The sequence below is a fragment of the Ambystoma mexicanum genome, chromosome 4q (assembly GCF_040938575.1).
Source record: "Ambystoma mexicanum isolate Mex_15411 chromosome 4q, UKY_AmexF1_1, whole genome shotgun sequence".
Taxonomy (NCBI): domain Eukaryota; kingdom Metazoa; phylum Chordata; class Amphibia; order Caudata; family Ambystomatidae; genus Ambystoma; species Ambystoma mexicanum.
This window is the reverse complement of record NC_090928.1, coordinates 611,312,069-611,456,247: the sequence shown is the minus strand read 5'-3', so window position 1 is coordinate 611,456,247 and position 144,179 is coordinate 611,312,069. Positions and strand designations below refer to the sequence as shown.

Here is a 144,179-nt window from a genome sequence, read left to right as displayed (position 1 = left end):
TGTAAACTTTACGCAGTGCAAAACAATGTTGCACAATGAACAGCAGCACGAAGAAGAACTCCAGGCCCAACTAGATAAGGACACTCCCAACAGTAGTCAACCTTCTGTAATAGGAAACCAAGAACCACTGGGAAAGCCACTAATAGCAAATGAGGCATAATTAACTATAACAGAAGTAGAAAACACCATGTGTCACTATGAAGAAGATACAGAAGACTTAACTGTACTACAGTCAAAACTGAACAAAGAGCAGTGCACATTGTTGAAGAAGTAACAAAGGAAATTGCACATGGTGTACAACATGAAAATAAAGAATGTACCTGCCAAACGTACAAACCTATACTACTATAAGTCAGTGGTGAAGCTGGTTGAGGCGAAACATTCTTAATCAAAATCATCAGCAAGTTCCTTCAACAATTGACAAACAACAAACTGTCAGCTGTTGTAACTGCCCCCACAGGTTTAGCTGCCTACAACATAGGCGGTGTCACTTTACACCGATTACTACTCCTTCCAGTAGGACACCAAAACCAATTAGACTATTACAAACTTTCTACAGAAGCTGCAATGAAACTATGCAGAGTGTTAAAATAAATGAAAATGCTACTAATAGATGAAGTGAGCATGGTCTCCAACCTAATGTTGGCTTTGATTCACCTCAGATTGCAAGAAGTACTTAAAACAACTACGAAGAGCTCTTTGGAGGAAAACACATTATTGTTTTCGGAGATCTTCTTCAATTGACACCAGTGAAAGGTGAACCTATTTTCAAAACCCTAGGACACAAACTCTGCCGTAAAACTGTTGGCAGCATAGAAAATGTCAACCTTTGGCAACATTGCCAATACAGAGAATTAACAGAAAACATGCGGCAATCTGCAGATCTCACTTATGCCAACATCTTAAAAAGTATTAGAGTTGGTGTACTATCTCAAGAAGCACAAGCAATATTAAAAACCCGGCACATCCATGCACTTTATGGTGCTAACTCATGTGCTACTGATGTTATGGAACAATTAGCGCACAAAAATGTCAATTGTATTTCCTTAATGCCAACTCTTGCAAGCTGTTCCAAATTCAATGAAACAATGTTGAAAAAAGAAATGCAACCAATAATTGAAATTTGCTCCACAGACAAACTGGACGTACATGGTATGACACTATCCATGTGTCAACAAGCCACAACAAGACTAAATACCTTAGACAATTCTATCTCCAACACAGCTGGTTTGGAAAAAATATTAAAATTATCCTTAAACTGTACAGTAATGCTTAAACGTAACCTTGACGTGGAGCAAGGACTACTAGTTGATGGAGCACTGGGTACAATTGTTGGCTTTCAAACATACCCACGTGACAACAACATTCAGTTTGTCAATATTCTCTTTGACAAACTTTCAGAAGTAAAAAGGATAGGGCGCTCAACAGCTTGATTCCTTCTGTTCAAAGACATATGTACGCTGAGAACAATTTTCTCAAACTCTAGCATATGCAGTCACCATTCATAAATAACAAGGTCTTACCCTAGACAAAGCATTGATAGATATTGGTAACACAGTCTTTAAAGAAGGCATGAGCTACGTAGCACTATCAAGCTTATGTACACTTGACAGTCTATTTCTAATCAACTTTGATGCAAGTAGAGTAAACACTGATATTCCTTGCATTATAGAATACAATAGAGTACGTTCACTATACAACCCCCATCTTAAAACATATCCTGTTCCATAAAAAGGAAAACCTTGTAAAAGAAAACTAATTCAAACAGAAATGCAACAGGATCTCACTGCAAATCCTCCAAAGAGTAAATGAAGCTAATACTTCATCAATTACCACAACCAAAGAAAACCCTATTACTCAAAGTAACTCAGATACTTCTTCAAAGAAGCAACACACACTCCGAAAAAATGACTTGGACACAGAATTATCTGGTCCATTCAAATTTCCTAATAGAACTGGTGTAAGTTGCTACGCAAATGTAGCAATTAATATTCTATTTCAATTGCCACCAATTGTTGACATTTACTTACACAGTACAGACCAATTGTGTTTGCAAATGTTAGTCCTTCATAGAAACGCAACAAACAATCCTGGCAACACGTATAGTGTTCATGGAATAAGACAAGAATTGGACTACTGTGCTGGAATGGTGAAATTCACAATAAACTCACAAGAAGATCCACAAGAATTTCTAATGTACCTACTACAAGTACTGGAAAACAAAAACATACCTATAAATGAAATATTCCAGATTTCATACATGTGGAAACATACATGCACTCTCTGCAACTATGTGACACAGGAACAAATCCCTAATGAGCGCTTTGTGTATGTATCCATACCTAATTGTGAATCCGTTCCATTTCAGCAACTTGTACAAAATGCAAACCATGGTAGATTATGTACTACCTGCAATTCAGATAATCACTCTACCTTACTAATCCAAACACATAGTAAATACGTAATACTAATGCTTCTACGTTACAATGCAGATGGTACCAAAAACAACTGCAAGCTGACTGGATTCACACATGGTCAAGTATCACTTGGTAAGAAAACCTTCACAACAATAGGTATAATCTACCATGCAGGAGCCACAAGCAATGCAGGTCACTACACTGCATATATAAAAAAGAAATGTGGATGGTTTGAATGTAATGATAGTACCATTACTCTAAAGCAGAGATTACCAGCAAATCTTACAAACGCTTATTTAATCTTCTTAAAACCAAAATTTAATAACTAATCTGTACTTAAACATTAACAAAACTTCAATTAAAAAACTATAAACTGTTAGAATACGCCAACAGGTATCTAACTGCCCCAAGATTCTATAACAAACAAACAGATAAATGAATATCACTAAATTATAACAAACAATAGACAGTTAGAATACGCCAACATGTATCTAACTGCTCCAAAAATCTGCAACAAGCCAACAGATAGAACATTAGCCAGAAACAAGCGAACACTGAAACCAAACAAACAAATAGACTGTAGCATAACAAAAAAAGGTTTTTTTTAATCCGACATGGATTTTTTTTCCCACAGACCCAATGATTTGAAAAACAAACACAGAAACTGAGCAAATTGCACAGTACACTGGTTTGTAAACTACTAAATATGAGGGTCGAAAAAAAGCTGAAATGTCTATTATGCAATATAAATCTTTATAAAATACATACACTAACGTGCTCTTTTCTTTTATCACAGAAATTGAAAAAGAATATGTACTCCAGTTACCAAACTCATGAAAAAAATATATCCAATCTCAAAAAATCAAACAGTAAGTATATTCTAATAGAACACATAAATACTGCTGCATAACAGAACAATTGAAGCAAACATCTAACCATACACCACAATACAAAATGTTCTCTTCCATGGATATGTTATACTACAGTGCTGGTTACCAAACTCTATAATCTTAATGACATGACGTAGCCAAAACTTCACATACAAGCTATACAAATCAAACAGTACAGAAACTGTAGATTTCAAACATTTGATAGATATTCGATTCTATGGGTGTGATCTATGGGTGTGATATGCTGAATCAAACATTTTAACTGTCTATATGGGCCCACCCATATCACAATTTCTGCAAAGTTTGGTGAGAATTCATCCAGGAAGAGCAAAGTTGTAAGCCACCCCTGGTGGCTTATAACTTCAGTGCATATAACTTCAGTCTAGGGTGCATGGCCTTTGCCCATACACCCAAGACTCTAGGCCCTGCTCACAACCACCGCAGCATATCACACCCATGGTGCCTTATAACGTCTGTACTTATAACTTCAGTCTTGGGTGCATGTCCTTCGGCCATGCACCCAAGATTCTAGGCCATGGCCACAACCACTGCAGCATATCACACCCATAGATCACACCCATAGAATCAAACATGTTAACTGTCTATATGGGCCCACCCAAATCACACTTTTTGCAAGGTTTGGTGAGAATTCATCCAGGGAGAGCGAAGTTGTAAGCCTCCCATGGTGGCTTATAACTTCAGTGCATATAACTTCAGTCTTGGGTGCATGGCCTTTGCCCATGCACCCAAGACTCTAGGCCATGCCCACAACCACCGCAGCATATCACACCCATGCTGGCTTATAACTTCAGTGCATATAAGTGACTCTAGGCCCTGCCCACAACCACCTGATAGATATTCGATTCTATGGGTGTGATGTATGGGTGTGATATGCTGCTGTGGTTATGGCCAGGGCCTAGAGTCTTGGGTGTATGGCCTACGGCCTACGGCCATGCACCCAAGACTCTAGGCCCTGGCCACAACTACCGCAGCATAGCACAGCCATGGTGGCTTATAACTCCAGTACTTATAACTTTGGCCATGCACCCAAGACTCTAGGCCCTGCCCACAATCACCGCAGCATATCACACCCATGGTGGCTTATAACTCCAGTACTTATAACTTCGGTCTTGGGTGCATGGCCTTTGGCCATGTACCCAAGACTCTAGGCCCTGGCCACAACCACCGCAGCATATCACACCCAGAGAATCAAATATTTTATCTGCGGCATATGTTCAATTGTTATGTCCGCTGACACCGCGCGTGTCCTTAGACCAGTTTCAAGTTGCCTGCACACAGCACGGACGGCAATACTATCCTTAGGACACCCCTGATTTTCACTAATTACGAACATCCCGGACAGCGTGGGCAAGGCAAATACATCAGTAGCACCTGCCACCTAAACAAATACAGTATTTCATCCACCTCTTACTCCCCAAATCTCCCCAAGCACTTTGCCCACCAAAACACTCCCCAAAACTGCATTTCGTCTCCGTTCACCGTCGCGCTGTCGGTGGATCCAAGACGGCGGGCGCATTGGAACAATCTGACGCACATCATGCCTCACTCCAGCCAATCGGCAGACATGTTGCATGTCTGCGGACATAACGCGAGCCAATTAGCCAAACAGTGTCCTGCCCGCGGAGCGAACAGGAAAGTGTGTCCGCGGAGCGGACAGAGATATCACAAATTTTTTTAGACCTAATTTTTTATCGTTTTAAAAGAAACTACTGGATGGATTTTCACCAAATTTACAAAAGCACGCTTTTGGGACCAAGCTGCTGCTCCTGCCGCAAATGTCGTGAAAATCCAGCGGTTTGGGCTGTAGGTGTGCACAAAGTATTTCCCCATTCAGTCTATGGGAAAAAAATACATTTTGGGACTCCCCCTATAGCTTTTCCCCCCCTGGACCAAACCTCACCAATCTTTGTACAGCAATTCAGAGTGGGCCATATACTTTTTTTGCAAAGTTTGGTGTGGATTCGTCCAGGGGGAGCAAAGTTATAAGTCTCCGAAAAAGTTCTCTTCCTATGGGAATAGCAACTTAACCATAACTACACAGCCACTACCGTGGCTGTTTAATATATATATATATATGTATATGTATGTATACATATACATATATATATATATATATTTTTTTTTTTTTTTGTGGAAAGTTTGTGTCGATGTCCGGGGTTGGCTCCAACCCCATAACAGTTGGTGGGCTGAGATTTTGGGCCAAGGTTGGCATACCAATCTGGGGTGTACTGGTGATAGTGAAACTTGACCACGACCACCCATTTGCCCTTGCACAGGGCAGGGTGGGCTATCAGTATAGGCGTTGGTTCCAGCATAACAGTTGGTGGGCTGTGATTTTGGTCGGCATACCAGTCTGGGGTGTACTGGCGATAGTGAAATTTGGCCAACCCACCTATTCACCCTGCACTAGTGGTGGAGCTGGGTCAGCCCACTATGCTATCAGTATGTGCGATTTCAGTAGATTGCCGGTTATGCCATTTTTCAAAAATAGGACACAATAAAACAAACACAAGGCTATAGCAAACCCCCACGAGCATACCAGGGCAACACCGGGTGTTACTGCTTCTTTTGAATTAACGGAAAGTAGCGAGAATTTAATAGGCAGGGATATTTTAAACTAATGTATTGTTTTTCACAAACGGAAGATTCCTTCGGGACTCTCTTGCATTCCATCCATGGTGCCTGAATGCTCAGGGTAAATTAAATGCAGATACATCCGGCGATGTGTGTATGTTACAAAAGTCTCTATTTTCAGAACTGTAGCTTTGAAAACGGACGGGACTAGGGTGTTCATTATTTCTTATCATTGGCCTTTTCTGAAGAAACAATTTGTTTATCTTTAATCTGATTTGATAATTTCCATTTTGTTAATAATGATATCTTCAGTGCAACACTGTGTTTCTTGTCCCAAAAGAGGAGGCAAGCTGCAAGGTAGCAATGGGCCTCATTTTGATCCTGCCGGTCGGGAAACAAGGGTGCCGTTAAGCTTACTGGCACTGTTGTTTCTGGAACAGCATATTATGGGTCTACCTGCCGGAGCCGCCATGCCCGACAGGTCTGACTCTGCTGGGCACAGCAGCCACGGTAGGCAGACTCATCACAGAAGCACTGGCACCGTTAACAACAGTGCTTCCATGTCCCCATTCCCGTAGAGTCCTATGGGACACTATGGGAATGGGGAAGAACATTTTACTGGTGCCTGACGCTCTGGGCCACCGGGGTTGCGCCGCTGGGGTTGTAATCTCCTGGTGGCACCGGGAAGTCGGCACCAGTAAATATTCACGGGTCCAGAGGCAACCCGCTGGTAGCACCTGCATGGTACTGCCGGACCCTTAATGAGGCCCAATGCTATTAAATAAAGGAAGATAGTGAGTGCCTGGTTTGGGGTGGGTGGAAAGCTCCCCTGAATTAGATGTTGATGGTTAAATCATCCTACAAAACTTTCTCCTAGAAAAGCCCAGCCTCTGGCCAAGAGGAACCCAGCCTCCCACACTACCATTAATATACCCAAAAAGTTCCAAGCAGGCATAAAGGATTTTGAGGCACCTTGGTGTTGAGCATTGTTGTCAGTTGTACCACAAACCAAAATCTAAATTAAGAGTGTGCGTGGTTCCTCGCAGCTTTTCTATCTATAGATTCTGGCCATTGGGGAAGAGTGCATTTAATTCTCCTCTTTTGGAGATCACTTGAATACACTTAGATAATCGGAGAAGGTCCAGACAGCCTCTGCATATGGGCCTTATGATGGAATATGGCCACCCCTAGATCAATGTCCTGAATTTGAATGTCTCTTTTGACCCAGCTAGCCTGCCATGCATTATTTTGCAATCATACTTTCAAAGTAATTTATTTCCTGCAACGTGCTTGTGCATTTTTCACAATTCACTTCATAAAAGGGCAACAATCATTGTCTCTTCTCCTCCTGAAGCTAACCCAATATTGCTCAGGGTTGAGATCTTTTTTTCAAACACTCCTTTTGTGCCCTAATGCAGGCATTCTGCACAGAGCCAGTCAATGGCTCCAACACCTCTGTTTTTGTTCAGTTCTACCAGAAACCTCTCTGCCCCATCAGCAGGAGGGGATTGTGTAATAATAACTGCATATAATTGGTTATTTATAATACACTTAATACTGAACAGGTTTCTAAGCGTGTACCTGGGATTCGAACCATAGTCTTGCTTCTAAAACGAGTGCGTTGCCACTGAGCTATACTACCCATGACAATATGAGTCTCTGGCTAGTAGACCCCACAACTCACAGGACCTTTTGAGCACACCTCAAGGTCTTCACAAATACACAACATCCCTTGATGCAGTACTACCACCACACTAGTAATTGCCTTCATTAAAGTTCTGCAGCCAATAAGGGTATCTCTCATCCCTCTTTTGATTACATTTTCTACTCGTCAAAACCCTTAAAACTATACATTCATACCAAATATCACTGATCCATATGTTTTCATTTTCCTCCATGTTGTGAGCTCAGTCAGTACTTGTTTGCCTCCCTGACTATTATTACTCTCTCTTTTTCGTACTCTCCTTGGCACTCTTTCTTTTTCTCCCCTGGATGCCACCCTCAATGGGGTCACAATTTCCTTCGGCACGAACAAAGCTGGGTCATTTTAGACCACTACAGCAGTGATGTGCACAGTCTAAAAGGTAAAGTAGCATAACAAATTATTCAGCTCCCTTTGGAAATAGATCCTGAGTGGAGTGACTAAATTGGCTCCAGCGGATGAAAACTGAAAGGTTTTTGTTAAAAAGATCACCATACATGTGTTTAGGTAGCTATAATGAAAGTCAATAATAATGTAGTATCATAGATTACTGGTGTGGATTTAAACAAATAACAATATGAGATAGATCCGTACGAATTATTATTATTACTTGCATCCTTGAAAAGGTTACAATTGCCAGAACATGTGTTGGTTGAAGAAAGGTTTGAATACTCATGTGGAATTTTGCAAATCAATCAATGAAATTAAGGAACATTCCGAAGAAAATGAGTTACAATTCGATTTAGCTGAATATTTTGGACGTTGCAGGACGGTGCAAATAATTATTAAATCATTATTTTGAATATCGGTGCAGGAACCACTATTTTAGCTGGGTCCCAGGTTGCATTTTGGGTGTTTGAAGCCGGTGGCCCACAGCCGAAAAATATTTCTGCTCACTCATTATCCTGATCCTGTGCAAGACCTTAGACCAGAATGCATTGAGTCTTCTGCATATATTTTGTGATTGGGGGTTCTCTCTGTGTGATAGTGGCACCGCTTTTCAGGCATTACTGCATTGATGTGCGGTGTTGGCTGAGCCAGTGAGGCCCAAGGTGCCATGAGTGAAGCAGCTGACTCAAATCAACTCAAGTTTCGATCCAGTGCCATGGTAGAACATGGGCCAGGTGATGCATGCTCTCAAAAGGATCATCTTGCCTGACCTCCCTAACGAGAGCTGAACCTACGTCCACCCCTGTCATGCAGCAGTATTCAAATTCTATCCCACTGGGCTATCTTGCTGGAAAAGAGGTTGCTTGCTTTTTGTCTTTTACTACCCAGGCACAACAACATAGGGCTAATTGTGCTTCAGCCAAATCTCCTACCCACCCCCATTGAAATTCTGTGCAGGCAATTACAGGCCCTTTCTCACATCCATAACGTTCACAGAGAGGACAACATACCAGTGATCCAGGACACAGCTCGTGAAGGCCTGGCAATTCTTCGTTGACCCCCTCTCTTATCAGCAGTGCCTTTTGTTATCTATGCATATTCATGGGTTGGAATATGTGATCAGTACATTTCCAACCGTGAGCCCACACATCTCCAATAACATTTCAAATATTTGCCTTATTCCTAGATAAAGCAAGGCACAAAATAAGACTCCTCTTTTAAACATGTATTTTATACTCTGCCTGGTAGCTGGCACACAAAAAGGGTTTCCTTTTTTGTTGAAATGAGTGTACATACAATTATGACAAGCAACAAGCTGGAGGGTTGTGCCAAACAATGTCCATTGACGGGTTATGTTACCACACAATGTATTATCTGGTGTGTGTTTTAGTCTTGAAACTACTGTGATTTAAAACACAGGAATTGTTTCAGGTTGACATTACTTTGCATTTTGGCAGTTGTAATCTTCCATTTAGGATGCAGAAATAATGCAACAATTATACCTTTTGTGCTTGACATATTTCATTGTGGATGCCTTATATATTTACAGAATGCTTTGTTATGAGATTTCTGTACATTGCAAAGATGTTCCATTAGACATTGCTATTGTTATTTTGTGCTAACAGTTGTTCCGAATTATAGGTGTTCAGTACCTCAAATGCAGACTGGGATCAAACCTCAGTTTCACAGGTAAACCAGGGTTGAGTGTGTGATCCTGGTCAAATCATTTAATCTGAGTAGGCCTTATCTTTAAATGTAGAAGTGGTTCCGTTCACATTGGGTATAGTATTAACAAAAATGGTTTTAAAATTATGTGTTGTTTCATATACAATTATTATAGTGACCATACACAAATTACAAATCACAAAGCTATTTTATTCTTGACTTACAACATCACCACAAGAAAGCCATGGTCCTCTTCTTACTGTCTGTCTGTTAGGGAAGGAGGGATTGCCAATGCTCTCCAACCTTCCCAGGCAGATCAGCCGACAACAACTGCAAAGCTTTTGATTATGTAAACATAAAGGTAGTTGCCCGTATTCGCTTAAATCCTTTCTCTAGCTTTTCAGAATTGTCCTCTTACGATATGTGATGTTAGGTTAAACCATGCTGCGTGGAGTTATGCTATGTGATGGCACAAATTCAGAGCCCACAATTGGTATCCAGTTGTGTTTTGGCCACTTCTGACTGCAACTGACACCTCAAAATACTCTAACTTTAGTGCACTCAGGCTTACTTGTGATAACGTACAATGTAATTGGACATGCACCATGAACGTTAAAACTGACAAAGCCAACTACGCAACGAATTGCAACAGTACCTTGCCGGCATTGGACCAATAATAATGGCTATGTTATTTGAATGCTATCATGTTTTAGTCACACAATCTGCTGTTAATGTGTCACTAGTTGCCACAAACATTATTTGGGGGAGAAGGGGACATCATGCAAGTAAGTTTATCCCATTCCACTAAATATTGTTGGACCCTACCCCTCCATGTGATGCCCTAACTCCACCTCAATGTTCGTGTGTAGTTGCGCCCCTGTTTCTACCTGTGTGATTACACCACCAAACGTATGGAAGATGGTCCAGCCGGAGAAAATGAGCCATGCACATGTTTGAATGCTATTTTAAAAATACACATATATGCCAGTAGAATGAACATTTGGGAATTACTGCAAGAGCACATTATAAAAGTTTATAAATATATATTTTAACTCATAGGCTCAACATTAGTATGATATTGTTGGTGTCACACCCGCACTTATACAGTCCCACCCCACAATTTTGGGCCAGAAATAGGCAGTTTTAGGAAAGCTTGATTAAATTAAATTCAAATCCAAACAACAGTAGTCTCCATCTTTATGCCAGAGAAGTCACCACAATGTTATATACTCATAGATAATTGGTCAGCAAAATGACATTTTAGCTGCCTGCTTGAATTACGCACAGGCATTCATTTCCATAACACATTTTATGTATATATTAAGTTCGAAAGCATACTAGACATTCTTAACCCACTTCTGTTTCTTATAAATAAAGGTCTCAACATCTTTATATGCATGAAAGCAACCTTACTGAATAATCAGAGATACATAAGCAAATGCATCAGAATACTGCTTTTAACTTCCAATGTACAATGTAAGATCGCTGTTAATACCCTAAATGTGTGGCACAGGCTTTGTAACGTTTGTGCGTAATTTTCTCTGAACGCGTGTTTACAGACCTGCGCAATTTTCAATCTACATATGTGTGCAATGTGCTCTTTATTATTATTATTATTTGGGTAATTATTGGTTGCAGACCTAGCTTTGGGAAGCAAAAGAGCACTTTAAAAGCATGGGGGAAGAACAGAGCGAGAGAAGCAGAAATAAATTGAGCTGAGAGCTAACAGGGGAGGGTGAGGGTAGGCAATTGGCAGCAAGGGACCTACAAGCAACCAGGGGAAGAGACACTGGGGAGCAGATCACTGTGGGGTACATTTACCAGCCCCAACAGAAATCCCCTGCATCACAAAACTGCATTTCAGCAGTTACAAAGAAAAATGGCTGTGCTGTGTCTGCTGAGCACATATGGGGTGAGAGTTAAACACGGCCACTCCAAGAATGGCTGCATTTGTAGTTCTCCACGTGAATTCAGAGAAAACAACTTAAAGCCAGAAGGGCCCTGCAGTTCTCTTCTGTCAGTGAAACAATTCAAGGCTGCACCAGAAAAATTACCTGCATTCCAGACGACATTGCACTGGTGTCTATTTTGTTTTAAACAGTACACAAATTGTTCCATTCATCACAGCTCTGCCTGTGTATTGTATTTGAATGCCATGCAGTCAGACTAGCCCTGCAGTACGGCATTGTTTTCATCAAATCAAGTCCATGAGGAGCAGAGAGAGTTCATTTTGCAACAAACGAACACACGCAAGGATGCTTTCCTTTGCATCAATTACCAAGAAAACTATTTGCAAACATATTTCTGTGCTCAGAAATTGACCTGATCTGTAAAAGCCTTTCAGAAAATGAATCCCAAAGAAACCGTGTTTTGTGAAAGGAACATGAGCTAAAAAAAACATGTGTAAACCTGCTTTTGCCAAGCAGTGAAATGACACTTTGAAAACTAAATGTGAAAGAATGCCATTACTCGCACAGAAATAGTAGTATATGTGTGGGGATGGGGTTTGGTTTAAATGTATAATATCTGTATGTGAAAGAAAGAGAGAAAAAGAAAATAAATGTCTGAAAACAGCAGAACCAGTTTGTCCTAGGCAGGCACTTCAAAGGTACCAGCCCCCATGGGAAAGAAAGCCCCTCCACAAATATGAAAGGGCCAAAATGTGGAAATATGCGACCTTGTTAGAATGGCCGGCATTTCTACAGAAAGGGACAATGGACCCAGGGAAACTAGCACTGTCACAAAGAAGTGTGAATTACTTTGACACCCCTCCTCAGCTTCAACTGCCCAGGATCAAAGGGCGTCATGGTAATCCCGCTGTTCAGACTGGCTCAGAGGGGGCAGGTTGGCTGTGGAGATTTGAAGGATTGCCCATACAGTGACAAATGCCCTTAAAAGTGACTTCAATCCAGCAATCCAACTAAGTCAATGCCTAGTCTGGGATGCCCAATGGAAGCCCTTATTAATATATTTTTATGTCAAATTCTTTGAATCTGGATGATAAACCCTTATATAACGCCCCTCTCTTTGAATCCCCCTGACCTCACTGAGCCAAGAAGTAAATTTGTTTTGCAAATTAAAAGATTTATTTGAGGAATAAAACAATATATATATCACACTTTTATGAATACATTAATATTTGATAGCACACTTATGAATATAATAGTGATCAACAATGGATAATATTACAATAGCACAATTCTTTAATCACTTAGGAGTTGGTATAGAAAAAATAAGGTAGCAGAGAATGCTTTGTATGGTTTCAAGGGAATGCAAGATGGGAAAGAATGCAACACAGAAATAAACTTGATATGAATTCAATCAGAAGATAATATAATCACTTTTTCCCCTGTGACTACTCACTCCCCCCCCTATGCAATATGGAGAGATGGAAAGGAGGGCACACAGGTTTCCAGAATACAATCAAATGCAGTTCAGTTCCAGTTCCCCCAAGCAAGCTTAGAGAAACGGGGATGATTTTAAAACACAGGCCACATGCTTTGAAATGTGGTTGCAATGGATGTGAAAATATGCTAAATGCTTTTTAATTCACTAAAGGAGATTCAGGGTAGGTGATAGTTACTTTAGATTGGTACAGGTCAACACTAGCAATGATTCATGAATGATTATCAGATTGAAAACGAAATTCAGCAGTTGCAAGCAAAAGACAGCAATTTTGACAGGTGGTGAAATTGAGCTAATTTTTCAATTCGCTGCACCTTTTCCGCGTGCGTATATCGCAATTACAGAAAAACTATAAGATTATTTTAAACTAAGAGATTGGTTCTGTACAGTTCTAGGCTGGATACTCACTCCTAGTTTTGGATTGGAAGGGAAATGGGCCTCGTCACCGATCTGGTCAGGTTTGGACTTCACTCGCCACCAGATGGTCTCAGGCCCTCTAGGTTCTGCTCACAGCACGCTCTCTGGTCTGCTATCGGCACTGCACAGTGGTCTGGTCTGGGTCTGACGGGTTCTGGATACAGCTCTGCTTTCTAGGTATGGATCTGGTTCTGGCACAGGGTTCAAGCCAGAAGCAAAACAGCTCATCCGGCTGTTGAATTGTTTAGTTAGGTTGCTGGATTCTGAGGCCTGCTGAGAAGAGTGCAGCTTGTGGATTAGGTCTCTGCTTCTCCAAGGTTCTAGAGTTTGGGTTCTATAGTTTTGCTTCTGGAGTCTGTCTGGAATCAGGAGTCCCAGGAGTTTGGAGTCTTTGTCTGGATATGGTTGGGCAGTGTGCTGCACAGGAATTGATGAGTAGTGGAAAAATGAGTGTGTCTATCTGGGTCTCAGTAGTCCCTTTTTATGTGTTTCCAAAGTGGGTGTGGAGGCTGAATTTCTATGCCCAACCCTCTGAGGATCCTGATAGGTTAAAGGATTTACTGTCCTCTGACTGGTAGTAGTCAGAATGAGTCATAGTGATGCTATGTTTATGGCTTGGCTGAAGTCCCTCCCCTTTGCATTTACTTAGAAAAACGATTTTTCATAACCAAACATGTTTCCCAGATACACAAGTTGTTGAGAATGCATGTACATATCACAAATTAATTAAGACAGGTCTCTGTTCAACCCTGATCTTTCTAAGAGCTTGGGTTCAGAAATGACAACTTATTCGCGATTTTAGTGGGTTTTGCAATATTGGTATTGCACCAAATCTTACACAAAGGTACGCACCCTCTCTGCGCATATTACTGTAAGTTTTCATTTTTCTAGTATAAACACAGTGTCTACAATATTAATAATTACGGGGCTTGGCCTCAGAACATCCCACAGTGTCCAATTTAGTCCTGAACTGTGAGTGCATTTTCATTTTAAGACTCTCAAAATTGTACATTTCTATCAGCTGGTTACAGTTAGTTAGCAGTATTCTTATAAAAATATATATGTGCCTTCATTTCAGTACACCCATTGGTTTGTCCCCACCCCTAGAAGCTTGGCTTGACTCAGAGGTCGCATGTCTTGTTTTTCCTAGAGCAGTGTTGACAGTTACACCCAAAATCAGCATATTCTATTCAATTGAAAAAGTCTATTGTCTTGTTTTTCCTGCCAGCAGAGCATCAGTCCAGGGTGCCACTCTCCATCTGATTAACAGGACCATGCGATTTCCATTGCTGTTGCTGAGAAGACTAGGTGTGAAGGCTTCCCAGGGACAGAAAGCCTTTTGAAGTCTTAGCTACATCAGGTTACTGTTCTGATCAATTGCAATAGAGTTTCTTATGGAAAAAAAACATTTATCATTTTAAAATAAGCAACACGTCTTTAAATCAAGTCTCTTTCACATTAAATCAATGTGTGGCACTCTATATGGCATTTTGATAGACTTCTCTGCTTTGGCTTATTTAGCTTCTGCAAGATAGCTCTCCTGTCAGGATTAGGAATCGCCAGCACCTGTCAGTGGCGAGCACCGGTATTGCACCCATTTTTGACAGCTGTCTTTAAATCAAATGTCTTTAACATGGGATTTTGACCTAATATATGATTCTTGCTGAGATTGTACTGATGTGGATTCTTGCAGTAGAGTAATGTAGAACACCCAACAAGAAGTTGTATCCTTTTGGTGGTTTTGTGAGCCATGATTTTAGCAATTTTAATGGTCAAGAAAATGAATTCCCAACAGCTCGGGGTTGCATTTGGCAATCAGTATCGCTATTTCCAAGTGGTTTCAGGCTACTGTGTGGGTATCCCAATGGTGGTTTTAGGCAGTGATCTCCTGTGCTCACTGACATGGCAAAAGTGGGTGGCAGCCTATTTTTCAGATTTTTACTGCACATTTTTGGATGATCTCTGGCGAGCAGCATGCTTTCTGGCGGCCATTATGATGTTTCCGCTGCCAGTAATGCACAGTTCTGTTGTAGGGCTTGGATGAGTGGGTTAAAACATCCCACACCCTCCACAGACTTGAAAGAACTTTTTACTTTAAGACATTTATTTCAATAGCCTGAACAAGTAGTAATGTGATATTTTGACAGTTTCTATGGGATTTTTAGACACACAGAATGAGAATAGAGGCGTCTTTGTAGCCCATGGTGAACTGAAATAACAGAAAAATGGTATTTCGGTGTGAATCATAAATGGTGCAGACATGAAACTTGATGAAAATATGCCAAATGATAGTATGCATACATGGAACCATTTGTAGAATTTTAGCCGTTTTGTTTCTCCTAAAAACAGCGAAATTGTGCCAAAGGGTAAAGCAGCAGCACACAGAATTGGCGTTTGAACCATCATATTCCTTGTAAAATATGGGATCTGCCTATCTGATTTGTGTGATGGTGATTATTGCAGATATTAAGTTGTATTGCATAACTCCTTTTTGTGAAAAATTAGGCTTATGGGACAAAATGAGTCATAAAATGCACACACCTAAGGGGAGGTAACTTCCTTCAATCCAATCTGCTCAGAGGGAGGTGGTGACATTCATAGCCTGGCCTATCCTACTCAAGAGGTATGTCCAGATTACTTTCGCCCACAATGTAAAAATTCTCTGATGTCATTCTGCCTATATAAGAGGGAGGCATAGGGAGAGTCAGGATTCAAAATTCACCCTGCAAGATTCCAGACTCCCGAACCAGGTCAAGGGGTAGCTGACCCAGATCCAGAACCACCTATCCAGAACCACCTATGCAGAAAAAGATTCATCCGAATAATTCAGGGAGAAAGGAGGGAGGGCTGCTAATCCTTTTGAGAGAATCCAGCAATCATACCCTTTGCCCAGCTGATGCCCCGCTGTCCACAGTGACCAGACCCCAGTTCCCCAGCTGTTCCCACAGAGGAGAGCCCAGCCACTGCCCAGATCCTTGCCTTGCTGTCCAGAGACCCGATTAGCTATCCAAGTTACCCAACTCAAGTGCATTTTGTGAGTATCACCCTCCCCAGTACAAAAGACCTTAATACAATGCTCTGTTACCTTGCATGCTGTCCAAATCCTATAAAAATCCTATAAGAACTCTAGTAATTTCCCAAATTGTCAGCATCCTCTGTTCATCCTGTCCTTAGAAAAATCTGTGTTAGTCTCCAGGTGTTCGCGTAATTCTTTTCAAATAATTTCAGCTATCTGTGTAAGTCCTTAGTACCACTTTTGAGATAAAGTAATTAATTCCCCTATAAAGAGGGACACGGCGCAAGTTGGTTAAAATAGCAAATTAGCCCCCTGGCATGCAGTGTCTTTCTTTAAGAATATAGCCATTAAAGTCACAGAAGAACATGTCATTGTACTATTAAAACCAATTTTGCCCGTGTAGTTGCTTTCAATAAAAAATCTGATTTTCATTTCCTATAGAGAAACCACACTGTCCCCCCAAAAAGAGCCATGCTTTCACTTCATTACCCTATGTGAAATGTGACTTTGTTCCCCACCATAAGAACCGATTTCCGATTTTAATTGTTAGCCTATTTTCATATTGGTTTGCTTGTTTAAATCCTGTGTAGAGAAAGAAATTGCAATTCTGCCACGTGTGATTTTTGCTGAACTATTTTGCTTCCCAAAATTGATTTTCTCACCTCGGTTCATGTTGCTTTACTTTTCTGCCCAGTAGCTTGCCTGCTTCCTTGCCTCTTTAGTATAGCCACACAAATTCCTAGCCTATCTCTTCTACCGCAAATATAAACTGACCTCTAAGTATCTAGTGAACTCTGTGTATGCCATTTTGCTCCTTTTTCAAAGTTTTCATTTTATTTTTGGCCTCCCATTCTGGAATGGTAGATTGAATTTAAAATCTGATGTTTCCATCCTATGTCTGACTCCTTGCTACTCCCTTCCACCCACACTGACTTTAGTCAGCAGGGGTTTTGGGGAGTGTTGCAGGGGGAGTGCGTGACAGAAATACCGTCCATGAGTGTGACAAAAAGTGATCTTACTTCCATTCATATTTACATTGATGTAACTGATGTCTGAAAGTTAAATTAAGTGTATTATAACATTTTGCTGTATATTATCACCACCCTGGAGATTGCTGCCTTAAATTTCATTTGTTTGATTTTGCATTTGAATTTTAAAATTAAAGAAATATTTCATTATTGCACACCGGCCTGGTCATGGTCCATTGCGACACGGGGTGTTTGTTAAGGGGGGTCTGAGACGGGTTGGGTGCCTTCTCAGAGCAGAATCTGAAATAAATAAAGTTATATGCATTTTATTGTGCGCCACATCCCTTGCCAGTGGAAAGAGCCCTGGTCTGGAGGCGAGCGGCAGCAAATAATGGAAGATCTGGTACTTAATTTATCGAACAAAAATGTAACTATCGATGAAAGATGTCTTCTTAATAAGGGTCTGTCATTTGCACCTACATGTGACTCAAACAGAGTGGATGTACATATAGACTTGTTCAAATTCACACGAAAGTTGAAGCTAAAAATGTTTTTTGCTACTAAAGCACCTGGCAATTATCAAAGTAAGGACCCAGAAATTCCAATTAGTGGTTATTCGATGCAAGATGTTGAAGACACCTTTTTGATCAGATCCTTAGTAGAAAATGAGCAATTTGCTACATTCAATCTCCTAGAGGAACTAAGGGTCAAATCCAGTACCATTTCAACAAAAGAGCTGAAATCAGCATCTAATTTTGTGCCTCAATTACCGGCGGATAACATAATAGATACATTTTACAAGGCAGTATCTCAGGATTTTTATGAGTTGGATGCACGAAAGATAAAACATCGGCCTACACTTAAGGGTAATCGTGCCAATTTAACACAGGGAGAACGAACAGCACTCAAAAGATTAAAATCCGACACACGGATTGTTATTAAGGAAGCTGATAAAGGGGGGAACATTGTCATAATGAACAGGGAGGATTACCTAAAGATGGCCAATAATCACCTGTCGACCCCCGTGTGTTATCAAATAAGATCTGATAATTTCAAGAAAGAAGCTGTTAAACAACTTGAAGATAACTTTTTCAATTGGCACAGGAAAGGCCTCATTACAGATGAGGAAAGGGCATTTCTATTAGTGAAAGAACCGGTGACTCCAACAATGTATTTCCTTCCAAAAATACATAAAGAATTTGACACTATATACCGGAAGGCCGCCCAATCATGAGTGGGATTGGGTGGATTACGGAAAATGTCTCTGAGTATTTAGATGCCATCCTCAAGCCAAGAGCAGCCCTACTTAAGTCATATCTGCAAGATTCGACAAGCCTCATACGTAAGTTACAGAACTTTGAATGGCACAGTACTTATTACCTTGCCACCTTGCATGTTAAGGCCCTCTACACGTCCATTCACCACAAATGGGCAACCGCCTCCATTGACTATACCTACAGGAATGACTCTGCCTCATATCATAATCAAATTCAAATGCTGAAAGAAATGTTGCAACTCACCTTGGATTTAAACCTTTTCACATTTGACAATAATATATATCAACAAATCAAAGGAGTGGTCATGGGTACTAAATATGCTCCTGCCCTAGCCAATCTTGTTATGGGTATGCTAGAAGACAAAATAGTATACACAGCTCCGTTCTTCCTTAACAGGATTAAAATGTGGACTCGATACATTGACAATGTATTTTGCATCATTGATGGAAGTACAGAGGAATTTCAAAATGTTGTTCATGCATTGAACCAGAATTGCTATGATATCCAGATTGTAGGAGAATGCAATGATAGCAGCATCAATTTTCTGCACTTGACAATAGAAACAGAAAGCAATCAGCTTTATACCAAGACATTCAGGAAACAGACAGAGGTTAATTCCACACTTCATGCAAGCAGCTGTCATCACCATCCTACAATTCAGAACATACCATTAGGAGAGTATATTAGAGGCAGACGGAACTGCCAACAGGATATGAAATTCGAAGAAGAATGCTCATTACTACGATACCGGTTTAAAAACGGGTTACTCAGAAAAATGTGTTAAATCTGCATATAAGAGAACCAAACTGATGCAACAGCAAGACACTCTCCAACTGAAAGCCGACAGAACTACAGATGGACCAACTGGACCCTGCTTTATAACTAAATACTGCAGGAACCATCAGCAGATTCAACAAATACTAGAAAAACACTGGTACCTTTTTAAACTTGACGATCACATCAACAAATTTAGAGAGGAGAGAAATTTCTGGAACTCTTAAAACGATGCTCAGCCCATCACTACTACCGTATGTTGAGCAAACGAATCGTACAACCTGGCTGTCCAGCAATTCAAGTGGTTTCAGGAAATGTGGCATGTGCATACAATGTAGATATGCCCATCAACAGACGACCGAATTTACGGATATTCATGGCAAAAAATGGCTAATTCAGCAAGGGATTAATTGTAGAACTAAATGTGTTGTTTATTGCATCATTTGTGTGTGTAACAAGATTTATATTGGTAGCACCAAAAGGGAACTGAGAATACGTATTCGTGAGCATCTGGCCAAGATTGGCAGCCAAGATATTTCTCTGCCCTTGGCCAAACATTGGCAAAGCTATCATCAGATGCACGATAAATCTGACATTAGATTTATAGGTCTCAAACAAGTCACACTGAGCAAACGAGGAGGAGACAGACTGAAGGCCTTGAGGCAGTCTGAAGCACGTACTATTTGTTTCTTTAACTCTACTGTTACTGGTCTTAATAACGATAAGGAGATGGCATCATTCCTATAAGGTATTTTTGGTTTCTGTAAAATTAGTTGGATAACTGTCCTTATCTACAATAGCTAATTTGCTGACACAATGTACTCACATGTTTGCGGTAATATTTTTCTGTGGATTTTGTGGGGTGGTGGGAAATGTATGGGAACCGGCCACTCACGGGGACTTTGTGTAGGGTTGGGCCATATTTTAACCCAACATAAGTTTTGTGGGGTATGACATACACCTAAACAGGTGAAATACATTGTCATTCAACTTGTGTCATAACACCTTGGGACTCTATGCAATTATTTGTAGATATGGAGTTAATTATCATGCGTCTTACAATTTACCATTTGGAAATAGTTATTCAGTATAAATATATGCTAATAATTCACATAGAAGTAGCAAGTTGTCAGCCAAATTGCAGGCTCAATCCTAATTTCATAATGCAATAAGCAGTGACGTGGCTCAGGGAGCCCCGTGGAAACGCGCGATGCGTAGCCATTGTAATATACTTTACAACATTTCACTATGGCGGCTATAGCGGCCGCCGTTGATCACAGACATTGCGAGGACATAGGAGGAAGACTTCAGCTATCTCTAAAATGGCGCCAGCTTCCTTCACCTATTGTGCAGCCGACGTGAGAGAAACCGGAGCGGCAGAGTAAGTCATTTAACCATCTTTACTCGCGTATGTGAGTGTTTGTAATTGACACACTAGCACGAACTTGATAATATCTTGGCTAATTTGAGTATACGTTTCATCCCGTACACTCGCATATGCGAGCGTTTGTATTTGTAAAGACTTGGGCAGAAATGCCAAGATAACTCGAACCAAAATGAGCATAAGATCTCATGGATTATGGTTAACTCAAATACTTGATACATTGTAATACTGCTCAAGGTATAGCTATTGCTATGCCACTATATTATCAGCAGGTACCTCACAACGCTTTAGAGTATTGTGACCGTGACCTGTATGGGTTTCCACTCCACAATAGATCTGTGTTGCCCCATTCTCACTACAGGTGACCGACCGAGCATTATATTGTTAGACTAACTTGGGGTTATTCCAATTATTTAATTCTAGACTGTCTGCCTTTGGGATTTGTCCCTATTACTGTATTTTGGACAACAGTCATGTGAATTATTTCGCAATAATGTTGGGTAAGCGTACTTTCAAATACTTTACAGTATTTCACTCAGTAATTTCTTTTTTGTGGCAACTGAACTGATGGGCATTTTTATCTATTTTTCTTCCCCTTACATATATGTTTCCCAATATCCCCGTCCCTTTTTGGTATGATTGTTACATTTGCATTTTCTGTTTTTCTCTGGGGTTCCTTTGTTATGATTTTGTGTGTCTATTTGATGGCAATATTGTGTTTTCTTGAACCCGCTCCATCCTCCCCTTCACCAACCCTTGTTTCTCTGTCTAATCAAATGTGGACATGTATGTAATTTTTTATTTCAATATGCTATATGTGACTTTGAATTGTGGTATGAATGTCAATACTTTAATACAATAATATGTTGGGTCCAATTACTACAGCCCTGATTTGACAAAGGCTCGTGGAAGCCGAAACGCATAATTAAGTAGAGGGCTACTCTTTTCATATATAGCTACGACTTATACAGTTTATGCTATTAAACAAAAAAAAATTTCCAGTGGCGCTGAGTCCTGGAGTCATCTGCGTTTTTTCTGGTCTGGAGTGTGCTGTGTCGGAAATTCTGTTACATCACTGAGTCTCAGACAAGGTGGGGAGTGCACAGAGTGAAGACCTGGGTGTTAGGGAAGGGCCATTCATTGAAGAGGAAGGTCTTGAGCTCTTTCCTGAACTGTAGAAGGATGGGGCAAGTCTGATGTTGACAAGGAGGTTCCAGAGTCTTGAACCATAGGCAGAGGAGGTCTGCCTTCTGGTTTTTTTCTTCCTGCACCATTAGAGTTGCAACTCTGCACACATTTGCTGGATCACAGGCCTCTGGAGAGGCTGAGTTTCACAGTGAAGCAGCTTGGGGACTTCAGGGTGACAGCCTTGTAGATGGTGCAACATGGTTTTAAGATGATACAGGCTTGCAGCAGGAGCCAGTGCAGTTCAATGAGGGTTGGTAATGAGGTCCCATTTGCAGAGCCTTGCTGCAGCATGCAGGACACATCTCAGGGTTGCCAGTGTAGTTGCCAGAATGCCTTAGAAAAGGGCATAGCCACCATCCAGGTGGGAGAGGACCAAGGCTTGCTTGGAGAGTGAATCTGAAGTTGTTTTCTGGGTTGAAGGGCTTGATTTTCTACAGGGGAGAATGTTGGCACCAAGCCGTGTGTGTCTTACTTGCTATGTGATGTTTGAACGTGCAATGTTGTTGATGGTGAACCCAAGGAACTTGGCACAGGTGGCCATATGGGATGTGAAACCCTTTAGGTTCACAGCAGAGAGCTAGGTCTGGGTGTCAGGGTGTTGGGTGTTGTAGGTCAGCAGCAGGAATCAGCCTTGGAGTGGTTAAGCACTGCACATCAGGACTGGATCAATGTGTGGCAGGCCTAGAGCCTGTGGATGTCTTCAATGGAGGATATCTTGAGGTAGATCTGTGTGTCATCTACATGTTGGTGGATGTGGATGTTGTCTGGAGCGAAAAGGGTCGCAGGGGGTTCCATGTAAAGATTGAAGATCTCGGGGGACAGGATGGATCCTTGCAGCACTCCACAGGTGGAGGGTAGAGTTGGTGATCTGGAATCATCAATTTGTACGAACTATTGGTGATTAGCAAAGTAAGATTTGAACAAGCGAAGGACGATCTAGCTGATCCCCATGCAGTGATGTAGATTGTCAGTGAGTGTTGGGTGATCTACTGTGTCAAATGCTGCTTAGAGGACAGGGAGATCTTGGAGGCAAGGTTCACCATCAACGAGGATTTTAAAGGCACCGATCATCTTTATGGCAGCAGTTTCTGTGCTGCGTCTGATGCCAACTTTGTTTTATTTTTTCTCAGCGTGTGTGTTCACATTTCAATATACATTCCTGTGCAACTTTCAGCCTGCATATGTGTGCAATTTTCTCTGTACATGTGTCTGTAACTTTCAATCTCCTTCGATTGATTTGCCTTGCTAGCTACAGTTTTTGGGTTGTAATTTTCCCCATTAGAAGGTACAATGTTAAAAGCACCCTTGCCCCTCCACATCAGACATAGGTCTACCTGTGCATTTCAGGATAAGAGACTGATTGTGTTTTACAATTTGCAAGATTTTCTGTGAATAGTATGAATGAACTGAGCTACTTACTTTTGCACAAATATCTGTTTAATGACTAGGTTCGAAATGGTGGTAATTGTAAATTAATCTTTGTCAGGCAATAAGGTTTCATGACAACTTTATGGCACACATTTTTTACTGTGCTGGAGGAACACAGGTTATTTTATATATTTTTTTTATTGTGATTCATTTAATTACAATCCTTACACATATTTGTTATTTAAAAGACAGAGACAATAGACAAATTGTAAAAATAATAGCATAAACAGCACATAAATAAGTACAACATGTAAAATTAATATAAGTAAACAATTAAGATGATTCATTTATCAACTGCAATTTAACACAATAAATCATCAACAATATTTTATATACCAAGTTGTAAAATTCACACTATATATCTAATAGTGCCTACAATTATGAAAACTTGACTACCAGATAAAAATCGGGACCAAAAACGTGATGATGAACATTTGATGATGAAGAAAATTTGGAAAAAATGATGAAAATTTGGAAAAAAGTTCTTACAATTTTGAAGTTAGGCAGCTAATATAAAGATGCTCTAATGCTCTACAGTTTCATTCAAGTCTGGATTTTTTTTACAACTGACAGAGGCAATCTTTTCTTGAAATATTGAGCCTAGCCCCGAACAGCTCATTCATTGGAAACAGGTTAAGCTTTGTTGTTATAAATATATTTTGCCATTTTTGATTGGGGAATCTAGTAAAATAGGTATTGATTGTATTAAGCTTCTTTTCCGCTCTTATTCTATGATAAAAGAGTATAATTGGATATTAAATATTTTGTCTTACACCAGTCATTGTTCCATGATGAACGCTTTACAACCCGGGAGAACGCTATATGTGTTATATGTGTTACATTGTACAATTTAGATTCAACAGAATGTTCCCACAGTTGGTCACCCAGTTATTTAGATCAACACATTTTTTATTGTTTATCAAAGAATGGAACTCCTCAAATAGGGAGATCTTTGAAGGGAAAATAAAATTCCTCAGCATCCAGATTTCTTCAATTGAGTCATAAATTGCAAGGATAGCATGCTCAGTTTGAATCTTCTAATAGACATGGAACACATTTGGGAAGTGGGAGCACACTTCTGCAAATCCACCTGTCCAATGTTTGCCAAGTGCAGCCTTCAATAATACGTAGAAGCTCAGCGCCATATAACAAGCAATGAACTACCTTTGCTTTGTAATATTTAAGAGCTCAGATTGAAAAGTGACTGTATTTTAAATGTATTTTTCTTAACTCTGCAGCAAACAATCTACAATGGCTTTTAAACCTTTTCACAATATGGACTGCATTTGGTTTTCTATAAAGGCCAAATCCCAAATACAGCATCAGATCTACCACCTCAATCTGCTCATTCATTAAATACCAATCAAACTCTTTTGTTTTTCTTTTCATGAAGAATATTATCTTTAACTTTGTGAAGCTTATCTTCAGATCATTCTGTTAGATGTAGTTACCCAAAACTCCCAGAGTCCTTAGGATGTAAATTTGTGTTTGGTCCAAAATGATCAAATCATCTGCATTAGCCAGCCAGTGCAGATGAGAATCACATAAACATGGGGTATATGAATTTGTATTACCAATATATGCAGCAGGATCAAGAATGTACAGATTGAAGAGCACCAGCTCCAAGGCATAGCTCTGTCGCAGCCCTCTGAATGTTTCCACTGGGTTAGCCATTGTGCTAAGCCCATTCAATCAGACTCTGATATTTGTTTGGGTGTGTAAGTGCATTAAAAAGGTCCAATATGTCACATGTCAGACCCTAAATTTCAAAGTTGTATCCATAGTTTATGCCCGTTTACCTTGTCATTGTCTATTTTTAAATGATGCTCGATTTTTCTGAAAAAACATTTGGAATTTACAAAATGATGCCAGTTTTGAACCAACACATTACAAAATGTACTAGGCTTTGATGATCATGAAATTTGAGTTGTACTTTCAAATATAGAATACAATGATTTTTTATCATACACTGCCCCTTGCATCCCTGTAAAAAGTAGCATCCGATTTTGCTCCCCAGCCCCATTATTATTGGGTTTTACCATGGATGGCCCAATCAGGCCAATCTGTATTTAAATGGTGCTCAGTGCTTACATTTTAACCGTCACTACTTATTTTTGGAAATCACCCTGGACCCTCACAGTTTGTGGTTTCCTTAAACAGCAATGTCCATTTAGCTGTTGCGGCCAGGCTGATTTGAGCTGCTCATCTCCTTCTGAATAGGGACATCTTTGTGCAGTCTCAATGGAAAACCAGCACTCCAGTTGGTGTTTGTTCTCCTCCAGCCAGCCCCTTCCAGTTACATCCAAAATAATGCGGATAATCTCGGTCTGTGTGCAAGGTATTTTATAATCAAAACTCATCCTTTTTTTAATATAACTGTTGGTGTGAATGTGCTAGTTTAATAAAATAAAGACCATTATAATCTATCACATCTGGACAGATGATTCAAGATGCTACATAACTCTGAGATGTATTTTTTTAGCGATATTCTTTTTTATAATTTTCCTCATTAAAACATAGTAAGAATGTTTATCTGCTAAACAAACATTTTTTACTACAAATCCTAATTTGTCTCTGGTTCCAATGATCTTACACTATAAAATTATAGGTTTTAATATGTAATATGTTTGGGTTTATGTGCAACACATGGAACATTTTGTTCAGCTTGGTCAGAAATGTATGTTAAATAAATGCTGCATTTTGCCCACAAAATGACATTAGTGATACATTACAGATACACTATTTTCCTTAATACTGCTGTGGAAAAGCTCAAACGTGCATTTCTTATTTTGCAGGCACATCTCGTGATCGATACCTGGCCTTGAAAACTGGTTTGAGCAAATTGAGGCAGGTGAACCTTGCGGTGGAGACAAACACCTATCATTATCTGAGTCTTAGGGCACATTCCTTTGGTGGGGTTTGCTACTCCAAGCTGAACCCAGTTTGCATGTAATCAACACAGTCTCAAGCTGAACACAATAAAGGGTTATTTAAAGAAATGGAACTTCAAATAGTGTTTACTTTAGTCATTTATGAATGCATTTTGTTCTCTTGACATTATTTGTCTGACTTTACCATTGGAAGGAAAGAAGCAGATTTTAAAATTACCCATGTTATCTCAAAAAAGAGGTGATGGCTGGAAGATTTAGAATGAACCTTAACCCCTGGCATTGCACTGGACAACCTTCCAGACCATTCTTATTTGCCTGCCAATCCATTACAAAAGGGGAAAGACTATATGCAAGTCAGGCTTGGTCCCACCCCAAAAGGGGCAGTCCAGCCTGAACTGCTTGGTCACATCCCTTCTGCACCAGACCACAAGCATCCCCAAACATGTTTTGGCCAAGCTGCACTGCACTGAGGAGGCCCAACAAGACTGAAAAATGTCTGTGGTTGCTTGTGTTTACATACCTTGGGGACCTGGCATAACAGTTCAGGCGCATCTGCTCCCATTGGTGGCAGTACCAGACTGATTTTCATATGGCTGGGCCCTGTTTGCAATGGTGCCGGAGGACTAAACAATGGTGGTGTGAAAGGTTGCCCAGATTAGTGCCAGTGGTTTATAAATCCTTCCAATCATCACATTTTTGGTTTTAGATGTATTTTCTCTCCACATAGTTTCAGAAATAAAGTCACATGCTGAAAAATCAAGTTCCTTTTAAGCTTTAGCACTGCAAAAGTGTTCCGCGGCCCAGGCTAAGTTGTTTTGCTGGTAATCATACTCCAGATGCATGAGACTTAGAACTTTTACATGTAGCAATGTTCCAATTTCCCAAGGGAAAGTTCTCTGCATGTTCTTGGCACTGACAACCCAGTCTCGGAACATAATGTACTTATAGGGCCTTTGAAGTGGTTACAGTTTGTGAAGTCCTCTTTTACTTTTCTCAAAAATGTCAGTTTAGTTATTATTCATATCTCGCAGATACAACATGTTTGATCATGGTAGCTGTAGGGAAATCTATATTAAAGAAAAGATGCAGAAAAGTGCTATTTTAAAAACAAACATGTAAACAGCAGCCGGACCACGGCATCTGAAAAACACACATCCAAGGAAAATGTGCCGATATTTGCAGCCCCTATAACATAAAAGTATAATTGACAAGGCCCTGGACAAATATTTTGAAGTACCAGAAAGTATCCTGCAACTTTTATTAAAATGAAAAACTACTCAATCTAAGATTAAAAGCACAGAATTGAAGATGATAGAAAATTGTATTTGGGCCTGCATTGCTGCAGGCATTTCATTGTGTATATTTTTCTTTACAGGATTTAGAATCTGCACTATGAAACATACAAAGGCATTAAAGATGTGTCTTGCGCAGATCTTTGATCAGCAAATCAAATGCTATATTTTTATATATTTTTAAAAAAGAAGAGACTAATCAGTTGATGTAAGAAAATCGTAATAAAAGTTTGTAAGAAACTAGAAATTAAAAAATATATATATATATTTTTATTCTGCTTTAAAGTGACTATTGCCTCATGGAGGATGAAAAGATGTTTTTATGCTACATTTTAGAAATGTATTTTTTTCACATTAATGAATGAGAAACACCACTGAAGGGAATTTAACCAACATACATGTTGAACATACGTTGCTCTTTCTACAAGCAATGTACAGGCAGGAAGTTCTAGTAGCTTGTTGCAAATGAGTTTCCTGAATTCTGCTGAAATTATGACATGTCTATTGAGTAATTGGGGAGTATCAATTTGCAAAAAAGGGGAAGTAGAGAGAATAAGGTAGGCAGGTTTTTTTATTAATTTGCTTAGGTAGGCAGGTTTTTTTAATTAATTTGCTTTCTATCAAATCAAAGTCTTGTGCTGGATCCTCATGCATTTTGCAATCAATGGTGCATGTGTGATCAAGGAAAACAAAATAATACATATGTTGATGTGTGTGTTACAAAAGTCTCTATTTCTATACCTGTAGCATTGAAAACTGAGGTAACTAGTATATTGATCATGTTTCATTAATGCTTAACTTGGTTGATATTTAAATTGCTTCATGTATTTCTCTTTTATTGACAAATAGACCTTCTGTGCAACCCTGCATGTTTCTTGTTCCAAAGGGGGAAAGAGGGCTGTAAGGAATCGATAACGTTAAATTGGGTGTCCGAGATGCATAAAAAGAACTTTATCAAATAAAGGAAAATTGTACTAGCCTGGTTTGGGGTGGGTGGAAAATTCCCCTGAATTATATGTCACCCGATTAACACATCCAAAATAATGAGCAAGAGGTGGACATTTAGGATAAAATAAGCTCTTTTGAGCAATGCATCTCTGTTGCTATATACAACCTCCATGTTTACAGTTTACTCCAGGGAAAGAGCCCTCAGCTAGACACTTCCCTACATGTTACAATAATCCTTTTGATATTATGGGCATATTATGTTAATGCATTTGTCCTATTCAATTTCTAAAAACAAATAATGTGTATGGGTTTGTATACACAGATTGAGCACCAAATAATGTATCTTGCTTTGTCCATAAAAAAATGTTTTCCATTCTTGATAGCAAGTTACTAAGTATAATATTTGAATGCTTACCACACATTTCAGTTCCCTGGCAATGTGGGGCGACAGAATGCCAGGTACAGGTTTTATGTTGTAGGGGTCTGGAGGTAGGTCACCAGGTATAGGTTGTGTGTCATGGGTGAAAGGAGGCAAGACACCAGGTATGTCTTTTGTGTTGCAGGGTAGGCATGTGCAGTCCAAATTTGGAGACTCCTGTTTGGCTCTTAAAGCCAAGCCAGGCACTTTGGTGCACACCCATGTCTAGTGATGGAGCACAATTATATATGGTCAACGATGCATCCAATGTTTATATCAGATGCACAGTTTTCTCCTAGGAACAAAAAATGTGCTACAAAAAATGTTACAGTGTATTGTTGGTGACCTGGTGTCTTAAGTATTGGATTAGTTCATGTGTTCCGCTACAGGACTGCATGTACATGCAATTGCATTTTTATCAAATTTCACATGAACAAATGTGTTGAAAATGTACCATTTCTAACCATTATTTCCCAAATCTACCTCTGACAGCCCACATCAAGTCCTGCACTTTCTCTGGCCAGACCATAAGTAATTAGATGATTCCAGGTGCAGAGATAGAACATATGTCATCCTGCAGCTTTGCAGAATCCATAGGGATAAATAACCCAACTCCCAGAAGCTTGAGTAATGTCTAACAAATTTCCCACACTGGATCAAAGTCTGGCAGATGCCTCGGAGGCGAGGGTTGGGCAAAAGGACCTGGATGTGGAAGAGCCGGATTCAGTATCATGTATACTACTAGTGAATAATTAATACATTATCTGTTGTCAATGTTCCACTTACCAGTCCTAAATAATCTATCAGACTAGTCAAGGGTACAGACTTTGATCAAAGTAGACTGGAAGCCTGGCTGATAACACACATCGATTTATAAAACAGGACAACTTAAACAGAAGTCAGGGCGAGCACCACATCCAATGGACAAAACTCCATGGATCAGGACTCAGAAACATGCAGTCTTAGGAATTGCGGACACAGTAATTGAGCTTGATGCAAGTTGCAGCCATCTAGATCTGATATAGAAACACTGCAGGCCTGTGCACAAGCAATCACATAATTCTAGTAGTGCAGCCATGGATCACCTGAGGAAGAACAGCCTGCTGCTGCTCCTATGCTGGAAAGGTAATCTGCCTAACCCATCTATGTTGAGTAGGACCGGAGGGCTTCTTTCGCTAAGATGAACAAAAATGGAAAGACATGGGTCTTTAAAGATAGATGTGGCAAAAGTGGTCCCATCTATGAGATGTGAAGACATCTCCACCAAAGAGAAAGAATCAGAACAAAAGAAGGCAGAATGATATCCTAATGCATATGGAAATGTAACAGGGCCTTGGGATTGAAACAATGAAGTGAGCTGGAGAACCACAGTTGGGCAGCACAACCTATACACAGGCATGTTAAGAGCCGAAATGTGACCGCAAGTGAAAGATTGCACCTTATATAGTGGCAAGAGGTAGAAAATATATTAAAGCCTCAAAGAAAAACATTGAGAGACAAGAATATGTTCCAAATAAGATAAGCATTGCTCCTTCTCCAACTTCCAGTTGGACACCTTCTCCTCTCCTCCCTCCCGCTCCACCTGTGGTGTACCCCAGGGCTCTATACTCTCCCCCTGGCTCTTTAACATCTACCTTGCTCTCCTTACATGCCTCATCGCCTCCTTCTCCTTCAACTTCCAGTGTTACACAGGTGACACACAGATCTTTTTCAAACTCCCTGTGGACCCTCTTGCACCCTCCATCATCCCTGGATGCCTACCTGCCATCCAGTCCAGGTGTGCCTCCAACAATCTCTGCCTCAACACCTGTAAAACTGAGATCCTTTCCATCGGGACCCTTGCTCCCTCCTTCTTTCCCTCACTCTGGCCTTCATCCTTGGGATCCCCACCTGCACCATCAACTGGAGCCATAAACCTTGGAGTAATTTCCGACTCATCTCTCTCCTTCCTCTCTCACACTCAGGACATTGCCAAGAAGTCCCACTTTCAGCTCTTCCTTCTCAAATGAATTTTACCTTTTCTCACCTTCCCTCAGAGGCTCAATGCTCTCTCTAGGCTTGACTACTGCAATAGCCTCCTCCTGAATCTTCCATCTTCCACTCTGCAACCCCCCCCCCCAGCTAATCCAGAATAGGGCAGCAAGTCTTATCCTCGGCTTCAAGCCGAGGGACCGCATCTCTCCTGCACTAAAAAAGTCTTCACTGACTCCCGGTTGCTGCACGGATTAAATTATTATCCCTCTGCATCATCCACAAGGCGGTCTGGGGACCACACTATCTTCATCTTACTAAATACTCTCCCTCTAGTCCTCTACATTCCTCTGGCACCAACTCTGTGTGTAAAGCGTTTTGCTAAACAGAGTTGGTGGTCGTTCACTTTCCTCAGCGGGCTCCCTCCTATGGAATCGGCTCCCGCTACCTATGTGCCTTAAGCAGGATCGTCGCGAAGTTCAGAAGCTCAAGACTTTCCTCTTTTCCTCCTCCTTCCCTTCTTCTCTCCTCTGCTAATCCCACAGGTCCTGTGATTGATGTAGTGGGCCTTTATGCATCCCCCGGGCCCTTACCTCCCACGCCAATCTGCCCAGCTCTGGTCTATTCACAGCACTTGCATCTGCACACCCTCCACCTTGGAGGTTCGCACTTACACCTCCCGCAGCCCTAGTCTGTGTAGCACTCAACATGCCTAGCACTTCATCTGTGGCTCACCCATGAGCTCGGACTCCCCAGCACTTACCCCCTCTTCCCTCTTTGTTTCTGTACTTGCACGTTCTGGATACTCACAAGGCATAGTACGTTCGTCCTTTCTACCTTTGCCTCTACCCCCGCTCATGAATACTCTGTTCTCCCTCACTTCACTGTGGGTGCTTTGAAACAGTATTTTCTCATTGTATAAGCTCCTAAAAAGCAAACAATACATAAATAAGACTCATGGGTTTTCAAAATAATGTAAGAAAGATACACATTTCAGACTGCACACACCAAGATCAACAATAGTGCTTACAACGATCATAAACGGGCTCTCCCTTCTTGATCTTGATATAAACAGGAAAGTGGAGCGGCTGCGTTAGCAGCCTTTCTGTATTGTATTTGATGAATGTTTCTGACTATTGGACTACACCTCTTCTGTGATTGGTCAGAATACTCAAAGTTCCATGGGATTTGTAGGCATGTTTGTTCTTGTTTAACGGCGTGTAGTGCTGGTGTGCCTTGTGGTTGCTTTACAATTCTCGTTTGTAACAATACTGACTACGGACTAAAAATTGACTTTCTTCTTAAATATTTTAAAAACTGCACATTGCCTGGGGCTGAAGCTTCGGCAAAGGGAGAAATGTCGCCAGCTGCTCAAACGCAGAGCAGTGTGACAAAACGACTAAATAAAATAGTACATTTGATTTTTCTCTCAGTATTCGCCACAACAAAACAAACACCGTAACAATGTAACAATTGAGTGTTAAAATGGGATGAGGCGGCTGAGGTGCAGTCACCCAACACGCACTTCAGTCGAATGAAGTTGGGGCAAAGACTAATGTTGCTTGTGCTCAAAGGGCAAAAACATACCGCCCTCTAAAAAGAAAAAAAAAGGCACACGCATGTGTAGCACAACGAGTATTCCAGCAGCACTGCCCCGCTTACCCTCATCCAGTTACCACAAGGGCTACGGCAAGAACTGCTCTGCGTCACATGTGAAAAGAAGACTTCGAAAGAGTGTATACCCAGGAAAGATTATTTTTTCTTTTATTGTTCTTTGGGCTTCCTCGGGAGAACGGGAACAAGGAGTAAACGGCCTACAAATGGGGGCTTATCCCTCGTTTAGCATTAAAATTCATTTAGATAAAATTGCCACAAACATTTAAATGGGCAGATTAGTTCCCCCTCACGCCTTGTTGCACTCTGTGAATGGCCCCGCTAAGGACGTTTTACAAGCCTGACATTCCCTCTTCCCGGGCTGCTCGCCGTTCCCTAGCTACCCACATTCAAAGCGCAGGCAGGGAAGGGGGGAAAGTGTTGGCAGCGGCCAGTCTGCAATTCATCTGGGGACGCCCCCCACCCCCTCTTCTGGAAGCCGAGTATTCGCTCCTTAATGCCAGAAATGCACCAGCCGCTCTACTAGCTTAGCTCTCACCACACAAATGGGCTGGGGGTGCATTTATGTCCTAAAAAAACATTAGCTTTGCAGGGTTCTCAAGCTGACACATGTCAGGCTGATCCAGTCCTGATTTTCCCTCACATGCTGGCACGCGTAGTCTTTTATGTGTAATGAATGGGAAAGCAAGAGTAAAAGTACCAGGATGCAAAGAAGATAAAACCAGGGTGGGGCGATCCATGCACGCCTGAAATGGGACAACATGCTCGCAGTATAAGCGAATCCCACCCTCTTAACATTGAGCTTTGGTATTTGTGGATTTGAAAAAGTCAGTTGGGAAACATAATTATCCCTTTGGCCGACGATCCATTGAGAATTGATGCAGGAGGCTCCCAGCACTCACAGGCCTACCCGGGGCGTGCAATCGGCGTCGTTTTGTCTTGTACTAAACTAGAAACGTGGTTGAGTATCGGCCAAACAGGATCACCCCTCACTGCCAAACTATCTCAGTTGCACCGGTCTCTCTGAGAAGCAAGCCGTGGTTTGCAACGCCTTTCAATTTATATATAAATATTTTTTTTCCTTATGGGTGCCTCTCTCGTCCACGGGCTCCCAAGAGATGGACCCACGATGCCCCTGATTTGAACTCTTGCTGTAGTCAGCTACGGCCAGATCCACTTGAAAGTAAACCGTGCAGGGCGTGCGCTGAGGCCCTCCCTCTGCAGTCTCAGCCCTTCTTCCGCTCACTCCCTCGCCTGCCTTCTTCCCTCCCACAACCCAGCTCCAGCCTTCTGGGCGCCGCCTTTCCTTCTACACAGAAATCACAGAGCCGGGGATGCAAGCGTGGCCTCTGGCGCCATCTATGGGGCACCCGTGGATACGCAAGGCAAAAACGGAGAAATTCCCTGAACCTTGAATGTAAGATTTGAGCGGAAGGACTTGAGCACCCCACCCCTCCGCCTCAGCACGAGTGTCCATTATGAAAAGGGAATGAAATATGGAAACAACTCCGAATCACTTGATATCTTGGTGTGGATTTGCAGTAATGGCAAAGTGAATGATAAACTTTGATGCAGCTATTGCCCGATATAGTAACATTAATTTAGGGTCAGGGCGAAAGGGTACTTTTGGTGACCCTTCGCCGGATTTCCCCAGATGTGATCGTGCCAAAACACACCTTTGCATTTGCTAACGCTAAAAATTGGCATTCCCTGAAAAGCAGCATATAAAAAGGAGGGCTGTGGCGACATATTTTTCTTTTCCAAGACACCGCCACGCGACAGTTTTGAAGTACAGAAACCCGAAGAATAGGACGCACGAATGTCTGTCGCGTCGAAATTGGCATCGCAAATTACGTTGAAGGTTGTTGCAGTTTGTTGAAAAAAGTATAAGTGTGCGGGGTGGTGGGGGCAAGGGGGGTACACTATTTGCGTCCAGCAAGACGAAAGAGACAATGCATCGACTGCATTTAAACTCTTTAAAGGAGTTTAAAAAAGTGGGTATTGGGTTTAAGGTACGCGTATGGAGGCACAGAGGTCCCCCCATTTCTTCAAATAACCAGCATACTCGTCTAAGCGATAATAGTGTTGATACATAAGGGCATTTAAAATGCGCGGTACAAGGGATTACTTCTCGGCATTTTACAGGGGAGCTTGGTGTGTGACCATTCTGTGCTGTCGCTTAGAGGCGTGTAGTGCGCACCTGTAGGCTTCAGTGGCGCACCCTTCGGAGGTGCCTGGAAGAGACATTTGCCTGGCCACTGGTTTTGCTAAAACGACTGACGTCGCGAAATGTCCGCGTTCGTGGTTCATAGTCAATGGTAACGTGCACAGGCTGTAATCTTGTTTCAGCTCTCTGTAATGGTTTCCAAGCGCCAACTCGAACCCAAGACATGCCACGGGGGGGGGGGGGGGAGATCACGCGGTCTGCACCTTCACTCCCTTAAACACCGAATCCACTTACGCCGACGCAATGACGCTCTAATCTTGACCAGTCAAGTGGCGGTGGCAAGGAGTCCCTGAAGGCGTGGGTGCCCATTGCGTGAACGTATGACGTGCTATACCCCCATTAGTCAATCTTTGCGACGCAGGTGCCAAACGTGTTTATCATGAAATATATTATAAATGATAGCCCTTAGTTTCAAGAACAGCCTCCGCACGGTGGATTGTTCAGTGTCAAACTCTAACAGCCATGTTGGATGTCCGCAGCGCGTGTGTTTGCGTCTGTGGGCCTGTTTTACCATCGCATTGAAAAACGCTTTGCAAAGCAGGGCCTGTGTTTCTTAGAAGCGACGCTGTTAATATTGAAATGCAAAATCTTAACAGCAGAGACATTCTTAAGACAAAGGACCATTTGGGTTAGTCCCATGAAAATATCTACCCCTCCACACTTTCCCCCTTTCTCCATTCACAGTAAAGAGCAGAGAGAGAGAGGGAGAGAGAGAGAGAGAGAGAGTGTTTTCCAATCTTAAAGGTCTATCAGAAACTAGATGCGAATATATAAAACATACTACACATATTGCCCCCGTGCTCACACGCCCATCAGACCTAACTGTAGTTGGCCATTAGGAACACAACTCAAACCACACAAGTTTCCCTCTGACGAAGAGGGTGTTAAACAATAACTTCAGGGGTGGACTGGCCTATGGGGACTCTGGAAAGTTTCCAGTAGGCCCCTGCACCCTGGGCCTCTTTTGCGTAGTAAGCTCTTTTATTTCAAAATGTTCTCATAGGAAAAGTATTGGGCTCGCAGAACATGTGTAATATGGGGCCACTTTGAACATCATTTCCATGGCCTCTTTTGGTTCCCAGTCCACCCCTGAATAACTCGGCGGTTCAAATATACTTGTCTATAACAGCAGTCGGAGAGAGGCTTCGGCGGGGTGTAGTTGTTCCGGGCAGGCCATGTGAGGAGGGGGGTGGGCGTCCATCATATATCGTGTAGTAGTAGGTCATTTCAGTTACATTTCGCTCACAGGACATTCCGTGCTAAACTTTTCAAGTTCCTCGCGATGTCTAAGAACAATACACAATCAAAAGAACAGCCCGTTTAGCATTTGCAGCGTGTCCTGCTTTTGTGTTCAAACCACAGTCAATCTTAAACAAAAAAAAGAAGGGCCCGTGCCAAGCGAGGTGCAGGCGAACGCCTCACTAAAGCACTCGCAGAGTGCCTGGTGTTTGGTGAGATTGGGTGAGTACAACAGCATTGCCCGTTCCTAAAGGTCAGGGTCGGGCTGGGGCATAACATGGTCTCGGGCACCAATAAAAGAGTGGCCCGCATTTGCAAAAGGCAATTCATTGCTTTTGTGACAGACTGTTTTAATAAGTACCCAAGGGGGAGACTTTTGATAGCGTGTGATGCAAATTGTGTATTTTAAAGAAAACAATATTCAGCAACACTGATCAAAACTACTGGCCGCATAGTGAAGTAACTCATCAAACTGGCTCACACTGGTCAAAAAAGGCACCCACTTTGACCGAAAAAACGGGCCCACGCAGCATTTGGTGTCTTGGCTTGGGCATTGCCTTGTGGCCCTATAGGACAGTCGCTTAAGCCTGCTTATGGTCTGTATTCTTTGCGTAGTGCATTACATTATCAGCACTGTAACGCCACCAGGACAGGGCCGCTCCCTCCTAGACCAAACCCTGTTCCATCTCAAAAGCAGCACCATTGCTGGGGGTCCTGTGCCCGCCTGGATGTCAGCTCAGCAACCCTTTCGAGACTAAAGCACTGCTGGGGTAGAGCAGTGAGCGCGGGATTCTGAAATAAATTGGGCCCAGCTATCTTCCAACAGCTTCACTGCAATGCACATGCATGCACCGCCAGATGTGCACATGCAGTGCCCGCTGCACAGCTCAGGATGTGAGTGCATGTGTGGAAATGCACGCCCCGTGTGAACAGGCGGCGACATTCCCCCGCCACCTGTCCCATTAGCCACGACCTGTTCTAAACCAAACACTTCGCCCTTACATACAAACATGTCAACATTAGGGAACATCCGAGCGTGAGACGGAAATGGGCGCTTCTCGTGTGTTCATGTGTGTGCACTGGAGGGATAAAATAGAAGGAGAAAGTAACCCACTGTACGCCAGCCTGCTTTCGGCGTTTATCGTTCCCCCCTGAACTATACAGAGTGCACCCTCTCTTTAAAATAGAGGGATTGACTTTGTTTTTGGGGTGGCGGCCTCAGGGATGCGCCAGAAGGGCAGCGAGGGAGCGCTTGCAGGGGACACCGGCAGCAAGCACTGTGTGGAACTCCCTTTTCTCTCGTGCATTTCCCTTACAATGGCAGATGCTTTCAGAGGCAACACTAACTCTTTGGGAGAACAAAAAAAAACATATAAAAAAAAAACAAGAGAAGAAAGGGGGGGAGTGGAGGGTGTTCATTTCGCTTTTCCTTTGGTGCCATTTTGGATGTCATCTGTTTCCTTGGTGACTGCGCTCAGCCCCCAAAGCCCCTGGGCTGCCGGATTGTGAGGCGAAGCCTGCTATTTCTGCTGCGTCATTTATCACTGTCACCACATAATGATTCCCCGCGCAGGCCCGTATTGATGTTTGTAATTGCATTAGCTCATAAAGGGCGATGATCAATGGAGCCGAGCCGTGCATTCTGGGGTCAGGGGATGCCAGCGCACTGTGTGTCCCCTCGAATACAGCAAGCGCTCATTATCTTTTTAGCTCTGCGTTCAAGCTGCAAATAAATATACTCGCCCTGCAAGACATCCCCAAACCTCTGGAGGAAAAAAAACTGGTTTGTGTAACCTTTTGCATGAATGCTAAATCAAGTAACCGTCTCGCATTTCAACAAAAATGTGCTACAAAAAACCGAGAGCCTTCATTTTTTCTTCCCCACAGTGGGCACAAGAAGAGAAAGAAATAAATGCCCACACTGACACCACAAAGAAACCGGGATGGGGTGCTACTGGTGTGAGCATGTACCAGAATGTATATAGAAATATACACACACACACATATACACATACCTACATATATTCAACCACACTCATACATAGTCATGCCATGCACACACACAAACACGCGCCCATACACACGATTTCATATTCAGCTGCTACGTGTTGCATGTATGTACGCACATGCTGTGTAATTATTGTTTTAAATGTCTAAACTGCGAGTGGAGTGTTTTTTTGCGCAGTGATTGTATTGAAGTATGTTAAATTAAATACAACTGTTTTTATTTTTGTCAGCTCGGCGTGGACTCTGTCACCCAAAAGACACGCCCTTCCATTCGGTGTTGTGTCCGTGAGTGGAGGGCCCCCTGGGCGCGCAGGGGGTGGGTGATCCACGCCGCCGAGGAAGGAGCGCAGAACACAGCGCTGGTCTCGGAGTTAGCACTGGGCGCAGAGAGGAGGGCGGCCCGGCTGTCACTTTGGGGTGCGTATTACGGACTTGTCAGGTGGCGCATCCACACAAAGCGCGCATATATTCATGTGTATTTGTCTGGTGCGTGGAGGACGGTCGTCCGTTGCTTCTGCAAAGCTGGCTATGATAATCTCTTGGATTCAGTGTATTAGTGATCGCTCCCGTTTGCAAATAGTTGGGAGGGGGATCCCCGGTACAGGCATTGCTCAGAGTGCTGGGAGGGATCTAGCGCACCCCAACCACAGCCTGGCCCGCCCTGGCACCGCTGTGCACCCCAGCACCCGCTCAGTGAGCCAGGCATGGCTGGGGAGGGTGCACGCACCCCCACCTAGCCGCAGGCACCAGCAGCACGAGGCAGACAGCAGGACTGACAGACGGGGGCGGGGGGGGGGGTTTACTCACGTCAAGGACCCTTCCCTCACTGAGGGGCTCTTCTCGCTTCACAGCGCCATGGACCTGGCTGTGACCACGGGAGAGCCTCATTCCGCGGCGAATTGAGGGTCTCCCCTCTGACGCTATCTCCTTGCAAATAAAGTGCACCGCCTATTACAGCGAGTTCATGCGTCTTTCTTTAATGTCGTTTCTTTCGTTTTTTGGCATTGTTTTATTCTCGACCACACTCGTTTCCCGGCTCCTTCTTTTCTTTCCTGACTCCTCTTCTTACCTCCCTTTTAATTTCCGTTCAGTTCGTTTTGGCAATCGCGATTTCCCCTAACCGTTTTCCTGCATATCTTGTTGCTTTTGTTCAGTTTTATGTAAACTGATTTCTTCACGTCCATTTGCTTTCCTTCATTGATGTCACCCCTTTTCCCCAGTGCCTGGGTTTTATCTGTTTGATGTGTTAATTCGTTTCAGAGTTTCCGTCCTTTAAATGGGTAACCCGCGTCGTCATTCATTTTATTTCCCGTGCCAATTGTTAGCATACGAATAATAAATCAGACACGCCCAGGTTGTCTAATTTCCATATATGCAAATTGTGCATCCAACTATTGAAAGGAAGGAACCTGCTTCGATCCGCCCTTGCTTGATGTTTTCGTTTAAAGAATCGTAGAAATTAAAATGTACACCTTCATTTCGCCCCTGGTTTGTAGACCTGGAAGCAAAGTTCTATTGCCTAATTGATAACTCGGTTATACGTCAACAAATGCCACTTCCAGGAATAAGTTGCCTTATTTTTCAGCTGAACTCCCCTAAAACCTCAGCATTTACGAGAGCTTTCCTAGAAGCTGCTCATTATGTAAACCAGTGCAAGTGTTATATTGGAGTTCACGTCGTTCAAAGTCAAGTCTACATGCGTGAACGCAAAGCACCCAACATCTTTCTTGATTGCGGTGAGATGTTCAGACCCCATGACACTGCCATGCAACATGTAACTGCGCGGTTATTCTAGAAAGCGCGGGGTGCAGCGAGGGAGATACCCCGGGACAGTTATATATATCGTACCTGAGCCGTGAGTGTCCCACTACGATTCCACTTCACGTGTGCACATTCTTGGCGCATACGACAAGGAAAGGGACATATGTCGTGCCCAAGATCACACAGTGTAGTGACAAAGGAAACCTGGGTGGATGCCAGCTGTTCTGGTTCTAGGCAAGATATTTGACGGATTTGTCATGTTTCGCCTGGTATAGTCAGCATAGCGCCGAACCCCTAGAAATACACGCTGCGTCGGTGGCATAGGCTGTTACATTGTTTTTTTTCTTTCAGGGGCTGAACACAGTTATACATAAATCGTAGGTACGATGTGCATGTGATGTCGCTAGTATTCTACTTCGAGTGTGTACATTCTTGGGAGATAATAGAAGGAGGGGCAGGTGTTGTGACCAAGATCACACAGTTTAGTGAAAAAGGATTCCGTTAATGGACGCCACCTGCCCTGTTTTTTTAGGCCATGTAATTTGCCAGATTTGACAATCTTAGCCTGGTATTTTCAGCATAGAGCCCATGTCCGAACTCTAGCAATAACTGCCGCGTTGGTAGCACAGAGGGTTTCATTGGTTTGTTTTCAGGGGCATTCAAGAGGGGGATGTGTTTACAGGTTTTTATTCAAGGTCCGCATTCGCCTTAGTTCACACTCCCCGCACCAACTCATCCGGCTTTTATTTTGTTTCACTTTTATATCCTTGGTTTCGGACCAGGGAGTTGCTTCATGTGAGATTATCGTTATTCACTGGGTTTTATTCAGGGTGGAGGGATGAAGGTATACACGGAGAGTTCGGTACCCCCGGGAATAGACTCGGACAGTCTGCATTGGATTCATTTAGGAAGGGGACAGTCACCATTGAAGTGAGTCCGGGGCTATTAATATGCAGGGGGGCGTGGTAGGGGTGGTTTGGGGGAGGGTATTTCGATGTTTTCATTTCCGTTGTGGCAGGTGCCAAGATTAATTTAAAATATCCAGTGTTAGCTGAACTGCCAGTGATGATGCGTTCCGTCTAGTGGGAAAGTTGCTCTGCCAGAGAGGTTACGTTCCGTCTGTGTTGGTATGGGTCAGAGAATTGGGCTTGTGCATAGTAGGAGTCTGCGGCCCTGCTGGATTTTTTTTTTGGGTGGGCTTTTACGTCTGGGGTCGTGCTGTGCTTGGATTTACAACCAGTATGTAGTATTTCCTGTCTGGGGATTTTATTCTGAGATGTCAAGTTTCTACGCCGGGTTAGTGTCCCATCGGACAGACGTGCTCAGAGTTTTGTTCCGGGTAGATTTATGTCAGCCGTTGTATTGAGGGCAGAAAGTTGCTTGCCGCTGTCTTGGGGAGTTTGTTTGCCTTTGTCACAAGGCAGATCTCTTGCTTCGTTGTGGGGATGGCATTTGTTGAAGCCCTGGTAGTGATGGGTGCAGGCTGGGTCTGCCCAGGACTGCACACAGGGCAGCTTTGAGAACACCCCGCAGGTGAAGTTTGGGGGTTTGTTTGATGAGGCTATTGGTCACCTTCGAGATTTCCTGTTTGGAGGTTTATTCAGGGGTGATGTCCCGAGGGACCCACTACCACTGCCAGTCGTTTAACCTTCCCAGACGTCAGGCCCCTACTTTCCATTCTGGGCGATTTGGGGTTCACTGGAATGTAACTGTGTTTAGCTGAAGTGCAATGCCACCATCTACTGTTGCTCTTTCCGCAGGCCTCATGGGTGTGTGCTTTCCAATCTTGGAGGGTGGATACATTAGCTGCAATGCAAGTATACAGATGAAAAGTTTCTTCACCTCACACATATGCTTGTGCTTGATAGCAGGGTGATTGCATCATGGGTCTCCGTGCTTTGCCCCCCCTGCAAAACATGCAAAAAGATATTTATCCTTTTTCAATTTTGTAACACTTGCGGTTTCACCCTAAGTAACCAAGTGTAATACAGACGTGGACCCCATGCTCACTGTGCTTAGAGAGGCACAGCTTCACTTCACTGATGAGGTCCGAATAGGCCAAAACACGTCTCTGGGGTTGCTGATGTACTCCTCTTCAGAGGAAAACTGCATAGCATTTCGGGCTGGATTGCCCTTGTGCGTGGGTGAACCACTGATATGCAAATGGGTATTTCTCCTCTGTGAAGGGGGCAGTGAGCTAAAATGTGGTTGAAGACCCTGCTGAATTGAAGAAATTCCACAGAACAGCGTATTTGACCCATGTTTGTTCTCAGTGGAGGGGCTCCCACACTCCTTTTCAATTTTGTAACACCTATGGCTTCACTCTAAGTAACCAAGGGTATTCCAGACTGTTGGGGGTAACTCCCAGGTGTGCCAGAGTGATGCTGGAAGTTCGTGGACTTGGAGGGCCCAACTCCCTCCCCCAGTATACACAGAGGACTCCGTCAACGGAAAGTTCAAACTGTGGTTTATTACAGCCAAAACCATTAGGGATTGATACAAAAATTCAGCAAAATTCCAGCATGTCATCGAGTAAATGGTGCACAGGCAAGATTTGTCTAGAAAACACATCACTGCACCGTCATCACTTGGGTCTCTCTCCAAAAACCTATTGCAGAGTGGGATTGGCCGCCAGGAGCATAATAAATTAGATGGGTACAAATACCTGTTATTCTACTGCCCCTTACATGTCAGGAGGCTGACATGTCCCTTCCCCAAAATCTAACTTACTACATTGTTGCAGAGTAATGGGCCTAACATTGGTTCGCGCCTCTTGCTACCCACCCCTAGGGTACTAAACTGTAATTAGCTAGAGCTGACATCCACAGGCCTGGGACTCGAAATGGTTCTCAGCTCACTGTGCACCTTTTCAAGGTGACGTGAACAATTATGTTAGGCACTCATGGTACAGGGGATTAACAAGCAAACATAACAGCTCTCCCTTGTGGTTTCCTTACCTACTTTGGTAATGTGTTTGTACTACATGTTATTAGACACTCGAGCAGTGTCGGTGAGATACATGTCTACCCCTTTCATGTCTGTGTCAACACTGCGCTTACCTCTCCTACCATGTCTGCAGTGTTCTCCTGTCCAACTGAAATGGTTGTTCCACCTGCTTGGGTTCGGGGAATGTTAGTAGAGGAGACAGCGGTAGCAGTAGCAACAAAGGAGATCCTCCAACATATAAACACAACAATCCTGCTAGGGATAATCATAAAAAACAAGATGGCTAAATTCTTTATTATTTCACTCATTTTTAACTGTGCTGCTGATCTTCCTGCCGCTTGGAGATATAGTTGCCTGCGTGAATAAATGCGTTATTGTTTTAGTATTGTAAGCAACTCTTAAGCCCCACCGACCAAATAATCATTAATGGCAAATACAAACACTTTTTCCCACACTTTCCTTACTGATGGGTCTCTCAGTGTGGCGAGAATAGGGGGATCGCTGTGCTTGAGCTGTGTGTATGTTTGGCCCAAATACTCTATAAAGGCTGTGGGATGTTCTGACCCACTAGTCTATGCCCTGCAACATTACTGTGCGTTGCTTTCATCAAAAACAACAGTGTGGGCGGCAAAAAGCCTTATGTGCGCTAAAATCTGTGAGAAGTGCGCAGGGAAACCTGAAAAATAGGCTGCCAAATCTATTTTTGCCTATGTCAGTGGTAAAACAGGAGACCACACCGCCATTGGGCTGCCCACAGAGTGGAATAGAACTGCTTGAAAAGGCAGTGCTGCATTGCCAGGAAAATCCAGAAGTGTTTAAAATCAGTTTTTCCTTGGCTGTTGAAAGTGCAAAATCATGGCTCCCAAACAGCAGAGAAGATCCAACATCCTTGTGGGGTGTTCACCATCACCTTATTTAAGGAATCCCCATAAGCACAATGTCAGGAGAAACACCTTTCATCATAAAAAAATCCTCATTCAAAAGGTGCTTGCCTTGGAAAAATATGTCAGATATGGGCGCAGTACCGCCGCTCGCCTGTATCCAAGCTGTCATTTGCCTATACTATCAGTTTACAACTTGTGTCTTAAAATCAAATTGTAGAAAAGAAGAGACTTGCCATCAAAAGCAATATGGATTGCTAAATTAAATTTCTATGTTTTAAAAAGACTGACATGAAGAAATCTATGTGTATATTTGTGGAAAATATAAATTGTATTTATAAGGGTCCATTTGAAACTGTGTTTTAAAAGTGGACTAATGTCAGCTACACTGGACTTCAAAGACATTCCATAGCTGCTCCCAAACAAAGGAATCTTCCTCCTGCTCTCTGCTCAGGAACTGGCATTGAGTTGTTAAAGGAAGTGGGAGGAGATTTTGGCCTGTTGCTCTGAGTCGAGACAAAAGACTCCCTTGACTGAAAGGAAATGCAAATTCGGGCGTCAACAGAAACCAACTGCTAAGGAAGAGAGGCTCAGGTTGCCCTTGGCCCAGCCAAACCTTGGAGGCGGAGCTAGACTGATATGTGTATCTGAAATTCCAAGGAAATATCTTTTTGGAAAAAAGACTAATAGAAGACTGTGTAAAACTTGGAAAAATCTGTGTTTTAAATGTTGTTAATATGAAAATGCTGCTCACAATTGGAAACTATTCTGAACCCTGTGCGATATTCAGACACCATACTATCAAAATGTTGATATTGTAGCAATTGTGATAATGCTAGGAATATGAACATTTACAGGATTATGCCCAGATGTCATGCACATGTATGTGGAAAAATGTGTATAGATCTGACACTGGGTAACCAACCAAAAGCGTGAAAAACTGTCAGTTTTGAACCAAAACTCTCAAGAAGATGGGACTTGGACGGATACGTGCTCTATTATATCTGTGATGTGAATATGTATTATTAGCAAGTTGGTGATATTGTAGATATGCTTTCTATGAAAAATTGATTTTCTGTGTAGAAACAAAGGGGAGGTTTTTCCCTGGATTGTAAATTGCAGCATCACTATGACACTAGGTTTCCTTCTCAAATCAGGAGAGGAGGAATCCTCTGACCAATCAGATTCCTAGAGGGTGGGCTTAGTATAATCAGCCTATCCACCCCTTTGGGAAATAGATAAATAGGGACTGTGTAGGACCTAGAGACACACACATTCACCCATAAACTGATTTACTGGTGAAGTGCTCTGCAGGAGAACCCAGATCCAAGACTACAGAACTCTGAAAGCAGAAGGCCCAATTCCAAAGCTGAACCTTTCTCAGCTTGGCCTTTAAAATCTGGCAACCTGATTTTAACCCCAGACTTCCAAGGGGCACATCAAAATTTGAACAGCCTGGCTGTGCTGTTTTCTGCTTCTTGCCAAGAACTCTTGCCAGAACCCAGAGATCCAAAACAGTAGAGCAGAGCTGAAACCAGGTAGCTGTAAACTCCAGAACCAACCCGTCAGATCCAGTCCAGAGTGCCGTGCAGAGACCAGAGTGCCGTGCTGAGTGCAGATATTAATTGTGCCTGAATCCTGTCTGGTGGGCTAGCAGAATTCCAGTCCAAAACCTTTGACCAGATCCTGACGGGCCTATTCCAAAACCATAGTTGTGAGTATTTAGCATAGAATTGTCCATAGCCAGTATCTTATCCTTAAGTAATTCTATCCAACCCATTCCAACATATCCAGACTGCATTGTAGAATCTATTTTGTTTGTTCTGAATCTTTCCCTCATCCATATAGTCCTTTGTTAATTGTAGTGAGGGCAAAAGTCAGAGCGGAGGCGCCCTGTTCTGGTGGCTGTACCATTCGGTATCTTGCATCTTCATAGCCTCCTTAGTGCCAAGAAAATTATTGTTTGTAATATTCTAAAGCGCACTTTTCATTTGAAAACCTTGATTCTTTTTGAGAAAAATCGACTTCTACTAAAACCTCCGTAACTTTGGAACCGTATCTCGCACTGAAAAGTTTGCTGCAAATCTGCATTTGGCTCAATTTCAACACATGCAAAATAGCTATTTCTTGTATTCGACCTCTGAATTCAGTTTCCTATCTGCTAGTTATCCAACCACCATTGCTAGTGTTTACCTGGAACTATCCAAAGCGGCTCACACTAGTTTTGAATCCAATTTAGAGAATTAAATCAATTTTTAGCATTTTTCCCATTTATTCAAAACCACATTCAAAAGCAATTGACCTGTTTGGAAATCCTTCCTGTTTCTCTCTAAGCTTGCTGGGGGAATTGGCATTGAAACTGCATTTGTAGAGTGTTTATTCCTGAAACCTGTTTTCTCTCCTTCCATCTCTATACTGCATAGTAGGGGGGATTGAGAAGTATCAGGGGAAAGAGTGATTACATTGCATTTGATTTAATACACAAAAGTATTATTTCTGTGCTGCATTAATTTCCTATCATTGCATTTGACTGAACCCTCACAAAGTTTTATTCTACGCTACATTATTCTTCTCATCCGTACTCCTATTGAATAAACCTATTGAATAAAGAGATTGTTGATTGTAATATCACCCATTGTGATCATTGTATAAATATTAATAGTGTGATATCTAGATATTTTTCAAATTCCAAAAAAAGGTGATATATGTATATTGTTCAAATCCATACAATAAATCTTTTAACTTTGCAAAACAACCTACTTCTTGGTTCAGTGAGATCGGGGGAGATTCAAAGAGAGGGGCATGATATAAGGGTACATCATTCCGAAATAAAAGAACTTTAGACATAAAAATATATAATTAAGGGATCCAGCTGGGCATCACACGCTAGGCATTGACTTAGGTGGAGTGCTGGGTTGAAACCACTTACAAGGCAAGGTAATATACTCTGGGGGATCGTGCTTGGAATCTACTGGTTCTTCTTACAGTGTGGACAAATTGGTTTGAAAAAGTATCCGGGTGGTGGGCAGTGCACAACATGAATAATCATCAGCAGTTACATCATTCTTACTCGTTGACAGTGTGTAGAGAATAAAATAACAGTCAGTGTATCCTCAATCTAAATCGATAAGACGTCCAGTCCTTAACTCTGCTGCCTGTGAGAAAGTAACCATTCAGTGTCCTTCACTCGGCAGTGTAAGTTCCGAATTGGCTTGTAGCTCTTCTAGCTGTTGAATGTTGGCCCTGTTGAACTCATTGCCAGGTGAGGCTGCTGCTTTGTTTGGCTTGATGTCAGTGAGGTGGTTCCAGACCAACTTCCCCTCTAGCTGGACAGCACGGTCTGCTACCTTTTCTACAACGTGAGGACCGGTAAATCGTGGTGCATTGCAGCACCAAACAAAGTTCCTTAACGGTACAATGTCCCCTACATTCACTGGTATTTTAAGACCGGAGTCTTGTGGTGCAGTTGCTCTCTCCGCCGTCTTCTGGTTCCCACGGTGTCGCTGTATCTGGTGAGAGGTAAAAGAGGCACTAGCAATCAAGGTAGTAATGTACTCATACATCTCTTGTCCTAACACATCTGCACTATTCTCATAGTCTTTCAGTGCTCTTGTGGGAGGAGCCAGTGGGAGATGCATGCGCCGTCCGGTTACCACCTCAAGGGGCGTTAAATGGTGGTCAGAGCGAGGCTTCTTGCTCAATGCAAACAAGCCGAGAGGTAAGCAGTGCAGCCAATTTTTCTTTGTGCTCTGCTATGTTTTGGCTATTCAGGCATTCACATGCTCCATTTGCTTGCGGGTGGTATGCACAGGCAAACCTCTGTTGAATGCCCTGCAACTTGGTGATGTGCTGGAACATTTCATTGGCGAAATGAGGGCCATTGTCAAACCGCTGGACCTCACACATGCCCCATCTTGGAATCACTTCTCTGACCAGGAACCTGGCTGCTCAGAGAGCATCAGCATGTGAACAGGGGCCTGCCTCAATTCAAGTGGAGAATGGGCATGCAACCACTATCATGTAGCGGTAGCCTTGAAATACTTGGATCATGTCAACGTAGTCAACATATAAGTGCTGAAATGGGTCTACAGGCCCAAGTATGGCTCCTCTCACAACTCACAATGTATGTCCTGCTGTAAACTGTTTACACGTCAAACAATTACTTTACAAATGACTTACAAATTCAGCCGCATGTTCTGCCAAATTATGACAGAACCATGTTTCTCCAATGCAGTCAGCAATTACCTCTTTTCCCATCTGTGTGGGGGTGGTGCAATTGTGTCAGTGCAGTGTGCAATAATGTTAGTGGCATGACCACTTTCCCAGTGTTATTCTGCCCCCATAGGGCATTTGTTGGAGACATTGTACAGCCCCTTTTAAACCACAATTACTTTTCCTCCCTGGGTGCAGCTCTCTGCAGTTCCATAATCTGTGTTTCTGCCCGTGCATTGTGCCCTTCTTTTAGTACCATGTTCCTGGTGCACTCTGTAGCAGGTGATGCTGCCTCCAATTCTAATAGCTATCCAAAATATGCTGCACATTCTGCTTCAAAGTCTGCTGCTTCGTTCCCCCTTGAGATAGGATCTACCCCTCTGGTGTGTGCTTGGTATTTCACTGTGGCTATCCATGCTGGGTAATCAATCACTTCAATCAGTTTGCCCAATAAAAGTGCAAGCTGTACTGGTGTGCTGTCTGCCCTTCTGAATCCTCTCCTGATCCATCATGGCAGTCCTGCATGTACTGTTGATGTCACATAAGCTGAGTCAGAGTATACTGTCACTTCCTTATCTCTGCTGTGCTCTAACTCTATTTTGAGGGCCACTAGTTCTGCTGCTTGTGCTGAGTAATTCAATGCTAAGCGTGCACTGCCCACTACCTCACTTGTTCCATCTTCTTTCTACCTCACTACTGCAGTTCTTGCATGTCTGACCACATCTGTCTGGTCAGTAGTTGATGACACATCAATGTACAGCACATCTCCCCCTCAAGTGCGTCCTCATATACCTTGTGAGTGTCACTGAATGACTGTATGTTTTCTGCGCAGTCGTGTACGTAGTCACGCTCTTGTAGGACATCTGCTAGGAAATGTGCGGAGTTGATACGTCTGCACCTCACTATCTTCAGTGAAGCGTTTGATAGTATCACTTTGTACCCTGATGCTCTTTGTGTCATCAGTGTACTCTTTGCCTTCTGCAGTATTGCAAAGAGGGCATGCTCCACGTAAAGAGTGGTAGTGCACCCCATGGTTATTGTGGCTGATTTTTCCACTGCAAAGGCGGCAGCTTCCAAAGCTTGTTCACACTGGTAATGTCATCTCATTACTGGGTCAAGCTTCCCACTGTAGTAGGCTATTGGGTTGTGCCCCATACTTGTCTTCTGTGTCAGTACTGCTTTCATCACTACACCGTCAGTGTGTGAGAACAGGAAACATTCCTTTTTGTAATCTGGGATCCCTAGTACTGGTGCTGTGCATATTTCCCCCTTCAACATGTCAAATGCACCAGTCATCTCTGTTGTCCGTGTCAGTGTCTTGTGCCGCCCTTCCGAGCACCAAGTAGAGGCCTTGTGTATGTACTGTAGTCAAAGACCCATGCCCTGCAATAGTTACACAACCCTAAGAACTGCTGCATTGTTCTCACTCTCGTGGGCTTGGCTGTCTTGCTTATTGTCTCTGTCCTTTCTGGGGTAATCTGTAGGCCATTGTGGATATTGTCTGTCCAATGTATAGCACCTGCTTCTGACAGTACTGCAGATTGCCCTTGTCAACCTTGTATCCCTTGTCAGCTAGCACTGTCGACATGTGTACTGAGTCCTCACTACACTTGTCTTCTATCTGGCTCTGAATCAAAATGTCATCTACATACTGTAAAACTGTGCTCTCCATTTGCATGTTGCACACGTCCATCTGTATCACTCCATTAAAGATAGATGGTGACTCGCAGTACCCCTGAGGAAGTCTTGTATGTTTCCACTTCCGGTTTCTACACATAAAATAAGTCAACGCTTGTGAATCTAGGTGTAGTGGTACTGAGAAGAATGCATTCTTCAAGTCAATGACTGTGAAACAGGCAGCTTCTGCCAGATTGCTGTCCAGGATTATTGCTGGACTTGCAACCAAAGGATACTCTGCTTCTACAATGTGCTCAAGGGGCCTTAAATCCTGTATGAAATGCCATGACCGCCCCTTTGCCTTTCTCACTGGGTACACTGCAGTGTTACATGGTGACCCTGATGGTAGCAGAATGCCTCTCTCTATTAGTGCTGTGATTGTCTCATAAATGCCCTCATCTGCCTCTTTAGTGAGTGGGTACTGTTTCACTCTTGGTAAAATTGCTCCTTGTTACAGCCTAATCTTCACTCCACCTATGCTCTTCAAGAGATCCACATCATAGGGACTGGTTGTCCATAGGGTGCTGGGCACCTTGACCAGATCCTCTTCACAGAATGTAAGTCACATTCATCTTGAACACCATCTCTACCTCTAACCTCTCTTCCCTGAATAACTCTTTGGCTGTCACTGTGGTCAACCTGCACCCCTCTGCCACTGTGATCACTGCTCTCCATGCTATCCAGTCCTCTCTTGCTACAACTGCCTTTAGGTCTATTGGTACTATGGATCCCTCTTCCTCGTCCAATGCTAGCTCAGGCCTGAATAGGTACTTGTTTGGAACCCACCACATTTTCCCTGCAATGCCTGGAAGCTATGCAATAGCAATGCCAGTCTTGTACTGAAACATCTCCTCGTCCACTGGCATCCCCCTCTGTACCCTGCACCCACAATAAGCTTGAACGATCTCTCTAACATTGAGCAGGTGTATTCCTGGTGTGGAGCATGCTATTCCCTTGCATGTGAAATGTTCAGTCTGCTCATAATGTCTCAACCTAATACCTTTACAGGTGTCTGTAAAGAGTAGAGTAAAGGCAGAGATAGATTGTGATCTCCTATAGAAAGTGAGATATCGTCTGTGAAAGGAACCACTTCCTGAGCCCCAGAGAATCCTTGAGTGTTCATGGCTGTAAGAGGATTCAATTCAACACTACAGCTAAGTCAATGCCTAGTCTGGGATACTGAATGGAAACCCTTATTGATATATCTTTATGTCCAGTTCATGCGTTCTGGATGACTACCCCTATATAACACCCCTCTCTTGGAATCCCCCTGACCCCACTGAGCCAAGAAGTAGTTCTGTTTGCAAGTTTAAAGGTTTATTTGATAATTTAAACAATATATATATATATCACGCTTTATAATAAATTAATAATTGAATATCACACTGAATCTGAGCAGTAATCAATAATGGATAGTCTGGCACTAGCACACTTGTGAATAGGAACAGAAGAATAATGTGGTAGAGAATGCTTTATATAAGTTCAGATGGCTGTAATGTTGAATGAAAATGCAATACAGAAAATACTCAATATGATTTCAACAAAACAATGTAATCACTTTTCTCTGGCAATCCCCTCCCCCCTTTATGCAATGCAAGGAAATGGAAGGAAAGCACACAGTTCTCAGAAATGCAATCAATTGTAATTCAGTTCACCCCAGCAAGCTTAGACTACAGAAGTTGGAAACACAGGCCCAAAATGCTTTTATATGTGCTGGCAATGAAGTGAAAAGTATGCTAAAATGCTTTTAATTCCCTCTAGAAGTTCAGGGTGAGTGGTATCAAGTTAATATTAGTCCCGGCTCACTCTAGCAATGATTCAGGGATGGTTCTTAAGAGGCAAACAAATTTTTAGCAAGGAAACTGCTGTTTTCACACGTAGAGAAATTTGCAAATCGCGGTAAATTCGCGAGTGCGGTTTTCGCGATTGCGGCAAAAGTGTATGGAATAGGAATGCGGTTCTAGGTTCTTTGAAAAGCCAAGATTTTAAGCTTTCAGAGGAAAGTTAGTGCAAGTCTCTAGGACAAACGGTCACGGAGATATGAGCGATTAAATAAAGGTAGTTTTTCGGATTTGGAATGTTAAAATTCAAAGTGACAAGTGACAGCTAGCAGCTAGAAAATGACAGGTGACAGCTTTTAGGTAGTTCTACTTAGATTAAAATAGATTGAATTATATTATTTTAACTAAGAGATTGGTTCTGCACAGTTCCGCTAGGTACTCACAATATCTTTAGAAATAGAATGGGCCTCGCTACGGATCTGGTCAGGTTTTGGACTGGACTCTGGTCTGGTCTCGGCACTTCACAGTGATCTGGGTCAGCTCTCTGGTTCTGCTAACAGTGGTCTGGGTCAGCTCTGCTCTCTCTGGTCTAGCCTCTCTGGATTCTGGAGATTGATGGATTTGAAGTCTGGATCTCTGGATGTTGTATGGTCCGGCAGAGCGCGTTGCAGCAAATGGAATTGAATGTCCCTATCTGTCCTGACTGTCTGCTTTTATGTGTTTTGAAAATGGGTGTGTGAGCAGCATCACTAGGCTCTACCCCTCTCCACTTGTCATTGGCCACTTCCTCCTCTTCCCCTTGATTGGGGGAATGAAATGAAGTGTCATCATGATGAGGTCTGTTTATGATACAGAGAACCCACCCCTGTCAAATTACACACAATCTATATTTTGACCCAAAAGACATATTTGCACAGGTACACATTTGTTTAAAATTACATGCACCCATCACATATCACAGGAGGTATACCCTGTCCAAATCTGCTCTTCCTGGGAGCTTGCATTGAGAAATGGCAACATATTTCACTTTTTGGTCAGGTTACCAATATCAGATTCTTACTCAAATTTATACACATGTGCGCAAGGAGTATGGACATTACTTGATGAAGTGTCAGATTTTTAACATGCATACATTTTAAGTAATACCCTCTTAACTGCTAGCTTGCCCCCAGATCATGCCACCGGTTCTAAAAACCTCTTAAAATGTGGGCAGAAAATTCACAAGAATTATGGTATCATTTAAATAATTTTCACAAGTCCGTACTATGAGTTATTCATCTTTTTCTAAAACCATATTCTGGCTACAGGGGTGTGTCTTTTCAGGTCACATGGTACAGAAACCAGTCTTTCCACTTTCTTCAAGCTCAGCCTCTGTCTCCAGTTTCCCCCCCCTCCCAGTTTCTGCCAAGAGGAAGCCATTTTTATTACCCCTGCAATAAACCATCTGCCTGGGCCCTGGAAGGCCCATTGTTCAAGAGGAAGCCATTTATGGCCCCCATAATAAAACATTTGCCTGAGTCAGGACAGGGCTTTGTTCAATTTCCTGCAGAGCCCAGGTAATTCAATCAGGGAAGTGTCATATCCCTTTTGGTGGGAGCAGCAAAAGGGCAGCTAGGCCTGGGAACACAGCTGTTGTGCAAGTCTCATCTCCTGTCGGGGGTAGCTGGTGGGCAGAATTCAGTTCCTTAAGCCAGGCTTCAGATAAAATGTCACTTTTTGTTACCCAGTTTAAGTCAAGACAATGTTTACATATGCAGCTAGAATGCTGATTCTAAGTTTAGACTATGACATTAAAACAATTGCAACCTATGTGACACTCAAAAGTAGGTCACTCATTTCTTTTAAACATTTAGATTTTTGGTAGTTTTAAATCCAGTTTCAGTTAGGCTGCTGCAGACCTGCAGAGCTCAGCCAGTCTTGTTATGAACATTCAAGTCACTTCAGAATATAACTTTACATTGGATCCACCTCTCAGTAAGTCTTTCTTTGGCCTGCCTTCATTTATTTCATTCATTTATTCAGTTTTACACAAAAAGAAAAAAGATCTGGTGTTTTAAAACGCCGGCTTACTGGTACTGCACCCATTTTTGGGATTTAAGAAAATGAATTCCCCACAATTCTAGGTTGCTTTTGGCAATCAGCATTGCCATTCCCAATGGTTTCAGACTACTGTGTGGGTAGTCCAATGGTGGTTTTAGGCAGTGCCCTTCTGTGCCCATAACATCGGCAAAAATGAGTGGCAGCCTATTCTTCATGCATTTCCCTGTGCATTTTCTGGGAAGCTCTGGCCATCATGATGTTTTCAATGTGAGCACTGCACAGTTTTTGAGGTAGGGCTCGGATGTATGGGTAAAAACATCCCACAAGCCCCCCTCTTGCGATGGCCATTCTGTTTCACTGATGGAACTCGCAAGACCTGGGATGTTTCCTCATCTTCTTCCAATAGATGGCACAGTTCAGCATCTTTTCCTCCATCCGGTACTGATCGATCGGTTCTCCTCGCCGGTCCTGATGGGAATATTGGGCGGTACTCTGGGCCCCTCGCGTCTCTGCTCCCGGTCTCCGGATCGTCCTCCTTGGCCCGTCTCCAGGTTTTCTTTCTCCTAGGACGACAAAGGAAGAGCGGCAATACCTATTCATAGACATTTTTCCCCCACCATTGATATAGTGGGGTGGCATATAAATTTATAGTCAAAACATATGAACATGCACATTTCTTTTTGCATTCAAAAACAAAAACACCCACATTGAGAACTCAGAATTTGATAGGCGATATGTAGGATATTTTAAGTTAGAACTGAATTAATCTGAGACAGTACCCTCTAGGATTCCAGAGGATTCCTCCAGTTGTTGCAGAGTGTGCCTGGGATGGCAACACTTCAACTGGTTCATGTGGACCCACTTGTCTTCCCCCTCTGCCAAACCGCCTTTGGGGATGCGGATCTTGTAGGCCACAGGGGAGATTTTGTCTATAATCTCAAAGGGTCCCTTCCATGTAGGCAAAAATGTTCGCTGTTTGGCCTGGTTCGTTTGGAAATTGTATAGATAGACCCGGTCCCCCACCTGATATTCCTTCCTGGCAGTTTTCAGGTCATAGTGGGTCTTCATGCTATCAGCTGATTTTTCTAGATTCTGCTGAGCATAAGCAAAAGCATGTTGAAGGTGTTTCCTTAAATTCTCCACATACTCATGAGTTGTGGAGGCATTTATCAGTGTCTGCTCTTGGGTCCTGTAGAGCAAATGCTGAGGAAGCACCATCTTGCGCCCAGTCATCAACTCAAATGGTGACATTTTGGTTGCAGATGAAGGGGTAGATCTGATGGCCATTAGGACCAGAGGTAATCGGATATCCCAACTTGGCCCAGAATCTGCCACAAACTTCTTTAATATGCTCACAATGGTTCGGTTATATCTCTCTACTGCCCCAGAAGAAGCTGGCCGGTAAGCAATATGCAACTTCCTTTTGACCCCCAGTATCTCCCACATCTTTGTCATCACTTCACTGGTGAAGTGGCTACCTCTGTCTGACTCAATCCTTTGAGGTAGACCAAAACGGGAAAAGATGTGGTTAATCATCAGGGCAGCAGCAGTTTCTGCCTTGCAATTTGGGGCTGGGAGACATTCCACCCACTTGGTAAACAAGCATGTCACAGTCAACATGTACTTATTCCCCCTAGCAGAGCGAATCACGGGGCCTACAAAGTCGATTTGTAAATCTGACCATGGCAGTGTCATCCCCCTCTTTTGGAGAGGCGCACGGTGCGTGAGGGATGATGGCTGAAATTGTGCACACACAAGACACCCCTTCAAGTATTGGTCGAGGTCCTGCCCCATGTGTGGCCAGTATGCAACCTCTCTTAAGATTTCCAATGTCGTGTGAAACCCCCTATGACCGGCGGTGGCCGCATCATGGGCGTGACTTAACATCAGGCTTCGGAATGAGGTAGGAACCACCCACTGATCGTGGCCAGCTTTGGATTTCCTTACCAACAAACCGTCTTGGATTCGGAACATTTTTGGACATTTCATCAACACTCTTAGGTCCTCTTTCCCAATATAATCAGTATCCGTCAGGGGAAAGTTCTCAGGGTCCTCAAGGTGTTGGTAAAACTTACCAATAATTGGATCCCCCTTCTGAGCTGTAATCAAATCAGCATCAGGGGTCTCCTTACTCCATTGTGCAATTGAAAGGTCGTTGTGAGCATTTGTCTGGGACCTAGTGATAGCAGTGACCTGGATTTCCCCCAATAGGGACTCAATCTCAATTAGATCCCCTTGGATGGCCCCGGTTTTGGCCAGCTGATCAGCTAAGTCATTTCCAGTTTTGTCTGGTCCCTCTACTTTGGAATGACCCTTGATCTTTTTCCAATAGATGGTCATCTCATTCGAGGTGACCAGATCATCAATGTTTTGGATCAACTTCCCATGTTTCAAGGGTTTGTTGTTAGCACATAACATGCCTCTGGTTTTCCAATTAACCAGGTGCTCCACGAACCCGTTCCGTACATAATCCGAATCTGTGATTATGACCAGTTCGTGGAGTTGATGCTGGACAGCAGTGAGGATGGCCTGATGCACAGCCATCAATTCTGCCACCTGACTACTTCGGGGACCAATTTTGTATCCAGCGGAGGGTTCTGGGAACTCATTCACCCATGCTTTCCCTACGCCGGCCACCAGTTCTTTCTCCCCGTTGTTGTCAACATGGTAAGGCTATCCATCCACATATACAGTGGGCATTCCCTCACACTTGTCCTTTTCAAAGACTTTGTGGGGGGAATTAAGGTATGCCTCCATGTTGTCCTTTATTTTTAGACTTTCGTCCTCGAGACAGTTTTCTCTGGCACAATCATGCAAGTCAGCCAGACCTTGCGCGAGGGGACTCTTCTTGTTTTGGCCATATCTCACCTCTACAGGAAAGCCTTGCATTGACAGAATCCAGGAAGTAATTTGGGAATTACTCACATTTCCGGCCCGGATTCTGTCACTTTGGAGATATTGCAGAGGCTGGTGTGGAGTCTCCACTATGATGTGTTCCCCCTGGATAAACGGGTGGTAATTCTTCAATGCCCACACCGTTGCCAGGAGTGCCTTCTCACAATCGTTGAATTTTTCCTCCACAGAAGATAAAGTTTTGCTCGCATAGGAGATTACTTTATTGACCTTGTCATGCTTTTGGTATAATACTGCTGTCAAGCACGTATTAGAGAACCCCGTCTCCAGGAAGAACTCCTTGCTTCTGACAGGGTAAGCTAGGCAAGGTGCTTGTGAGAGGCTTCTTTTGAGTTGTTTTACTGCCTCGGCTTGTTCTGGACCCCATTCCCACTTGACCCCCCCCCTTCAGGAGATGAATCAGGGGTCTGGTGATCTCTGCGTAGCCCTCAATGAACTTTCTGCTGTAATTAGTCAGTCCAAGGAGGCTCCTTAGTTCCCGCAGAGTTGTGGGGTCTTTCAGTTTCTGAAGTGCTTCCACTTTCTTTTCCTGGGGACAGAGACCCTGAGGAGTAATCTCATGCCCCAAGAAATTAACACGGGTTCTACACCACTGTGCTTTCTGAAAGGAAAGTTTTGCTCCGGCTGCCCTCAACTGGGTCAGAACATAATGGATCTCCGCTATGTGTTCCTGCACAGATGAACTTTTGATGAGGACATCATCTACATAAGCCAGGTTACCCCTCGCACCCAGGTCGGGCATGGCCTTATGTAGGAAAATGTTAAACTCATTACCGGAGTTAAGGTATCCGAAGGGAGTCCGGGTCCATGTGTACTGCTGGCCCCCAAAGGTAAAAGCCAGCTTGTATTGGTCCTCCCTACTGACAGGCACAGTCCAGTATCCATTGGTCAGGTCTATTGCAGTGAATACCTGTGACCCCTGGATCTGGGCCAGCCCTTGGTCAATGTAGGGCAGAGGCCATCGGGAAGTATGGACCCGTTTGTTGAGCTCCCTGAGGTCGGCGCAGAGTCTCCACTGGCCGTTTGGCTTCAATATTCCCAGCACCGGATTATTGAAGGTGCTGTGGACTGGACAGATTATTCCCCGGGACTCAAGGTTCTTAATTATTTCAGTAAGGGACTCCATTGATGCGAGAGGCAAGCGATATTGCTTCACAAATACAGGAGTCATGCCAGGGTCCGTGGGGATTGTTGTTGTGTGGATGTCAGTGCGGCCACAGTCATATGAGTCTACAGCAAAGAGATCTTGGAAATCCAAGAAAACTTGTTTCAACTTTTGCTTTTGTCCCAGAGTCACACAGGCATCAGCTAGGTTGACTCTCTCTTCCACCATCTGCCTGAAGCCTGGAAAGACTTCTGGTTTGGCTATCTCCGCGGCCTCCTCCAGCTGGGTGGAGAAGTCCCTGGTCAGAGTGCTGATTTGGACTGGAGGCTTCAGGTGGGAAAGGCAGCCCTCATGGACCTGGAAAATCACCTCATCCCTCCTGAAGTCACAAGTCACATCTTCCTTACCATAAGGGCAAGAAGTGTACACCAGGAAGTTCCCCCCATGCCGGGTAAAAATCCTGTCTGGTGTTGTATTGTCCTCACTGTCACTGTCAAAACAGTCCTTGGGGATTGGTCCTAACAGTTCATTACCTAAATCGATGGAAAAATGTCGGTCATCAACCGCCATTCCAATAATGGTACCTGCGGCTAGAGTGATACTCTTTAAGTCGCTGTTATCCACCTATATTAGAATGGTGTCATGTTCTATGTTGACTAATGGTGTTGGGTTTACCCCCAACCCTTGCTGTTGGAGAGAAGCATTTAGATGTATGTAAGCATCAGGGTTTTTCAAATGTTGTCCTCTTTTAACTTTCACTTCCAGGGAGAATTGTCGGGTCCTTTCTGGGATGGTGACTTCCTCTTTGATCTGAATTTCAACTGCATAAGGTAGCAATTGAGCTGACCTAAATGCTTTTTCTGGATCATCAAAGCCCGTGGGATTATCCGCTAATCGGGACCAAGATTTGAAGTTTATTAGGTCCAAACTAATGGCAAAGCGATTGAGAAAGTCACTGCCTAAGTAAAAGGCGGCAGTGACGTCTCGCACGACCCAACAATTATGGACTATGCTCTTGTTGCCAATGGAGATTTTGAGCATACACCTGCTTGGCAGGAGATGTTTGGAATTGGGTGCTTCCAGGTCCATTTCCCATTTGTCTATCAGTTTGAATGTGGGAATGGCTGGATCTTTTGGGAGTTGGCGGAACATGACTTCGCTGATGAAGCTCTTACCGTTGTTCACACACACTCGAGCGAGAACAGAGTCCTTCCCATCATTTAATTGGACAGGGATGAACAACTGCTCTCCAATTTGCTGAATATCAGCCAGGCTCTGAGCTGATTTCACATCTTTCTGGACTATAGGAGTGGGAGTTTCTGATTGTGGATTAGTATAGAATCTCAGAGTGTTTCCTTCCAGCATGGAGTACCACTTTAGACTGGAAGGAAGGTTGATTTTCAGAAATAGAGAGGACCCTCCATCACCAGTCTGTTGTCCTACTGCTATTACTGTCACGTCTGGAATTTGGCTATTCTGGAAGTGAAATTCTACTTGGTCAGATTTTTGTTCAACCATGTGGCAGGTGCCGTTTATACTAACATGGTTGACACTCTGTTTTAATTTTATTGGTCGGCTACTCTAGGTCCAGAGGACCTTGTTTACACAATCTATTAGGGGTGACAACCTTCTCAGGAGGTCATTCCCTAGTAAACAAGGGGTGCCCTCTGGAGTCACAACTATGACCGGGTGTTTCAACTTGTGTCGCCCGATCTTAATGTCCAAGTCTGCAGTCCCCTCAACGGGAATTTCCTTCCCGTCAAAGTTCTGCAGTTGTCCAGGAAGAGAGGTGAGAGGAATTTGGTAATTCTCTCCCCTTCCTGCATTCAGTTCGTCAAAGGCCCTTCTGGACAGAAGGGTAGCTTGAGATCCAGTGTCCACCAGTGCCAAGATTGTACCCTGCCCCTGTACTTGTACCGGGGCATAGTATCTTCCCTCCTTCTCCTCAAGGGGGCACAGATAATGCACATTTTTGGACAACTGGTGGGCTAACTTTCTGGTTTTGGACATCGCTAGCGAAGAGATTTGGGCAGAATTCTGTGGAGAGCCTTGGGAATCTGAAAGAAAAAGTTGGCAACTGGAGATCAGAGCCATTGTGGGTTCCCCTGGCTCCGGTTCCGGGCCGCCCCCCCCTTTTTGGAGGCAGTCACCAGGATGAGTTTGAACCAGGGGATTTTCTTGCTGTTGGTTCTGGGATGAGATGGTGGGCGGCGGTAGCTCAGTCTCCACATCTCCCCAGTCTGGATTTGCATCCCTAGGGACCCATTTTTCTTTGGGAGGAGTTCCCCCCTCTCTGAAGGAGAAGATCCTTTTCCCAGGATCCTCTGAGGATCCCTCTCCCTCAGATTGGAAGATCTGTACCTCCTCCTCAAACTGAGTCTGTTTGGGTCTTTTGTTTCTCCTACCCCCCCTCTGCTCCTTAGGAGGCAGACTTTCAGGGGCAAGAGATTTTGTTTCCGGTTCCTGGGTTTCCAGGGGCTGTTTACAAGTGAGGAAGGAAGCTTCCTCCAAGGCTTTACACCCCCCTTCCCTTTGTGCCTCCTCCCTGGGAACCGGTGAGTTATCGGGGTGCTGCCCCCGTCATTGCTCTGGAGTACCAGGTCCAGAGTTTGGGGCATTCTGTGCCGGCATGCCCATCTGAGGGTTCTGCTGTGCCCTCAGTATTTGACCCAGATCCCGTGCCATATTTTGGACCTGGCGCTCTAACTGGGAAACCCGCTCAGGCTGATACGGGGCTCTATTTTCTCCCCTGGGCTGATCCCGGGAAGGGTAGCTATCCCTTCTCTGGTAGTACCCCTGTTTGGGAAGATTTTGATACCCCTCCACCCTTGGCCTCCCCTCTCCCGGATTAGGTTGTCTGGGCTCAGGGAATTGGGGAAAGAAGGATGGATGATTTTGGGGTTGGAAATTGGGTGGATACCTGGGGAAGAAGTTCTGCCCAGGGTTTGGTGAGTTTCTGCCCTCCCGTGAGAAGTTGGGAGGGAAGTTCTCTGGGTTAGGTGCTTGGCTGGATCCCCCCCCTTGGGCTGGAGGAGTCCACACATAACCCAGGATGGGTCTGTTTCCCTTGTAACGGGGGCTTACATAATCAGGAGAGCGAGGGACCCCATTTGTGGGGCTGCCTCCCTGGCTCCCTGTCTGTGACTGGCCCGAGGACCTTCTGGGCCTAGCATTATTAGGTGCAGGTAGGTTTTTAGGCCCCCCTATCTCCAAATCCAAAACGGGGTTGACCTTTACCTCTGCCACCTTGGCAGCAGCAGGGGTGCTGTTGGTTTTGTGATTTTTCTGGGTATTGCTTTTATTTTCTATGGGCTTCTGCACCTCATAGATCCGGGTCGCCTGTTCAATGACCCAGTCTTAAGATCTTTTCTCGTGAAAATCCCTCACGAGCTGGGTCATTATGTATTTGGGCAAGGCATGGAAAAACGTATTAATAAATTCTCTGCTATCCGTGCGCACCCTTCTTGTGGTCTGTGCAAAAGCACGCTTTAACTCCTGCACAAACTCTTGTGTGGCCTGATCCTCCCCACATTGTAAATTGTAGGCTGCCTTGCGAGCCTCTTGAGGATTTCTATGAGTAGAAAAATGTTTCAAGATGGCCGCCTTATAGGCGGACCATCTTAAATGATTTTGGTCCTCCAGCCCCGCAAAGAAACTGGAGTATTCTGGGGAGAATGTCCACTTTACATATTGGATACAGCTTTGGCTGTCCTTCAAATGAAAAGTCTCCATCATTTGCTCATAGAGCTCTAAGTGCTCCCAAACAGAATACTTGGCGTTCTTATGATAAGGCGTGATGACACTCCTGATTGCCTTAATCTGTTTCAATGGGTCCTTAAGCAAGGCCCTTTTTGCCTTGTTGGCCTTTTTGGTTCGGGTAACCCTGGTCCATTCATCTTCTGACTCAGAGGCACTGCTCCCAGAGGTTCCCGTCTGTTCTTCCAGGTTTTCCCGGATTCTGCGAGCCTGGGAATGGCTGGCAGAATGTGGGGTCCTGGTCTCCTGTGTCCTGTACCGCTCAGAGGAGTCTTCAGATCCCTCCTTGCTGCCAGGATTTGATGGGTACCCCCCCACTGACCTAACTGGGCAGAGGTTTTCAGGATGCCCTTAATGGGCCTATTCTCCTGGGTTTCCCCATCAAATTGCACTGTGCCTGGGTGCCCATACCCGGATGCCCGCCCCTCCATTCCTGGGTGGTACTGGCCTATGAGCCCCATGCTTCTGGCTGGATAGTAATCTGCCATCCCTGTGGCCCTGTGCGCATGTGCGCCAGGGGACATGGGGGTGGCAGAGTCCAGGGACTGAGAGAGATAAAGGCCTCTGGTACTAGGGCTCCTGGGGTTATGCTCAGGAGTTTCTCTTTCCCAGCGAACCTCATCTCTATCCGCCCCTGCTCCTTGTCGCAATGCAAGAGCCTGCGCCTTCAGTTCCTCAGTTAAGGCCTTACTAGACTCTATCAGTCTCTCCTGCATCACTACCTGTTGTTGGAGTCTATCATTGTGCTGGCAGAGAGCCTCATTCTCTCTCTGCGTTTCCTGATTGGTCCTGGAGCACTGGGCCAGTCTTTGCTGCAGGAGGGTTACCTCCTGAGCTGTGTCCCTATTGGCCTGCTCCTGTCTTGCCAGAGCCTCCTCCACCCTCCTCGTGTGCTCTAACAAGTCCTGGTGTTCTTTTTGGAGGTCACCCAGTCCCTGGTGGGCCAGGTGATTTTCTTCCATTTTTCTCCTTAAGTGGCAGACTTCCTGGCCTAAGGTGTCCCTTTCCTGACCAAGAGCTTGAATTTGTGACGCCAGGTCGTCCCTTTGCCTTTGGAAGGCACCAGCTTTCTGGCGCTCCTGATCAAACTCTGCCTGGGTATCCAGGTCTTTCAGGATCAGTTTATTGCTCTCCTCATTCTCTCTGTCTAGTTGGATTTGCAGGGTGGCTACCTGCTCTGTGCATGCCCTGTTGAAATTGATCTGTTGCTCCAGCTTTTTCTGGCTCTGCAGTAGGGAGTCCAAACTGTCTTGGCGTTCCTTCTGCAAAGCCAGAATTCTGGTATCCTGGTCTGTCTTTTCCTGTTGCAGTATATCCATGTCCTCTTTTATTTTAATGATATACTGCCTACTATCATTTTCTGACTCCTGGCTCCCCTGCAGCCTCTGCTCAGAAGAGACCAGGTCAGATTGGACCTTCTCTAACGCCATCTGTCGCTTGTTCGCCAGATCGTGGCTTTCAGTACATTTATCCTGCATGTCTCCCATATATAGGTACAGGTATGCCGCTATCCTAACCATCTTGTCTTGTTCATCCTTAGCTTTAGGAGCCATGTATAGTTCACTCAGGGCCACATGTAGGGGACCCTGATCTCCCCATATATCTGACCCTGTTTCAGTGACCTGTTGCGTGATGGCCTGCAACCAGACCATGCGGTCCTGGAGAGTCCACTCACCTCTCACAAATAACTTATGTAAGAAGTGCTCTCTGGCTATTTTCATGTCTACTAAGGTCGTCATTCTAGAGATTGGTCTCTGTCCTGATTTACAGAAATTAGTATTTTATTTTTGCAAAACAGACCTTTTTCTTAGAACGTTCCTTTGAGGAGTGCTTTACAGCGTAACACAGCGTGGTGATCCGACCGGATATGTGTATCTGGTCAGCTTGGCACACTGTATTAATCTGCACAAGTGATAGATCTAACCCAAACGTCCGGCCCGAGCCCCCAATTTGTAAGAGGATTCAATTCAACACTACAGCTAAGTCAATGCCTAGTCTGGGATACTGAATGGAAACCCTTACTGATATATCTTTATGTCCAATTCATGCGTTCTGGATGACTACCCCTATATAACACCCCTCTCTTGGAATCCCCCTGACCCCACTGAGCCAAGAAGTAGTTCTGTTTGCAAGTTTAAAGGTTTATTTGATAATTTAAACAATATATATATATATATCACGCTTTATAATAAATTAATAATTGAATATCACACTGAATCTGAGCAGTAATCAATAATGGATAGTCTGGCACTAACACACTTGTGAATAGGAACAGAAGAATAATGTGGTAGAGAATGCTTTATATAAGTTCAGATGGATGTAATGTTGAATGAAAATGCAATACAGAAAATACTCAATATGATTTCAACAAAACAATGTAATCACTTTTCTCTGGCAATCCCCTCCCCCCTTTATGCAATGCAAGGAAATGGAAGGAAAGCACACAGTTCTCAGAAATGCAATCAACTGTAATTCAGTTCACCCCAGCAAGCTTAGACTACAGAAGTTGGAAACACAGGCCCAAAATGCTTTTATATGTGCTGGCAATGAAGTGAAAAGTATGCTAAAATGCTTTTAATTCCCTCTAGAAGTTCAGGGTGAGTGGTATCAAGTTAATATTAGTCCCGGCTCACTCTAGCAATGATTCAGGGATGGTTCTTAAGAGGCAAACAAATTTTTAGCAAGGAAACTGCTGTTTTCACACGTAGAGAAATTTGCAAATCGCGGTAAATTCGCGAGTGCGTTTTTCGCGATTGCGGCAAAAGTGTATGGAATAGGAATGCGGTTCTAGGTTCGTTGAAAAGCCAAGATTTTAAGCTTTCAGAGGAAAGTTAGTGCAAGTCTCTAGGACAAACGGTCACAGAGATATGAGCGATTAAATAAAGGTAGTTTTTCGGATTTGGAATGTTAAAATTCAAAGTGACAAGTGACAGCTAGCAGCTAGAAAATGACAGGTGACAGCTTTTAGGCAGTTCTACTTAGATTAAAATAGATTGAATTATATTATTTTAACTAAGAGATTGGTTCTGCACAGTTCCGCTAGGTACTCACAATATCTTTAGAAATAGAATGGGCCTCGCCACGGATCTGGTCAGGTTTTGGACTGGACTCTGGTCTGGTCTCGGCACTTCACAGGGATCTGGGTCAGCTCTCTGGTTCTGCTAACAGTGGTCTGGGTCAGCTCTGCTCTCTCTGGTCTAGCCTCTCTGGATTCTGGAGATTGATGGATTTGAAGTCTGGATCTCTGGATGTTGTATGGTCCGGCAGAGCGCGTTGCAGCACATGGAATTGAATGTCCCTATCTGTCCTGACTGTCTGCTTTTATGTGTTTTGAAAATGGGTGTGTGAGCAGCATCACTAGGCTCTACCCCTCTCCACTTGTCATTGGCCACTTCCTCCTCTTCCCCTTGATTGGGGGAATGAAATGAAGTGTCATCATGATGAGGTCTGTTTATGATACAGAGAACCCACCCCTGTCAAATTACACACAATCTATATTTTGACCCAAAAGACATATTTGCACAGGTACACATTTGTTTAAAATTACATGCACCCATCACATATCACAGGAGGTATACCCTGTCCAAATCTGCTCTTCCTGGGAGCTTACATTGAGAAATGGCAACATATTTCACTTTTTGGTCAGGTTACCAATATCAGATTCTTACTCAAATTTATACACATGTGCGCAAGGAGTATGGACATTACTTGATGAAGTGTCAGATTTTTAACATGCATACATTTTAAGTAATACCCTCTTAACTGCTAGCTTGCCCCCAGATCATGCCACCGGTTCTAAAAACCTCTTAAAATGTGGGCAGAAAAATCACAAGAATTATGGTATCATTTAAATAATTTTCACAAGTCCGTACTATGAGTTATTCATCTTTTTCTGACTACAGGGGTGTGTCTTTTCAGGTCACATGGTACAGAAACCAGTCTTTCCACTTTCTTCAAGCTCAGCCTCTGTCTCCAGTTTCTCCCCCTCCCAGTTTCTGCCAAGAGGAAGCCATTTGTATTACCCCTGCAATAAACCATCTGCCTGGGCCCTGGAAGGCCCATTGTTCAAGAGGAAGCCATTTATGGCCCCCATTATAAAACATTTGCCTGAGTCAGGACAGGGCTTTGTTCAATTTCCTGCAGAGCCCAGGTAATTCAATCAGGGAAGTGTCATATCCCTTTTGGTGGGAGCAGCAAAAGGGCAGCTAGGCCTGGGAACACAGCTGTTGTGCAAGTCTCATCTCCTGTCGGGGGTAGCTGGTGGGCAGAATTCAGTTCCTTAAGCCAGGCTTCAGATAAAATGTCACTTTTTGTTACCCAGTTTAAGTCAAGACAATGTTTACATATGCAGCTAGAATGCTGATTCTAAGTTTAGACTATGACATTAAAACAATTGCAACCTATGTGACACTCAAAAGTAGGTCACTCATTTCTTTTAAACATTTAGATTTTTGGTAGTTTTAAATCCAGTTTCAGTTAGGCTGCTGCAGACCTGCAGAGCTCAGCCAGTCTTGTTATGAACATTCAAGTCACTTCAGAATATAACTTTACATTGGATCCACCTCTCAGTAAGTCTTTCTTTGGCCTGCCTTCATTTATTTCATTCATTTATTCAGTTTTACACAAAAAGAAAAAAGATCTGGTGTTTTAAAACGCCGGCTTTCTGATAGTGGTGAGTACTGGTACTGCACCCATTTTTGGGATTTAAGAAAATGAATTCCCCACAATTCTAGGTTGCTTTTGGCAATCAGCATTGCCATTCCCAATGGTTTCAGACTACTGTGTGGGTAGTCCAATGGTGGTTTTAGGCAGTGCCCTTCTGTGCCCATAACATCGGCAAAAATGAGTGGCAGCCTATTCTTCATGCATTTCCCTGTGCATTTTCTGGGAAGCTCTGGCCATCATGATGTTTTCAATGTGAGTACTGCACAGTTTTTGAGGTAGGGCTCGGATGTATGTGTAAAAACATCCCACATGGCATCACCTGACAACTTATATGCTCCTTCCCGAATGCAGGACCTAGTCGCTCCTGTGTCAACAAGACAGGAAAACATTTTGTCACATATCGCCACCCCTATGCGAGGTTACTCCGCAGGGTTGGGTGTGATGGACAGGATTGCACACATCGTCTATGGGCTGTCCTATTGAGGGTATAAGCACATCCCACTCCTTGTAAAGGGGTTGTTCCCCACCATGGTAACTCCTCCCAGTTGTCTAACAGGAACCGTTGCCATGGAGTCGACGTGTGCTGCTGCTTCGTTGCTCTGTATCTGTGCCAATTGCTGTCTGTTTCCCCAAGCCTGTGGTGCTTTTAAATATTGCTGTACTGGTGCTTGCATCTGTGGTATCTGCGTTTGCATCTGTGGTGCTTGTACTTGCGGCATCTGATGGTGTGTGCCCTGTTTCTGTCCTTGCTGTTGTCGGTTGTGTGCATAGTAGTCATCCTGGTCCCCTTGATATGGCTGCTGGCCCTCTGCTCCCCAGTTCTGCTTCATCCTCCTGCTCCTACATACTCTTCAAATGTGTCCTAATTGCCCACAGGTCCAACACTGTGGTGGCTCCCTCCCGTGCCCTTGGAAACCCCCTGAAGTATCCCCTGGGCCGGCTGCACCTGCTGCCCTTATCCCCAAAACCCTCTTGGGAAGCCCCCTTGGTTTTATTGCATCTGTGGCCCAAACCCGCAACCACTCTGTTGCCCCACTCTTCCTTGGAACCCTTGCTGTGTGCCCCCCTATCCCACAAACCCTCCCCCTACTGGCGGTTTAATCAGCTGCGGCTGTTGCAGCTGTTGCATTCCCTGTGTGGAGGGGCTGGTTAGTACCACCGCCTCCCATTGCATATTTTGTTCGTTTTTTCTGCAACATTTGCACTCTGTCCTCCACCTTCTTCTTAAGCTTCTCTCGCCATAGCCCACAATGGGGTACTATCATGAGTTGTATTTCTGGACATCCTCTTGCTTACATTCTACCAAACTCTTTAGATGTTTCTGGATGGTCTCTGAAAGCCCATGCACTAGTATTTGATAGAATATTGCTACTGTTTTGTCCCATGGTTCTTGAGTTTCAAGGTGCCAAAGCTCTTGAATCTCCTGAATATACTGCAAGGTGTCTTCATCTTCCCACCATTTTCTCGGACATAATTGCCCCAACATCTGAGGTCTCTGGGTATCGTGCCCTTCATTTTTATTTATTTATTTCATTTGTTATACACCCAAACCCATGGGTATCACAGCGTAGGTTACAGTAAAGCTTAAATCTCTGGCTACATTAAGGAAATAGGTTATTTAACAGCCACATTAAAGTATGATGCAATAGAGATCACAGCAGGTTACATTGTGCTTAAATCTCTGTTTCCAATTTGAGAACAGAATAGATACATTTAATGCTGATTAGTTGAATCACTGTGGGTTGATACACAGTGATTTGACAGTGGTAATATTGCTGGTATGGCCAACGGAACAAAAAGAGTTAGGTATTTAAAATTAGAATTTGTTCAATAGCCATGTTTTTAGCGTCTTCTTAAACATTGGTGGGAGGGTTCAATTCTAGAGTGAATAGGGAGCGAGTTCCAAAGTTTAGGTGCTAGTACTTGGAATCTGCTTCCCCCTGCCCTACTACTTTTAGATCGTGGGACGATGAGTTGGGAACTGTTGTTGGATCTGCGTGTTCACGTTGCCTTTTTAGTGGATAGAGCATTGTTGGGATAGATGGGAGCTTTCTTGGATGTGCATTTGTGTGTGACACATAGGGCCTCATTAGGACCCTGGTGGTAGCCGTGCCCTTATTAAAAAGGGCCCAGAAAAGGGGAATAACCGGGTCATGCCGACATTGGCGGACGCGGTTATTGCCCTTTTCTGGGCTCTGGAAAAAACCATTCCCCATTCCCATTCGAGCCCTATAGCGTTCAATGGGAATGGGGAGGATGCTAACAACGGGCCCGTTAATGACAGGCCCATTGTTAGCATCCTGGACTGCTAGCGGGACCTGCTAAGGACACCTGGTCTGACCAGGCATTCCTTAGCGGGTCCCGCAGCAGTCCTCGTAATTGGGCAGCCCGTAATGAACAGTGCTGGTCCCGTACCGGCACCGTTCATTACGTGGCCGCCTGCCTCCTAATGAGGCCCATAGAGTTTTTACAATGATTCTAGCTGGAATGGGGAGCCAGTGAGCTTCTCTTCTCTAGTTAGAAATATGATTCAATTTTTTTATGCCCAAGGCTGCTCATAGGGCTTTATTTTGTAGTAGTTGGAGTTTATCCAGATTGGCATTCAAGGTCCCTAGCAGTATAGCATTACAATAATGTAATTTTGAAAGGATTAGTGCATGGACAAGCGTTAAGCAGTTTTGCAGGTTCAGTAATTGGCGGCTCAAGGCAATACTTTCGGACGGTACAAAGTACCTGAAGAAAGAGGATTGACATGTTTCGTCATAATGCTCGTGCGCCGCCTTTTGGGTTATCACTCCAGGGAACCCCACCCTTTTCCATATGTCATTGGCAGCATCCTCGAGGATCACCACTAGTAGTCCCTTTATGTCTCCCACAGCTAACCGGTTTCCTGCTTGTTGGGACAAACTCACAAGTATGCCAGAGGGCCACGAGGAATTTGCAGACTCTCGGAAGGCCCAACACCGTCCACAGGATAAACAAAGGACTCAGTCAATGGCAAGTTTAAATTGCGGTCTATTACAGACACAACCAACAGGGAACAGCACAGGAACAGGGAAAATCCATGCACCTCTCAACTTCTCCTGGCTCGCAGGCCAGCTTCGATGCAAAATTACATCACTGCTCCGTCATTACTTGGACCTTTCTCCAAAAACCTTTCGGCCCTCCTTGTTGGATACTGAGCCTCTTACCACCTATAGTCGACACTATACATGTTATTCTACTCGCCCTCGTATGCCAGGTGGCTGGCCTGGTCCATCCCCAAGTCACTATCTATAACACTGTTGCAGTGTGGTGGACTTACCATTGGTTCTGACCCGTTGCTACCCACCCCTAGGATACTGAACTGTGGTTGGCTAGAGCTGACATCCCCAGGCCTGGGATCTGCAAAGGTTCTCAGCTCTTGGTGTACCTAGGTAATAAAAAGGACTATGTGTCTGCATTGTAACTTGTGTGTACCACCTAAGTCTATGAGAGTGCTACTTTGCTCGGTGCAACACTTGTCTCACATTGTAGTATCTTTGTTGCAGTTCTTTATCTGGTTACCTGAGATCGGCTCTCATTCCCAGCGCTGTTCGCTGCCCATTGTCTGCTTCGGCCGGGTCACGTGTTCGGAGACCATGATTTTGAGCTGTGCAGCTCTGAATTATGAGGAATTAAGAATTATTTGTATTTATGCCAGCTGGTGTCTTTGTCGTCTAGGGAATGGAATGTCATCTGTATCTTGTGGACTTGGCAGCAGGCCATGTCTCACACATCTTGCTCTCTGTCCAGCCTGAATTCAGCTCAGCTCAGCTTTTTCTGAGGAGCCTGTGGCCTGCTGTACTTTTCCTAAACCATTTTAATGCAGTTTCTACAGTGTTCATGCTGGACTTTATTCTCCATAGGTTAGTCACACCTGGTTCTGTCAGGTCCCATAGGTGCTCCTGTAGTTCCATAGGGTTATTTTCATGTAAGAAATCCCCAAGCTGTACTCAGGATCATTTGCTTCTTTTGGTTTCTATGTTGCTGCATTTGTCTAGTGGCAGAAAAAATAAAAGCAATGACAGCATGTTTATGTGCCTGTCTGTCAGTCCTCTAACTATGGAACTGTATGCTCATGTTCTTCATGTATTCGAGTTTGTGTCCTGGAGTGCGGATGGCACATGTGCTTCGTCTCTAACGCTGCTAAATTGTGGTGTTTCTAACAACGTCAGCATCATGGCTCCTTGGTGCTTTAATGAAGAGTGCCAATTGAGGTGTCTTCAGTCATAGCCTAGGGCTCCTTATCCACACTGGGGTAAATTCATACCGCACCTGGTCGGTAGAGATGGTTGAGGGTGTATGGCTGGCTGAGGGGGTATCTCTTGACATACTTTAAAAAAAAAAAATTTGTATTAGTTTATTCAAACAAACAATACAAACCAAACTTGCAGTGCATATGGTAACACTTCAATTGTACATCGCTTAATTGTGTTCACTGCTTCCCATATCCCACCCCCCATTTCGAGCCTACTTCTCCTCACGTTCTGTTCCTGCATCTTGTGATGGGGTATCCCTTTCCATGGGTCCCGTTGGGTCTTGCATTGACCCAAATAACTCCACTATCAATCATTTCCAGGCCATCGGGGTCTCTGTATGCTCCTCCCCCCCAGAACTGCTCGATTCTTGCCATACCATGGTTTCTGCCTCAGCCCATTTCTGCAAATCTTTCCACCATACCTCTAGCCGTGGTCTGTGGCATGTCTTCCACCCCATAACAATTCTCCTCTCTGCAAGCACATATGCAAGGTCCTTTAGTTTGCGCACATGCTTGAGTTTTCATGGTCTAGGGAACTCCCCTAATAAGCGGGCCCACACTGTATCAACCACAATCTTGATACCTCTTTCTGCTAGTCTGTGTGCCACTTTGCAACAAAAGCGTTCAATGACCAGGCATGACCAAAACATATGCACCATACCAGCATTCTCTTCATCACATTTGGGGCATGATTGCCATCCTACATTTTTAAACCTAGCTATTCTCTGGGGCGTCATATACGCCCTATGCGTGATATACAGTTATATCTGCTTTAGTCTTGCGTTCCTCGACACCTTCTTATGATACCCTTGGGCTCGTTCCCACATCCCATCATCCATCGGGGCGCCCACTTCCGCCTCCCAGTCTTGTCTCAGTTGTACACCTCCTTTCCTACTTTGGACATCATCATCTCGTATATTCTGGATATCTCATGTCCCCCCTCTGCTATATCATATATTGTATCTATAGTAACATCTGGTTCTTCCCCCAGTATCACTTCGGGCCATGTCCTCTTAATTCTCTGCACCATTCTATGATACGTGATATACTGGCCTGCATGTAACCCGGCTTCCTCCCCCAAAACCTCAAAGTCTAGTATAGTCCCCTCTTGCCAAATATCACCCATTGTTGCTATCCCAGCCGGTTCCCAGTGGTTTCTGATTATCATCCTTAGTTGCTTTTCTTCACCCACCAGTGCTACTAGTGGTACCTGTGGGGAACATGGGGTTGGGTTCTCCATCATCTGGCATGCCCTGTGCCATATCTTCCATCCAAGTACCATCATCTTTGGGTGCCCTTCCATTTCCGCCTTGGGCAGCCACATAATCTCTCTTAAATAAAATGGGGCACAATCTTGTCTGAACAGCATGGACTCAGAGGTCGACTCCTCTGAGAGCCATTTGGCCACATATTGCAGTTGGCTTGCTATATAATAAACTTCATAATTAGGCAGTTTTATACCCCCTCTCTCATAGAAATTCTGTAGCTTCCAGAGGGCCACTCTATTTCGTGTGCCATGCCAAAGGAAATCCCTGAATATACTGTCCAATCTAATGAAGAACTTCTTTGGTATCAAGTGCAGTATATTCGCAAAGTAGTGCAGGAGCCTAGGCAAGACCACCATCTTCAACATTGCCCCACGTCCCATCATTGATAAAGGCAGCTTCACCCAGAACCTCATGCAATTTTCAATTTTCTTAATGGCCACCTCTGTATTGTACTTATACTCCTCTTCCACCGTGTGGTATATATCTATCCCTAAGTATCGAAATGTGCTAACCTCCCATGGTATCTGTAACACCGGTAGCTGTTTCAATGGGATCCCTTTATATCCACCCAAAGGGAACATGCTAGACTTCTGAAGGTTCCCCACTATACCAGACAGCCCTGCATATCTTTCCATCACTTCCAAAATATATTGGAGGTTTTCCTCTGGGTGTCACAAATACAACAACATGTCATCCGCATATAGGGAGATTAGATGTCGTTCCCCTCCCACAGCAATGCCTATCGTATCATATTGTTGCCTCAAGTATATAGCTTGGGGTTCCAAGGCCAATATATAAAGCATAGGGGACCATGGACATCCTTGTCTGGTACCCCTACAGAGTTGCCATCTTTCAGATATCACTGCCCCTGTTTTGACTCTGGCCAGCGGTTCACTATATAACATTTTCGCCCACTGTAGATATGCAGGCCCCATTCCATAGCCAGCCAAGGCCGCCAACAGCCATGGCCATTTGACTGAGTCAAAGGCCTTTATTGCGTCCAGTGACACAATTGCCAATTCACCTTTGCTCTCGTTCCCATGCTCAATAACTCGATGGAGGCGTCTGAGATTATTGGATATGTTTCTGTTCGGGACATAGCCCGTCTGGTCAGGATGTATTAATTTGCCAATAACCCTCCTCCGTCTGTTTGCCAACACGGCCGTCAGTATTTTGCTGTCTTGATTTAACATTGATAGGGGTCTATATGAACTGCAGCTATGTCCAGGCTTATTAGGTTTGGGAAGCAGTATTATAATCACTTCTCTAAGTGACTCTGGCAATCTGCCCAGTTCATATGCCTCATTCAACATATTTAAAAGCGGGGGAAGCACCTCTCCTTTAAATATCTTAAAGAATTCGCTTGGGAGTCCATCCGCCCCCGGAGTCTTGCTGGTGGGCACCTGTCTCACCACCTCTTCTAACTGTTCTAAAGTAATCAATGCATCCAGCTCCTCTCTTTCCTCAGCATTGATCTGTGGCAATCCTATATCTTCCAGTGTTTCTACTATCGTTGTATAATTACTCTTCCCATCATCTCCATTTAGTAGCCTATAATAGTCTGCAAACTCCTTTTTAACTCCCTCCTGGGTATGAACTACACTTCCATCTTCCCTTGTTATTGTTCTAATTGTGGGTCTGGGGGTTTCACTCTTGTATAGCCATGCAAAGATCCTTCCTGGTTTATCCCCTCCTACATGCTGTCTCTCTATATATTTTTTATAGTTAAGGTTACACAGTCTTTCCCAGTGCCCGGCACATTTCTGCTGCAGCCTGAGTATCAGAAATACTGATCTTCCTTGGTATTATTTTCTCCCTTCAATGCCCTTTCCAGTTCTCCCTCCGTTTCCCGTAGATCAGCCAGGATCCCTCCTTGTAATCCTTTGGATTTTGCTATGGCTACCCCTCTCATCACAACTTTAAAGGCTTCCCACAACGTGCCAGCTGAGTCCACACTGCCAGTATTCGTCTCAAAGTACTTAACAATCTCCTCCCTCATATCCTCTCTAAAAATAGGGTCTTTCAGCACCTCTGCTCTGAGGCGCCGTGTCGGTATCCTCGCTCTCGGGGGTCGGGATTGCCATCCGAGAATCAGAGGCGAGTGGTCAGAGAGGACCCTCGCTTTATATTCTGCTTGCGTGATCTCCGTCATTACCTCTTGTGTGACAAAACCATAGTCCAACCTTGTGTGTAATTGCTGCGGGGCGGAATAATGTGAATATTGCCTCTCTTGGGGGTGACGTGCCCTCCACACATCTCCGAACCCAAAGTCTTCCAGCAGTGTCTGCAGCGCTTTAGCGGCTGGGGCAGGTCTATCCATTTTCCCATCTGATCTATCAACCTTAGGGTTCAGTACGCAATTAAAGTCTCCTACCCAAATCACCACACTCCCCACACACATGCTAAGGTTGTTACACAGGGTTCTAAAATATGCCGCTGTGTTTTGATTCGGGGCATACGTATTTACAATGCTTATCTCCCTATTTTCCACCAATCCCCTCATTATGACCATCCTCCCGTCTGTCTCAACTGTCGTCAGTAACAGCTGAAACGGGACATGTGGTGCCACCCAGATAATCACTCCCCTAGCATAAACCGAATATGCTGAGCCAACCACGGTCCCCTTCCATTTCTTCCCGATCATCTCCATGTTATCTTGTGTCAGGTGCGTCTCCTGTAGCAAGGCTATGTCTATCTTCTATCTACGTAGGTATAGCATAACATTGTTCCTCTTTATGTAGCTATTGAGCCCCCTGACATTCCAAGTGACTATTTTAAGATCCCCCATGACTTGTTAGAGTCCCACTCCACACCCCACCTATGCAGTCCAACTCCAATTGTATTTCCCATCTATGTAGGCTTGTTTCCCAACTAAAACTTCCCTTAACTAAAAACCCAACAAACACCCTAACCTCCCTCCCTCCCACCTCCCTTCCCAGTCCCAACAACACCCTCCCCAACTGTTTCCCAGCTCCATCCCTGGATCTCAGGCACCCTCGCATCTAGCCCTTTCTGTCTATAGTCCGTACTCGCGGCTCGGCATGGTGAAGTCGCCCTAGTGGCTGTCTTACTTCCAACTCCTGGGGTAGGTTGCCTTCCTCCTGCTGCTCCTGTTCACTTCAAGTTCACTACGCTTAATTCCACCCAGTATTCTTAAGCCTTTTATTCTCTATATTCCAATCCAGCAGGGTCAGTGAGTCCAAAAATGTCATAATACAATTCAAATGTTCCACAGTTTCTTACTGGGACCCCCCCACTTATCCTCTCTATGTTCATGAACATCCCCATCATTTATCGTGCTCCTCATGATCCTGCTCCCCATCCCGCTCCGGACAGCCCTGCAAATCCAGCCATGACCCGCTTCCTCGGGGGTATAAAAAAAAAGCTCTACTTTTATGTAAGACTTTTAGCTTCGCAGGGTACAAAAGCATTTACTTGATCCCAGCCGTGCGCAGTCTCCTCTTGACCGCCACATAGCTGTATCGCTGTCTCTGCACCAACATGGTGTAATCAGGATATGCCGTGATGTTGGTAGATGCCCTTTCTATCGTTCCACCTTTCCGAAAGTACTCCAAGATCTTCTCTCTATCTTTATAGTTCAGGATCTTTGCAATAATCGCCCGAGGAGGGGCCCCAGGCCGTGGTTTCCTCATCAGGGCCCGATGTGCTCGTTCAACAGTAAACCCTTGTGAGAGCTTGTCTGCCCCTATCTCTTGCAGGATCATATTCTCCACATAGTCCGTGGGGTACTGGTCTTCTTCTCCCTCTGGCAGGCCGACCATGCGGATGTTGTTTCGTCTTGCCCTTCCTTCTGCTTCTTCTGCTCGGTTCTCAAGATTAGCCACCTGTTGCTTTAGTATGTGTACCTCCTTTGCGTTATTTGTGCTGGTATCTGTGTTGGTTTTCACCGCACGCTCCAGACCACTCGTTCTTTCTACCAGCACTCTGACATCCTGTCGCAGCAGGGTGACTTCTATTCCCACTGCATCTATTTTGTTCTCCAAGGCCATTCGGAGGTCCGCCATTGCCATCCCCCATGTGGTTCTCAGCTCTGTTATAGGTGCTAGGACCAGGTGATTTTCTCCTTCTGGGGTACCTTCCACAGAAGCCGCCGCTGCACTTTGTGCCGGAGCAGTGGGAGTCCATTGCGTCTTGGCAAAGACATCCATTGTGGGTTGCTTACTCTTGGCCCTAGGTCCCTTCACCGACAACATGCAACCCTGCTTGCGTATCCAGTTCCAGCCTCTCCGTACCGTGCAAGTTCTGTTTCCCGGTATTTCTGTGACACCACCAGGTCTGTTCGGGCCCGGGAGCGTCGTCCTCAGAGGGCTGCAGTATATGGAAGTCTTGGTTAATGTTTATGGGCCTTCTCCTCACATTCAATGGGGTCCGCACCCTCCGTTATTGTCTGGTAGCATCAGTGAAACTATAATGGTGGCCACCCCAGTCAGGGATATTGTGCTTAATCAGTGTGTATATGCCCCTGTTAGCTTGTGCTTCTAATTATTCGTAATGCTCTTCAGAGCGAGCCTGCATATCAATCCAACAGTATCTGAAATCAGGCCGTGTGAGCTTGCCACTGCATTTCGGGGTTGCGCTCACTCGTTCATACCTTGCTTGTCTTATAAGGGTTGCATTCCCAAAGTCAGGATGATCACGGGGCTCCGTTTTGTGCTCCTATGAGTCACTAGGCTTTAGCTCTTGGTTTCCCCCTTTGTCCCTCGCAGGGTTTCCACCATTTCACCATTATCGGCGTGTTTGCCATAGAACGCCTTAATGGCCCTCCATCTCTGCCATCCACACCCCATCTGGAGTGTATGCAGGGCTCGTAGGCCAGGTAGCTGTGTGAACGCTTTTCTGTTGTTCCCTCGCTCGCACAGGCCACCAGCTCCCTCTGCACCCTTCGTCCTGCGGCTGGGCCGGTCTCCGCGCCAGGCCCCAATGACACAATGTGTCCAGCCTGACACGGCCGCGTGCAGCCCCCACTGTCTCTGAGGTCTAATGCCTCCCGTGTCTGCCAGTCAGATTCCCTCTGGAGTGTCTTCCGGGAGCATGGGCTGGATGGCTGTGCAAACTCTCCTCCAACATTCTACTCAGTTGCGTGGGCCACCAGCTCTGTCTCTTCGTTCTGGGCATCAGCGTCACAATGTATCGTGCATGATACAGAGACCGCGCATGGTCTTCTATGTCTCTGAAGTCCTGTGCCACGCTTCCAGCACACAGTGTACTCCCAGACAGCAGCTCTCCCCTTCAGTTCCATTCAACTTATTTCGGCGTCCTTTGTTCTATCGCACCAGCCATTTTGTTTCCAGTTACAATTTTTGGCTACAAACTTGCCATCAATATCCTGGATAAGTTCAGTTGTGTCCGGGCCTCAGTTCTTCTTTGACAATGCACCAGTGCGTCACACGTATAACAGTGTTTTCCTGGGCTCAGTCACGCCCTGTGGATACATTTGTTTGTTGGATGATTTTGGATCATCCAGAGCAGCTCAAAAGACACGTCCTACTCCATGGCTCTTAAGCCACGCCCCCCTATCTCATGACATACTTGTCAACCATTGGTCCGTCTGGGATTCATCCAAAATAGAATGGGTGATTGTGATGTTTCCTGGCCTTCTTCCATGTCATGAATTTTGTGGGAGGGGAAGGGATGACAGGCTTCCCCATCCCTCTTCAGTCCCCCCTCTGGTCGACCTGTTGACCCCATCCTTATATGACAGTCCTGTAGCTCTGGGCTGCCATATCTTCGTTATTCCTCGGAGGTGTCCATAGTAGTTTGTGTGGTCGTTGAACGACCAGTGCATGTAACAGCACACTCCTTTGGGGTTGCACCAAACCCACTTGCCTTTGTAGTACTTTGGATCGTGCGGATTGTTTAGCTTCATGGATTCAGTTGGGAATAGTTGACACGGGTATTTTCCCTCTGAGCTTGTCCCGCTCTGCAACAATCTCATCTTTTGTTCCTCCTATGTTTACATTCATCAGGATCTGCATTCTGATAGCCTCTTCTGCTGTTTTCTTGCATCTTGCCATGCAGATTTTGATCCCGCACATGGATGCTGCTCCCAGTATGAGAGCTACTGCTATCACCTTTAGTCCGTCTGACAGCCATGATGGCATCTGGGACCATATATACGCTAGCCAGCTCTTGTATTTCCCCTTTCCTCATGCTTCATCTTCCATTTTGACATGCTTCTGTGCCAGTTGTACGACTGCATCTGATAGAGTTCTGTTATCTTTATTGTTGGAAGGTGTGAATGTGCAACAGGAACTCCCTATCTTTGCGCAAACTCCTGCTTCCATAGCCGTGAGGAGATCCAGAACATACCTATTCTGGAATTCCACCAAACCTATTGCTCTGAGCTCTTCCTTTATTGCATTGAACCCATTCACAGTAGAGTTAATCGTCACCATCAGCTCCCAGCGAGTGATTTGTAACCACTTGGCATTCATGTACGTCTGTACGGATGGTATCATTGATACAAAGAACATTGTGTCCTGCTGAACAGACTATGCTCTGCTTGTATCTCATCCAGTGCCATTTCTGATGCTTCTGAGAAATAATGTCCTCCTCTCTTCACTCTGCTTAATCCTTCCTGTTTCTCTATCTTCTCTGCCTTGGCCATTGGTGTCACTTCAACCGAACTCTTCCTTCTCTTATTGTTGTTCATTTTCGTGAAATTCATTGAGATTTACATTCTTCCTTGGTATGACCAATGAGGGCATGTTGATGTGTACCAACGAACAAACTCTTCCCCATTCAGGTGGCAGCTTCTCATATGCTTTCGCTCCACAAGCACCGTAGTGCTCTATCAGTAGTGCTGTTCCCGCCGTCAGGGCTGCAAGTTGTTCAGTTGTTTTGCACCCAACGTTCTCACCAACCTCAACTTCGCTACTGTTCTGATAGCACAGGGCTGGTGTCTTCAGAGGGATTATGGACATCAGACTTGCTTCTTTTTCCATTCATGTCAGTAACTTTGCACTGGCTTCCCATTAATTCAGGCATTTGTCATTTTCTTCCTGTACCTTGTTTACTGAGGACTGGGCTAGTACCAGTGCTTTGCTTCCCACCACCCCATCTTGCCATCCATCGTTAGTGTACATTCGTCCCTACAATAATATCTGGAGCCTTTCTCAGCAGCCAGGTTCTCCTATCTCGTTCACTCTTGTCCAGGGACATGGCAGTTCCTTCAATGAGACGGTCTTTGTTTCTCCCTTCTCAGGTCCATCAGTCATTTACCGTATGGCTTGATCTAGCTGCTGATAATTGTTCATCATGTCTAATGTCTTTATGTAATTATTTTCGTATGGGAATGTTCCTTTGGACATCCATCTCAATGTTGCTGACTTCCCGTGAAATCTTCCTCGGGTTTGCACCAACTCGAAATACATCAGGTATTGTGCTATTTCTGCTGTTATTTCAGTTGCTATGAACGTTCTAGAAGCACTCATTGCATAGAGGATTAAGGAGCAGACATAACAGCTTTTCCCGGTGGTTTCATCACCTACTTTTGTCATGTGTTTGCACCCCATGTTGTTAGACACTCGAGCAGTGTCATTGAGATACATGTCTACTTCCTTCTTGTCTGTGGCAACACTGCGCTTACCTCTCCTTACCTTATCAGCAATGTTCTCTTGTCCACCTGACATGGTCATTCCACTTGCTTCGGTCAGGGAATGTTAGTAAAGGATATAGCGGTAGCAGTAACAACAACCTATAATTGCCAGAATATGAATCCCATCATCCCACTGGGAACAAATAGACACAACAAAACAATAATGTTCTTTATTGTTACTTTCATTTCCACTTACACTGCTTGATCCTTTCAGCTCGGCGATAGAGTTGCCCACCTGAAATGCACAAAGAAGCGCGTTACTGAGTTAGTATTGTCAGTGGCCTTAAGTCCTGCAGACCAGATATTTACTAATTGCAAAGGCAAACACATCCTCCTAGACCTTTCTTACTGATGGATCTCTTAATGTGGCCAGCACTGGGGGCTCACCGTGCTCAAGTTGTGGGTATGTTTGGGCCTAGTACTCTATGAAAACAAGATAATATACTCCTTGGGATCGTGCTTTGAATCGGTTGGGTCTCCTCACATCATGGACAAATTGGTTAGAGAAAGTGTCTGGCTGATGGGTGGAAGGTAACATGGGTGAAACAAACAGTATAACCCCCACGACATTCATGTTTACACTGCGTGTGTGAAAAGGAAAATAACAAACAGACAGTGTATCCTTAGTCAATTTCTCCAAGTGTTGCAGTTGCTGCTTCTGCTGCTTGGGATCGTGTGACAATGGGGTGTCCGTGTCTCCCTAGTCATTTCAGTTCAAAACATACTTGCAACTCATCTAGGTGCTAAACGTTGGCCCTGTCACTGAGACTTTCCTGCCAGGTGAGGCCACTGCTTTGCAGGGCCTGATGCCCTGCAGGTGGTTCCAAACCATTTTGCCTATTAGCTTGGCAGCACAATCTGCTACCTCTTCAACCACATGTGGACCGGTAAACTGGGGTGCATTCCAGCGCCTTATAAAGTTGCTCAAGAGAATGATATCACCCACCTTCACAGAGTTTCTCAGTTCACAGTCTTGTGCCTTGTCGCAGGCGATCTCTTTGCCATCTTCTGGGCTCACCTGGACTCGCTGTATCTGGTGAGAGATTAAAGAAGCACTAGCCACCAGAGAAGTAATGTACTCATACATTTCCTGTCCTAACACATCTGTGCTATTGTCACAGTCCTTCAGTGCTCTTGTGGGAGCCCGGGCAAAATGCATGCGCCGTCCTGTCACTACCTCATGGGGCATTAAATGGTGGTCAGACCCTGCCTTATTGCGCAGTGCAAACAGTGAAAGGGCAAAGGGTGTAACCAATGTTTCTTGGTGCTTTGCTGTGTCTTGGCTATGCACTCATTTAGGAGTCCATTCAAGTGTTCACAGATTCCATTTGTTTGTGGGTGGTACGCACAAGCAAATTTATGCTGAATGCCTAGCAGGGTTGTGATGTGCAGAAACATTTATTTTGCGAAGTGAGGTTCATTGCCAGACCACAGAACCTCCACATGCCCCACCTCAGGAAAACCTCCTTAAACAAGAACTTAGCTGCTCTAATTGCATCAGCATGTGAACAGAGCCCTGCCTTGATACACCTAGATAATGGGCAGACAACCACTATCATGTAGAGGTACTCTTGGCAGACTTGGATCATATCCATGTAATCTACATGTAAATGCAGAAATGGGCCTACTGGTTTTGGTATGGCTCCTCTCACAACTCTCAAAGTATGCCCTGCTGTAAACTGCTGACAGGTCAAGCACTTACTCACAAACTCAATCACATGTTCATCTAAATTTGGACAGAACCACGTTTCTCCAATGCATGTAGAAATTACCTCCTTCCCTGTGTATTTTGGATAGAGCAATTGTGCTAATGCTGTCTTCAATAATGCTAGTGGCATGACGACTTTCCTGTGTTGTTCTGTCGCCATAAGGTGTCTGTTGGAGACTTTGAGCACCCTCTCCCCACCCAAAGCTCCTTCTCCTCCTGGGGTGCATCTCCCTGCCATTCCATAATCTGTGGGCCTCATTACACGGTAGGCGGTAAGGGTTTACCGGTACCGGTATTTTACCGGTACCGGTAAACCCTTACCGTTTTACTACGAGGTCCCTTTGTGGGTTGGGGAATTTAACGCCTGCTTTTTGCAGGCGTTAAAAACCAACCCGCAAAGGGACCAGGGAGCTAATTACGGTACTGCAATTTGCGGTGCCGTAATTGGCACCTTCCCCATTCCCATTATGCCCTATGCGGCAAAAATGGGAATGGGGAAGGGCAATGGGGGAAGGGGGAATTACCACCCCACCAACCTTGGAATAGGGCGGTAATTCCCCTTTCCACCAAGGCGGTGCCAGTATTTTACCGACATGGACCAAGGTGCTAATAGCACCTTGGTCCACCGCCATCCGTGTAATGAGGCCCTGTGTCTCTGGTAATACATTGTAACCCTCCTTCAGTACCCTGGTTCTCACCCTTATCTGTGCCTTCTGTCTCTCTCTCAGTTCCCACAATTCTCCAAAATACTCTGCGCTTTTTGTCTCAAAATCTGCTGCTTCATTTCCTCTTGAGATAGCGTCTTCCCCTTTTGTGTGGGCTTGGCACTTCACTATTTCTACCTTTGTTGGATAAGCAATCACCTCGATCAACCTTTCTAATAATAGCGTATGCTGCACTGGGGTCCTGTCTGCTCTCCTGAACCATTGTGCCAGTCGTGAGTGTACTGTTGACGTCACGTAGGCAGAGCCAGAATAGATCATCATCTCCTTTTCTATCACTTCTCTCCAGTGCGAATATGAGGGCCACTAGTTCTGCTGCTTGTGCTGAATGATGGGACGGTAGACACGCGCTTGCAACCACATTACTTGTCCCGTCCTTTTTGAGTCTTACCACTGCAGTCCCAGTATGTCTGACACCATCAGTTTGCTCAATTGTTGAAGAACCGTCAATGTAGAGCATGTCTCCCCCCTCAAGTGCGTCCTCCTCTACCTTGCGTGTCTCACTGACCATTTCTATGTTCTTTGTGCAGTTGTGTGCATAGTCTCCTGCCTGGAGGACATCTTCCAAAAATATTGCTGGATTTACAGTCTTACATCTTACTATCTTCAAGCCTACATTCAATAGTATCACCTCATACCCTGATGCTCTCGGTGTGGTCAGTGTGCTATTTGGCTTCTGCAGTATCACAAAGAGGGCATGCTCCACGTAAAGAGTGGTGGTGCACCCCATTGTTACTGCTGCTGACTTCTCCACTGCGAAGGCCGCAGCTGCCAAAACTTGTTTGCATGGATAATGTCCCCATAACACTGGGTCAAGTTGTCCACTGTAGTAAGCTATCGGCCTGTAGCCCGTGCTTGTCTTTTGTGTCAGTACTACCTTCATCACAACACTGTCAGCATGTGAAAATATAAAAAATACCTTCCTGTAGTCTGGGATCCCAACACTGGGGCAGTGTGTATTGCTTTCTTCAGTTCCTCAAAGGCCTCAGTCATCTCTGTGGTCCATGTCAATGTCTTGGTTCCCTTCTGTGCATCTTTCAGGGCACACAATAGGGGCCTAGTGTATGTGCTGTAGTTGAGGACCCATGCTCTGTAGTAGTTGCATAACACCAATAACTGTTGCATCTCCCTCACTGTCCTTGGTTGAACTGCTTTGTGTATTATCTCTGCTCTTGTGGGATGATCTGTCGGCCGTCCTTGGATATCGTATGTCCAATTTATAGCACTTCGTTCTGACAGTACTGTAACTTGGCCTTGTCCACCTTGTAACATTTGGCAGCTAACATTGTCAGCATGTGCACTGAGTCCCTCCTGCACTGGTCCTCTGTTTCACTGCAAATAAAAATGTTGTCTACATACTGTAAAACTGTGCTTTCCGTCTGTATGTTGCTCCGGTCCATATATATCACTCTGTTACAGATAGATGGTGACTCGCAGTACCCCTGTAGGAACCAAGTATGTTTCCACTTCTGGTTTCTATACATAAAGCTGGTCAAGTCTTGTGAGTCTGGGTGGAGTGGTACTGAGAAGAATGCATTCCTCAAGTCAATGACCGTGAAACAGGCAGCTTCCCCCGGAATACTGCACACAATTGTCGCTGTGTTTGCAACTACAGGATACTCAGCTTCTACAATATGGTTAAGATGTCTTAAATCCTGAATGAAATGCCATGACCCCCCCTTTGCCCTGTGCATGGGTACACTGCTGTGTTGCGTGGGGATTCTGATGGTACCAGAATGCCTCTCTCAATCAGTACTGTGATTGTCTCTTAAATGCCTTCATCTCCTTCCTTAGTTAGGGGGTACTGTTTTACTCTTGGCAAAACCGCTCCTGTTTTCAGCTTGATCTTCACTCCCCCTATGCTGTTAATGCACCACACGTCATAAGGACGTGTGGTCCATAAACAGCTAGGTACCATGGCCATGTCTTCCCCCCAGAATGAGGGCAGCACCTCCAGCGTCATTGCCATTATCGGTGGTACCTTGCTGTAGTGTATCTGTAACCAGTTGGTTACACTCATTTCGAACACCAGCTCCAGTTCCTGTCTCTCTTCCTTGAACAGTTTGTCATCTGCATTGTAGTCAACCTACAACCCTCTGCAACTGCAATTATTTCTCTCCATGTGTCATCCATCCTGTGCACTGCAATCCAATCCTCTCTTGCCACAACTGCCTCTATTTCTATGGGCACTATTGTATCTTCTGGCTCGTCCAATGATGTTTCTGGCCTGAACAGGTATTCATTTGGAACTCGCCATATTTTCTCTGCACTGCCTGGAAGCCACAAAATGGCAATGTCAGTTCCATACTGGAACATCATGGGTCCACTGGCACCCCCCGCTGTACTGTGCGTTCACAATATGCTTGGACAATCTGCCTTATATTTAGCATGTATATTCCTGGTGTTGAGCACACTATGCCCTTGTCTGTGAATGAGATGGTCATGTTTATTCTGCTCATGATGTCTCGTCCCAGTATGTTTACAGGTGTCTGTCAAGAGTAGAGTAAAGGCAGTGATAGATCGTTATCTCCTATAGATAATGAGACATTATCAGTAAAAGTAATCTCTTCCAGAGTCCCAGAGAATCCTTGAGTGTTCATGGGATCGCCTGACAATGTAAATGCTGCTTTCCTAATGCATGACCTAGTCGACCCTGTGTCAACAAGAAAGGAAAACGTGTTGTCACCTATTGCCAACCCAATGCAAGGTTCCTCCGCAGGGTTGGGTGTGATCAACAGGATGGGACACATCAAGTATGGGACACATCAAGTATGTCTGTGAGCTGTCCTATTGAGGGTACAGGGACAACCCATTTCCTGTAAATGGGTTGTTCCCTACCATGGTTACTCCCCCCGTTGTTGGGCGGGTACTGTCTCCACTTTCTCCACATGTGCCTGTGCATCATCATTCTGTATCTGTGCTAGTTGTGTGCTCCCTCAAATCTGTGGTACTTGTAGATACTGTCGTATTGGTGCTGGCATCTGTTGTACCTGCATCTGTGTTGGCAGTGTTTATGGCATTTGTTGATATGAGCCCTGCATCTGCCCTTGTGGTGGCTGGTCCTGTTCATTATAATCATTCTGATCCCCTTGATATGGCTGTTGGCCCCACCCTCCCCAATTCAGTTGCGTCCCTTTGAACCGACATACCCTTGAGAAGTGCCCTATCTGCCCACAGGCCCAAAACTGTGGTGGCTCCCTCCCTTGTCCTTGTAAACCCCCCAAAAAGACCCCTGGGTCCTGCTGCACCTGTTGCCCATATCCCCGAAACCCTGCTGGAAACTCCCCTTGATTGTGATGCATCTGTGGTCTAAAGCCATGCCCCCTCTTAAGGCCTCCCCTTCCTCGGAACCCCTGCTGGGGGCTGTCCCGCCCCATGTACCCTCCTCCCATGGGCGGTGTGTACTGCTGTGGTCGCGACTGTTGCTGCTGCACATGTGTTGTTGTGGAGCTGGTTATTACTGCCTCTTCCATTGCATACCTTTATAATTTCTTTTCTGTACTAGTTTTGCTTCATCTACTTTCCTGTCCTCTTCCTTTTTCGTAACCTTCTCCTGCCACAGCCTCCAATGGTGAACTATCATGAGCTGTATCTCTGGCCATCCCTTTGCATCCATCCCCACTAAGTTCCTTAAACTCTTCTGCACTGCTTCTGACAGCCCCAGTACTCATATATGATAGAATACGGCTATTGTTTTATCCCAAGGCTCTCGAGGTTCCAGGTGCCAAAGCTCTTGAATCTCCTGAATGTACTGCACAGGATCTTCATCTTCCCTAATTTTGCATGATGTAATGGCCCCAATATCTGATGTGTCTGGGCCTTGTGTCCTTAATGCTTGCCATACTGCCGTCCTGCAGGTGCCAATGGTGACCCGTTGTGTGTTGTGTTCTGTGTCATCACCCCTGGAATTCCATACGTCATCGGCTGAGTCTCCTAATATCGTTAGTAGCAGTCCCTTTATGTCACTCACTGCTAATCTAAGCTAGCTGTCATTTTCTCCATCTCATAAATCCACTTCCCCGCCCTCAGTGATGGTAATCTACACTTCACATTCTCCTTGTCTGTGTGCTTCCATGGCATGTACTGAGGTTGCACCCCTCCACTCTCTAGTAATGTCATCTGTGTGTATGCTGTCTCCTCCTCATGCATCCACCTAGTCAGTCTAACTTGCCGATCCCCCCTCTCGCTCTCAATGCCTGTGCATACATCTACTGGTTCCAATATAGGCACTTTCCTGTTGTCGTCATGCGCTCTAGTCAATCGTCCCCATGAACAAGCTATGGCTGTCTCCCCTCGTGTTCGTCCTGGGAGATCCCTTAGTCTATTTATATAGGTGCTGTGTGAGGTGCAAAAGTCACCAAGCTGCTGTACCTGCTCCTCCTAGCCGCCTCCTCCCTCTCCCGATATATGCGTCCTAAACTCCCATGACACCCGTTTGTCTGTTCCCGTCCCTGCTGACTTGGATGGAAACTGCGCCCCCCTCTTGTCCCCACTGTATTTGTCCTCATTTTCAGACCCCGTGTCCATGTTACTACAGAAATTGTCTGCAAAACGCAGTCTCCTTAATGTCAAGTCTGTGTTGGGCTTCATGCTGAGATCGATGTCTTTCAAGTCGTACCTACTTCCTCCTGCCCAGGCCCCTAGGCTTGCGCCTCCTCCATCAGTTGGGCCCCTGTCCCGAAGGTTTGTGCTATCTGGCTATGTCCATTTGTCCTCCTCAAATCTATTCTTTCCCCTTTCTAGTGCTACTTGTGTCTTCACCGCCCTTATTGCTCACTTGTCCTCTTCCCTGCACGCTCGTTCCCTTGCCAGTCTATCCAACTGCAAGTTTCTCTGTTCCCGCTCAGCTAACTTGTGTTTTTCTTGCTCTGCTATCTCTCTCCATTTTTCTGCCTTCTCCAGCTCCCTTTCCCTTTTCTCACTCACCTCTCTTTCTGCCCTCTTCTGCTCCTTGAGATCTCTCTCGATCCTCCCTTCCTGTTCCCTTTCCAGGTCTTCCTTCTCTCCCTCACTCCTGTCCTCCCTAGCTTCCTGCTCCAGTTTCTCCTCTCTCCTTCGCTCTCTGTCCTCATGCTCTAACCTCACTTCCCTCTCCTTGTCCCTCCTGTATTCCTCATCCATTATCTCTGTCCAATCTGTTGTGTTGGTACTCCTCTTCAGGTCTTCTGTCACCTCGGTCGCCCTTTCTGCCTTTCTGTTTGTCTTCCCTTGAAGCTTCAAGAGTACCTGTGCTGCCATCTATTAATTCGTGGTTATGCCCTCGAGCTCCTCCTTCGTGCCCTGCTGCATCTCACTGCTCACCTCTTGTCAATAACTGGCTGCTCTGTGCCTTTTTCGGCTTCTCCTCCTTTGTATATGGTGGTGGTTTATATGTCAGGTTTGAATACCCCTCTGCTGTCCTTAGTTCCCTCATTGGGTACATTCCCTGTTCATCGTCTGTTTCATTGGATGCTACACTCGGAGGGGCTGAGGGAGGTGCGGAGGGATGGGTCCCTTTGTCCTTCACCTCTTGCTGGCTTAGCATCCAATAATGCCTGAAGGCACCCCCCTCACCCTCCTGGAACATGCACCATAACTCAAATAAAGCCATACGCTTAGTTAGTTTCTTCTCCTAATAGTTACCCTGTATGTGTGTCAATAGTGATTGCTGCATGTCTTTGGAGAAACTTCCTCAGGGCAGCCATGGTTTAGTCAGTTTTCCCTATACTATACTTAGAGATCATCTCCCTATATGGCAGGAGTGTCTTACACAGGTGCTGAAGTGGTGTATCTCCCCTGCATTTCCTCCGATACAATTTACAACACCTTTACCTGACCTAAAGTTGAGGATTTCGATAGTTCGCTGTTAAGGGAAAAAAGGCACAATGTAATAACAATACTTTTCAATGCCTCTCAAGCTCCAAATGTTAACAGGCTTGCTCTGTGCACTGCTCCACCTTTACACTCGCTGCCTCCTCAGACACACACACAATCCTGCATGTGAACCTTTCACGCACCACCACTGGTTCACTTCGTCTGCCTATCCCAAGTTTCCAAATCTAGCTCCTCACCGTCTCAAGCTCTCCGTGTCCTATGTGCAAGCCTAAGGGTGACGTCACTAAGCTAATAAAGTGATTTAGGAAGATAAAACACCACACATACCCTGCAGTAGCCTGTTACTCCCGAACCATGCAAAAACCCCATAGCTGCACTCTAAGAAGATTACACGTCTATTCTCTTGTAATTGAACTGCACCCTCTGAGTCACCTAGCGTGCAAAATGCCTCATTCCGCGAGACTTAACCAGTTGACTCACCTTCCAGCATCTAGGCCAACTCCCTTGCTAACCCTCACGGGATACCATCATCTATGAACCAAGCTACAATGCCCAACCCAAAGGAATACCACTATTTACATATCTTTTATCATCCAAGCTCTCAAGTCAACAGTCTAGGTTATTAACTAGAACCTTTTACCTCTAAGACCGAATGTGACCTATACATAGAAAAAGGACTTCTACCTCCGCTCCCATCCCTGCTAACTTTGGAAATGATATACAAAACTTTGACAATACTCGACAGTACTAAACAATACTCCTGAACATTCAATACCCTCCCTCACATCAACAGTTTCTGTTAGACTGGGTCAATATTTACGCTCCGTGGTCTGCTGGCCCTGCTCGGGTGCAGCACCCCCCAGAAAGTGCTCATTTCCTTATCCTGGTCTGCCTGGACTCCTCGCTGATTTCGGGCAGGATGATTTCTAAGCTGGCTCCTGATGACCTTTTCACTGGTATCCGTCCCCGTTGTCTCGAAATATGTTAGGGTCCTGCAGCCTCTCAGGTTCCGCAGCTGGGGAGACGACCTTGTGCCGGGCTGACGCAGCAAACCATCAACTCTGCTACCAACTTGTTGGGGGTAACTCCCAGGTATGCCATAGTGATGCTGGAAGTTCGCGGACTTGGAGGGCCCAACTCCCTTCCCGCAGTATACATGGAGGACTCAGTCAGCAGCAAGTTCAAACTGCGGTTTATTGCAGCCAAAACCAACAGGGATCGATACAAGAACTCTGAAAAAGTCCAGCATGTTACGCAATAAATGCACGCAGGCCAGTTAGGTCTAGAAAACATGTCACTGCTCCGTCATCACTTGGGCCACTCTCCAAAAACCTATTGCATCATGGGATAGGCCTATTTGGGTACATATACATGATATTCTACTGGCTCTTACATGTCATATGGTTGGCCTGTCCGTTCCCTAAAATCTAACTGACTACATTGTTTCAGAGTAATGGGCCTATCATTAGTTCTAGCCCTTCGCTACACACCCCTAGGTTACTAAACTGTGATTGGCTAGAGCTGACGTCCTCAGGCCTGGGACCCGAAATGGTTCTCAGCTCACTGTGCACCTTTTTGAGGTGATGTGAATAATTATGTGTCTGTATTGTAGCTTGTGTGCACCACCTTTGCCTATGAGACCATGTCCTTGTTGCATATTTGTTGCAGTCCGTGTCTGGCTGCCTGGGATCAGCTTCCCTTTCTAACCACTGATCACTGTCCATTGTCTGCTTCGGCTGCATCAGGTGTGTAGAGACTGCAAAATTGAGCTCCGCATCTCAGAATTATGAGGATTTATTCAATTTCTCTGCAGCTTGTCCCCTTGTCATCTGAGGATTTGAATGTCTCGATATCTCTTGTCCTTGGCTGTGGGTCTCATCTCACGCATCTTGCTCTCTGTCCAGCCTGAACTGGCTCAGCTCACCTCCTGCTCAATGATTTGAGGCCTGCTGTAATTTTCCTAAGCCGTATAATGCAGTTTCTACATTGTCCACTTTTTAGTATATTACCCTTAATTTAGTCACACTTGGCTCTGTCAGGTCCTATAGGTGCTCCTGTTGTTCCATAGAATAATTTGCGTTTAAGCATCTGCAAGCTTTGCTCAGGATCTCTTGTGCCTTGCAGTGTCGGTGTTTTTGCATTTGGCCAATGGCAAAAATAATAAAAGAAATGACAGTATGTATATGTATCTGTCCTCTAACTATAGAACTGTACGCTCATGTTGTTCATGTATTTGAGTGTGTGTTTGTGTCACACAGTGCAAATTGCATGTGTGCTTCATGTCTAATGCAACTAGTTTGTGGTGTCTTTAATGGTATCAGCAATGTGGCTTCTTGGTGCTTAGTACAGGCTGTCCCTATAGGTGTCTCTGACCTTGGCCTGTGGCTCTTCAATCACACATGGATAGATTTGCAATACATCTGGTCTTTATGGCTGGGTGAGAGCATACCTCTCAGTGTATTTGTCGATTATGGGTGCATTTGGAATCCGTCCAAAATAGAATGGGTGGTTGCAGTGTTTTCTGGCCTTCCTTCTTGTCATGAACTTGGCGGGAGGGTGGGGGGTGTCCCAGGATCCCGACTTCCTCTTCAAGATGTGGACCCCTTGCTCACTGTGCCTTAGAGAGGCTGGGCTTTTCCTCACTGATGAGGGCAGACTAGGCCAAAACACAGGACTGGGGTTGCTGATGGTACTCTTGTTCAGGGGAGATTTGCCTAGCCTTTCGTTGCTGGACTGCCTTTGTGGGTGGGGCAAAGACTGATATGCAAATGAATATTTCTCCTCTGTGAAGGGTGCAGTAAGATAAAATGTGGTTATAAACCCTCCTGAGAGGAAGAAAGTCCACAGAACAGGGTAATTGACCCATGTTCATTCTCAGGAGTTGGGCACCTACACTCCTTTTCAATTTTGTAACACTTGGGGCTTCACTCTAAGTAACCAAGGGAAATCCAGACTGGATCCCTTGCTCACTGTGCCTTAGAGAGGCTTAGCTTCACCTCAACGAGGAGGACAAACAAGGCCGAAACACGTATCTGGGGTTGTTGATGGTATTCTTGGCCAGAGGAGATTTGTTTAGCCTTTCGGTGCTGGGCTCCCCTTGTGGGTGGGACAAAGACTGATATGCAAATGGTTATTTCTTCTCTGTGAATGGTGCAGTGAGATAAAATGTGTTTGTAGACCTCCCTGAGTGGAAGACATTCCATACTACAGGGTATTTGACCCAGGTTCATTCTCAGGAGAGGGGCTCCACACACCTTTATTATTTTGTAACATTTGTGGTTTTACTCTAAGTAACCAATGGTAATCCAGACTGGACCCCTTGCTCTCTGTTGCTTAGAGAGGCTCAGATTCACATCACTGAGAAGGCCCAATAAGGCCAAAACACATATCTGGGTTGTTGATTGTACTCTTTTTCAGAGGAGAATTTCCTAGCATTTCGGTGCTGGACTGCCCTTGTGGGTGGGAGAAAGACTGATAAGTACATGGATGATTGCTTAGTTTGTTATCATGCTCTTTTCTCCCAGCAACCCCCACCCTCCAGGCATCAAGCAGATATCTCCTCTGTGAAGGGTGCAGTAGCTAAACCGTGGTTGTAGACCCTCCTGAGTGGAAGAAATTCCACAGAACAGGGTAATTGACCCATGTTTGTTCTCAGTGGAGGGGTTCCCACACTCCTTTTCAATTTTGTAACACTTGGGGCTTCACCCTCAGTAACCAAGGGTAATCCTGTCATGGACCCCTAGTTCATTGTGCCTTAGAGAATCTCAGCTTTACCCCACTGAGGAGACCCAAAATGTGTCTGTGATTGCTGATGGTACTTTTGTTCAGAGGAGAATTGCATAGCATTTTGGTGCTGGACTGCCCTTAAAGGAAAAAACATTAGTCGCAGGAACAGTAAGGTAAGAACTTAATTCAACAAAACCCATGACATTCAGCTAAAGCCACCTTACCTACGTGCTGCCTGTTATGCAACCTATGACCATAATTATGACATCACAGATGACATCCCTGATGACATCACGAATTACATCATCTATGACATCAATGATGGAATCTCTGATTAGATTACAACACTAACCGGCTATTGCTAGTGCCCATGGTTTTTGGCCATGCCCACTGTATAGTTTAACACATTAAGGGTCCACTAGCCATGGTCTACGGCCATTGTCAATGGCCTCGGCCTTCTGCCATGCCTGTTGTATATTTCAACACTTTATGGGGCCACTAGCCATGGTTATCGGCCAGGACCAGTAGCCACAGCTTTCGGCTATCCCGCTGTATAATATAACACATTAAGGGGCAGTAGTCATGGCCTCCGGCCCTGCTCACTGTATATTTTCAAAGGATAATGGATCACTAGCCATGGCCTTTGGACGTGCCCACTGTATATTGTACAACACTAACCAACCACTAGCCATGGCCTTTGGCCATGCACTGTGTCCACATACTTGACCACGGCAAAGGTCACGGCTTAAATTGTTAATTAGTTACTAAAATCTTTTATAAACCAAGTCATAAATGATTATGTTTGATGCATCACATATGTAACCACCGGTGCTATATATCCTATAAACCGTGATGTCTCCAGTGATGCCACCAGTGATTCTATCAGTGAGGTCATCAGTGATGTCATCTCTGATGTTGTCACGATTTATCAGGCAGTCACACTCAACTAAGGGAGCCCCCCCCCCGCCCAAGCCAGAAGGCGCACAACACATCGCTTTGCAGATTCAACTTTAGTGAGGCCTCCAACCTATATAATGACATTCAGCAAATACCTCTGTACCACCAATAAGCTAGGAAACATGCCGGTGTATACTAAAAATATATATTTATTTATTTATTTGCAAAGAATACTAGAACAGTCCCAAAAACATCAGCCACCAAAGCCGTGGCACTCCACAATATCACAATTTAAAATTACTTGCACCAGTTGACTGACATATTTCGAATGGACCTTCAGATACTACAACACACAAGTAAAATGTAGAGATGGGCAGTCGTCACTTTACACCGGATTTCTTGCAATTGAACTCATAGAACATGTAAAACACACAGTGATTGCTTAGTTTGTTATCATGCTCTTTTCTCCCAGCAACCCCCTACCTCCAGGCATCAAGCAGATATGACCCCTTTGGTGTGAAAGCAAGGTACAGGGAGGAGAGTGCAAGGGGAACATCGTTTTGTCTTTTTACTTGAAAGGTATTGTTTGGGTCTGGGAAAAATCATTTTTCAACACACAATAAGGTGAAATGCAAGGCTTTGAAGATTCTGGTTCGAGAATAAATGGGAAATTTAACTTTGCACCACACATACAAGGGAAATAAAATTCTTTAGGATTCTTATTTGAGTATAAAGGGAGAATTTGTTGTACACACTCCACATTCACTTGAAAGGCAGAATTTTAGGGATACTTACTTTTTGGGATTAAGGACACCCCCTTCTAGTCAGGATTTTCAGAAAAATAGTCACCCACAGATTTATTGTCTATAACGGCTCTAACACACTGGGCATAAACGTTGTTAGTTTTGAACTCTGACAACACTCATCCCGTTATTTTTCTAGATAGGAATCAATTGATTTAACTTTAATTAAATGTGCTAAGGGTCTACACAGTTTCACCCACTCCCCCACAATATAATGGAAAGGATTGAAGGAGGCAGTTCCCAGCAAAATTCAATTTAAATGTATAGGGTAGTTTTCTATGTGGGAATGAAATTGAGTTAGATTTAATAAAATGTGCCAAGGGTCTCCTCAGTTCCACTCACAATCCACTATGCGAGATGGAGATTAAGGCTGGCAGATTCCCCCATACTTTTGTTGGCATTTGGATTCATTTACTTACATGTGAGGCCTTGGTTATCGGTCATCCAGGGAAACAGCAGGTCTCCGATGAGGACAGCACAGATCTGGTCAAATGCTTCAGTGAAAGATTGTCCCCAGCACCCAGTCCTCCTCTCACTCCTCAAATGGCAGGCCGAGCTAGCTTCTAGATTTCCCAGTCTCTGTCTCCCATGCAAGGCTTAAAGCCTTCCAATAAACAGCTTTTCTCCTGGCAAGGTTTACCCTGGTGGCCTTGGTAGCTCTAGTTGCTTCTCTGCTAGTTGTTCCTCACAAGAGTCCAGAAGTATACTACTATAGGGAAGGCGTGGTATCAGAAGTATGACTCTGACACAATAGATACAATTTGTAAAATATTGGGGTTGGAGAAACTCCTGTTTTGCCCCATAATTAATATGAGAGTTTTATCAGCCATCAAATGATAATCAAAACAGTCCTAGTGGAGTCAAATCAAAATGGCCTATTCTAACAAAAACCTAATGCCTGCCCTATCTCTTGTACCAAAAAGTGGAAAAGGAGAAATGTATGCAAAGGAAACAGACTAAGGACAGTGGGAACTAATCCAGACCTCGATAGGCCTCATGTTCAGGTTGGTTAAACATTCTGGACAACCCATCAGCATTGCTATGTTGACACCTGGCCTGTGCTCAATGGTGAAGTCAAACCATTGCAGATATATGGACCACCTCAGCAACTTTGGACGCTCTCCCTTCATGTTCATCAGCCACTTTAAGGGCTTATGGTGAGTTTGCACAGTGAAGTGGATCCCATAGAAGTAGGGCCTCAGCTTCCTCAGGGCCCACACAACAGAGAAGCATTATTTCTCTACTGTGGACCACCTGAGCTTTCTGTCCTTAAGCTGGTGACTAATGAATCCAATCAGGTGTTCCTTGCCTTTCTCATCGATCTGTGATAGTACAGCACCTATCCCAGTGTCAGAGGAATCTGTCTGCACAATAAAAGCTTGTTTGTAGTCTGAGGCCTGAGGATAGGGGCCTGGCACAGGGAGTCTTTTAAGCCATTGAAGGCCTTCTCACACTCCTTCATCCAAGAGACCTTCTTAGGCTTCTTTGGAGTAGTGAGAGCAGTCGGAGGGGCAGCTATGCTGCCATAGCCTGCCATGAAATGTTGGTAGTACCCAGGGAGTCCTAGGAAGGCTCTCACTTAGGTTTGTGTAGTGGGGGTAGGCCAGTCTTGTACTGCTTGTACTTTTCTGGGTAGAAGCTGAATCCTCCCTCCGCCTACCTCATGTCCAAGTAGACCACTGATTCTTGGACAATCTGGCCCTTACTGGCCTTTATGGTTAAGTGGGCATTCTGAAGAGCCTCTAACACAATTCTAAGGTGCTTCACATGTCGCTCCCAGGTGGCCCTGAAGACTGCTACATCATCCAGCTATGCTAAGCAGAATTTGTTCATCCCATGTACAACATGGTACACAAGCCTCTGAAAAAAAGGGCATTACCCAGAACTGGTAGAGGCCTTTTGCAGTTGAGAATGCTGTTTTCTCCTCGGCACGTTCTGCTAGGGCTACTTGCCAATAGCCTGCAATGAGGTCAAATGTGCTCAGATACTTGGAGACACCCAATGTATCCACCAGCTCATCAGATCTAGGTAAGGGGCGACCATCTGTCCTGGTGAGAGCATTCAAAGCCTGGTAACCTAAGTTCAGAGGTACCAGCTTTTGGCATTAAGACCACTGGACTGGACCAGGGACTTCTGGAAGGCTCAATCAGTCCCAGATCCAACATCTTGCTGACCTCAGCCTTGATGTAGGATCTCACCTTATCTGATATTCTGTATCCCCTACATTTGTTAGGGACACTATCTGCAGTGTCTATCTCATGTTTGCACCAAGGTGTCAAACCTGGAGTCAGTAAGAACAAGGAGATCTGTCTCAGCAAGATTCATACTTCCCCTTGTTGGTCAGAAGTCAGGTAAGGTGCCACTAGGACACACACAATGAAGCCATCTGAAGGACCATACGGAAATAAGTCAGGGAGAGGTTCTGATTCCTCCTCTTCCATATATGATGCCAGTAGCAGTGCAACTATTTAAACCCTAGGGATGAAAGTCTTCAGTCTGTTTATGTGAAACACCTTTGGGGCCTGTCTAGGCCTTCTAAGGTCCACCAAATAGTTAACCTCACCCAGCTGCTCCACAACTGTGTAAGGGCCTGACCATTTATCCAGTAGGGCTCGAGGACTCATAGGGTTCATGATCAGTGTACAAGTGAAGCTTTTTGGTTATACCAGTGTTTGACCAACACCTGACACACCTTCAACTTGTCACTGATCTGAGCCATCAGGAGGTCCATCATCATCCTTAACCCCAGCTGTTAGGAAGATTTCCATGTATGTGTAATTTTCCCTCCAGTTGTGTACCCCCCAACGTTTTGCTGCTGTTTAACACCTTAGTCTGATTTTGCCAGGGGAGCCCAGCTTTCTGCTGCACTCCTCTGGGCTTTCACTCACTTTTTATGGGGAAACTGACATGCACTTAAGACAGTCAGTACTGGGAGACTGTGTTTCCCTTAGTCCTGTTACAATGTTGCAACTTGTTCTGCAACATGTAACAAGTGTACAATGTACCTTCCAGTACAGTACACTTGGGCCTCTTAGTCATTTCCAAAGGCCCTGGATACTCTCGAAGGATTTTTTAGGAGATGTGCAGAAGTGTCACGGACAGGGCTGGTGGCAGTTTATCTTTTCTTGTAATTTTAACCCTTTCCTGCCAGATAAACTGCGATTACCGCGTTTGGCACAAATAAGTGGCCTGGCTCCAAAATGGCCATGCCACAAGGTTCTTTGTCCACTCCTTTTCCCATCTTGTCCCTTTGCCTTCCCCAGGTCGAGCCGACCCGGGTCAGTCCTTATATGGACATGCATTTCTGTGCGAAACGCCAAGCTTTCGCGGCCTTCTGCATGCCTTGTGTGTGTGCCTCTAGGATGTGGGCTGGGGTGTCTGTCCCCAATACACATCCTAGGTGCCAGAAAGTCTGGAGTGCTGTGAATGCCTGGGACCACTGTGGTCCATGATTGGTCCACGTATGGTATGCCTGTATTTGAGCAGACCTCCCATTGGGTCCTCCTCATTTTGGTGCGAAGGAGATACTGGATAAGAGAAGCCCCCAATCACCCATACCATGTTGATATCTGGAGTTCTCACTGAACGAAGGACAGGATCCAAGTAGCCTGAAGCTAAGAAGCTGAGTCGAGGAACCGCTGGTGACCCGCTGGAAGGTTTGACACCCTGAGCCCACTGTTGTCCCGTGGGACCCCTCTGCATCTGGTCATCCTAGAAGGTCTGCGAAGATGCTTCGACCCACTGGAATAGCGGGACCAACTATTCTTGGCACCTTCATCAAACCCTGCAAGTATGCTTTCTCGGAAGTGTCCCTGGGCCAACCAGTGGGCTGACCAGCTTACACAGAACCTTTGCTCTGCCTCCACTGTCATTTCGAGGAAGCTCTCGAAACTTGGCATATCGCTAGCTCTGTGTTCACGGCACCCTCACACTGAATTTCGTACACTTGGCAATCCCAGGTCTGAAGTGAGACGAGTGCGCCCGAACCGGAGCATACACGGTTACCGTGTAAAACAGCCATGGTGACGACCTTTGCATGTGTGCTGCATTTGTGCACCTCTTGCCCCTGAAGCCTGCTGCTGTGAAACTGGCCATTTCCCTCCACCAGGAGCGGAGAAATCCCCACTGTCTTGTTTGGGAATCATCGCCGTATCTTCGTCGCTGAAAGCCGCAGAGCCGCCAAATTGCCGCCCTTGAACCTGCAACCAAAGTGGACTTGACTGCCGAAGTTTGGTCCAAAGTGCACTTGGGGTCGGTGAGTAATCACAACCCTAGCCGATGGCCCTAGCGCTCCATCCATTTGTATGCACCAGTGGCCCCTGCTCCTTTCCACTGCTAGTGCGAACTAGCAAACTATTCCCAACTCTTGGAATCGACTCTGCCCTCAAGTGGAGACCCTCCTTGGATAGTGGGAACCTATTCTTCATTGCCTCACCCACCTTCCTGAGCTGCTAGAGACCACTGAAGAGACCCCATTTTGCCCGTTGGAACTACTGCGTGCGCTTGCATTGCCTGTACTTTTGAGCATTAGGCTCCCCTCGTTTTAGGGATCAGACTGCTTATTACTTAGGAGTGTGTTGGATGTAGAAGGGGCTAAAGACTATTTGCACTGCCTGTTTCTTTCCACTTTTAGGTTGGGGACCAATTTTGTGCATTAACCCTTTAGACCCCAATGGTCTTGTACATATGTATTTAGATAGTATTGTGTTGGCTTCATAAGTATTACTGTGATTTGATGTGTGTGTGTTTGAAACTCAAAGGCCGTGAAATAAATGTATATGTATTTTTAATATATCTACACCTGACTGGGATTGATTTGTAAGTGTCCTTGATGTCTTCAGTCACCCTCACCCCTCCTGAGACCTAGTCTTGACCGCCACCAAGCTACCTTGATTGGTCTGGTTTGGCCAGAAGGTTGCCCTGTTCCGAGAAACTAGGCTGGCCTCCTGAACCTCTGCCCATCAGGTCAGAGTTCAGAAATCCATCCTAACCCCAGCACATAGTCTACTACATCGGTAGTGACAGGAGGAGTGGGGAGCGCCCACCCTACTTTGACTATGGCCAGTAGTCCCCTCACAGGGTGACCAAAAAGAAGCTCAAAGGGGCTAAAGCCAAACCCCTCTTGAGGTACTTCTCTGTAAGCAAAGAGTATACATGGTAACAGGATATCCCATTTTCTCCTTTGGGGTTCTTCCAGAGCCCCATTCATGCTCTTGTGAGTTCTATTAAACCTCTCAACTAAGTAATTCGTTTGTGGATGATAAGGTGATGAAAGCGATAAGTGAGCCCACACTCCTTCCACATGGCTTGCATATATTTGGACTTAATGTTGCTGCCTCTATCAGATACAACTTCTTTAGGGATGCCAACCCTAGTAATTATGCCAAGCAAAGCTTTAGCAACTGACTTAGCAGTCACTGCTTTCAATGGGATGGCTTCAGGATATCTGGTGGCATAGTCGACCAGCACCAAGATAAACCTTTTGCCAGAGGATGTCTGAGGGTCAAGGGGATGAACAATGTCAACTCCTACTCTCTAAAACTGTACTCCCACAACAGGGAGTGGCACCAATGGAGCTTGGATTGTTAAACCACTTTTTCCAGAGATCTGGCAAGTGGCACAACTCCTGTGGTGGCTTTCTACTTGCACCCCATCTTGGGCCAGTAAAGGTACACAGATAACCTTTGTTTGGTTCTCTTGATCCCAAGATGATCAGCAAGGTGGACGTCATATACCAATTGCAGGAGGAAGGGTCTTACTTGAAGGGGGACCACCAAACTCCTACGGTCTCCTTCAGTAGACTCTGTGGGCTCAATGTACAGGAGCCCACATTCCCAATAAATCCTATGCTTCCCAGGAGGTTCACCCTCAAGCTAGGAGCATGCCTGTCTCTTTAGGCCTTCCGAAGACAGGCACTCACGTTGGCCCTTACTGAACTCTTCCCTATCAGGACCACCTTCAACCAATAAACATTGGAGTTCATGGTGGTCATGTGGCAGCACCTCTTCCTCGTCAGGTTGAGATGTTTGGCCAAATACCTCCACCTCAGTGGTAGGTGAGATTGGGGGAATATCCACTTTCCCACTTTTTGATTTTCTGACTACCTGTCATGGCTACTGGGCAAGGGCCCAGTACTTCACTTCTTGCAGGGTCCTAATGGACCCAGTCTTGGCGCCTATGGCACCAAGCTCATTACAAAGTGTGCTTAGCACACAGAACACAGAATGCATGTGCAACAAGGCCGGGCAGGGCCCTATTAGCACCAGGCAAGGCACGTGTAGCAGACAGGAGGTGGAGCAAGCTGGGGCCACAAGGCGAGGCCTAAGGGGAGTGGCTGGGGCCAGGCTATATAAGCCAGCCCCACCTGCATACTGGCGCTTCGTGTTAGTCTGCTAGAGCCGTGTAACGCTTACCGCCGTCCAGAAGACCCTTACCTGGTCCAGCACGTGCATCTTCAGTCTTCGGAAACCTCCAGTACATTACCTGGAAGCAGCCACACCATCGCTGGAGGCACTGTCATCAGCTTTCCACTCTGCAGCCATCACGCGCCTCTTACCTTGAAGCCTCACCATTGCTGGAAGCTCTGCCATCAGCTTCCCACTCTGCAGTGGCTGTGCGCATCTTACCTGGATTCAGCCACGCCACCGTCCGAAGAAGTACTGCTATCACTTCCGACTCTGGAGCAGCCGCATTCATCTTACCTATCTTCTTGAATCCTCCGCGGGTGCCGCCCAACATTCTTACCTGTCCCGAACTCCCAGCAACACGGGGCCATCTTCGAGCGTAGCACCCACGTGGATCTTCATCTCCGGCAGCCTGCAGGAGTTCGGAAACCGCTCACCAGCTAACACCAATCAGCCGCACCTGCAAAGGGAAAAAGAAACACAATGTGAGCTATCACAAGTTAAAGCAGCGCAACTCACGAACTTGGCGCAACTTCTGGAACCATCTACTTACTACTAGGGGGTCATCCGGAATAGACTTTTTCACCATCACTAAGGGGAAGAGAGAACAATACATGGTTACGAACAATAATCTTTGGGGAGGAATTTACATAAAGAATACAGAAAATAAACATAGCTATAAACACTTACCTTCAAGACGGAATGGTCGCAGCCGGCCTGGACCTCCACAATCTGGACCAGTTACGCAACTAGGTCCATCCACAGTGCCCCTGCTGAAGGAAAGCAAGACAGAGAGCCCCTTCTTATTTAAAAACAGGTGAGCTTGCATGGGCAAACTCCTACGAACTACATTTTGGCATGAAAGGGTCGAGGGGAACCGCAACACCAACACGCTATCCTCACTGCCTCTCATCTTATCTCAGGAACAGTTCCAGCATCCTGGGTCCATGGAAATGCAGCAGTTGTAGGAAAGAAGTGATTCCGAGGGAGTCAACTCCTGGGAGGGCTCCAACCGTGCCCCAACGCCCCCGCAGAGACCAGGTGAGCGTAACACTCCCTTAGCCGTGGGTTTCCCTTTTGACTTTGGCTCAGCCTTGGACTTGGCCAGGGCAGCTCTTGTTTGTGACCTTGTGCAGGGTCTCTCTGCTGTATCCCGCACAAGACCTAAGTCTCTGAGGTCATTACTCAGCAGGACCTTTCCAGGGACTTGCTTCTGTATGCTCACAGGACTCCTCACTACTGTACCATTGATAGTTAGATTTACAGGCATTGCTGTGAAATTGATAGGGGGGCCACCCGCTAACTTGGTGGGCAGTGTGGCATCCACCACAGTTCTGCTGGCTCCACTATCCCTAAGGGCATGAGTGTCTACTCCATTGATCAGCACACTGGGCCTCATTACAAGGTTGGAGGTAGACTTGCCGGTAAAACCGGCAAGGCTACCACCAAACTTGCAAGAAAGTCCTGTCCCTGTGAATGGGCAATTACCGGGGTATTCCTGCCCTGCCAGACCCGGTTAATTCCCCTTTCGCGGGTGCCGGAGTCGGGTGATTCCCCATTCCCATTTGAGCCCCATAAGGCTCAATGGGAATGGGGATGCCTGTAGCACTGGCATGGTTCATAATGGTCCCTGTGCTACAGTCATGCTGTGCTCGCGGTGCCATTCAGGTCAGACCTGGTGGAATGAAAGGCACCCGCGAGCACAACTCTGAGTTTGCCGGTCCGGATACAACGGTACTGTCAAGCATACCGGTACTGTTTTATCCGGACAGGTATGCTCGTAATGAGGCCCACTGTCTTTAAAGTAGTGTTTGGTGTTGTCAGGCATCCTAGCATAAGCTTCTGAAACTCTTGGCTCCCAGGAACCCAGGGAAACTAAGACTATCTCATATTCTATCCCACCGGGGAAGGAATCTGATGAGAAGGTTGCCCCTGTGATAATTTCTTCCTCCTCATAGGAGGGGAAGGCCAGACTCACAGAGTGGACCCCCACGGGTTTCACCTTACATCTGGAGTCCCCCTTAACATGGTCACTTGCTCCACAAGCCACAAAAGAACCACTGGGTCTGTGTACATAGGGAGGCTTACTGTAACCTGGGCTATGCTTGGGAGGGTTACTCCCACTACTCAGACTGTTCTTAGGTGACTTTTTGTGGGACTTTTGAGAGGAAGATTTTTTATATCCCCCACCCTCCCTATTTTTGTGCTTTTCCCCATTCTTCTTCTTACCAGAAGCAGGCTTTTCCTTATGGGACACTCTGTGTGACAACCATACATCTGGTGCAATGGCTAACTTCTTATGATCTATCTCCTTAGAGTCAGCCAAGTGCTGCTTAAGCTCAGGGGAACAAGAAGAAAAAATATGTTCAAGCATGACTAAATACATAATACACTCAAAGGTGGTGACCTTTTATCCTTCCAACGAACCAGTCAAGTTTTTAAAGGAATCAGCAACATACGAAACCCAGGTATTGCCTTCCTTCTTTTTGTACTCTCTGGATATTTTCAAGTATTGGGCAGGAGCCTTCACCAACTTTAAGAACAGAGTTTGCTTCAATTTTGCAAAGTCTTTTCTGTCAGCCTTTGACATATCCATAATAGTACTTCAGCCAGAATGGGGTAGTCGACTGAGCAGCCATTTAATCTTATCAGCATGCACTACATCTTGTACCTCATATGCATACTCAAATGCAGTCAACCAGTCCATAATGTCATTCTTGTCATCATATACACTAAGCAGATCTTTAGGGAAATCCTGGATGAGAGGAGGGGCCAGACCCATTACCAGACGCTCTAGTGGAACCATTGGTGCTTTACAATCTAGCAAGCTCCAATTGGTGGTCCATGTCTGTCTGCTTCTCTGACCTCTCCAAATCCAGCTTAACCATGCAGAATTCAAGCTCCTTCTGCTTAAACAGCAGATCGTGCTTCTTGAATTCCTGCATGGCCTCAGCCCCAGAGCCGCACAGTGAAATAGAGGACACATCGTCATCATCATCATCTTGGCTTCTCTCTACAGTAGCACTAGTCAATACATTACTAGTACTTGGGATATCCACAGTACCTTCTGCATTGTCATAGGAGGGCAAAGCCAGAATCCGCATTTCCTGACAATCTGTGATTCTTTGGATCACTTGCTAATGCCTGTGAGACCAAGGAGCAAAAGCAGAAGCTTTAACAGGTGTTTTGGGATTTTCAGGAAATCCTTGCAGTGGATTCATATGATTGTGGACGCACAGAGATACATTCAAACACCATACCCATGGACCCCAAATGGCTCTGGTATTTGTGTATCAATACTGGTTACCTCTCACGCCTATGGAGTCACTCACAGAGATTATTAAAAATGTAGAATCCTGTGGGATAATTTGTCCAGTCCACAGTACCTTTAACAACCCAGTACTGGGGATGCTCAAACCAAATGTCCAATGGAGACTTTGTGCTGACCGTAGGGACTTAAATAAGTAGGTACACATGTCAAGATGGCTCCTTCCCTACATTGATCAGGGACTGGCCCAGGTCCAAGAGTCAAAGGTGTATTCCAAGATTGACCTGACCAACGGTTACTGGATCGTACCAGTGAGTAGGAAAGACCAGTGCAAGCTCGCCTTTACCATTGGGGGGCAGCAGTACATGTGGACCCGAACGCCCTTTGGATACATAAACTCGGGCAATTAATTTAATATCTTCCAACATAAGGCCATTTGGGTAAAGGGGAAACCTGGCATATGTAGATGATGTCTTAAGCAAGCGCTCAAGTGTGGAGGAACACATAGCTAAAATATGCTATGTTGCAGAAAGCCAGAGCAAAACTTTCCTTTCAGAAAGCACAATGGTGTAAGACCAGCGTGAAACTCTTAGGGCATGCAATCACCCCTGAAGGTCTCAGTCCTGGGGCAAAAAAGGTGGAAGCATTATTGAAATTGAAAGATCCTACTACTCTCAGAGAACTAAGAAGCCTTCTTGGACTCACTAATTATAGTAGAAAGTTCATTGAAGACTGCACAGAGATTACAAGACTCTTGGTCTATTTATTAAAGGCTGGGTCAAGTGGGAGTGAGTTCCAGAACCATCTGAGTCAGTAAAACAACTAAAGAGAAGCCTTTCCAAAGCCCCTTGTTTGGCTTACCCCATAAAGAACAAGGAGTTCTTCTTGGAGACAGGGTTCTCAGACACTTGCTTAACGGCGGTATTATGCAAAAAGCACAACAAGGTCAACAAAGTAATCTTGTATGCGAGCAAGACTTTGTCCTCTGTGGAGGAAAAATGCAATGATTGCGAAAAAGGCACTCCTGCCAATGGTGTGGGTGTTAAAGAATTATCGCCCATTCATCCAGGGGGAACATCATAATGGAGACTCCTCACCAACCCTTGCAATATCTCCAAAGTGACTGAATCCGAACAGGGAATGTGAGTAATTCCAGAATTACTTCCTGGATTTTGTCCATGCAAAGCTTTCCTGTGGAGATCAGATATGGCCAAACCAAGAATAGTCCTCTAGCGCAAGGATTGGCTGACTTGCATGACTGTGCTGAAGAAAACTGTCTTGAGGATGAAAGTCTAAGGACCAACAACAATATGGAGGCATACCTAACTTCCCCGCGCAAAATCTATGAGGAAGACACGTGTCAGGGAATTCCCACAATTTACGTGGATGGGTGCTCCCCCCATGTTGGCAATCATGGAGAAAAAGAACTGGTGGCCTGCATTGGGAATGCCTGGATGAATGATGCCCTTGAACCGTCTGCTGGGTACAAAATAGGTCCCCGAAGTAGTCAGGTGGCAGAGTTGATGGAGGTACATCAAGCCATCCTCACTGCCGTGCAACACCAACTCAAAGAACTGGTCATAATCACTGATTCAGATTATGTCAGGAATGGGTGCGTGGAATACCTGATTAATTGGAAAAATTGAGGCATGCTGTGTGCAAATAACAAACCATTCAAGCACAGGACATTAATCCAATCAATTGATGATCTGGTAACCTCTAATGAGATGACTTATTGGAAAAATATCAGAGGTCACTCCAAAATACTCCAAATAGAGGGACCATACAAAACTGGGATCCAACTGGCTGACAAATTGGCCAAAACCAGAGCCATTCATAGGGATCTCCTAAAAGCCGAATCCCTGTTGGCAGAAATCCAGGTTGCTCCAGTCACCAGGCCCAAACCCATGCCAAAAATACATTCTCAACTGCCCAGTGGGAGAAATCCCAGATGCAGATTTGATTACTGCACAAAAAGAGGAACCAATTATTTGGGACATTTAATCAACATATTGAAGACCCTGTGAATTTTACTCTAACAGATTTCAATTATATCGGGTAGGAGGATCTCCGGGTGTTGATGAGTTTTCCAAAATGTCCTGAATCCAAAACGGTTTGTTGGTATGGAGATCCATATCTGGATGTGACCAGTGCGTGGTACCAACCTCATTCCGAAGCCTGATGTTATGTCACGCCCATGATTCGGCCACTGCCGGTCCTAGGGGGTTCCATACAACATTAGAAATCTTGCACAAGGTCACATATTGGCCAAACATGGGCCAGGTCCTTGACGGTATGCAGTGTTTATATCAAAAATGTTATGGTGAAACACACATATATCGAGTACTTTAGAATTAATACATGTATACCAAATGTATTTTTGGGTGGGGTAAAGGGTTACATTTTTTGAGGAAATGTTCTGGGTGGGTTTTCAGGGTGGTAATCGGGGGGCTGCACCCCCCCTCAAAATGCATTTGGTATACAGGATTTCGTTATAAAATACTCGCTATATGTGTGTTTCACTATAACATTTTTGATATAAAGACATGGAACCGACCTTGACATCTACTTAAAGGGGTGTCTTGTCTGTGCTAAGTTTCAGCCAATTTCTCTCACACTCAGAGCTCCTCTTCAGAAAAGGGGAATGACACTGCCTCATCAGATTTGCAAGTCGATTTCATCAGGCCAGTGATTAGTTCCTCTAGAGTGTTGCGGTTTATTACTCAGTCACACTCAACTCAGGGAGTTCCTTTCCCCCAATCAAGGTGACGCACAACAAATCACTATTATTTTGATTCAGTTTGGTAAGGCCTGCAACCAGTCTCACGCTGTACCCCAACAAATACCTGGTGCCACAATGGAATAGGAACCAGGTTGGTGTGTAGTAAGAATATAGGTTTTATTTAAACCAAATTTGACAAACAGACTAAAATCAGCAACCAATGTGTGGCAACACAGAAACAAAAATGATTTCCGAAATGGCACCAACACAGATATAATACTAAGAAATACAGTCACGATTTCCTGCAGCTTTCTTTCCAAATCATGCACCAATACAGAAAAAGAACAATTCAAGGCACACAGTGATTGCTGATCTGGTTATAATACGTTTTCTATCAGCTACCTCACCCTCCAAACATCAATTAGACTTGACATCTCTGAATTGAAGTGCAGTGGCAGAAAGTGGGAACACAATGGGAAAATCGTTTTGGGAACTGATAAAAGAATGTACTCTTAGGAACAGAGATTCAAGGGGGAACATTTTTTCACTTATTACTAGAGATGCAATATGAAGGAAAGAAAAACCATGGCAAATTCATTTGACCACACCTAAAAAGAACAGGCAGGCCTTCGAGGTTTGGGTCAGAGCACAATTGGAACAAAGGCGCAATTTTGTTTTTCAGACTATCTGCTCTCGGAAAACTAGTAGCATATGGGCACTTCTTGATGAAGCTAGGGGGAACAAGACACGGCAGCTAGCTAACCCTATCTCCAGCGCAGAGTGGACCAGGTTTCTGGAGAAGTGTAATGTAGTGCTTAAATGTGAGGAGATGACTGTGATGGATAATACACCACCTGATCCCACCATAGACATATCCTATGAATCCATTTGGTCTACAATCAAATTACTGAAATCCTCCAGGGCACCTGGACCAAATGGGCTGGCCAACATTGTAATAAAGAGCAATCCGGATTTTTGGGCTATTCTGATGAACATCTTATTTTCGAAGATTTTGAGGGCAGGAAAAATCCCGAGCTCTTGGCAATCGGCCATCTTAATACCAATATTTAAAAAGGCCAATCGAATGGATCCTAATAATTATAGACTACTCTCTATGTTGGACATCACGAGTAAAATATTTGCTTCACTCTTATTGAAAAAACTTCAGCAATGGGTTGATCAGGCCAACATTCTATGTAAGTTTCAATGCAGTTTTAGACAAGGTTATTCTACTACCCACAACCTTTTGGTTATGGACTATATGCGTAGCAGGGCTTTACAAAGTGGGCAACCTCCCCTTTATGCACCCTATGTTGATTTCAAAGCAGCGTTTGATTCCATTCCCCGAGAAAAACTTTGGTTGAAGTTACAAAAACTAGGCTGCCCAGAAAATCTACTATATTATCTTAGGCTGTTACACCAGAACACTAAGGTGAAATTAAAACTAGATCAGGAAGGTTGCATGTCGGAAGAAGTCTTACAGAATAGAGGGGTTAAACAAGGATGCGTGACTGCCCCCCTTGTATACAATCTATATGTACATGACATCCCTTCGAAAATAGTTTTGGCAAAAAATTGCCCTCCCAGCATAGGTAAAACCCCCTGTTTGGTACTTGCATATGCTGATGATTTGGTGATACTCGATCACACTATTAGTGGCTTACGCCGATCAGCTATAGCCCTCTGGGAATATTCTGAACATAATGGGCTCACTATTAATGTTGAGAAAACGCACGTAATGAGATATAGAAGCAAAAGATCTGCATGTGTCTTACTTCGCATTGATAGTGCTGAAATTTCATATGTCCCGGTATATAAATACCTCGGGATAGAGTTTGAACCCAAAGGTGACTATTTCATATGCAAACGTAATCGAAAAATAAGAGCAGCACAAATTACAGCCCTCTTTAAAAGCTTCATAACGAAACAGCGAGGTTTTACCCTATGGGGAACACGTCATCTTTACATTCAAGTTCTTTCTCCCATGATGGTATATGGCCTTGAATCCTTGATTAAAATGGAATTAAACTGGTTACAACTTATAGAGGGAACATTTTGGAGGAAGATACTGGGACTTCCGGCATGTATTCCTATCTCTCTGCTAAGACTTAAGCTGGGACTAATATCGTTAAAAGCGCAGGTATTGAAGAAGAGAGCTGGGCTCTATTTAAAAATGGTGAACGGTACGGGAAATGCCCTATTAGCGACATTTGCTCTGAAAAGTAATAATGAAAGCACCATTAGTGAATTTAAAAATCAAATGGAACAGCTGCTTAAGGATATCTGCATTGAGAAGGGCCTTATACGGAGGCTATGCAGTCTCTCATGGGGAGACGGGTAGAGCTATGGGACTGGCTCGAGAATTACGAACATCTTCGTAAGCTAAAAAGGTATAACTTTGTGCAAACTAGGTTATACTCATTTAAGAAACCACAGACATATCTGTCAATATGCTGTCCCATAGGCTCAGGAGATTTATACTTTTACTAAGAGTTGAACACCTTCCCGTAAAGATGACTACGGGGGTGATAGATAAGATACCCAAAGAACAACGCTATTGTCGTCTATGTAAGAACCAGGAATTTCCTGAGACAGCTAAGCATGTGCTTACGGAATGTCAGGCAATGATGGACGATATAAAATTACATCTGGGAAAGCATGTTCATAACTGGGAGACTATAGGGAATATGCTGTTCTGGAATCATTGTGCCAATACCAATAGCATGCGCTTGTTAACTGCACTTTATACTATCTGGTTAAGGGTGGAAGTCAAGCTGGGCATATCTATATGAGGATTGCTAGGATTTGGCTAGGCCCTGTCTTATTATGGAAATTGAGTTATTGTTAAGGAGGTTATACCCTGTGATATAATTTATTATGACTATGAGGCAAGGACGATCAGTATGTGTGGCTCAAATTGATGATAAATTTAAGAGACAGCGAATTATTTATTTTTTGAATGTAACTATTTTGTATTGTTTTTATATGAAGATCTTTTTTATATTGCATTGTAATTTTATCTACTACATGGTTTATATTGATAAGATGTATATGTGTAAAGTTTATTACTTAAACTAAATCACATTAAAGACATTATTATTATTATTTTGTTTATCCCACCACAGATGCAAAAGAAATACAAGGCTTCACACTTCTGATTTAAAATGAAGGGGATCAAAGGGAATTTCGTTTTGCACCCTGCACACTCACTTGGAAACTTGAAAACAGGGTTTTGTGATTCATTCTTTTGGATTCAGGATACCCCTTTCTGTACAGAGGTCAGGGGTTTTCTTACAAATAGTTAATCAAATCTTTATGTCTGTACTTGATCGAAACACAATGGGAGGAGCTTGTTAGTTTTGAATGCTAACAAAACACATCCCATGATTTTTATAGGGGAATTCATTGATTTACTTTAAATATGCTAAGGATCTACACTGACAAACAGGGTATTTTGTTATGGGGAAATAACTAGAACAATAATTGAAAAAGGCAGGGCCCACACAGTCTATGGCGTTGGGATCGTTTTACTTACAGGGGAGGCCTTGTAGTGGGCATCAGGGCAGGGCACCTCTGGGACAGCAAGAGGGTCAGTCAAGGATAGTCCTATCTGGCTCCTCCAAGGGGTCCCAGTCAGCTTCTATGTCTCCTGGACCCTGTCTCCAATGCAAGATTTGGGGCCTCTATGCTCACGTATTTCACGCAAGATTTCAGCAGCAGGTTATCTCCCGGAATAAAGTGAACAAGCCCAGTTCTGATCCAAACTGTTCTACTCATAGGGCAAATGACATCACAAACTTGTCTTGATTCCTGCAGTAGGGATTGGTTGGTTCTCTCCACCCTTTTCCTACCTGTGTGCTAATAGCACAAGGAGTTGAGGAGTTGTGAGTTAGGAAAGCTGGGGGAGGAGAAAGTTTGTTCATGCCAAACTGACATGTGGGTTTGGCATGTGTAAACTCTGAAAATCTATCAACATGGCAAGTGCCCTGAATTTTCAAATCTTTACATGTATGGATATATTTATAAGATCTACATTTTAAGGCAAATCAGATGATGCTAATCTGCATTCGGCATGCCCTTCCAGTGCAGGAATAGTTTTTCTTAGAATTTTTTCTTCATTTACTCAGGCGCTGCATCAGTGAAAAATATGACGCTTCATAGTTTCCATGTTAATTTTGTCCTTCGACCTCAGACCAACTTTCACATCTCTCAGAATCATGGGAAGGCCAAAATAACAATTTCCTTAATAACTTCTTTAATCCAAACACAGGGCAGTTATGTGAGAACACCATGTTCACCTTGAAACTAAGTCAGCACTTCTCTTTGCATACTGTAATTTGGATGAGGAAAAAGTAAGTTCTTTTATTTCTTATAATTCAAATAAGCTTAGTTTTACTTGTGATTTCTGGATCATAATCTGGTGCTACATTGAAGATAATGTACATGCTGCTATCTGTCTGTTTAAGCAAAAAGTGTAGCTTTCATGGATTTAGTGTAACAGCATTTTCAGCCACATGTCTTTCTTTTTCCTTGCTGAAATGCATTGCGCATATCTTCACACTTTGGAACTTCCCAGCATATGTCTCCTTCATCTGAGATTAATGCCTGTCTTTAGTTCAATAGGCCTCATGTCTGACATCAGCATTTATTGCTGGCGTTAAACTTCAATGGGACTCCACCTTAGCCAGTTTCTTTCAAATCACTCTGGCCTCTTTTATTTCTGGAATTCAAGGGCTATATTTTACCCCACAAGAGGAAACAAGTACATGTTGACCTTGAACTGCTTGTTTACCAACTGGGTAGAATGTCTTCTGATCCTGAATTGTAAGGCGGAGACAGCTGCCACACTAATGATCAATCACATGTTCTCTCATTTTGGCCTCCCCCAAAGGATTGAGTGGGACTGAGGAAGTAATTTTACCAGCAAGGTGATGACCAAAATGTGGGATATACTAGGGGTAAACCACCTGGCCTCAAGCAGGGGAGTTGAGAGGTACAATAAAACAATTCTGGGCATCTTGAAGAAGTTTGTGGCAGACTCTGGACCTAGTTGGAACATACGATTACTGCTTGTCCTGATGGCCATATGGTCTACACCATCTTCTGCCACAAAAATGTCTCCATTTGAGCTCATGATAGTACAGAAAATGGTGCTACCTCAGCATCTGCTCTACAGAACTACTCATGAGCAGAACCTGAGCATTGCATCCACCACCCATGACTACATTGAACATTTACAGAAATACCTTCAGCACCCTTTTGCTTATGCTCAGCACAATTTAGAAAAGTCGGCAGAAGGAAGGTAAGCCTACTACGACTTAAAAACTACCAAGAAGGAGTACAAAGTAGGACACAGGCTCTACCTGTACAATTTCAGGAACCAGACCAAGGAGCAGACGTTCCTCCCCTCCTGGCGTGGTGCCTTTGATATTGTTGATAAAATCTGACCTGTCGCCTATAAGATCTGCATCCCAAAGGAGAACATATGGGAGAGAAATGTTATTCATTTGAAGATCTGTCACTACAGACAGACTTTATGACTGATTTAAGAACCCAGTGAGGGCAGAGCCCAGGCACCATATGAAGAATGAAATGAAAGGTTGGAAACCCAGATGGAAAATATTGCACATTACCAGGGAGTAAAGCAATGCATGCTTATAAGGAATGTACCAAAATAAGAATGAGAGAATGTTGTCGAATTGCATATGTCAAGTGAAATCAATGTTATTTGATTGCAATGTATAAACTGTTGTTGGTTGTCAATTTGTATCCCTATTTACCGGGGAAAGAAGTACTTTATAAAATACTTAACCTTTAATTTACTTTCGCCAGATTCAATAACTCCTTGCCTTTACAGCTTGGAGGTGGGAGTTACCAGAAAGGGAGGGGTCCAGGACCAAAACCTAAAAATCCAAAAAGAGTGAAGGGCAGACCAGAGCACCACTCCCTTGGGATGGGAAAAGAGCGGATGTGCTCCGACTAGGAAATTCATGGAATGAACCAAAGGCTAAGGGAAACAAAAAAAAATAAAACACTCTCCCCTTGCTCTTTTCTCTGAGTCACCTGAATCAAAGATCCATGAGGGGAATTTGTGGGGTAAAAAGACATCCCAGATGGACAGAGGTGGAGGGGCCATGCTGGGCCCGATTGTGCGAATGAAGCTTACTCACTGTGGAGTTCCATTGAAATATAAAAAACAGTACAAAACAGTGATTTCAACATGAGGCCTAGTGAATGAGCGAGAATGGGCCTCCCTCCATTTTGTTACAATGTACAGGTGTTCAGCCGTAAAAGAGCGCAACTTAGAACTGGATTATTGTTAACTGCGTCAAATGGGTTTCCAAAGACAAGGGGCACTTCAGATGTTGACTTTGTGTAAATGCCCACTTTGACAGATTCAAAACTTCAACAGTGCACATGGAAAGAACAATACATTTGAAATACTGTGCATTTGGAAGCTAAAAAAAGAGGAATGATGCCTTACATTTGAAAAGCAAAGTTGAACGACAAATTGCTTTCATGAGGAATAAAGAGACTTAAATATGCATATGGAATGAGAACATTTATAAGGAAAGGCCTGTTTCATTTTTACATAAATGAACACTGGTTTCCTATGTATCTGTGGCATATTTTGTGAAGAATACCAAGAGTGAACTTACAGTATATAAAGAAAGATTATATATAACAGGCCCTGTTACAAAAGTTACATGTACACTGTGGGTACATGAAATATGCTAGGCTTTCAGAATTGTCAACTGCAACTTTTTTTTCTCTCTGAGCTGAAACTTTGACCCCAAGTCCTTTGGGCCTGGGGCCACCAGGAAAAGAAGGCATGGTTGTCAATTTAAATGCTAAGATATACAAAGACGTAGATTGAAATGATGGGATTTACAGATAACACAACCAACAGAAATTACCATGAAGGTCAGGTTCCCCATTAATGGTGCATTACCTCTGAACAAAGACCATTCGAAGCTCAGGAGGAAAAGGTAGGATAAACATTGGCTCAAGCAGGTCGCTGGTCACATGCTAAAGAAGAAATGGAAACTTGGAGGAGAAATGAAACTACATCTCATAACATGCAGTGCCTTTGATTAAACATATAACACATTTTCCTTAATATAAAGAGCATCATGTGTCCTATCAAGCCCAACCCGGGTTCATTATAAAGGGGCTAAAATGCCAGTTGGGACCATGTAAAAACAAACTTTTTGTGATGTACATAACTTAAGATATAATCAAAAGTATGATTCTGGCATTTTCATAAATCTGCGGAATTGGAAATGTTGATAGACTAATAGACTGTGAAATTAATGTTGGAAGTATGTATTGTCAGATTTCTAACTATTTTGGCGCAGGAGCAAAGCACGAAAAATGGTGGCACTGCCCAGGAACGTCATGCCGAAATAAAATTAGTATTTTCCGACTCACCATGAAATGAATCCAAAAATATATAGATTTATGTAGTTATCTGAAAAATGTGCATAGCTGTCATGTTATGAGATTTCAGAACACAAAAAGGTTAAACCCATTTGTCATTTTGAGATGACCAATCTTTCTCCTCCCTCAGCTTACATCATACATATCTACCAAATTCTGGTCCTATCGGCAGCCAGTGGACGTCTTGGTGGGAGGTGAAGGGAGAGTGATAGCCAATCCTTACCGTGGGAATTTATGACAATGTTGTAATGTCATCAGCCCTATAAGAGGGCATGTTTACATCAGAACAAGGATTTTTCACTTTATTCCGGCAGATAACCTGCTAACAGACTCTTGCAAGGAACAACTAACAGAGAGGCCTCAATCCTTGCATTGGAGACAGTGTCAGGGAAATCTAAAAGCTAGCTGGGACTCAACCAGAGGAGCCAGAAGGAGTCTGGGTGTAGAAGAAAATCCTTGACTGAAAGCCCTTGACCAGATCTGCGCTGTCCTCAGAGGAGCCCTGCTGTTTTCCATGACCAAAGCCTACAACCAAGTATTGGTTACCTTGCAGTTAGACATGAAATGTTAGACACTTGTAAATAATGAGTATCTCACACAGGTTGCTGTATCTTATTATGTGATTTTATTGTCCATTTGTGGACACATAGTTTAAGAAAGGGTGGTCAGCCGACACGTGTTTCAACCCCGGAGGGTCTTTATTAAGGCAAGGCAAGTGTGGTTGGTCTGAGGAAAGTGTTCCCATGTCATTCAGATGGCCGGTTGTCAATGTTTCTATCAATCTTCGATGGAATCCCTAAGGCTGTTGCCTTGTACTGCGGGTTCGTGGTCTGTTCTAAAATGTTTCCGTAAGAGGCATTGGGTTTGCCTCTTCATCCCTGTGACCTTGCAAAGAACAATTGAAAATGGCCTACAAATACACAGAGCTCAGCATAGGAGTGTTCATTTTCTAGAACCCACTCTCTACCTCCATATCCCTACAAACAAGAAGACCAATCCAAAAGCCAACAATTGTGTGAGGCGCTACCTGGCTTATCCGTTTCCATTAATGGGTAGGGGGTGAAACTGAGTAAGCCCTTTGCACATTGTATTAAATTTAATTCAAATTAATTCCACTATAGAAAATCACCCTATCCTTTTGAATTGCATTGTGTTGGGAACAACCCGCCTTAATCTTTTCCATTAAATTGTGGGGAGGAGGGATGCTGTGTAGATCCTTAGCGCCTTGAATTGAAGTTAAACCAATGAATTCCCATATATAAAATCATGGGATGAGTGTTGTTAGAATTCAAAACTAACAAAGTTCATGGCAAGTGTGTTAGAGCCGGTATGGACCATAAAGACTTGGGTGACTGTCCTTCTGAAAGCCCTGATTCCTGTCCCAAAGGGGGATGTCCATAATCCCAAAATAAGTAACCCTAAAATGCTGCTATTTATGTGATTGTGAGGGTGCAAAAACGAAATTCCCCCTTTATTCCCTTGCAGCCCAAACCAGAATGACCAGGCATTGCTTCTCATTTGAATGTGCGTTGAAAAACAATTTCCCTTTGAGTTCCTTTTCCCAACCTTGCCTTTTAAATAAAAGTTGAAAACAGATTTCCCCATTTGAGTTCCTTTTCCCAATTATGCCTTTCAAATGAAAGCCTAAAAACGAAATTTCCCATTGATTCCATTGCCTCCCAAACCAGAATCCTAAAGCACTGCCTGTCCTTTGAATGTGCATTGCAAAATGATTTTTCCATTGTATTGTGAATGTTTTTTATTGGTTAATTTGAAATTAAATTTGTTATAAGTGACTGCATGTTTCAACATTTTACCTGTGTTGCTTTAATAATGGAAAGTAATTTGGAGATTTGATATTTGGTGTTGCCAAAGCATTGGTGATTGATGATAGACTTTTTTGCCAAACCTTAAAAAAATAAATAAATAAATAAATGCATATTCTTACTATACACCGGCCTGGTTCCTAGTCCATTGGTGACACTGGGTATTTGTTGGGGTGAGTGTGAGTCGGTTTTGGAGGCCTCACCAAAGTGAATCTGTAATAGCTCTTTGGGGTGCGCGCCACCTTGATTTGGGGAAAGGAACTCTGAGTTGAGTGTGACCGCCTAATAAACTGCAACAAAGGGAATAGGGTACATTGGGGTCATCAGTAAAATGATGTCCCAGCAGTGATGTAGTTAACATACTGCCAAGATATTATCGCTTGATTGGAAAGGTGAGGTTGACTTGGTACGTAATGAGCAGGGAAGCGGTGGTGGACAGCAGCAGTGCGCAGTTCTGCCGCATCATGACATTATTGGTAATACCAGTGCAGCCTGTGTAGTAATAGGTCCCTCTTGTGGGGACGGAGAATAGCAGAAGCTGGATATTTAGGTCAGAGGCTGATTGTGGAGGGGATATTGATGGATAACCCCATGACGAAGCTCTGAGATGGTGTTGGTTTCAGTTAGGGATAACCCCCCTCACAAGGGTCGCGAACAGTGAAATAGTTATATGGGGGAAGTGGGTAGAAGTGCCACATTTAGGGACTGTGGTTGCCCCAAATGCGTCGATCAGACCGAATAGTTATGAAGGGGTGGAGGGGCTTTTCACAAGGGGTGCATTAACATGTCATGTTTTTCCATTTAGATGACTCATGCAGTTAGGGGCATGGTCTTTGAACGTCTCTTCGCATGAGAAAGAATTGTCAATGTATGTGCAGGGTGGTGAGAGCAAGGTTACAATGGGGTAGATAAGAGCAACTCCTTATCGAATCGCAGAACCGACTAAATAAGTTAGACAACCAATTTAAATATTTTAAAATTGACTGTATCGATATTGAAGTCTCCAAAGGAGTGAAATCTAGTGGCCTATACCTTGACTCTACCCTTACACTAAATAGACAATTTAATGCAACAGCCTCAGCAATGGCCTACACATCTAAACTGATTAATGCCTGTAGACTTTTCCTGTCCCCTGACAGTTGCATCACCCTGGCTAGAGCCCTCCTATTATCTAGACTAGATTATTACAATGTCTTGTACGTAGGTATGAACAGACGTAATATGAAAAAATTACACGTGTTACAAAATAATGCGTTAATAGCGGCACTCAACATCCCGAGAGCCATCCACATCTCTTCAGTAAGACAAAACGTCCACTGGCTTCCAGTTCAGGACAGTATCGTTTTTAAAATACTATCACTAACACATAAGTGCCTCTCAAACTCAGCCCCAAAATATCTGGTCAACAAATTCACCAGAAATCAATCTAACAGACCGACCCGGTCCACACAAACACACCTTCTAAAGATTCCCAGATTTAAGTTGCAAAAAGCAGGGGCAATAGTTTCTTTGCACATGAGCGGTAATGGTGCCTCTGACACACAATTGTATCTGTATGTCTTTAACTGTTTCCTTCTATATGTACCATTATTGTAATGAACTGTCTTTTCTGTTTTGCAACAATACTATAATCATCAAGCAATGCACCCAGATGTCCATGGGTTAGGTGCGCTCTACAAATGAATAAATAAATAAATAACTAAATAAATAAATAAATACATACATACATACATACATACATACATACATACATACATACATACATACATACATACATACATAAATAAAAGGACTGCGGGCCACACAGCATGAAGTGGCGAAACTGCAGTGGTGAGGTGGGCGACGCAATTGAGAAGCAGTTGATAAGCGAGTTTGCTTGGTTTATGCCACAGGCACCTTCAGGAACACATCAGAATTTGTATTGCAATAATTTGCAGGGGAATGATGTAAGAAGTTAGAGACAATCTTGTATTGGGCCTCATTACGACCCTGGCGCTAAAGGGTTAACGGCGCCGTAAAAGCCTTTTACGGCGCCGTTAACCCATTAGCGCCTGATTACGAGGTCCCTTTGTGGGACCCGACCTTAACGGCTGGTTTACACCAGCCGTTAAAGTAGGGACCCGCAAAGGGACCTTGGTGCTAAGTATGGTACCGCAATTTGCAGTACCGTATTTAGCGCCTTCCCCATTCCCATTGAGCCCTACGGGGCAAAAATGGGAATGGGGAAGGGCGATGGAGGAAGGGGGAATTACCGCCCCACCAACCTTGTAATGGGGTGGTAATTCCCCTTTCTCGATGGCGGAGTCAGTAAGTTACCGGCATGGACCATGGTGCAATTAGCACCATGGTTTTCCGCCTGGGTCGTAATGAGGCCCATTGTGTCAATGGGACGTATGGCATGTGCCGGTGAGGGAAAGTGGCATTTTGGCAGTACGTTGGGTCACATTGCATTGATTAGTATACTTGGATCAACAATTGGTGTCACTGGTAGAGAGATTGTTCCTTCTAGTTGTATGAGGAGTAGAGAAGTTGTCTTGCCAGCGCTCACCAAACGGTGCTGATCCGGTAGTTGCACCGAAAACAATGGGGGAATGGGCGTGGGTGGCTGGTCGGTTCGCAGGGGTAACCTTATTTCCCCTAAGGACAGTTCCCAGGGTGTGAGGGCGATACCCACAACCCAACCACTCCCCAACACCCAAGTTTGTAGTCCTCTAGTGTGTGTACTGTATTCTCTAATATCGTATATCATTAATGGATTTATTGTTGTCTTTTGTCAACAAATGCTGCCTTATGCTTTTCAAAATAATTTGGTGTCTTGTCTCACTTCTTGGCCTTGCGTACTCCCCAGCACTAGTTTACTCCTCGGATATTAATTTAACATCGCTTTACTTGCCAGTGACATTGTCGCCTGCTAAGCCGGAAAGGGTTAAACGTGAAGTCGCTCCATGTGCCGCTGCCTTGGCTTTAAATAAATTTGTCAGGACATCAAGAAATGAGAGGAAAAACGGAAAGTCTAGACAGGAAAACTTATTGTGTTCACAAAGGATAACACTGCTCGTGTCAGTTTGTGAGAGGGGCGAAAGGCGATCTGCGGCGGGGGCGGAGGAAGCACGGGCGCACACGCAGCAGATGCTTTCTGAGCAGGAACCTTCTGGAGCCGCCAAGGCCCACTACACTATCCTGACTATAGGGGTGTTATTGCTCAGGCTTTCCCAAGGATGCACACCATGTTAACTAAATGAGACAGCAAGGACCAGTGGCTTTTCTGTGTCCTCCCAAGCATGGGCCCAGGCAGAACCAAAGCACAGACGTGTTGGCTAGCACTCTTTAGGGTCATTGGTCCCCACAGTCTTTTCCGGCAGAGACCTTATACCACCTAAGAAACCACACCCTCCCCACAACACAAATGTATACAGATAGTCGCTCAAATACACTCACATAGGGAAGCATAATATGCATCTCTCAAACTCACACATATACCAACAACACAAACACATCCATACTCTTATCTCAAGCACACACATTCACCCACACACACATGCTAACGGCGCCTACCGACACAACCAGGCAGTCGGAGCAAGGGACCTTATCGTATCACCTCGATGACATCCACTAACACAGGACGGAACACAAGACACAGACACAATGTTACATGGAAACACACATACGAACAAATGCACGCGGCGCCAGTCAGTCATGGGAATATCCCTTAAATAGCAAGTTTACAGGCAGGCGTTAGCCACTTGAAAGCATGAGTTGAACACCGCGTACCCATTTGCGGTTCCACAGTGGCATGCAGTGTGTGTGTGTGTGTGTATGTTCATAGCAATTATAGCAGCCGGCGCTCTCGGTGCCAACAGGTAGGTGATTTCCGCGGTAAGGTATACTTGCTCGGAGCACTCCCAGCCCCCTTGGTGTGATTCCCGTGCCCTCCCCAGCGGCACCTCCTGCAGGGGAATGGAGTCTGACCTTGGCAGCTCATTGCCAAGGTCAGAGCCGCCTGCGCTGCCTCAGGTGTCAGCACAGGCTCAGTTAGCTGAGCGCCTCTCCACCTCATGTGATCCGATCCAATAATAGTCGCTGTGTTAGGCTTTAATGAGGCACCGCGTGGTGGCTCAGCGGCCCCCACCTGCTCTCTGCATCGTCATACCCCCGGAGCTAGATGCCCGAGCGTTGCCAGCATCCTCTTCCCTTGTTCAGACATATACGGTTTCAGGTCCTTACAATAAGCACTTATATCAGGACTTCCTTTGATCCGTGCCAGCCCGAGAAGAGCACATGACAGTGAACTGTGCTGAAGAAAAACAGACAAGCCAACAGAGAGAATGGAGTCACACAGTGCCGGTTTGTGTGTGGACGGGACTATGAAAAGTGAGAACAGGCGACGTCATTGCTTTAGAATATTAATGCTACCCGGTTCATAAGGCAATCATTATGTTCTTGAATCCGTAAGCAAGAGCTGTTACATGGCAGTGCTGTCCAGTTCTCCCAGTCGAACAGACAGAGGCATTTTGGGAACTGTAGTCTAGATTAACTTCAATAAATGTAAGCATTTTTTACGAATGATTTGCAAAAGGAAAAACAAGGTCTAGGCACTTGGTGTGATAGTAACATGTAATAATCTGGTCACTCCAGTAACTGTTGAAGACTCCTTAAAATTAAGAATATTAAATCAAGTTTCATGTTGAGCAGCCGGTACTGGGGTGACCAGATCCAGATCACCCAATCTCCTTTGCACACGCGCCATTTTCTCACCAAGTAAGCAGTGACGCTCGCCCGTTTTCATTTTACATGGCATGTCACACAATTACGCTTCCAACAAGCGTTGCACAGCCACATCTCCTCTGAACCAAACCCCTATTTGTCTTATATTTTCTTCCTGCACGTTTTGCTTGACCATGGCATTCGTGTTAGGCCACAATGTTCAATCTTCCTCAATCTTCCTCACTAACGTGAGAGGAGCTTGACGTGCAAATAAAAGATACATAGGTGAGTGTTAAACCTGTAACTTCTTTTAGCTGCTTTTCGAACAGCAAAGACAACACATCTATATATTTAACAAGAAAGTTCAAAGAGTTTTCAATTTTTATGTGTGAAGCTTTAATATAACTTCTCCTTCTTGAGGAGGTGCCTTGACCCCTCGTTAGAGAAATAAGTCTCACTTCAATTTAGGTTGATGCCAAACAGAGGCGATCAATTCATTGACCTGCAAGTCAAGGAAAATAGCCTCCTATCCATAACATAATGTTTATGAATGGAAGTCATGTGTACTGACATACTTCTGGTTAAACGTGCCATGGTGGAAGGTGGGGAGTCCGGGGACTCCTTTCACAGAAGTGTTTCCAGGCTCGGCTCCGAAGCCAAGGGGCGTTGGTCCTCCACCCCCAGGATGACTTCCATTCTCTCACAGTCCATTGTACAGTCAAATTCAAGCTAGTTTATTCCGATGGACTCAAGTCTGTGGCCTTGCTTCAGTGACTCCTGAGTGGACGGGACCTGTAGTCTGTAGTCTCTGTGCATGCACTCTTTACTGCGCAGCAGGACAAGCTTTCTCTCTAGCCAAAGTGGCAAAGACAAAACCTTCTGAAATTCCACTAGAAAAAGAAAACTAGGTGTACGAGGGGGCACGGTATCACAGGGGTGGAACAGCTTGTTTGCCACAGTTCATATGGGATAAACCCTTCTCTTTTCTGCAATGGAAACACCCACTCCCTCAACATTTCCCGCATTTATTAAATTATTTATACATTTATGTATTTATTAAAGAGGACACATTTTGACAATTCATCATCGTTTCATTTTTTTACATATGCAATATTTTCCTGGAAACCGGGCCAATGGGGATAGGTTTTTACTGCTACCTTAAACTACAATCTAATTCAACAAAGAAAGAAACATTTATTCAACTTGGATTGACATTAGCATCCCCAATTCAATGTGCATCTGCTCTGACTCTTGCTGTCAAATAATCAACGGATACAAATTCTCACAATACAACTTATGCATGGGTTTAGATAGGCCAATAAAAAAGACAGCCTCGCTTTCTGTACAGCAGAATTAGTGACAGCAAAAGATGATCCCTATCAAAAAGTACTACACACACAGTAGAGGTGAGGTAAGGTTGTTCAGAGATTTAAATACTAATTGAATACATGACATCATAGGGAGTACTCAAGGTGGCTGGACAGTGGGCTATTTCGAATGCTCGGTTCTCCTCAAATACAACTTGCAACATCTGGAAACTCACCTTTACATCTGCTATCTTTCTCACACTGGGTACTAGATTATCAAACTGTGTTGGCACTACTTTAGGCCATCTCTGGTGAAACCCCATATGTAAGCTAACCAACCTTCTCTCCTCTGTGGGCCATAAATCATAAAATTGCCTTGTTCATTTTGTGACAAAATTTCTTCAGCCCGCTGGAGTACCAGGATGAGTACAGGCTAGATAGGCAAATGCAGCCCTCACACTTTTACATAAAAAGAGCAATCCCAATAATAAAGGTGCAAAAGCGACAGCCCACAGATATATCTCCTTCACCTTTTGTGTTAACATGGGCAGAGGGTAGGCTATACTCTCAAGAAGGGTGTTAATGTGAAACAAAAGCAACCCAAAATGCAAAATACAGTGGTCCAAAATAAAGGAATGTCTAATCAAGGGTCTTTAAAAATATATATATACGTTAATTAAACACACTATATGCAAAAATAAACCCACCCCTGAGCAAAGAACACTGTGGGATAAATTTGGCCCAAGAAAAAGGAGACTGCATTAAGCCACTTTGAGCCTAAAAAATGCAGAGCTTTGAAAACACACACGGATGACTGTCAAACTGAAAATGCAGCATTTCAATCACAACTACCACATATCAGAATGCTGTTTCAAATAAGGACACATTTACTTACTGATTGGGCCTTGCATGTGATAAGCAAAGCAAAAAAAGCAAAAGGCTTACTTTACATGGAAAACATGGCACGTGCAGACACAGAACCTGTGAATATGGAATTGGGTGCATTTGCAGTATGAAATGAACATTGAGTCACAATGTCCCTTGCCAACATCATGTTAACACATCATGATGGAAAAATACCATTGGTGGCAAAACACAGTTACATTGAAACTAAACAGAAGACCTCATGTGCCCAAGGAAATGTAACCTTCTCAAATATCAGTTTTGATTTCAAGACACATGACTTTATGTTTCAATTTCCAGAGAAAGGGCCCAGACTATTCAGAGCACTGAAGTAGTGGCCAAGAAGGAATTCATGAGGGCTGCTCTCTGATATAAGCAACAGACATATTAGTCCTGAGAGAACAAAGACTGATGACGTTACACCAGGCAAAAGTTAACAAGTGAGCCACAAAGGCCTTGAGCACATGTTTCACAAGAACCAAAACCTAGAGCAAGAAAGGCAATGTGATGTGTAATCGTAATACTAATATGTATATCTGTTTAGAGATTGTCATAGGATTATATAGAGCTTTCCAATTTATTGATTTTCTCAGGAACTATCTGGGGCACAGGAACCTTTCAAATATCACTGTAAAGATTAGCACAAGACTTATCTGTGGAAGCAACTCCCATAAAAACCTTGGGAACTCAAGCTGTTTATAGCTTCCCCAAAAATGTCCTTAAGCCGAAACCCAGAGATGTGATAGCTTCTTAAATTAGATATCTTTGTAGAAATGTTCGGGTTGAAAACTGTTATAATTTATGAGTAAAGTGCAAAAAAAACACTGTTCGCACATGCAATCTCTTGCTGAAATGGGAGTCATTTTAATAATTCTGCCATTATTAGATGAATCTTAATATATATACCATTTAGCACTTAATTGTAAAATAAAACATTTTCTCATGTAGGACTTTTAGAGTGCAAAACTGACGTGTAAAATGAAAAATCCAGTGGGTAGATTCATCCCTCCCATGATTAAGTTTCATAACTCCAAAGAGGGCTGGGCCTTGGGGGAGGAGAGGAGAATACATTTCTAATCCAAATGGATGGCCAATCAGCTGGCACCTCCAAATTTCATCATTTGGTAGAGGGTGAAATCAATATAAGGCATTGCCCAATGCGAATGAGGGAGGGTTGCCTGAAAACATCCAGGAGAAGCAAGTGAAAAAAATTGCTGCAGGATTACCTTTGCCTGGGAGACAGCAATTTGGAAAGACTAAAAGCTGACTGGGCCCTCTGACCAAGGAGAACCCAAGAGAGGGGTGAATGCTGGAGGTTGATAACTAAACCTGGAGAGGTTGTTTGACCTGACGCATGCGGTCTTGGTGCCTTTCCTGAGAACCAAACTTACATATTTTAAATGTAAGTAGCTTGTCCAGCAGAATCACATGTGTGGGAGATCTGTTTGGGTTAATATCTTCAACCTTGATTGGTAGGTGGGGGGGGCAAACTAAGTAGACCCATAGAATTTTACAAAATACTATTTCAATTAATTCCCTTATGGACAAATGACACAGGTGAATTTGTTAAAGTCCCGGTGTGAATAAGAAATATAGTCATTTAAAGTGAGTGAGTACTCCTAATTTTCTTTCCAACCCCAAAACTCCCTAAAAGGAAGGGGAGTCCTTGTCTAAAAAACAAGATTTCTAACTGTCCCCATTCCTCAGACCTGGCCTTTAAGCAAAGTGTTGCTGAATGTAACTGACTGTGTTGGTTTTTGTTGCTGGGACAGAAAAGTGTCTTGCTAAAGGAAATAAAGTGTAGTCCCTAATTGAAAGGCTCACTCTCTTCAGAGGGCGAGTGACTCCTGATAGAAAGAGATTCTGCATTTCATAGTTGTGAAGGAAGAAGTATTCCATATATCAAAAAAGTGTGTAATCAAAGTCTGTGGTGCTTCCACATTGCTAACATTAACATGCACACAGGGAGATTATAAGTGAAGAGCAGAGCATGCGTGAAATTGTTTTTACATGTAGATTATGTGCATGTTATTCAAATCTAACTCATCATAATATTGTAAGGTTGAAGTGTACTGTATACCTGGCCTTAAGGAATTTCTGTCTGTGATAGAAGGTTTGAACTGCTTATTTGATGTGAGTCCTATTTACTTGATCCAAAAGTGAAAAGACACATGTGGTGTCATTTTAGATCTTTTCTTAATGTCTATTCCCAAAAAGTGAGTTCTTTGCATTGAAGTGTTGTTTTGTGCCACAGAGAACGTGGCGTGTGTAGTAGTTGTGTAAATATTAATTGGACCTATTATTTAATAAAATATATTCTTTCTGTGCACCGGCCTGGTTCTTGGCTTATCTGTGGCACTGCTGGAGGGATCTACGTGGCTCTATATGAGTCATAAACAGGGCTAAATGGAATCACATTAAAGGAATATCAATGTGGTAAATTTGATTGGGGAGGGAAGGAATTCCCTAAATAGATGGTGGCTGCATAAATGTGCCTAACAACACAGAATATGCAAGAGATAGAAAGATGGAGCACTAAGAGTAACAAAACAAGGGGGAGGCAACCAATAACCACACTATCTGTAAAAGAATATGTTATTTTGTGAGTAGAGGGATTACAGATGATTTAAGTAGTCTCTAGGGACCTAAGATGGATCCGGGAGAAAATTATCAGTCAATAACACCTTCTCCCAGGCTTCTTTGTGTTGTGCAAGTGATCCAAATCAGGTTAGGAGGCAGTGAGTCACAGTGATCCAGACAGGGAACAGGTATCAGGTTGGCTTTGAAGTGAGGCATACAGTGGTTCAAATTCTTCTGAGGCGATGACATACTCACCTGACACAGTGCAGCAGCAAACTGGTTTGAGGATGCTGCAACATCGATCCAAAGCGTTTGAAGAAGTTCCAAATACTGCAACACAGGTTCCATTGGTTTGAATTCATTTGAAGGTGGCCAGAATGCAGGAGACCAGCTGCTTGGATTCTTTAGTGGCTTTTGGTCCCAATACAGGGGCTCTGAGACAAGATAGGTCCTTGTTCTCGTTTTCCCAAACACTGGGGAGGCTGTCAAACACCTGCAGTGGTCCTTCACCTCCAATGAGGTCCTGGGCACAGGTGTACCTGGCAATGAGACAGGTCTTGAACCAACCGTAGGTCACCCCCTGTGGACCATGGGTATGGTTAGGGAGCAAAGCGTACCTCACCCTTGGATCACCTACCTTCACCTCATAACCAGAGGACATTGGAAAGACTGATATCCCAGCATGCTCCAATACATTGTTCTTGAAGGGTTTAAATCCAGAGAGAATCAAAGAAGGAGTGGAGACCCCTTCCTTTAAAGGCAAATGTCCAAAGGTGGACAAAAATAAGGCCGCATATATGAGTCCAATCCCTGTCCTTGAGACAAATGGTGTTTGCCTTTTGACATCATACCCAAAGCCTTTTGTGAATGATGCACACTTCCTGTCCACTCCACTTGGAGTAGACAGGATGGAGAGAGAGATGAAGAGAGAAACGAGATGGTGGAATCTTTCCCCAAATGCATGGAGCTGCTTCTGCATAAACTAACCCCACTGTTCCCCTATCAATAGCATCAAAGGCCCTTTTGGTATGCAACACCCTGTGGGTCTAGTCCATTTGGTATGGGTGTGCCCTTTCCCTGTTTCCCAGGCCAGCTCCTGCTGGGAGCCCGACTCCATGGGGAAGAGGTGTTAGCCAACCTCACAAAGGATGAAAGAAGAGACATACCCATTCAGTCTCTTGCCATGTCACTTGAAAGGGACGGGCTGTCTGACCAGAATACTCATAACCCTCCCACAGGTGATCTGGGCTTATAGTGAAGACACATGCATGCATGATATCAAATTGATGTGTTTATAATAAGTATGAGAGATGCTAGCCATGTGCCCTAAACTCATATGTGTCTTATATTTAAAGTCTACAATTACCATCAGGATAGTAACTCACATAGTTATGAGGTTTGGCAACAGGGGTGTATGCTTAAGTGCAGCACATGTGCTGAAGTGACTTGGCTGTGACCTGCACCTGTCAGCTGTCAAAGGGGCTCCTGTCACTCCTGCACCTGCTCTGTGGCCCTGGTAAGAGGTGTACACTATGCTTTTCGCATGCAGAGTATAAAAGGCGAGATCTGTTTAGCAGATCACCCTTTCTAAAATGCAATTTATTAATTAATAAACATAAAACACCCAGGGCTTCTACACCCTTGTCAGCTGAAAATTGCTCATAATCACCCAAGCCAAAAACATTGAGAACCACCCTTCTAAGGGTCAGACATATCCTCAAGAAAGATAATATCCAGTTGCCATCTGCACTAGCATGTAGAAATCCAGAGTTAGGCAGCAAGTCAATTTTGAATCTCTGTAGAGATGTGGTCCAATGCACAAGTTCTGGATTACTCCCAACCATGCCTCCGTTTTTCTCTGATCCCATCAGCTGCCCATGAAAGTAGGCGATGGGCTGATCAGCAACTTCTGAGGTCAGCTGCACAGAGTCTACTTCAATTCCAGTTTAACAGGCACCTGTCTACCTTTTATTTCCCTGCCCATGATGTATATGTTCTGGAACTGATACCCTGTTTAACCAGTGCAGGAAAGGTGTTTGGCAGACAGAGGCCCAATGATGTTTCTATGGTGTCTGCACAGCCACACAAAAGACATGGGGGTCCTGTGTCAGCTTTGAAATCTTGATTCGATCCCACCTGAAAGAATGTGCCTTTACGCTCACAAGACCACCCAACCACAGGAAGAAGATTTAAGGGGGTCGGGTGTGCTTTGTCTGCCTGTATGTGCCTAGGAAAGACTGGACAGAGTGCAATGTTTCCATTTTTAAATCTACACAAGGATTGTAAACATTGTCTGACAAGCTGTTGGATGTTACAGTCACATCTAAGTGACCAGCAAGTGTGTCAGGAGCCAGGTCCGGTAATAAACACCTTGGTCTTGGGTGAACAACAATCTCCTGGCTGTGCCCTGTATCAGAATTTTCAGGCTCCTTGCCTTTCGACTGGTCAGGGCTTTCACCGTGCACCTATTCCTGGTATTGGAATATTCCAGGGCCTTCACTCTGTGCCTGTTACACTTTATGGTTCGGTGCAGGACCTCTGCCTTGCTCCTCTGTCCAACTGGACAGACTCACAAGAGTGGGACAGTCCCTCTTCCTTGCAAAATTCAACCTGACCCTGGCCTCCAGACGAAGACAAACTTTGCAGTTTTGGCAAGCCCTTTAGGTATGAAACTTCCATGCCTGCCTTTTCTATGCCAGAAGACAACCCTGAAATCACTTTATCTAGTGCTAACTCCATCCTCAATGGCCGCTGAACCCTCTCTCACAAGAGTAGGCACCTCAGGGGATGCCAGTACTTGGCTCAGAAGTACTGGTGAGACCATTCTTTCTCACTCTCCAGCTGAGGAAACCTCCGGGCCTCAGCCATCAATCGTTTCTCATGTGCTGCTTTCAGAGCTCGCCCTCTAGTTACTGCCTCGACTATATCTGTGTGAGGGAACTCATTACCCAACAAACACCCTATTGCAATAGAGTCTTTGACTGCAACATGGTGCAGGGAGGTGTTAGTCCTCCAACTAATCTCTGCAATTTCCAACAAACCCCATTAGCTGCTAGTTTGGTTCTGTGATGTACTGTCCTTCCTTCACCCATTATCGCATGAGAGCTGTGATATTTGTCGCAGTATCATGCAAAGAGGAAGACTTTTCCCCATTAATGGACAAACGGTCCAGAAATATCTGAATATTGGCAGGAACTGATGCCCCCTCAAAGGTGATGGAATTCCGAGAATCATTTTCTTAATTAATAGAAATAAAAACGATCATAGCTTCTACAACTTTGCCAGATGGAAATTCTTCTCACATATCTGCAAGACAAAATGAATGTTGACTTAAGGAACATATACCACTTCTACACATATATCCTCTCTCTGGAACAATAGCTTACTATTCCATATAACTCCAATCACATTCCCACCCCCACACACACTATTACCTACCAGTACCACCCAACCTCTTAGTAGCTTATTAAGACATTGCAGTTGGGAAGGTTGCAAAGGCCATACATTCTATCTGGAACCAATATCTAACCATAGATCAGAGGTTTTCTCTAAGGCAGATGTCAGATAGTGAGCAGGGCTTGCAGGAGGCCACACTTCCCTCACATCCTAGTGCATTAGCCAGTCCCATTTGAAGCCACCCCAAGGGCCAGGAAAGATATTGTTAGTCTGTGCCTATTCTCTGTTTATTGGACGCTTTACTTTGAAGGTGCACACTCTGTCCTCGTATCCCCATCCACAGTATTTCCACAGGTCTATCCACGTCCACAGCCCCTTGGAATTCCAGAGTCATTTGCCGATGATTCATGGCCAGCTGCTGCGCAGAACAAATCTGCCGATGCTTAATAGTTCAGTATTCTGGCAGTTATGTACTTTTGAACTTGCAATGTCCCATTTAAACATCTTTCCTGATGATAGGAATCATTAAATCAGTTGGGCTAGTACATGCCAAGTGATTTGCAGAGAGTTCCAATTACATGCAGTTCTCCGATATTGGTTTCCATATTGGTCAGCTGTGTTCTACTGATAAGCCTTGCTGCACCTTCTAATGAACCCAAACTGTCATTTAATCATTTGCCCTGATACATTTCTCAAGCTGCAAGGGCTTTATTGGAACCATCCTAAACCCGGTCAACAACTTCCCTCTGTCACCTCCTTGTAGATATCTGCTCAAACTGTTGTTGCAAACTTATGGAAGCTCCCCATGAGTATTTGGGAAACTGTGTTGTAACCCGAAAAGCAGACAGAGGAATTGAAAAAAACATTGTGCCCAAGAAAGCGTTAAGAATAACATATTGAAACACGGACCTATCTATCTTACAGTATCATACCATAAAGACTGGTATGATACTGTAAGATACAGTATCATACCAGTCAATCCTAGCGTGGTTTAATAATTAAGTTACTTCAAAGGCCTGTGAGACAATGACTTGAGATGGACAGTCCTATAAATAATCAGACTACCCAGGAGGGGTGGTGACTTTTCAGTATTGCTGTTCAAGAAAGGACAGCAATGGTTTTTCACGCTAAAAAACGCATCTTCATGAGCTGAATGAGGTGGTTCAGTGGCATGAACTGGCATTAGTATCAAGCTAAGATTGACAAAATGGTTTCGCTAGGTACCTGGATGGGAACACCTCTGCACCGGTAGTAACATCCTGGTGGCTTGAGACTGTGGATATATTCTGGAATGGGCACTTTTTGAGTACTTTTTGCCTTTGGATTTTGTACAAGCAAATGTTCTTCCGAGCATATTGTGTTGCTAAATATTCTTAATTAGTGTTATTTATATGTTTAATTTACATCCTGTGACAGTTATCAGTTGTCATGTAATATCAGCACTGAGTAATGCATTGGCTAATAAAGTAGTATAGTTGCTAGCCGGTGTATGTGGTAAATGGCATTGCAACAAGGGGTGTTGTGCCCCACTATGGTCACTCCTCCCATCCTTTTCACTGCTACTGTTGCCATCGTGTCCATGGGTTCTGGTGAGTGGTCATGTGGCTGTGTTAGCTGTTGTGCTGCTTGTAAATATTGGGGCAATGGTGCTGTCATTTGTGGCGCTGTTGTTTGGGGTGCTGTCCTTTGTGGTGTTATTGGTGCCGCCTGAGGTTGTGTCTGTACTGAAGGTGTGTTTTGCTGTTGTATATTCTGGTGCTGCCCTGTTTGGTGCATGTCTTGGGAGTAATAACCGTCCTGTCCTCCTTGGTAGCCCTGCTGCCCTTGTTCACCCCATCCTTGTTGTATCCCCCTGTTTTTGCATGCATGAGAAATATGTCCTAGTTGCCCGCAGGTCCAGCTCTGGGGTGGCTCCCTTGCTTGCCATGGGAATTCTCGCCCTCCCTCACCTGGTCCCTGTGATATGTGCTGTGTGTATCCCCATAACCCTTGCATGGGATTGGTATGATTGTGGTCTGAAACCCTGTCCCCGTTGGAAACCTCCCCTCCCTCAGTAATTCTGTTTGTATCCGCACCTTCCCATATACCCTCCTCCCATGGGTGGTGCGTATTATTGCATGGCGCTGTATTGCTGCTGTGGTTGGTACTCAGGCTGCAGCTGGGAAGTCACTGTCTGTGTTTGTGGACCGGGTCTTTTTATTACCACTCCTTCTAGTCCGTATTTTGACAATTTCTTTTCAACTAACTTGCTTCATCTGCCTTTCTCTCTTCTGCCTTCTGTTTGACCTTCTCTTGCCATAGCCTGCAATGGTGTACTATGGTGAGTAGAATTTCCGGCCAGGCCTTTGCTTCCATCGCTTCCCATTTTTTTAAATGTTTCTGTACTGGCTCTGGTAATCCTTGCATCCAGATATGATAAAAGATGGCTATCGTTTTGTCCCACGGCTTTTGAGTTTCGAGGCACTAAAGCTCTTGAATATCTTGGATGTAATTAATAGGATCCTCGTCGTCATGCATCTTGCGTGACGTAACTGCTCTTATGTCTGACGTGTTGGGTATTGTGTCCGCAGTGCCTGCCATATAGCTGCCCTGCAATTTTCAAATGGTGTCCCGTTGTGTGCTGTGTTTTGGGTAGTCACCCCCAGGAATCCTGTCCTCTTTCAGATGTTGTCAGCAGCATCACCCAGTATTGAGACCAGCAAGCCCTTGATTTCACACACTGCCAACCTGTGTACCGCCGTTGGTTTCTCCATTTCATAAATCAATTTCCAAGCTCCTCAACCTAATTAGGGAAATCTGTACTTAATATTCTCCTTATCTGTGTGCTTCCAGGGCACGTTCTGTGGACTTGTCCCTCCCCTTTTAAATAGCGGCATCTGTGAGTACGCAGCCCGTTCCTCAGGTGTCCACCTTTACTCCCTGATCTGGATGGGTCCTCTATCGTCCTCAAGTTCTGCACCTAAGTCTACTGGCTCTACTGTGTGCATCTGCTGTGGTGTGTTCTGTGTCCCCAACAGTCACCCCCTGGAACAGGAATGTCCTCTCGATTGTGCAATCGTTGCCCCATCCCTCCTGCACCTTTAGAGGTCCCTAAGTCTGTTGTTGTATGGTGTCTGTCGTGCTACCCCTTCCGCTAAATCTTGGGTTGGTTTGTCTGTGTCGGGCCCTCCACCCGTCTGTTCCTGTGACCTGCATTCCCACAAGGTCCTGAAGGCTCACTCCCCGACTTATACGTGCAAATACAAATTAATATGACACACCCCAATGGGGAATGATACTAAGAGAACAGGCTGCGAGAGTTAAATTTTGTTTATGTAAAATTGGCATCCAGAGAACTCTGCTGCTCGAGAGCACTCTGGCAAACATTACATTTACAATTGATTATAAGGGCAAAAAGCGTCATCAGTGATGTCAGATACGAATGTTACAAAAGTTCATTATGATTGGACACAAGACTACAATGTATAGGTGCCTGTAGGTGCTGCTCCTCCAGGGTTGGCTGCTTGGTTGGCGGGAGGGTGAGCATCACAAGGTCCATCTGTCTGTGTCCAGGCGGGGTGAGGGTCAGGTCGCAGTGAGGTAAGGTGAGCCCTAACTAAGCTAACATGAGATACTACCATTAGACATGCACTAAATAATGGTCACTACAACTCCTTTGAGTATATTATCATAAACCTAAAAATCGCATACATAAAATTACAGCATCACTCATTGGGTCTTATATGAAGTACTGGGCTTAAGGTCTTGGTCAGTGAGATAACATTGATTGTGGGGTGGGTCCAGGAGCTTCAAAAGAGGCTATAAGATATACCTGACATTTGTTAGTTTTAGGGTGCATTATACTGTGACAGAGGTCTGATATTAGTTGGGGGCACACTGGGGTGGGCTTTACAGCAGGGTCACAAGTCTGTTACATCAAGAGAATACCTTACGAAGGCACAGGCAGGTTTGTGGAGATGGATGGGCTAAAAGTCATGTTTCAGGCCGGTAGACACACAGGAAGAGTGAAATGTTACAATGGTGTATTTGTTTCAATTATCTCCGGCTCATCCGTGAGAAATGGAGCTGCAAAGCTTTCAGAAAGAGTGAGAAAAGGTGGGGGCCATGAGCGTGGTGTGCGCAGTGCTGCAGAGGGGAGAGAAGCCTTTTCGTATTATCGCAGTGAGGCGTAGTCCAAAGATGGAGTCGAGGGTACAGAAAATGGAAGCCAAGTGTCCCGCACAACAACCTTGCATCTGCCACTGTTAGCGTGCATGTGAGCAATGGAGGCGTCCCCCATTATTGTATGAACAAGTGGCTTATATCGTGCTGAATGTATGAGGGGAGCCTAAACGACCCCTCACTCCAACACAGTCCCCTCAGCAGTCCTTGTTAGGTAGAGTTTCCCGGGGTCCTCCCTCTCCTCATCACTATCATCGTCGCCATGGTCAGACTCTTCATCCATGTGGCTACAGAACCCATTTAAAAAGTTTAATTTTCGGGTGATTAGGTGGGGGCCATGTGGTGCATTGAGATCAATGTCTGTTAATGTGCATGTGTTCTCCTCCCCCTTTGCCCCCAGCCCCGTGTCCTGCTGGCTCTCCTTTTGGTACACCTGCTCTTTCCCTTTCTCTTTGTTTCTCCTCATCTCATCTTTTCCTCTTCAATTCTACCTTAACTGCATCACTTACCCGTTCCGATGCCCTCACGTCTTCACCCTCCCAATATCCTTCCCTTGTCCACCTTCCCAACCTCAACTGCTTCAGCCATTTCTCCTCGTAATTACGTGATGCCTGCAATAATATTTACTTCCTCCATAATGCCATTTTCCTCTCCTTTTCCTCTTCTCCTAGTCTCTCTATTTCCTCCCACTTCTTCTCCATCTCTTCCCTTTTTCTTTCTTCTTTCGTCTCACTCTCCACTTTATCTCTTCGTTCCTTTTCTACCCTAGCCAAATGCTCTCACCGTTCCCGCTCTCACAACTCCAGTTCCTTTCCTAATTCCTTCTTCCGTTCCATATCCTCCTTTCCTAACCTTGCTTCCTCGTCCTCTTGACGTTGCTCCTCCTCCTCTACCTGCGCTGTCCTTCAACAACACCCTTGTCCCAGCTCCAGGCCTTCTATTGCCCTTGTTGCACCTTCTGTTTCCCCTGTTGTGACCCCTTTTAACTTCAGTAGTATCTGTGCAGCTCCCTGCAAATTCTGTTTTCCCACGGTGCAGCCCCATCTCATCGGGATCAGAGCTGCTGGCCGCCTGCCCTATGCCCCACTGTTGTTCGCTGTTGATGTATGGGCGTGCCTCATACATGGGGTTGAGTATCCCTCTGCTGCTTTTAGTTCGCGTATTGGGTATATGCCCTGCTCCTCCTCTGCCTCATTGGATATTACGCTAGACGGTCCTGGGGGTGGAGGGGAAGGATCTGATTCCCTCCTCCTTCACCTCCTGCTGGCTCATCATCCATGGCCTGTCCTCCTGGAACATACACCACAGTTCAAATATCTCCATTCGGTTAATTAATTTCTTTCCCTTGTAAGTGCTCTGTAAGTGGATCAATAGTGATTGCAACACGTCCATGCAGAAACTGCAGTCAGGCAGCCATGGCATTGCTATTTTCCCTGCCGTATCTTTGGACCATTGTATACTGTATTTCACTATTTTATCTTTATACAGGGGCAGGGTTTTGCAAAGATGTTGCATGGGTGGTACTGCCTTGCTATAAATTTTTACTGCCCCACCGTATGAATACATAACACCTCCGCCTTTTACCTGACCTCTAATTGAGGTTTTGGATACTCCGCTATCGAGGGAGAAAATGTTATAATACAATATTTGATAACTTTACTAATTACTAGCCTCCGCGGCTCTGCACCTTGGCCGGTGAACTCTGTGTACAGCCCCGCCTTCACCAGCGCTGCTGTTGTCCGGCACACCACCTCAATCATGCGCATGAGCCTTCCACACACTGCCACTGGTTCACCTTTCTACCAAGCCCAATGCCGCAATACTAGCCTCTCACTGTCACAACACACCGTCCTATGCACCAACCTATGGGTGATGTCACCAAGCTAAAGTTTGAACAGATGAATAGACAATTTGTGTGCGCACAGAATAATGACCCATTGCTTCAACCCCGCCCCGAGAAATCACAAACTCAAGAACCCGAGGGTGGAGTAAACTCCTTATTTCACGTCATTAACTGCACCAACCGCATCGCCTGATGTGTGAAACCCCTCTCTCCAGGAGACTTAACCAGCTAATACACCTTCCGCAATATAGGATAGTTCCAGCTAACCCTTACAGGGATCTGTCATCTATGCCCCGAACTAGAACGTCCAATTCATAGGAATACAATCCATCTATATATATTCACAGTCCAAGCCTATCGAACCTACAGTCCCTGCTTAACACCGGAACCTGTTGCCTCGCAACCTGAACATTTCCGAAACACAGAAAAGGGACTTCTACCCCTGCTCAGGTCCTGACCACCATGCACGTGTACCACAATTTCACTACTAATATTGATCACAGTTTACGCCTCTCTCCTCCCGCAAACATGGAACCCACCCAGGCAGTACGTTGCCAGTTATGTGGACCACAACTTACATTCTGTTCTGCGCCTGACGGCGCAGGTCGGCTGCTGGCTCCCCGTTATCCGCTCATCTCAGCCCTCTGGACTGCGTGGACACCTCGCCGACCGCGGGCGGGATAGATTCTCAAGACGGCTCCCGACGGCCTATATCCGGTTGCGCTGTCCGGTTGTCTCGCAATTCCCGAGAGGGTCCTGCAGCCTTCCAGGTCTGATGGTTAAGGAGGCAGCTTCTGGCCGGGCTAACGTCACAAACATTCTCAGCAGTACCTCCAACTTGTTAAGGTGGTCCCCCAGGCAGGCAGAGCCATGCTAGGAGTCTGCGGACACAAAACTCACAGAAGGCCTAACTTCTTCCTTTGCCCAAAATAATGCAAAGTCCACACAAGTAGCAAGGTGTAACTGGGGTTTATTACAGCCAATAAACCACAGGGATCACTTGCGCGGAGGGAAGTCCAGACAGGCCCTTTTTGGTGATGTGTGATGTCATAATGTGTGTCACTCTCTAGGCCTATCGCTACTCTGGATAAGCTACTGAGTGGTAGTCCCCAGATAGGAGCCCCTATACAAGTAACATCATTGGACAAGACTGCATCAGATGTCAGGCTCTGACCATCCCCAAAAACTGATACTAACTATTTGTTATAGTATGTAGACCTTGTGATTGGTCAGTGACCCCAACTACCCACCCCTACGGTCATCATTTCTTATTGGTTGATCTGCAGGCCCCCGAAGCCTGGGACAACCTCAGTTCCCAGCCCGCTAGACACCTGGTCACGGTGCATGTGCAACTATGTGTTGGTGATGTGCAACAATTTGTCTGTGGTATAACTGTGTAAAGCTCGATAATGCCAGGAGCGTGTTCCTTTCCCAGCGTACAACTGTAGCTAGAGTGTAACTATTTTGTTGCAACCACTGTCTGGTCCATGGGACGGTTTGCTCTTCCCAGTTACCAAGTCTTGGCTCCTCTTCAGCTCCGCCGGATCACATGCTTGGAGACCACGTTTGTGAGCCCAGGGGCTCAGAAGTGTTCTACATTTGTCAGAGTGCTTGCCTCTCTGGCAGCTGGTGTTACTTTGGTTCAGTGTGTGGAATGTTATTTGCAACATTGTGACCTTGGCAGAGGCTTCGTTCCCGCCACAGTGGTTTTGCTTGCGCAGCACTCTGCGAGGCTGGGGCCTTCTCTGAGAAGATTATGGCCTACTAGATTTCCTAAGCCATGGTCTGGCTCCTAATGTGTGTCTTCCATAGTGTTTATACGTTAGTGCGTTTATGACATGTCAGGTCCCTCGAGTGCTCCTGTCCTTCCACAGGGTTACTTGCATATAAGCATCTGCAAGCAGTTACACAAGCTCTTCTTGCTTCTTGCGTTCCTGCATTGCTGTGATAAGCCTAATGGCAAAATAATAAACTTGCAGACAGTATGTGTATGTCACTGTCCTCTAACTCATAGAGCTGTACATGCATGTTATGATATGATATGATAGGTTATTTATAACGCACTTAATACCCATAGGTTTCTAAGCGTGGACCCGAGGATCGAACCTGTGGTGCTCCGTGTCGTCTTGCTTCCAAGGTGAGCATGTTGCCCCTGAGCTATCCTCCCCCGAGACTTCTTCCTTTAGTTGGGCATGTGAGTGTCCCGAATGTGCGGATGGCAATTGTGCTTCATGTCTAACATAGCTATGACATAGCTATGTCGTTGTGATGTCTCTAACGACTTGAGGCATGGCTTCTCAGTGCTTTAGTCGAGTGTGTCCATATAACTGTTTCCAGCTCTGTCTTGTGTGTCTTTGTCCACTCTGGGTAGAGTTCGCACCGCAGCAGGGTTGTAGGGTCTGCTGAGAGGGTATTATTCATGGTAGTTATCCATCATAGGAGCAGTGGGGATTGACGTAAGCTCTTGTGATCGGTGGCCATGTGGTCTCTGGTGCTTCTTCCAGTTGGGGGGTCTTTCGGGACGGAAGGCATATTCTGAATTTCCCTCTTTACTCCTTAATTCTAAAGTCATCATCTTTGATTACCCATGCCCTACACGCATGACGCAAACTCCCCACTTACAGGCATATTCTTCTGAAGTACTTTTCATAAAGCAACTCCGACCCATCTCCTGAGTTAGGTGGGGGTGCAGTCAAGGTACCCGGGGGGGGGGGGGCAGAATCCTGCTCTATTTTTACCATCCTTGTCTTTACGACCCCATCCCATCTGTCAGTCAGAGTGTACTTGTGTTTTGTGAGAGAAGGAACCCTTCCCATTATTATTGACACCATCATCGTTGCACTCTTCGGCAGGGTCTTCCTACAACATCTCAGGATCATCTGACGGGAACAAAACAGCACAAGCAAAAAAACATGATGGGAACCAATAAAGTTATGGCTATTTCCAACTGCGAAGAAGCTGAGAGCATTGAATCGAACCAGTCATCCTCATTTACTCCTGCTTCTTTTTCCATGGAAATCCTCAAATGGCCTGAACGGCCCCTCTTGCATGGGTCAGAGACCCATTATCAGCATCATTTGAGGGGTGTCCGATTGCCTGTAGCTCAGTTTTGATAGAAATAAAAGTAATACTTATCTGGCTTCTGTACCATTGGTAGGGTCTCACTTAACTCGATTCATGCAACTTTTGGCACATAAATTCCCAATGTCCTGCCACAGTTCTGATTGACACGTTTCACTACATCTTCTGAAAACCCCAGAAGGCCCCGTGCCGCATATCTCACTATTCCTCATTTATCGTTGGAAAACAGTGCTCCTTCTATTTTCAGCAATGGTCTTATCTTACAATGTGCTTGTTCTTTCTTCTTGGCACATTCTTCATCATCTCTGTCCATTAGTACTCTAGGACTATGTGTCCTTGGAAAGTACCAATTTCGATTGGGTAATAATAGTAATGTATGTAAGTATGTCTGATGTAAAGCACTTTACATTAAAGTGCTATATAAAAAAACAAATTATTATTACACTCTTCACAGGGCCAGGTGTACTAATCATTGAGCTACAAAAGGCAGCATTTCTTGGGGTATTAACTACTTTTGTGCACTGTTGCACAAGGATTCAGAGAGCATACGTTTGACCTCATCCTCCTCACTTCATGCATGAATTATACCACTTGTTATGCAACTCAGGGTGTTACAATTCCTCGATAGAGAGGTATTCCCAACATGGATGTGTGTGAGGTCCTGTGGTAAGACAATGGGCCTCATTTTGTAAATGAGACATTTGAGCACATCACAACACTACTGGGGATACAGCACAAATTCTTCTGTGCTAATCATCTGAAAGTGAACAGGGTATGTGAGGGCCTCAATGGCCTGCTCAAAGAAAAGATAGTCAAGATAAAAGCCACTTTAAAGAAGGGATTCACATTGCGCAATCAGCCCAGCTACGACTATCACTTAACGCCCCATCAGATGGTGATAGGACGGCGCATGGGACTTCCCCTGGTTCCCCCCACTATAGCATTGGCAGATACAAATATGACCTCTGATGTTTTGGGGAATAAAATGTATGAATATATGGCTTCTTTGATGGCTAGTGTGTCTTTTATTTCACGTCAACTTCTGGCCGAGGTGGAGAGGTCGAAGAACAGTGAGGAATATACCAACCAAGCTACAAGTGAAAAACACCTCAAGCAACCACTACTTTATCTGGGGGTTTGCGGTTCTGCTCCAGAACCTTGTGAGGTCCTGGTTCAAGCCCAGGTTTGAGGCTCCCTATAATGTAGAGCAAGCAACAGAGCATACAGTAAAACGGCATGGGAAAAAAGCGTGGAACTACATTGGAGATGTTAAGCCCTGCCGAGGTGAGATGACTTCCTGTCTAAGAGATGACGATTTGATATAAGCAGAAGATAAAGAAGAAGAACAATAACCACAGATGACACGGTCTAGAGCGTGAGAGCGAGGGAGAGAATATATGCACACCTAGAAAAAAGGTACACTATTTATTTTTGCTTACAATAGGTATTCGTTGAAAAAAGTAAGGACAATTCAAGCTATATGGTGCTCAGTAGACGTAACCCATTCCAGGAGTGCTTCAAACGCTTTGTCTTATGGACGGAATATGAGAGAATGATCCCACCAGGATTGTTTTTTCAGGCATTTGTATTATATGTTGCCCACATTTATCTACAACTGACTCGTGGAAGTCCATCTGTTATCACTCTGCTTGAGGATTCGAGAATCCGTATAGTGTGGGAATGAATGTTCTTTGCAGCACTCGACCAATCTCATAGGCATAGTGCTTGACTTAATATACACTAACTTGACAATAATGCATTTCTCTGGCTTTTCAGGTGAGTTGCACAAGCCCTTGGATCAACGCAAAGGAGCACCCAAGAATAAAACATAAGAGTTGTAATTCGTAATATCGTGATAATATTTTGTGTCTTCTGCTGTCTCTACCTTTGTATACTCCTCTTCTACAATGATTGTTTTTTGCACAGGCATAAACTTTGACCCTCCCAGAATGTAACCCTGAACCATGCTGTTATGGAAGCACTGCTAAAAAAGTAAAAAGCGGTAGGTGCAGTGCAGGAGTAGATTTTAATCAGGTAAATTCCTACATAACTGATTCGGCCCATATATCGAATAACATGTGGAATGGCCACATGGCCAAAGTGGGGAAGCAAATGAAAAAGGGAGCTCATTTGTCTGCTCTCTCTCATCCCATATGCCATGAGTGCATCCAGAACATGCATAGCAATGGAAATGCCAGTGGCAAGAGCACAATGCATCATGCATTTATTGCTATGCACCACAAGAGGACGATTTCAAGGGAAAGGTGCCATACTAAGGTGGATGTCCAAGAAAACGTTCCCGTACAAAGATAATTATATAAAGACCGTGGAAATGCTGGATTATTACTGGAATACAGATAAAAGCATAGAGTATATAATAGAGGGTCCGTGCAAAGTGGAGGTGCCGACAGTGACACAGAAGGAAATGGCAGTGTGCCAAGACAGGACCTACAGAAATAGGAGGAATTCCAGTTTGTTGGGAAAGACCGCAGATGTTGGTGTATGGACAAGTATACACAACAGACTGATATAAAGAAGGAGTGATGGGGAGCAAAACACATGCTATCCTAACGGTTCCAGTGGACATAGTACAGCATGACATTGGCAAGGGCATCAAGGAATGGGAAGCAAGTGCAAAACTGCTCACATCGGTAGAAAAAGAAGCAGGGCCCATGCCCATCATATTGCTCAAGGGAGCGACTTTATGTTTCCAAAATGATGGCGAAGCAGAGGTTGGAAAGAATTAAGGGTGTAAGCAGATTTAGAGAGTACCAGAAATGAAGGTTGGAACAGCAGCGCTCATGGACCAATATTGGGCCTGTGGATCAAAGGCCTATCTGCAGCTGCCACCTAACTGGGGAGGAATATGTTCACTTGTACATCTGAACACTTCAGCATTAGTAGTGCCCAAGAAAGACATACAAGTGGAAGGGTTCCTTAAATTGGATTCCAATAAAAGGAAAAAGAGATCGGTGGAATTGACCAGAGTGAAGAGGGGAAACTATGCCTCATGAGACATGGAAAAGGCATTGAATGCAATACCACAAGAGCACAGGCTGTTCAGCAGAACTGAAATTGTCTTTGCATCCATCGTTCCAGCAGTACAAACAAACAAACATGAATGCCAAGTGGCTCCAGATTATAAGGTGGGAACTGATGCAGACAATAAACTCAACCGTGAAGGGGTTCAAAACCATCAAGGAGAATGAGAGCAGTTACACTAATGGCGGTCCAGAACAGATACTTTCTGGATCTCCTCACAGCCATTGAGGGAAGCGTTTGCACCAAGATCAGGCCTTCTTGCGGTACATTCATTCCTGCCAATGATGAAGGCAATAGGACATTGACAGAGGCCATCACCAGGCTCTCTCAACTTAATACGAAGATGGAGGCAGAAACTAAAAATGTTGGAAAAGATGAAGGTTGGCTGTTGTACATATTTTCATATATACCAATATGGATGGCCAATGGACTGAAAGAACTTGCAGCAGCTATGCTACTAGTGCTGCTGACAGTTTGTGTTGTCAAGGTAACTGAAGTAAGAGACAACTGAGTAAACTTTGGGGATGATAGGGCTAATAGACATAGAGACTGAAGAAGATGATGAAACAAAGACACAGAATGCATTGAAGACACATTTGATACAGTGTCCCCTGTTCCAGACAGAAACTATGTTGCAGTATCCTTACAACACTTATGACTATTGGGGAAAATGTGTTTGGTGCAACCTTGATGGAGACTGCAGCTATGTGACATGGAGCCCATACAACCATGCAACATACTATGGACATCTTGGAGGAATAACAAAACTACAGATGAATAAAGAGAATGGTATAGATAGTCAGGTTGACAGGTCGACCAGAGGGGGGATTGTAGATGTGGGGCCAAATCTAACCCTCATGCCCTTAACACGTTCCTCAGCACGAAGGCAGAGAAACGACAGATTTGCCTCACTTCTAACCCTATCACCATGAACTTCGATGTATCACAGGAGTGCGAAACGCTATTCACTCAGACAACCGTTCAGACCATACCCAATTGATGACTTGGATGACATGGAAATAACATCGATTGAGCAAGTCGCTGACTGTAAAGCCAGGAATTAATGACATCATCCCTGACATCACAACGTAGCCGCATTATACATGAAGTACATATTTATCCATTCATGAGGGTACACGAGCATGCACTAGTTTATTGCATATAGGTACGAAGCACATGCTTATGACCCATGTAGATACACGCACATACTGTTGTGTTCATATCTTTCGCTAAAGCTGAAACCGCAAGATGCAAAGATTTCATATATTTAGCTTGCACACGCTTGACTTCTATTAACAAGGAGAAGCCATAGGGAATGATATAGAAGCTATAGGTCTCTGAAATGGATGGTAAAGGAGAGACAGGCTTTAAGCACATGGAAAGGCTGACACAATCGCCGCAGGCAGAGGTGAGCAGAAACAAGGCACCCAGCCAAGGACAAGTGGAGACAGAAAGGTTCCAGTTACCAACTGTAGAAAGTCAGGCTAAAATCCTCATAATTACAAGCAAGAGGGCTTAATTTCGTAGTCCCAGCACACGTGACCCAGCTGAACAGGACAATGCTCATTCAAATAAGATAGATGAGGAGAGCCGGTCCCATCGAACCAAGGGAGAAGAAGCTACAAGTGTTCAAATTAATGCAGCTGAATGCACTCTCACGGGCTTGAAAAGGTACCCTCAGCCTGGTAACTGTCCAGGGTCCCAGGGATGGGAGAACACATTCTGACCAAATCAGTTGCACATGGGGATAATTTGTTGAAAGGGCCAATGGTCCCTGCAACATTGTAGATTGATACTAGTATGGGTGTCTTAGGAGGGGCTCCTAAACATGGTTATCCAATCATAGGACTAACCTATATATTCTCTATAAGTAACCAGCTCAAACTGACTAATGTAATTGTCTGATAGGTTTTGTTTGGGTTGGAACCTTCTCCTGGATGTCTATTCCCTACCAGGGCAGCCTCCTTATTAGATTGTGATGTGGCATGAGTATATATCAATTTTGCCTATTCATGCCCTCTGAGCCTTTACAAGAATCCTGGCTCCATGGATGCTTCATCTACAAAAAGAATAGGTTATGATCGCCCATCTCCTGGATGTTGGTTGGTGCAAGGCTAATCCTAGCTGATTGAAGAGAGGAGTGTCTGTGTGCAGGTCTGGAAAGGTTTTGGTGGAGCATGGTATCTGCTCAGCTAATAGACATCTTCACTTATGCATGGACTTCAGTTCTCATCACTGTTGTCACGCATTCATCGGTCCAGTGCACTTTCTAGTGGACTTGGCAATCTCTCTCTCTCTTTCTCTCTGTATCTCTCTCTCTCTCTCTCTCTCCCTCTCTCTCTCTCGTGAATATGGTGCGTGAATATTGAGATTCAAGGGCTTTAAGTTCTTTCAAAATATTCTCTGACTCTAATTTGAGCGCTTTCTTTTTATTGGCCACAAAAGAAATAATGTGTCCTCGAAGGACAGCTTTGTAGCAGTTACAGTTGTTAGATACTGAGGTATTGTGGCTTACATTTTTCTGAGAAGTAGTGATCATGTTGTTGTGATATGAACTTAATACATTTTTCATCTTTGAGGAGGGGTGAGATAAATCTCCATCTGTTAGGGTTCTTAAACATTTGTGGAGAAGATAATTGTATATGGACAGGGGCATGGTCAGATAATGCTATACAGTCAATCTTAGCATCTAAAAGACAGCTGGCGAGGGGTTTGGAAATAAATATGTAGTCTAATCTAGATAGGGTTTTGTGAGGATTCGAGAAGAATGATTATTTTTTTTTATATTTGGTTAGTTCAAATTCTTGAACCTTTCAAAATTACATCATTAAAACATATATCACATAAAACAACGTGTATTGAATCAATTGTAACAAATACATCTTTACAAAAGATAGATATAGTACAATCCGTCTTTGTCATAAGGCAGAAACAGTATCAAATAGGTAAAATTACAACAGCATATGTAAACTATAATTTACCTCAAGTTCAATTGAACAAAACATAAAAAAGGAAAGAGAAAAGAGAACAAGGCTATTCTCTGAACATTTCTTCCAAGAGTCACCTATTTAATCGCTTTCAATTTTGAATAATTCACTAAGAAAATGAGTAGTGGAAATTTGTACAGATCGGTTGGAATTGGAAAATAGCCATTGCCAAGCTTGGGTCTGATTCATGGGTAAAAGTGAAGACGTAATTCTACCAAAGTGTTTCTTCCGCATATCAACTAAATTTGGACATTCTATTAGACAGTGCTTGAGGGTTTCTTTTTGAGTATGTACTTTACACCATCTGCAGAAACTTTGGTCCTCGAATATAAGTTTCCTTCTCGCCAGTAATGCCCTAGTATGCATAAATTACATCTGAAGCGTAAATACGGATTCCGCATGTGCGAAGAGGGAGATTTCTGCAAATAACCTGCTAGGGTTCCTAACTTTTTGTGACCAGATACAGTTATGTCAAAGTCTTTCATTCGTGAGCATTCCTCAATAGTAGTAATCCAGTCCATTTAAAATAATTTGACCTTTGCTCTAAATGGGTTATGTAATAACATTTTTAGCGAGATGTTGGAGTCTGCAAGAATATCAAATGTATTCTGAGTCCATCTGATGGAAAAAGCATAACTTGTAGTTGCTAAATAACACTCTAACATTCCTACTACATTTGTAGAGGCAAGATTTACAGAGAAGAATGTAAATGCGGAATCAGAAGGGTGAGGGATATGCCACATGTGTTTATAAGGCCTAATTCAGAAATAAATTTGGTAAATTGCATATGGGATTTTGTAGGTTTATAGCGTACATTGGATTTTCTATCCAAGTATGGGTCTATAATCTCATTGCAGTCCCCACACAAAATCAGATTGTTAGGATTAGAGAGAAAGAAATGGTTTTGAAGTTGCACCCCAGGAGGGATCTGACACAGTAGGTCCATAAACATTAAGGACAGTCAATTCTGTGGAGTCTATTAGAAGTTTTAAAATTACCCCTCTGCCTACATCATCAGATTTATTTGCTAATACTCGACAATTACATTTCTTGTTAATTAGAGTTATAACATAATTTGTCTTCCTGTTGGCTGCACTAGAGCAGACTTTACCACCCCAATGACGCTTAAGTTTGGCTGCTGCTGCTTTCGAAAGGTGACATTCATGAATACATGCAATGGAGGGTTTCATTCTATTAAGGTGAGAGAGAATTTGCTGCCTTTTGATAGGGTTATGTAAGCCCTTAACATTCCACATTGTTAGATTGAATGCATAAGATTGCAGCAGAATGATAACCATGAAACAAGACTAAGGAATGCAATAGTTGTGAATAGTACACAAAATGCTTTAAGAGTTAAATTGAACCAATGTCTATATATTATTTTCAGAAAGGTGGTAAGTTTCATAGGCTCACTCAAAAAGGACACATAAGGAAAGAAACAAAAAGGGAGTGGGGAGACTAATGAAATCAGCATGGATAACATCAAGCCAGAGTAAAAAGCTTCATCAACAGTTGTGGCTAACAGGAAGTGGCCACTCCAATCCATGCTGACCAAAAAGAAAAAAATGAGGGTGGGAGAACTTCAGAGGAGACAGCTATCCTCACACCCTGCTCCAAAGAGGAAACATCATGATGAAGGTCAGTAGTGAATAGGGAAGCTTGAGTAATGTCAATCAGGTAGGTGGTCTTGATGTGTCCATAACATCTCTCCTCTGATTTTGAATGAATTGCCTTAAGACAATAGGGTCTTGAAAGGTAAATGTGTGGCCATTGAGGGTCACCTTAAAAATAGCCAGGTGTATGATGCCATATCTCGCATT

At 44.3% G+C, this 144,179-nt stretch overlaps 1 long non-coding RNA gene across 1 annotated transcript; it reads left to right on the top strand.

The window, feature by feature from the left end:
- The first annotated feature begins 38,446 nt into the window (after positions 1-38,446).
- On the top strand, positions 38,447-136,314 carry LOC138467093 (uncharacterized). Its single transcript, XR_011268028.1, has 3 exons — positions 38,447-38,540; positions 135,327-135,386; positions 136,102-136,314. It is a non-coding gene; the product is annotated as an uncharacterized lncRNA (long non-coding RNA).
- Positions 136,315-144,179: the final 7,865 nt, after the last annotated feature.